Source organism: Podarcis melisellensis, assembly GCF_964234715.1.
Source record: "Podarcis melisellensis genome assembly, chromosome: 11".
NCBI lineage: Eukaryota > Metazoa > Chordata > Lepidosauria > Squamata > Lacertidae > Podarcis > Podarcis melisellensis.
In genome coordinates this window covers 59820285-59950252 of record NC_138543.1, presented here as the reverse complement: position 1 = coordinate 59950252, position 129968 = coordinate 59820285, and the positions used below count along the sequence as shown (strand labels likewise).

The window sequence follows — 129968 nt, the reverse complement described above, 5'->3', positions numbered from 1 at the left end:
TTGGAAGGGACCGCAAGGGTCATTTAGTCCAACCCCCTGCAATGCAGGAATATTTTCTCCAACGTGGGGCTCAAACCCATGACTCTGAGATTAAGAGACTCATGCTGTACCGGCTGAGCCAAAGGCTCTGCTTGGAATGGGCCTGGTGAGCTTCATTTGAGAAAGCATTCCTTGGGAAAGGTGCCACCACAAAGAAGGCCCTGCCTCTGGTAGAAATCAATTCAGTTTTAGAAGCGGTTGAAGTGGGCCTCCCTCAGAGAAGGGCCAGATGGAAGGAGGTGGCCAAACCATGGCTGTGTAAGAAACACTTTATCCATGTCTGGAAGTCCAGTGGTTCATGAGTCAGGCTGCAAGGGAATGACAATGAGACTAAATTGCACAGAGCGTCCAGGTCCTAAACCTTCTCTCAAATGTGTGTCTGGACCCGGGAGACTTCTCTGCACAGAGTGTAGTGTTCTTGTGCATGGAAGATGCAGTCCAAGATGGGATTGTGCATTTTGCAAACAAAACAGCTTTGTGCCACTGCAAAAAAACCATCCCATCGCCTCGAACCATAGGCTACTCTACCTGTTGCTGTTGGGAGTTGGGGTACAACATTGTCCACTGTTGTGCTCCTGCATATCGGTAATCTCTCACAGCCCACACAAAAAAGATCCCAGGCTCTTCCACCCCTTAGGCTCACAGACCAAGCCTTCTGCTTGCTGGCATTGATAAATCGCCTCTTGCCCAAACAGGAGATTAGAAAATGGCTGTGCTCCTGGCTTCCCCACACCCCGCTGGAACTGAGTCAAGGCTTTTTTTCCTGACAAAGCTGAACTGGAATTTCACATGCTGCATCAGTACCTTTCCCTGTTGATATTAATTATAGCAATAGTAATATTGTCATGGTTGTTCTTAAATCACCCTGGTGTGTTATCCCGGGAGTGTGGACAGCAGAAAAGGACATGAGATATTCTTCTGGGCAGAGACATTACAAGTTGCAGGAACGAGCACTGTCCCTTGTCTTGAAATAACTTGGCAGAGATAAATTTTATTTTATTTTCTCTTGGAAGAAGATTCCACCCAACTCATGGGAGGACTATTTAGAGCAGTGTTTCCCAAACTTTATTGCACCCCCTTAGTTCCACAAATGTGCCCCCAGTTCTCACTACCCTATAGGTAAAAAAAAGAGTAAAGGATCCCTGGATGGTTAAGTCCAGTCAAATTCGACTATAGGGTGTGGCGTTCATCTTGCTTTTCAGGCCAAGGGAGCTGGCATTTGTCCACAGATAGCTTTCCAGGTCATGTGGCCAGCAGGACTAAACCACCTCTGGCACACAGAGGACTGTGATGAGTGCCAGAGTGCACGGAAACGCCGTTTACCTTCCTGTCACAGCAGAACCTGTTTATCTACTTGCACTGGTGTGCTTTCAAACTGCTAGGTTGGCAGAAGCTGGGACAGAGCAATGGAAGCTTATCCTGTTGCACAGAACTTCTAACCGTGCGATCGGCAAGCCCAAGAGGCTCAGTGGTTTAGACCACAGCACGATGCCCCTACCCTACAAAAAGCATTCTTCAGAATAGTGCTTTGCATGACCCACTAAGGGAGAGCATCGCACAATGAAATTCAAAACAACTGCAATCAATTTCACAGTTACCCAAAATCCAATTAAAACGATGTAGCTGAATTCATTTCCTCAGTAGAGATGTATGGAAGTGAGAGCTGGACGATAAAGAAGGCTGACTGCCGAAGAATTGATGCTTTTGAATTCTGGTCCTGGAGGAGACTCTTGAGAGTCCCATGGACTGCAAGAAGATCAAACCTCACCATTCTTAAGGAAATCAGCCCTGAGTGCTCACTGGAAGGACAGATCCTGAAGCTGAGGCTCCAAGACTTCGGTCACCTCATGAGAAGAGAAGACTCCCTGGGAAAGATGGAGGGCACAAGGAGAAGGGGACGACAGAGGATGAGATGGTGGGACAGTGTTCTCGAAGCTACCAGCATGAGTTTGACTGTGGGAGGCAGTGGAAGACAGGAGGGCCTGGCGTGCTCTGGTCCAGGGGGTCACAAAGAGTTGGACACGACTAAACAACAACAAGCTCAATTATTTGACATACTTTATGAACTTGACCCAGTGATCCTAACTCTTCATAGTCTGGTAGTCATTGACACCTTCAGCGTCCCCCCGTCATCCTTTTTCCTATTAGCACCCCACCCACAGGTAACCCCACCCCCCACCCCGGGGGGGGGGGCAGGAGTGATTTATAGGTTTCCTTGTTTTCTCTTGGCTGATGTGCCTCTCCCAGTGGTGGGAAAGTTTCTACCTTGATTCCTTGCATGCGTGGGAGAGGCAGGGCAAAGGACTGTCAAGGACGGAGCACTTTCAGATTATTAAACCTTTCAGCGTCTTTCTGGGTTTCTCGTTTCCCTGTCAGGCTCTCTGCAAGACAGGACGGGCTTGTTTCAAGTTGGCTCAGAAAGGCTGTATTTCATATCCCTTTTGACGCAGTCACTGGGGACATAGATTCATACATATACGGACACACATATATCCATAGAAACTTTTGTGCCTTTGAGAAGACGGCTGGGAGGGATAGTGGTTGGGAGGGAGGGAGGCTTCCTTCATCTTGCAGATCTCAGCAGAGCAAGCAACGCACCTGGAAAACGCAGGTGTGGCTACCTGCCCTCAAGGCTCTTTGCAATTTAAATCTCAGACTCTCCATTTCAATGGGGTGTGTGAATAGCTAGATAGTTGGACTGCCAGGCAGACTACAGCGCAACCAGGCATAAGCATCCTGTTCTCTGTTGCAAAGGGAGACAGGTCTTTCACAGTGGGTGAGAGATAGTTGTGGGTGCCAGTGTGCCTATCAGTTCCAACAGTGGGTGCAGATAATAGCCACTGTGGCTAGTAGCCATTGGTAGTCTCTCTTCCTTGAATTTAATCCTCTTTTAAAGCTGCCCAAGTTGGTGGCCATCCATTCCTCCAGCAACGAGTTCCATAGTTTGACTAGGCTGTCTCATGTCTGGTTTATTGAGTCAAATTGATGGTCTATCAAGCTCAGAGCTCAGCCACATTTCCACCTGGGAAGCACGGGTCAGAGTGGTAACCCCATGAAGGGACATTTTATCATATGTGGTGGGATTGTAATGTAATTTTTAAAAATTGGGAAATGATATACAATGAATTGAAGAAAATGTTCCATTTAACATTTGTTAAAAAACCTGAAGCATTTTTGTTAGGGATTGTAAGGAAAGATCTGCCAAAAAAGCTGAAAAACGTCTTCATGTATGCGACAATGGCCACGAGAGTTCTAATAGTACAAGGATAGAAGACTGAAGAAGCCCCAACTAAAGAATCATGGCAAGAAAAACTGATGGACTATGCAGAACTGGCAAAACTGACATATAAGCTATGGGACAAGGATAACTGTGCTTTAAAGATAAATGGGAACCCTTTACAAAGTATTTGAAGATGCAACAAAGCGAACTGGACTCCTTGGCTGGCTTTGAATAAACATTCACAAACTTTTTTTATTGATGATAATCAGCTAAATAGTTTGAGGATCTACACAACTGTGTAACATGCAGAAAACAGCATTCTTAGAGAAATCAAAGACTGGAACTGAGGGAAGCTGGGGGGTGGGTGGGTTTTGTGTGGGAGGGTGGGGGGAGGGAGGAAAAATGGGGAAATAAGGATGATATGTTTCTGGATAATATGCTTTGTTTTAATTTTGAATTTTAAAAAAAGTTTTTGTAAAAAAAAAAAAGAGTGGTTCCCCCCCTTGCCACTCTCTTTCCCAGGAAAAACTTGCTCTTTAGTTCTGCAATGGAGCAAACATCAATCCAGAGAAAACCCAAACTGCTGTTTGCTCTGAGTGAGCACTAGAGAACAATTTCCCCCGGAGGGAAGCAGTGGGACAACAGGAAGTGTGGATAAGCACCAAGTATTGCCTACACCTCCCTTTGCCAGCCAGACGCTCTCTCTAGACTACAACTCCAAGCAACCCACCCCCAGCAAAGCCATATGATACAAATTCCAATGGGAGCATGGTCATGTTGGCTTGGGCTGACTGGGAGTTGTAGCCCAAAACATTAGCAGGGCACCAAATTGGGAGTGGCTGGCCTACACCGACTGGGTGTAGGGAAGAGGTTTTTTGCAGCCCTGACTGGAGATGCTGGGGATTTACAAGGCCTTTATATACTCCTGAGAAGCCCAAAATGAACATTGCAAGGCAAAACAGAAGCTTGCCAGTCTACACTTTTTTTGTGAGCTATGACTCCTCACCATTCATAGGCACAATTGGTCAAGCAACAGGGCAAGGCCAATTTGTACTTCCTTTCCTTCAATCTGTCTCTTGGGCTTTAAGCTTGCCAGCTATTGTACGCAGACATGTTGGCACGAGGCCCCTTCCAAGCTGCCCTAACCATCCGCCTTAATCTAAGACAATGATGGAGGTAAAGGTAAAAGTAAAGTGACCCCTGGCCATTAGGTCCAGTCGTGACCGACTCTGGGGTTGCGGCTCCCAGTGTGGTGTAGTGGTTAAGAGCGGTAGTCTTGTAATCTGGGGAACCGGGTTTGCGTCTCCGCTCCTCCACATGCAGCTGCTGGGTGACCTTGGGCTAGTCACACTTCTTTGAAGTCTCTCAGCCCCACTCACCTCACAGGGTGTTTGTTGTGGGGGAGGAAGGGAAAGGAGAATGTTAGCCGTTTTGAGACTCCTGAAGGGGAGTGAAAGGCGGGATATCAAATCCAAACTCCTCCTCTTCTTCTTCTTCTTCTTCTTCTTCTTCTTCTTCTTCTTCTTCTTCTTCTTCTTCTTCTTCTTCTTCATCTCGCTTTATTGGCCGAGGGAGCTTCTGGGTCATGTGGCCAACATGACTAAGCCGCTTCTGGCGAACCAGAGCAGCACACGGAAACGCCGTTTACCTTCCTGCCAGAGCGGTACCTATTTATCTACTTGCACTTTGACGTGCTTTCAAACTGCTAGGTGGGCAGGAGCAGGGACCGAGCAACGGGAGCTCACCCCGTTGCGGGTTATTCAAGCCGCCGACCTTCTGATCGGCAAGTCCTAGGCTCTGTGGTTTAACCCACAGCACCCCCGCGCCCCTAATGGTGGAGGTGGGGGCGCCTATATTTGACCTGCACCAGAACCAGAGGCGACCCCCAAACCAGCTAGGGAGACAGCTTGCTGTAGCTTTTAGCACCTCCCGGAGCGGCCAACTTGGTTGTGGTCAAATCAGCATCTGTTCAGGGCTGCTCCAGTCAGCCGGCGACTTGCCGTAACAACTTCATGGTGAGTTCCGGCACCTATTTTTCTTGGGGGGGGGAAGCACTGGGAATAATACTCGCAAGTAGCTGTGGGGAGGATACTGTACCTCGCAAAAAAAGTAACTGGTAGCTGAAGGGCTAAGCCCTCCTATCCCTCCCACACCAGTTTCTCTTTTGCAAATCGCTTCCTCCCGAGGGAGCTTTGCAATAGACAAGAGACGACCTGGCTAATGTTACACACCCGTGCTTGCTTTTGTCCCTTTGATGACCCCTGGGAATGCAGGAGTCATTGACTATTGCTGAACACAGTATTTCCCATGGTGTGCTAAGCTTTCATGCTGAGCAGCACATCCACACTCAGATTTGGGCATTTCATCATCTGTCGAGGAGTACTTGGGTAATTGCCTGGGAAATGCCTCTGCTGTCCAAAAATACTCTCTGGACAAAGAAGACCAATTACTATTACTATTATTATTATTAAAGCTTTCTCTTGGACTAACTAGCTCATTTTCCGGGTGGGGAGAACATTGTGTGCGGAGGAAAATTCAGCCCTGGCTGGCAAAATGCAAAAGAGCTCAGGGCTCCTGAACCTTTAATTGCTGTGTAGAAAAGAGACAGCCAATCCAACTATCAGTTGTAGAACAGATGTGTTCTACAAGCACTGCCTGAAGCAGCAATGGTACTGAATGCCAGTTGCTGGAAGCCACACGAGGGAAGAGGGCTTTTGCACATAGTTCTTCCAGGCTTTCCATAGGCATCTGGCTGAGAAGGCCTCTCCTCCTCCCAGAGGGGAGAGGTTGTGAGCAGGAGCAGCTTCCCACAGGGGCAGGGAGGCGTGCTCGGATCCCTGCCCCTGATTGCTTCTTCTGCTGCGGCCAAGCCTTCCGGCCAACCAATAGGGCCGGCTGGTGGGCGGGGCTAGCCGCATTTAAACAGCCGCGGCAGCGCTCAGCTCCCAGTCTGTTCCTGCTTTCTTCAGATCTCCCGCCAGCCCTCCCTCTTAGCTCAGCTTCTTTTTGTGTTTTGACCTTGCTATGGACTTCGGTTGGTTGCCTTGGTTGCCCAAGGGGCCTCATAGGACTTTTTAATCCATTTGGCAAATTGGCACCAGCCTCTTGGTTTTTTCGCCTACCTCGTAGCAACTCGTCACGACTTTCTGGTATTGGCGGTTGGGCATTGGATTATGTGTGCTGTGTTGGAGGATTGGGTATGGGCCATCATCTACCCCTCCTCTTTTGGGTATTCCATTAAAGGAATCCGGCAGTCATGGATCCTGTCCGATGCCCTGCTGGTGGCTAGGGCCATGGCACGACCCCCGGTGACATCATGGGGGAGCTTCTAGTTGTATTTGCATCAACAAGTTCCTCCCACTGGTTGTTAACCCTGATATGAGTTCCGTGGAGTCTGGTATTGCTGTTTCATCCAATGCCTAAGCCAATACCACTCACATGCTGTAACCAATAAAAGTTGTGGCCTAATTTTGCCCATTAACCTAAAATAACGTGTCTTTGTGTCTTATAATACTCCTGTGTGGGTGGCAGGTCCTCGACTCACAATGAGATACTGGACTAGGTGATCATTGGCTTGATCCAGCAGCTGGAAACTTCTTCTTATGCTATCCTAGATTTGTAGACTTGAAAGGCGCCTTCATTTAGTCCAGCTCCCTGCAATCACAGCTGAAGCATCCCTGACAGATGGCCATCCAACCTTGGTTTAAAAACCCCCAATGAATGAGAGTCTGCCACTTTCCAAAGTCAGCCATTCCACTGTCAAACAGCTCTTGACACCAGAATGTTGAGTTGGAATCTCCTTCCTTGTCATTTGAATCCACTGTTTTGGGTCCTACCCTCTGAAGCAGGAGAAAACAAGTTTCTTCTTTCTTCCATACGACAGCCTATGGGATATTTGAAGATGCCAATCATATCATTCTTAATAACATTATTATTTTATTAAATATCACCTCTCCATTTTCTCCATTTTCTCACATAGAGGAGGGAGAAAGGTTGTTTTCTGCTGCTCCAGAGAAGCGGACACGGAGCAATGGTTCCAAACTACAAGAAAGAAGATTCCACCTAAACATTAGGAAGAACTTCCTGACAGTAAGAGCTGTTCGACAGTGGAATTTGCTGCCAAGGAGTGTGGTGGAGTCTCCTTCTTTGGAGGTCTTTAAGCAGAGGCTTGACAACCATATGTCAGGAGTGCTCTGATGGTGTTTCCTGCTTGGCAGGGGGTTGGACTCGATGGCCCTTGTGGTCTCTTCCAACTCTATGATTCTAGGATTCTATGATTCCTCTCTAGGCTGAAATTACCCAATTCTCTCAACTGTTCTTCATAAGGCTTGGTTATGCAGCCCAAAGTGGTGCAGTTTTACCACCTAAAGCAGAACTTGCCCCATGTCTGTGCTCTTGTCTTCCTGACTCCTCACTCTGTGCTTTGATGATTAAGCGCCTCTGTGGAAGCTAATAAAGCAAAAATTACAGACGCCTGGTTGCAAGGGGCCTCCCTGTTGGGAAGCTCATCAAAATCCTATAGCAAAAGCAAGGAACTGGCAGTGCAGTTGGCCCTATTAAGGCATTTCAAAGCCAAGAGAGAGCAAGCTAGAAGATAGCAAGGCATCTTCAATATATATTTCTGTGTTTTTACATTGTAAACTACCCCATGATCCTCAGATGAAGGGCGGTATTGTTGGCATCCGTCTGTCTCAAGACACAATGGAGTTCGCTTTTCAGCTGTAAACGCTGGCAGCATTAAGATAAATTCAAACAGTATAAGCAAGTTTTGATGGAAGCAATAATGGAATACTGAATGGTATAGTTTTTGTAAAAATAAATGAACCATGGAAAGAGAAGAAGGGAAGTCACTGATATGTTAAGGATGTAAAATTAGAATTTTAAATTGTAAAACAGAAAACGTAATAAAAACAATATACAAAAAAAGACGCAATGGAGTTCACCTCTGGGGGTGAGGTCGAATCACTGGAGAATCGCAGCGCCTGTTGTGGCGGCAGAAACCGGTAACTTGTAACTGCTGCCTCCCATATTGTTTTTGCTGCGTTAGTAGCACCGAGATGCCTCTCTGGGTCACAAGCCTGGACACTGAATATGGAAGTCCTGGGATGCCCAGACCACAAGACCCCAGGACCTCTTGGCCACGCTGATGTGGTCCAAAGGAAAGCCAAGCAATACATTCTGCACCAGCTGGGCTGCAGGAGTTGCTGGAAGGAGGTGTACAAGGAGCCATCCAACTATCTTAGGGACTCCATTCCGGATTTCCTTTTTTTTTTTTAAATAAATTTTTATTGATTTTAACAACGTAAAGAATAACAACATAACCAAGAAAAGAAAAAGAAAAAACATACAAACAAACATACACGACTTCCCCAAACCTTCCCTTCACTGCACCCTTATTTTTAAAATAGCTTTTAGCAATCCTTCTTTCAATTTTAATAAGACAACTTTCTTTAAATTTTCTTAAATTTAAACTTTAACAGCTATAATTCTCTAATTTCATAACCCTTGACATCTTAACATTCCGAAATTTTACAAAAGTTCTTAAGATAAACTTTAAATTTTTTCCAGTCCTCTTCCACCGTCTCTCTCCTCTGGTCACGGATTCTGCCGGTCATCTCTGCTAGTCCCATAAATTCAATCACCTTAGTCTGCCATTCTTCCAGAGTAGGTAATTCTTGAGTCTTCCAATACTTTGCTAGAAGAATTCTTGCTGCCGTGGTTGCATACATAAAAAAGGTTCTGTCTTTCTTTGGAATCATTTGGTCGACCATGCCCAGAAGGCCTCCGGCTTCTTTACAAATGTCCACTTAAGGACTTTCTTAATTTCATTATAGATCATTTCCCAGTAGGCCTTAATTCTTGGGCAGGTCCACCAAAGATGATAGAAAGTTCCTTCACATTCATTACATTTCCAGCACTTGTTATTGGGCAAATGATATATCTTTGCAAGCCTGGTTGGGGTCATGTACCACCTATAGATCATTTTCATTATATTCTCTTTTAAGGCACTACATGCCGTAAATTTAATACCTGTGGTCCATAACCATTCCCAGTCCGCAAACATAATATCATGACCGATATCTTGTGCCCACTTAATCATTGCTGACTTTACTGTTTCATCTTGGGTGTTCCATTTCAGCAGCAAATTATACATTCTAGACAGGTTCCATTCTGGATTTCCATAGGATTTTCTCCTTAGCCTTCTGGGTTTCCCAGAAGAGGCCTTTGGCTGGCCACTGTGAGACCAGGATGCTGAGCGAGATGGGCCATTGGCCTGATCCAGCAGGCCCCTCTTCCATTCTTATGCACTTAGTTCCCATTAAACTGGAACAATGGAAGTTAAGTCATATAGTCTATCTTAACCTCCCTTGATTTCAGAGGGAACTGCGTGCACCTAGCTCTGTCCCAAGGCAACCCATAACCGGTGTGTCCTATGACTCAAGCCATCTCTGTTTCTTTAATCCCTCACTCACAATGCTGAAGCCGCAACTGATGCAATTTTAGATTTCCTCATGCAGAGTCCTCCTTGCTGTCCTTTCTTGAGTCCTTTACAACCCTTTTCCTTTTGTTGACACACTTTTTTTCTGGGAAGATCCGTGACTCACACAACAACTCCATTTCCGGGGATCAGGAGCTGCAAGGCTCTTTCACATTCTCATCCTCAGTATCTTTCACGACCGGAATTGAGAACGACTGCAGGTCAATGACCTTGATCTTTTGCTGGAGAGCAAAAAAGCTGAGCCAAATTGTTTTGGTCAAAGAGGATGTTCAGCAGAAGCGCTAAGGTCTCAGCATCTCTTTGCTGGTGAGTCCTCAGTACAGTGGTACCTCGGGATGCGGACAGGATCCGTTCCGGAGCCCCGTTCGCATCCTGAACAGGACGTAAGAAGTGACTGTGCATCTGTGCATGCGTGGGTCACGGGCCGGCGCTTCCGCGCATGCGCGTGAAGTCATTTTGACTGTCTGCACATGGGTGAGCAGCGAAACTCGGATGTAATGTAGAGCTTCAGTATGCTGATGACAACATAGTGTGCGCACGCTCAGAGGATGACCTCCAAACCATCCTAAATATTTTTGCAGAAGCTTACAAAAAGCTTGGCCTATCACTTAACATCCAAAAAACCCAAAGTGCTGCACCAACAAGTACAAAATAACCCCTCTGCAAAGCTACAAATCCAACTCAATGGTGTAACGTTGGAAAATGTTGATCACTTCTCCTACCTAGGCAGTTATCTTTCCACAATGGCCAACAATGATGCCGAAATCCAGCATCGCCTGAGCTCTGCGAGTGCGACTTTCTCCTGATTGAAGCACCAAGTGTTTAAGGACCAGGACATTCACAGGAAAACCAAAATGCTTGTTTACAAAGCTATTGTACTACCAACCTTACTATATGCTTGTGAAACATGGACCACTTATAAACACCATCTCCAACTCCTCAGAAGATTCCATCAACAGTATCTCCAAAAAATTTTACATCACTTGGAAAGACAGGCGAACTAATATCAGTCTACTGGAAGAAGTAAAGATCACTAGTGTTGAAGCAATGATTCTTCAACATCAACTTCGTTGAACTGGTCATGTTGTGAGGATGCCTGATGATCATCTTCCAAAGCAACTACTCTATTCCGAACTTAAAAATGGAAAGTGTAATGGTCAACAAAAGAGGTTTAAAGACTGTCTCAAGGCAAATCTTAAAAAATGTAGTATAAACACTGACAACTTGGAAACACTGGCCTGCGAGCGCTCCAGTTGGAGAACAGCCTTTACCAAAGGTGTCATGGACTTTGAGGACACTCAAACTCAGGATGCAAGGGAGAAACGTGCTAAGAGGAAGTCATGCTTGGCAGATCCACACTGTGATCAAATCCTGCCCGGAAACCTATGTCCCCACTGGGGAAGGACGTGTGGATCCAGAATTGGCCTCCACAGTCACCTACAGACTCATTGTTAAAACCGTGTTTATGGAAGACAATCTTACTCAGCTACAAGTGATCACCAAAGAAGAAGAAATATTTTTTTTTGAATGAATAAATAAATTTAAAAGAACAAGTCTTGGGGGGCGGAAACTGAGGAGGTAGATGAGACTACATAACCTTTCAACCAGTTCAAGAGCTGAATTACATTCACATATCAACGCAGGGATGTTTCTCTTCATTTCTTTCTCCCACCCCAACCCCTGATAATCTAAGGTTTAGTTCTCTACATTTCCATATCAGTTTCAATTATATTTTTATTTATTTCAAAAAAACCATCAGCGTTTTAGGGGGAAGTTCTCCTAATATTTCCATTTCGGCAAAGCAATTCCCCATAACATGATGCCTCTTTGTAAGTGGTTTTCACTAATGTGGTTTTCACTTTTGACTCATTACAGTGGTACCTCGGGTTACATACGCTTCAGGTTACATACGCTTCAGGTTACAGACTCCGCTAACCCAGAAATAGCGCTTCAGGTTAAGAACTTTGCTTCAGGATAAGAACATAAATTGTGCTCCGGCAGCGTGGCGGCAGCAGGAGGCCCCATTAGCTAAAGTGGTCTTCAGGTTACGAACAGTTTCAGGTTAAGAATGGACCTCCGGAACGAATTAAGTACTTAACCTGAGGTACCACTGTACTTGGCTGGAGAAGGCAAATAATAATAATAATAATAATAATAATAATAATAATAATAATAATTTATTATTTCTACCCCACCCATCTAGCTGGGTTTCCACAGCCACTCTGGGCAGCTCCCAACAGAATATTAAAACACGGTAGACCATCAAACATTAAAAACCTCCCCAAACAGGGCTGCCTTCAGATGTCTTCTAAAAGTCAGATAGTTGTTTATTTCCTTGACAAGGTTTAGCAAGGCTAACAAAGAGAAGAGGTTCTGGGAAGGCAGAGAGAGTGAGAATGGATGGGCGGTGTTGGCAGAAGAGAAACAGTTTTAGGAAACCACCATAAGATGCAATTTATTGGGCATTTCCCACTCTTTCTCAAGGATTTGGGGCAGACTGCAATCCCATCTCTCTCTTATCTTCTAAGGTTCCACGTTACAAGACTTCATTGCATAATATCTCGGTTTTGAGAATCCTCCCTTCCTGTCACTCAGACGGATTTCCATCTCAGCCTAAACCCAACTTTCCCTCCTTTCAGGGATTAAAGAACTATTGCATTCATGGGATCAAAGGCCTGGGGGTGAGGGCCGCTGGAACTCGCCTCGTTGACCAATTCCCGGTTCCAAAATCGCTGTGACACGCTCACTTCCAGGAACTCCTTTGAAGAAGTTCAAAGAGTCATGCTTTCTGCTCATACCTTTCTGCCACGATGGGTAATGCGTGTGATGCACAAATGGTTTCCTCCACACACTCATCAAGTGACTAAATGATGCAATCTCCGCCCCCCTTTTTATCTGGCCGGATCAGAGTGATCTGACCTTTACCGTGTTTCACCAGAGCTTGTTTTCGCTCACCAGGAAACCTCTGAGTCTTGGAAGAGGGCTAGAGAGCCTTCATTTGATGCTGGATTTTACAGAAACATCAGAGGTGCCGCTAATGTCCTGTCCACCCAGCTGCCCAACAGCCTCCTGAACTGAGCTGGCTGAGGAAGGCGCTCATAGAGTCACAGAACTGTAGCTTAGAAGCAGTGGCGTAGCGTGGGGGGGTGCAGGGGGGGGCCGGGCGCAACATCTGGGGGTTAGGGGGCGCAAATCCACGGGTTAGGGGGCGTGCCCCGGGTGCTGACAACCCACGCTACGCCACTGCTTAGAAGGGCCCCCCAAGGCTCATGTAGTCTAGGGTTGCCATATTTCATTTTTTTAAAAAAATAATATTTATTACTTTTCCAACAATTTAAACACTACAAAAAAAAGAAGAAAAATGAACAATACAACAATACAATACAATACAAAAACACTACATAACACTAACACATTAAACTAACAAAACAAAACAAAAACAGTTTAAAACGCATCAAAAAATTTCAATATCTTATCTTTCATTCGCTTATTTCAACGACCTCCTCACACCTCCCTTTTTGTATTCCACTTCTATTAATTGTTTCAGCAATTCCTTTCCATCTTCCTCTGTTTTCTATCCTATAATTATCTTAACATATTCTAACCTTATTTTTCCCTTTAATACTGTAATAATCTATTTATACTTAATTCCTTATAACCTTTCTACTAAAGCCATATAACTTCATTCCAACATTTTCTAACATTCATTAATTTTACAGTATTTCTGTAAATAGTCTTTAAACTTTTTCCAGTCTTCTTCCACTGACTCTTCTCCCTGGTCTCGGATTCTGCCAGTCATTTCCGCCAGTTCCATATATTCCATCAACTTCATCTGCCATTCTTCCAGGGTGGGTAGATCTTGTGTCTTCCAATACTTCGCGATGAGTATTCTTGCTGCTGTTGTTGCATACATAAAATAAGTTCTATCCTTCTTTGGCACCAATTGGCTGACCATGCCCAGGAGAAAGGCCTCTGGTTTCTTCAGAAAGGTATATTTGAATTCCTTTTTCATTTCATTATAAATCATCTCCCAGAATGTCTTAATCCTTGGGCATGTCCACCAAAGGTGAAAGAATATACCTTCAGTCTCATTACATTTCCAACATTTATTATCGGGCAAATTGTAAATTTTTGCAAGCTTGACTGGTGTCATGTACCACCTATAAATCATTTTCATTAAATTTTCTCTTAGGGCATTACATGCCGTGAATTTCATACCTGTCCATAACTGTTCCCATTCTGCCATCATTATGTTATGTCCAACGTCTTGTGCCCATTTAATCATAGCTGATTTCACCATTTCATCCTGAGTGTTCCATTTCAACAGCAAGTTATACATTCTTGACAAATTCTTGATTTTTGAATCTAACAATTCTGTTTCCAATTTTGATTTTTCCACCTGGAAGCCAACTTTTTTGTCCAAATTGTATGCCTCCATTATTTGGTAATAATGGAGCCAATCTCACACTGTTTTTCAATTTTTCAAAGCTCTGCAGTTTTGTTCTGTCTCCATCTTGTTCCAAAATTTCCCAATATTTCGGCCATTTGGCCTCCATATTGAGTTTTTTCTGTGCCTTCGCTTCCATTGGTGACAACCATCTTGGGGTTTTCTTTTCTAACAAATCCTTATATCTTATCCAAACATTAAACAATGCTTTTCTAACAATATGATTTTTAAACGCTTTATGTGCTTTTACCTTATTGTACCACAAATATGCATGCCAGCCAAATGCATTATTGAAGCCTTCTAAATCCAACACATCAGGCTTGCCATATTTCAAAAAGTGAAAATCCGAACACAAAAGTTGTTGAGCTTCTTTCCCCTAAAGTATACTGTCGACACAGGTGGCCGTACGTCTGTTGCCATTTTTAGTGATTTCCACCCGGACACTGCTTTCAACTGAAGTATTTTGGCTGTGTCTGGGAAATTCTGGACGTATCGCTGCCCTAAAAATGCCCTGCAGTGCAGGAACCACAGGTAAAGAATCCCTGACAGGTGGCCTCCCAGCTCCTGTTTAGAAGCCCTGGGTAACAGTCCACCACCTTCTGAAAGAAGAAGAAGAAGAGGAGGAGGAGGAGGAGGAGTTTGGATTTGATATCCCGCTTTATCACTACCCGAAGGAGTCTCAAAGCGACTAACATTCTCCTTTTCCTTCCTCCCCCACAACAAACACTCTGTGAGGTGAGTGGGGCTGAGAGACTTCAGAGAAGTGTGACTGGCCCAAAGTCACTGAGCAGCTGCATGTGGAGGAGCGGAGATGCGAACCCGGTTCCCCAGATTACGAGACTACCACTCTTAACCACTACACCACACTGGAGTCCATTCCACTGTCAAACAGCTCTTACCCACTGGCGGACAAAAGTGGGGGCAGGGGGAGTGCCCCCCCCCAGGTGCCATCCCAGGGGGATGACATTGAGGCTGCCCCCTCTGGACGTGCGCGGCTCGCCGTGCACCCCGGGATGCGCGCCACGTGCCACACATGTCCCGCGCTGCGTACCACGCCCCCGCGGGTTGTGCAACACGCCCCCTGGGGTGCATGCCACGCCCCCGCACGTTCGCCACTCCAGGTGCTGGAGCATGGAGCTCCGCCACTGCTCTTACCACCAGAAAGTTCATCCTAATGCCCCCCCAACCCCCCCACCTTTTATTGTGCATATGGTAACCATATGGTAAAATATTGATAAGGGCAGAGGAGAGGGAAGAAAGGGTAGAAAAGGAATATACCAATGTGGAAGTGGGGGGGGGGGAGAGAGAGAATAAAGCCATACCATTAGCAAATACGAGCTCATACGAGGCTTCCAAGATAAAAAAGTGTTTTGTTTTGTTTTTTCACACTGAAATAACTGTAGAAAGTTTGTGAAATCTGGAGAATATATATTTTTTAAGTAAAAACAAACAAAAAGCCACAAGCAAGGACTTTGGAGGACAGGGGGTGAACTGGTATTTTGGGGTGGGGTGGAAAGCTTGAATAGGTTTTTACTGTCAAATAGCATCTACTGGAGAGCGTGATGAACAGAAGGACAAAGAAAGGGTGATTTAATCACAGGTTCTGGAAACTTGGGTGGGTGGGAAATGCGAAGAAGCTCAAAGCAAAAGAACACTTGTTTGGTCACGTTAAAAAAATTGCCTTTAGTAATGAGGCACCATGGCTCTTCTATTTAAAGTTTTATGAACTAGGGCCTACCTGCCTGGACCTTTTTTCTTTTTTAAAAAAAATGTTAACATATCCAGATTCTTTCTAAGTTTATGACTTGGCGGTGGTTGGTGTTAGCAGACAGAGTTCCCTTCAAGCAATGAGGATGCCATCTTATTCTCTAAGGAGAGAATAGTTAATGGGTTCCTAGTAGGAAAAGCCACCAAATCATCAAAGAAAACAGAACCTTTTTATTATCCCCCCCCCAAAAAAAGAACTATATTTGCCCAGTTTGGAGACTAGCCAAAGAGAGAAGTTTTTTTGGCCAAGACTAGGAGACATCATCTTCTCAAAGGTTGCTTTGCTTCCTGGCAAATGGGTCTTCAAAAAACATAAACACAAAATACCTCCATGTTTTCGAGACACACCCCCCCCCAGCAGTCTCTGAAGTGATGCTGAAAGCATTTTAGCAGTCATTCTTCCAATGTTTAATTGTTCTGTAGTTTTCTAGAGCTGCTGAGACAATGATGTTCTCCGTCGGATGGCAAGCTGTAGAGATCACAATATCTGTATGCCCTGGCAGCTTCTGTACGGTTTCTTGTACAGTTTGGAGGTTCCAAATGTAGACCAGGTTGTCCTCTGAACCAGACGTGATCCACTTTCCACCAGTAACGGAGAAGATAGCAAAGATGCAGTATTTCTTGTTCTTGTGGCCTTTAGGCTAGGCACTTTCCTTTCGAGAGCCAGTGTGGTGTAGTGGTTAAGAGCGGTAGTCTCTAATCTGGGGAACCGGGTTCGCGTCTCCGCTCCTCCACATGCAGCTGCTGGGTGACCTTGGGCCAGTCACACTTCTGTGAAGTCTCTCAGCCCCACTCACCTCACAGAGTGTTTGTTGTGGGGGAGGAAGGGAAAGGAGAATGTTAGCCGTTTTGAGACTCCTGAAGGGGAGTGAAAGGCGGGATATCAAATCCAAACTCTTCTTCTTCTTCTTCTGCTGCAGTCCCAAAGCTTAAGACTGCTGTCCAACATTGCCATTAGAATACATTTGCCACTGGGAGAGAACTTCACAAAAGACACAGAGGGGTTGTCATCATTGATCAGTGTATTCAAACACTGTCCTGATGCTGTATCCTAGATTTGGCAGAGGCCATCATAGCTGCTGAACGCTATCAGGGAGCCATCACAGTTAAAATGCACCACTGAATGGGCTGGCAGGGTTTTTAGGAATTTCCTAGTTTTTACGCCCCATGCAATGATTCTTCAACATCAACTTCATTGTTGATCAACTTCATCAACTTCATGTTGTGCAGATGCCTGATGATCGTCTTCCAAAGCAACTACTCTATTCCAAACTTAAAAATGGAAAGCGTAGTGCTGGTGGTCAACAAAAGAGGTTTAAAGAGTGTCTCAAGGCCAATCTAAAAAAATGTAGTATAAACACTGACAACTGGGAAACACTGGCCTGCGAGTGCTCCTTTACCAAAGCTGTCCTGGGCTTTGAAGACACTCAAACTCAGGAAGCAAGGGAGAAACGTGCTAGGAGGAAGGCCCGCTTGGCAAATCCACACTGTGATCAACTCCTGCCCGGAAACCAATGTCCCCACTGTGGAAGGACATGTGGATCCAGAATTGGCCTCCACAGTCACTTACGGACTCATTGTTAAAACCGTGTTTATGGAAGACAGTCTTACTCGGCTACGAGGGATCGCCAAAGAAGAAGAAGAAGATCCTCACACTCGCACCAAATGATCCTGAGACAATGAGGTTGGACTGTGGGTTGGACTTGCAGCAGAAGATGCAGTTGCTGTCGTGTCCCTTCAGGGTTTTCAAGCATTTCCCTGAGCTCACATTCCAGATTTTGAGAGTTTTGTCATCTGAGGGAGATACAAAAAAAGGTTTGAATCAGATGACCAAACAACATCAGAGATTCCCAGCTTGTGGCCAGATATGGTCTTCTCAAATTTGCCGTCATAGGTGCCCCAGATTTTTATAAGCTTATCAGCCGGGAACTGGCCAGCCAACTCCACTGGGACTGAATTTCACTGATGAGATAGCTTTTGTGTGTCCTGCCAGTGTGAACTTCAGGGCATAGTTTGGTTTTACAGAGACAGGCTTGCTGATTGGTTGAAGAGGAGGGTGTTGATGGTGTTTTGGCTGATTCTGAATCTGGCTTCTTCTCTTCCATTGCCATGGCTGTGAAAACTAGCAAGCCAGGAAGGATCTAGGCCCTTGAAGGGATGGAAGAGCAGGGCAATTCAAAGAAGGGAGTCTCCTACTTAAGGCATGGCTAGAGGCTCTACTTTTTCCTCTTCCTCCTCCTCTGCCACCGCCGTCTTCACCTGCACACCTGCGCACCTGCAACCAGTTCTTCCTAATGTTAAGTCAGAATCTCCTTTCATGTTTTTTGAATTCATTGGTTTGGGTCTTCCCCTTTGGAGCAGCAGAAAATAAGCTTGTGCCATCTTCCATGTGACAGCCCTTGAGATATTTGAAGGTGGTCATCATGTCAACTCTCAGCCTCCTCTCCTCCAGGCTAAATATCTGCAGCTCCTTCAACTGTTCTTCCTAAGTCTTGGTTTCTAGACCCTTGAACCTCTTGGTCACCCTTCTTTGCATACATTCCAGCTTGTCAATATCATCCTTAAAATGGGATGCTCAGAACTGAACACGGGACTCCAGCTGTGGTCTGACCAAGGCAGAATAGAGCGGGACTATTACTTCCCTTAGCCTGGATGCTATACCTCTGTTGACGTATCCTAGAATTGCATTAGCTTTTTTTGTTGCTGCATCATCCTGTTGATTCATGTTAAGCTTGTGGTCTATTAAGACCCCTAAATCCTTTTCACACGGACTACTGTCAAGGTGTCCCCCATCCTCTATTTGTGTTGAAGGAATCCTGGGTGATAATCCTGGGTGACTTCAGCAGTCACACTGAGGTAAACACCCACAACTGGAAAACACTGGCCTGTGAGCGCTCCAATTGGAGAACAGCCTTTACCAAAGGTGTCATGGGTTTTGAAGACACCTGAACTCAGGACAAAAGGGAGAAATACACTAAGAGGAAGGCACGCTTGGCAAACCCTCACCATGATCAATTCCCGCTCAGAAACCTATGTCCCCACTGTGGAAGGACCTGTGGATTCAGAATTGGCCTCCACAGTCACTTATGGACTCACTTTTAAAAACCGTGTTCATAGAAGACAATCACCAAAAAAGATAGAAGCAGCAGGAGCTGCTGAACCAGATGAGGATATCACGGCCTCTATGGTGACAATGGGATTGTCTGTCATTATCATCTGACTGATGCAGAAAGCAGGACATAGCTTTGACTTGGTCTTTCCTCCTAGGCCAAACTGGTGGAGCCTGGACTCACGGCAGCAATTTTCCTCTGCAAGAGTATGGGACCAATTCAGATGGTCCACCCTTGGAATCTTATGGATCCTGATGGATTCCTGAATGCTCTTGGGGGGCTTCCAAGTGGACAGAGCTGTGGTCTACATGTTTGCAGTATATACACAGTACCCTTCGAATTGAAATGCCTTGTAAGACGCAATTGTACAGTAATAAATAATCTGAATGTTCTCCCTTGCCAACGCTTTGCTCAGCTTCAGAACGGATGCTGGTTGCCCCATCTCTCTCTCCACAGCCTGCATGGAGACATATTCTGCAAGAAGAGCGTGCCACAAAACTCCGAGACACTCTGCTTTCAAGGGATGTGACTCTGTCAAAGGATGCCCCCGGAACTTCCTCCTGTTTGCAGCAGGAGCAGCGAGTGCAGATGTTAAAACATCCCAGGTTTGGCACACAACCAGCCTGCCTTTGCCAACTCCGGGTTGTGCTTTTTCTGGTTCAGTCCTGTTTCTTCTGGTTCAATCCGCCTTGAGACAATTGCTTCATTGTGCCTCCTTTAACAGGCTGAGCTGGCAAAAAGATTGTGCCACACACATACACGCACAGGAGTCAGGGTGTGTGTTGGCAGACTGAGGTAACCAGTTCCACTAGGCAGGATGTATGCTTTCACGACTCGGGGAGGACCAACTCCCCCCTCCCAAAACCGAAGGCAGATGAGCTGAAAGCAGAGGAGTCTGAAGGGAAAGGGTGAGGGGACGGAAGGAGGAAGCCAGTTTCATCCAGTTGAATACACGGAGAAACTCATAAATAACTCATAGAGGTGCTTGAGTCATTGCGGTTCTGCCCTCCAGACGTGCTAGTTGGGTCCTGCACAGATGCTTGGAGGAGAAAAAAATATCTCTAATTTTGAGAAAGGTGTGTGTGTGTGTGTGTGTGTTAGGAATAGGGAGAAAATCTATGCAGTTCAAAGGCAAACCTACCTATTTCACACTTTCTGAAAGAAGAGAAGAAGAAGAGTTTGGATTTGATATCCCGCTTTATCACTCCCCTTCAGGAGTCCCAAAGCGGCTAACATCTCCTTTCCCTTCCTCCCCCACAACAAACACTCTGTGAGGTGAGTGGGGCTGAGAGACTTCAGAGAAGTGTGACTGGCCCAAGGTCACCCAGCAGCTGCATGTGGAGGAGCGGGGAAGCGAACCTGGTTCACCAGATTACGAGTCCACCACTCGTAACCACTACACCACACTGGAGTCCATTCCACTGTCAACAGCTCTTACCCACTGGTGGACGAAGGTGGGGGCAGGGGGAGAGGGGCACCCAGGTGCCATCCTGGGGGGGATGACATTACAGTTGCCCCCTCAGGACAGATTACAAATCTACCACTCTTAACCACTACACCACACATTTGCAAACCAAATCAGTCATCCTTCGAAACATTATCCCAGCCAAGAGATGTGTGCTGAAATGCACATACTAGAGGGAAGTCTGCGCGTATCAGTGAAAATCTCACACAAAAAATCATCATATTGGAGGAAACGGCTTGCAAAGAGGCACACATTACTTTAAACTGCATAAAAATGTGCCTGTTGGGAGAAATTCACACTAAAATGCTGGTCAGTGTTTACGGGAATTCACGAAATCGTTGCAGAAATGTGGAGAACTGGATGGAAGATTGGAAGAATGAGGAGACCCGCTCCTGCTAGGTGCTCATGGAAGGTGATGCACCCACACTGGGAAGGGATGGGAGAAGACTGGTGGGTGACTGACTGGGGGACCAAAGCCCTGTATCGGTGGGTGGTGCCGAACTGGTCGGGTTGGAGAAGTCCTTCTGCAGGTGGCAATTCATTGCGTCAGCCTTTGGTGGGGCACGGCAAGTGCCTTTGCACATTCTGTGCATGGGTCCTGAGCAGGGCCGGATTGAGGTTGGATGAGGCCCCTAAGCTACTGAAGGTAATGGGGTCCTTTACATGCCCAGCTGCCCTTTGTCAACAACCAATTGCCACTGGTTTTTGTGTTGAATATATGCTACATGGTAATTTATGGACCTCATAGGTATTTAAAGCCATTTGCACATAACAAAATATGTATTTTATCAAATAATTGTTGAACTGAAATACAATTAAGAAGTATATTAATAGTGAAATAATTATTAAGCTCTAACTTCAAATGATGGGGGGCCCATAACTTATATCATAGGAGCCTAAACAACACAAAATACTGCTGCTGATTAACATTTGTGTGTGTGTGTGGGGGGGAGGTTATTGGCTTGTTTTAATTTCTGTATTATTGCATATTTTATATTCACATTTTTTTGCACTTTTCTGCCGTGAACTGCTCAGGGATCTTCGGATGAAGGGCAGTATACAAATATAATAATAATAATTTGGCTATGCAAATGTGCAGCTTTAGATACAGGGTGCTTATTTTGTAAGATGGCATTGCGAATAAAGAATACAAAGTTGTATCCAATACTGTACTTAATCTATGACATGTTTTTGCCCTTTGGAATTTGTATTGCGTTTCCTTTGCACTGAAATGCACGGCCTTCACACTTAATGGTGTGGAATAATGTAATGAACTAGGTAAAATTCCACCCCAGTGAACAGTGAGACAAATAATGTAGTTTTGGATGGAAGCCGAACTGCAGCAGAAAAGAAACAGTGCTGCAAGTGAAGAACACAGGGCAGGACATTGAGCTAAGATCAAGTTAAGACTTCGATGATGATGTTTTGATGATACCAGGAGCAGCAACTTGAAATGAAAACACTGATGCAGCTGCTGGAGGCCATTATTTCGTTTCCAGAGACCCAGGCATATGATCCAGGAATTGCGTTCCCGACTGGTATCATCCACAGCAGAGCAAGGGATTCCAGGGTTCAACACTTGGATCACGCGGTCCAGCCACCCAGGTCAACATGGCAATCTGAGACAGCTCTTAGCTGTGTTTCCCAACACTGTCAAGATGACCTGAGCGTGTGGTGATCTGCAGCTACGTATACGGAAGAGATCATGAAACAATGGCACTCATGCAGGCACTGACATGCTTTCTTTGCAGCCTGGATGGGACTGAGAGCCAGACACCTGTCAGTGGCCTTTGGGAGAACTTGCACACCCTGGAATGTCACTTGCTTGACAACCATGATCCAAGCTGAGGATCCATAGAGTAGAATGGTAGAGTTGGAAGGAATACAAAGGGTTTTTGTTGCTACTTAAATTTGTTAGTCGCTTAATCTTGCCCAAAGCGACTTACATCCAACCAACCAACCAACCAACCAAACAGACAATAAATTTCACATAGGTACAAGAGGAATGAGAAATACATTAAAAAACATTCCACATCTAAAAGGTCACAGATAGTTAAAGACCAAAGGCCTGGTTATAGAGGATTTTCAACTACAGGAATATAAAGATTCAGGTAGGTAGCTGTGTTGGTCTGACATGGTCAAATTAAATTAAAAAATTGAAAAATTGTCCAATAGCACCTTAAGAGACCAACTAAGTTTGTTCCGGGTATAAGCTTTCGTGTGCATGCACACTTCTTCAGATACTCTGAAACAGAAGTCACCAGACCCTTATATATAGTGGGAGGGTGGGGCATTTCTCAGAAGGATAGTCGGAGATGAGTGATTGACTCAATGGGTATAGTAAACCTGTTGACAACTGTTAATGACTGCAATCAGTCCTACAGGAAAAAGCAAGGGATAGTATGCAGATGACCAAAAATAGCTTTAGCATGTGTAATGAGACAAGAATCCAATATTTCAGAGTACAGTAGTACCTTGAGTTACATATGCTTCAAGTTACAGACTCCGCTAACCCAGAAATATTACTGCAGAAATCATGCAGTGGCGGAGAAGCAGCAGGACACCCCATTAGCTAAAGTGGTGCTTCAGGTTAAGAACAGTTTCAGGTTAAGAACGGACCTCCGGAACAAATTAAGTTCTTAACCCAAGGTACAACTGTATCTGAAGAAGTGTGCATGCACACAAAAGCTTATACCCAGAACAAACCTAGTTGGTCTCTAAGGTGCTACTGGACAATTTTATTTTTTTATTTATTTATTAGGAATACAAAGATTACTGTCAAATTTCTTTTTATCAAAACTAAAAGGCTAATCTACACAAGAACACAAAGCAGGCACAGAGAGAGAGAGATAAAGATAAAGGACAAAGGAAAAAAATAGGAAGAAAGAAGGCAAAGAACAGAAAAAGAGAGCTTCTGATTCTTTATCTGTCAGCTACTGTATATATAGAAATTAGTCAACACATCCACTCCAAAATAACACCCCGTGAAACCGCTTTCTATAAACCAACATTATCTCCAATCCTCAAACCCAAACATCATGAGTTCATTTTCTTTTTCACGCAAAAAGTCCATAAGAAGTTTCCAGTCTCTAGTAAATGTTGACAATGGCTTTTCTCTGATTAAAGTTGTCAGCTTCACCCTCTCAGCTAAATCCAGTCACTTTAACAGCCCTTCCTCCATTGCTGCTAATGATGCGTCTTTCCATTTTTGTGCATAGAAAAGTCTTCAACTTTCGATGTTGTCAGGAGGCAACGGAATGGCAGATGTTAGGGCAAGGTGTTTCCCATGGTGTACGGATGCCTTTGCTCGTCAGCCAATTTGGCACCTTTCCCCCATAGCTTGCAGCGCAATAGAAAACCCATTATTAATTATCTCTCAAATAAAAAAATTCTTTCCATGGACCTTTTTAGTCAGCTCCCATTGGAATACTCCCCACATTTCCTACCTTGGGGTTTTCTTGATGAGCTTCCAAATGTGCCTCCTATTCTGCTGCAAGCAAGGTTGCATATGATGATCACTATTTAGTGCAAGTATTTATTTATTGCACGGACACGTGTTTAGGACACGGGTGGCGCTGTGGGTTAAACCACAGAGCCTAGGACTTGCCGATCAGAAGGTCGGCGGTTCAAATCCCCGCAACGGGGTGAGCTCCCGTTGTTTGGTCCCTGCTCCTGCCAACCTAGCAGTTCAAAAGCCCGTCAAAGTGCAAGTAGATAAATAGGTACCACTCCGGTGGGAAGGTAAACGGCATTTCCATGCACTGCTCTGGTTCGCCAGAAGCGGCTTAAGTCATGCTGGCCACATGACCCGGAAGCTGTACACCGTCTCCCTCGGCCATTAAAGCGAGATGAGCGCCGCAACCCCAGAGTCGGCCATGACTGAACCTAATGGTCAGGGGTCCCTTTACCTTTACCTATTTATTTATTTATTGCATCAATATCACACCTTACCTTCCTGAAAAGGTTATGGCTTCATCTTTCTTCCTCTCTCCCTGGTACCCTACTGGGGCACTTCGCTAATCAGATCAAAGCTCCTAACATCACCCATGCTGGGCTCCTCTCTTTTGGGGTGAAAATGTTTTAGTTTCTGAGCCAGCTTAGCTGCACTGACAACAAGCCTGCCCACCAGCCAGGATCCAGCAAGGGAAAGGAGGGGAAATGTTTCCTTAGGACCAGGTCTAAATTCCTCCAGCCATTTGCGTTCCAGGAGGACTTTACTTCTGAGCATGATTTGAGAGATGCTGTCTTCCGGAGAGCTCCTTCTTGAAGTTCAAAAGATATCAGAAGGCCGCTCAACAGTAACTTGGAGAAGAGCTTTTAGCATGGCTGCCCTTGTACCATGGAACTGCATTCATGGTGGGCAACAACAGGGAGACACTATCTGCACATTCCTAGACAACCAAAGACATTTCATAGAATCTAGAATTATAAAGTTGGGAGAGACCCTAGCTCTCCCCTCAGAAGAAGAAAGAGGACCTTCCTCCCTTTTGTGATCTATCTTTAGTGAGTAGGCCATCTATTGACAAGGTTGGTCAGTCCATGGGTACATAGGAATAAATGGCAACTGTTTACCTATAGAAGCAAAAATTGAGGTGTACCTACACCTGCTGCTTCTCGCTGGAGACCACAGTTATTAAGATATATTTTCCCATAGTAGTGTGGCGGTTGTGAGGAAACACTGTTTTCCCATTGCTGAAACCACAATGGGAATTATCCAGCCAAGATGAAAGTCTGAGTTCAAAAAGGGACTTAAGTCAGCTGTTCAGATCCCTCTCAGGATGCTAATTCATGGGTGCTGCTTGTATTTTCCATCTCAAGTACCCAAAAGTCTTGGGCTGGCTCCCCACTCCACCTCGCTAATAGACGACTGCATAAAACCCTGTAAATATTGGCATATTTCCAATGACTTCTGCTTCAGCTCATATTCCCACCGGATACATTTCAGTTCCCTGTAACCTTTTGTTGCTGGTGGTTTAGCAATTTCGCTGGAACTGAGGAGCAAGGGTGGGTCGAACACAGCGCCAGTCATGTCATATGCTTCACAGATTAAATTAAATTAAATTTCCCAGGCATCAATGAACGTCTTTAATTAGTGGCTCAGAAATTCAAAACAATAATTTATCCCAATCTGTTGATCTTCCTGTGTGTGTGTCTTACTTGGGCGTGACGTTGGAAAGTGCTTTTCTTCAGAAATGACGCATTGCCGTAACTTGTTGAAAGTTCCATCTGGCTGGCCTGCTTGATGCTGGGCTGATAGGAAGCCATTCACCCCACCTCCAGCTTCATAGTTGCTAATCCCATGACCCAATGCAGGGTGCAAGGAAGTGACAGCCTACTAAATTGCTCTTGGTGGATCGTGTCACAGATAATCAAAGGCAGGAAGGGATTCCCTGTTCCTTAGAATTCTCCTTGTGACGTTGTTTGCAGGCATGCGCTTTGGATATGAAAAATTGCTTCTCATCATGTATGGGACATGTTTATTCATTGGAAAGAACCCTGTGGCCCTCTTGCCACCAGCTACAACCAACATCTCCCTCTGGTGCAATCTATTAAGGCAAAGAGTAAAGGCAAAGGCAAAGGTAAAGGGACCCCTGATCATTAGGTCCAGTCGTGACTGACTCTGGGGTTGCGGCGCTCATCTCGCTTTATTGGCCGAGGGAGCCGGCGTACAGCTTCCGGGTCATGTGGCCAGCAGGACTAAGCCGCTTCTGGTGAACCAGAGCAGTGCACGGAAACGCCGTTTACCTTCCCGCTATAAAGCGGTACCTATTTATCTACTTGCACTTAGGGGTGCTTTCGAACTGCTAGGTGGGCAGGAGCTGGGACCGAAAGATGGGAGCTCACCCTGTAGCGGGGATTCGAACCGCCGACCATGCGATCGGTAAGTCCTAGGCACTGAGGTTTTACCCACAGCGCCACCCGCGTCCCTTGAAAGTGAGAAACAGTCCTAAAACAGGCCGCAAAACAACACTCAGCCATTCCTAAAAGACATCCCTGTTGTTGTTCTTCTCTGTTTTGCCCAGAGCGCTCTTTCAACAATGCCATCCATGTGCCAGGTTTGAATGCCAAAGGCTCCCAGGGAGAGGTATTCTTGGCAGTTGTTTCCCCGCAAGGAAACTCCGTTTATATAAAAGTTGGTCACAGCTAGATGCTTGCAAGGCATGTTGATCCAGACTGATGAGGGTTGGTTGGCACCGGACTGGGAAGCTCTCACAGAAGTTTGTTTCACTCGGGCAACACTCCTACACCAAGGTGCTTCTATTGCATTCCTTTCTTCTGCTACCTTCCCTCTGCTCTTGTCACTCTGCCAGCAAGTAGGAACATAAAGAGAGAGCCTGGCTGCATCACACCAAGCCCTTGCCTAGCCTGGAATCCTGTTTCCCATAGTGGTGGCACACAGAGAAGGGCATCAGAGAATCATCCTAGAGTCTGGGTTGGTTTATATGGGGAGAGGCGGCAGTGGCATAGCGTGCGTTGCCAGTGCCCAGGGCCACACAGAGGAGGCGTGGGAAGGAGGGAAATGGATGGGATACACACGCACGTTCAATTGCCTAACGGCGTCCACGTCACCCAGGAGATCGCAGCCAAAGAGATAAGAAGAGTCGTTCTGTTGTCTGGAGATGTCACTTCCTGGTTCACATGGAGAACCCATTTTCAACAGAGCCCAGCAATGGAAGCGTGCAGCTGTATTGAGGCAACATCGGGGTTGGAGTTGTACACCTCTAACAAATTTCCACCCGGGACAACTGCCCCTGTGCCCCACATGCTATGCCACTGAGAGGAGGTCCTTGAGGTATGGTGGTCCTGATTGGTTTCTGAAGGCTTCTGAATGACAGTTGCCAAAAATCACAGGAGCGGGGCGTTGCTCTCGGGCTCGCACCCTGCTTGCAGCCTTCCCATGGGCACCTGGTTGTTCACTGTGAAAATAAGATGGTGGACTTGACAGGTCACTGTCCTGATCCAGAAAACTCTTCTTCTGTTCTTATTTTGGGAAATCTGAAGGCAATTACAGTGTTGAGATTTCAAACGATGGCCACAACATACCGTATTTTTCACTCCTAAAAAGTAAGGGGAAATGTCTTTGCATATTATGGAGCGAATGTGTGGTCCCTGGAGCTGAATTGCCCAGGGGCAAAAAGCAGATCGTGCTTTTTTTTTTTTTTATAAAGAGGGAAGGGGGTGTTGAAACAAAGCTTCAAGCAGCTGATCAGCAAGCAATCGGGAGGGGAGGTAAGGGACTCTAGCGATAAAGGAGGCTGCCTGGGAGGGGGGAGGTAAAGACAGCAAACTTGCAAGGAGAGAAGGCAGGAAGATTAAAGCAATGAGAGAAATTAGAAAGAGCAGCAAAAAACTGCTCCAGCTAAGGAAAAGACACTAAGGCAAACAAGAGGGAAGGGGGTGTTGAAATAAAGCCGCTGAGCAGCTGATCGGCAAGGGATCGGGAGGGACGTAAGGGACTCTAGAGATAAAGGAGGCTGCCTGAGAGGGGGGGAAGTAAAAGCCCATGGATCCTCAGGATTTTTGCATTGGGTCACCCCAAATTCACCATAGCATGTCTGTGGCCACAGCATGAACCACATAAATAATACATCCATTGTTCCATTCAGAATATTTTTTTTTCTTGTTTTCCTCCTCTAAGAACTAGGTGCGTCTTATGGAGCGAAAAATAATTTGGGTGGAAAGCACCTGCAAATCATTGTTTGTGTATCTGTGTCTAGGAAGTGGTGGAAAATATTGCTCATTGTGTGCTATATTGCTGTCTGTATAATCCTGCTCTTTGTTGATGGACTGAGATAAATACACCATATAGCAAGCTTCCATGTTCACCTTAGTCAATGGATCAGACAGAATTTCAGTGTACAACATGGAGGGGGTGGGTCCTGTTTCTGGGGACCTCCTGTGGCAAAATGCACTTCTGTGCTGTTTGTATTTTCCCGATGGCTGATGGTTTCTAAATTTGACTGATTGGCTGACTGATCTGCTTTGCATGCCAAAAACCAGAGCTCCAGTCTGCAGGCAGGGCTGGGAAATTCTGGAGAGCTGCTACCAGTCAGGGTTGACAAAACTGAGCTACCTGGTCTAACTCTGTGTAAGTCAGTATTCTATGCTCCTCCAGAGATGACTGGCTTTGCCAACAACACAAATCCTTGTGGAGCCATGGGTCTCCAGGATCTGAAATAGATCCCTGGCTGTGGATGGAAGGCTTAGCAGAATTTAGGGTGGACATTTTGAACCTGTTGAATCATTTCCAGACGGGATCAGCCTTAGACAACTTGTGAGGCTTGATTCTTAGCCTCATTTCTTCCGATCTGTAAAATGGGAGCCTCAAAAAAATTGTGGGAAGCAGGGTGAGATAAGGGTGGTGAAATATCCTATATTCTGAACCTTCTATGTGTACAGTAGCTCGCATAACCCACCTCTGATGCCTTCATTTTGGGAGGAATATTTGGCTGACTATGGAGGAGAGCCAGTTCACAGTCCTTTGGAGTGGAATATGAGCCTTTAATTATTCTGATTCTACAAAGATGATTTATGTGCAAATGCTTTCCAGGCACACCTATAACTTGGTTATTATTATTCCTGGCTGCTCTTTTGGATTTTCTTTTTAAGGCAAGGGTTTAATTGCATGTAATAGGGTGGATTGTGAACAGCCCGATAGACATCTGTCATGAGCAATTTGGGCGTGGTAGATCTTGCCTCTGGCAGGGAGGATAAATTAGGTGCTGTTTTGCACTACCAGGCTCTATGGCTACCTCTTTCATGTTTATTAATATTTATTTCTATTTATTAAAATATTTCTCTACCCCACTTCATTGCCAGCAACAAGGCTGGTGTACAGGAAAACAGAGGTACAATAAAATTACAACTCAGCTGCTAGGTCAATGGAAAGCTCAGTTAAAAAAAATAAAATGGCGCTACAAGTTGCAGCACAAGCAGCAAGTGATGACTGCCACAATTCAGAGAGGAGGTGATTCCACGCACAATTTGTGGCGCATCAGACTAAATACAGCTCACCAGCTACAACTGGCATGCTTTTGAACATCTGCATGGAACTGCTGAGGGAGGTTATCTGGAGATTTGGGGGGCAGTGTCATCAGTATACTGATGATATACAACTCAATCCTTTTTCTTCAAATTCAAGGGAGGCTACAGAAGTTCTGAAAACGCCCTGAGGTCTGTGATGGGCTGGAATTGCTGTTGGTCAGGGGCTGAGCCAATGAGAGGTTAGACGCTCATCTTGAGATGGATTACTATCATCTTCTCACCTTGTGATGTGATTTGTGCCATTATCATCCTCTCTTGATCATCCTTAAATACTTGTTTCGGGTCTAACTTAGATTTAATGTATAATACCACTCCTCTTTTCTTTGATTTATCTGAGGTTATAAATTCCATTCCAAATCTTTTATTTATCAACACTTTTCTATGTCTTTTAGCCACATGAGTTTCTTGCAGGCAAACTATATCCAAATTTTGTTTTAAGATTGCATTTTATTCCTTTTTGTTTTACTATTTAAAACCTTTACATTACAAATTAATATCTTGAGATCAGCCATTCTGATATCTTGAGATCAGCCATTCTGATATTTATCTTTTAATTAGAATTTTGTTTCTCTCTTCTTGAATGCCTGTAATATCTTTGGACGTTTCTTCTTCCTCGCCTCCTGTTGCTCCCTGTTCCCCTACCATTGGTTTAGCTTTTCCTCTTTTTTATATCTCCTCCAAAACTTCTGTGCCTCATCCACGTCTCTGCATCTCTGTTTCTTATTCCTTCTTGGACTTCTCATCTATAAGGTATTTTATTGTTTCTCAAAGGCATCTGTTAGAAAGTTATAGTTTGTGCATTTTTTTAAAAAGAAGACAGGCTGGAATTTCCTCCAGAATGATAATATTCTTTCCTCCAATTTGTAACCTGTTTTGGTAGTTGGTTTGTATTATTCTGTCTTTAATTGATCTTGAATTAAAAATCATCCTAATCTTTGCAAAATTTGATTTAACATGATAGATCCTGTCAATTGAACCATCCAGCTCCTCCTCCTATGTTCCTAACCATTCAGACAATGCGTTAATTAAATACTCTTTTACGTTCTCCTCCTCTTCCTCTGGGACTCCTCCAAAAAGTAAAATCATCTCCCACTGCTTCATTTCCTAAGCCAATATTGCATCCCAGCTTGTTTCCTGAGTGGCACAGACAGGTATGAGGTTAAGATTAAAACTGGCCAGGAAAACACAAGGGTGTTTCAAAGAGAACTGTTTCAATCAATCAATCGGTCTCAAAGTCCTGAATATTCTGAACCTTAATTTGGAGCAGACTGACAATGCATAGTCAAATTGACAGATACTACTGAAGCATGTAGCTGTCTCAAGACCCCTTCCCGGCCCCAAATGTTTTCTTTTCCTTTTTTTCTTGGAGGAAGGTCCCCCTGCCCATTAGGCTATACTCTGTGTATGCAGGCATGTGGAAGGGATGCTACCCTTCTGAGTGTGATCAATTCTCCATTGGATGGAGGGGACAGGGGAGAGAAAATCATCATATAAAAACAATGGCATTTGGAAAGGGAAAAGTTGAAGTGTAGAGATTGATTCCTAGAGAGAAAAGCAGACCACACAGAAAGCAATGTCTAGAATCTTCATTAAGTTCTCCACAAGTGTTCTCAATTCAAATGGAAGCCCAGCTGCCCTGCAGCTGCTCTTTGTGGCACTCGGAAAGCAAGAAGCACTGCTCCTGCTTGCCTGCCTTTTCTGAAGACCTCCTTCTGGGCATGCCAGTTCTCACTCTCACTGCCTTGCCTTGTTGTTTTTTAGCATGGACAGGAGATGTTGGCTGGGTACAATCTTTGGATTGATCCGACCGCCGCAGCGTCTAAATAGCTCCTCGCTGGCAGCCACCGCAGCGTTTGAGACAGCCACGTCCAAGTCACCCTGAAGGTCCAGGAGAGCTGCAATGGAAGAAGGAACATGAGAACCACAGCAGAGTCCTCCTGGATCAGGCCAATGTCCTGAGTCCTGTTCTCACAATGGACAACCAGATGCGCCCACAGGAAACCCATAAGTGGGACCCCAGCACAAGAGCCTGGTTCCCTCCTGTGGTTTCCCGCAACTGGTGCTCAGAAGCATTTCTGCCTCTCAAAGCCATCCAAGTTGGTGGCCATCGCTCCTTCCTCTTGTAAGCTGCCCTAAGAAGACAATTATGAATCACATATAGATATTTAAAGAGATAAATTCAAAGGAGGGGCAGGGATAGGTCTTGTCAGGAGCGAATGCCCCTCATGATAAGGACAGAAGGAGCTGCCTGGAACAGAGTTAGGCCCATTAGGTTGCTGAGCTCAGTATTGTTTACGTGGAAGAGGTTTCCAGGACTGGCTCTTTTTTGATGTGGAGATGAGGAGAATTGACACAGAAGGACACCCCGCCCCCCTTACCATTGGCTCTGCTGACTTTGGCTGATGGGAGTTGTAGTCCAACAAGATCTGGAGGGGGCTGATGGACAGGACAGGAGAATTGCAAAGCAATGGGGTTGCAATGGCAAAGAAAAGCAGCCTGGGAAGTGAGCTGGGTTCCCTGGGTAGCGCATGCCATTTTAGAGGGTGAAATGTGTTTAAAATATGTTTTTGGGTGTGAGGAATTAAAATCTGCTGTTATTTTTGTGACTGAACAACATTTAGCATGGTAAGTCTATGTCTGATGAAGAAGCAGAAAAAACTGCTTTTGGAAAAACCCAAGAGATTTAACTTCTGAAGATGTAAGCTAATTACATTAATACTGAAATAAAAATAACTAAGTTCCTAGCAATCGTTTGTAATGATTTCTATGCAATTTTACACTCATTTCACTGACCAAGCAAAAGCAAATCCTATTCATTTCACCCAAACAACATCTGAATTCCCAGGTCATGTTACAACTTTTTAGCACCCCTCGCTTTCTGAATTTGAAAGCTGAAAAATTCAGCACGCCCTACTGTGACAATTCATTTCGTCTTGGCATTGCTAGGTAAATTAATGCCAGAGAAAGAAACACAGTTTCTGTTCAAGTCCAAGTGTACAGAAACAAAACTTTTGTGGTTAGGTCTAATCCAACTATATTATACTTTGCCAATGCAATTTCTTGCCCAGCACAAACTCGTCAGATTTCCTGTCATGTTAGTGGCTAGAAGTTATATAATCAATCAATGCCAAACGAAGTCAGATTTGGTGGGAACCTGCAGGCTGTGTGTTTATTTCTTAATTATGTCAAAAACATCCACCACAATGTTAGCATAGTCCAGGCTTCCTCAACCTTGGCCCTCCAGATGTTGTGAGACTGCAATTCCCAGCATCCCTAACCACTGGTTCTGCTACCTAGGGATCATGGGAGTTGTAGGCCAAAAACATCTAGAGGGCCGAGGTTGAGGAAGCCTGGCATAGCCCATTGGCTTGGCAGTGCCTCATGAAATGGGCACCAAATTCTTTTTCTGCCCAAGGTGGCAATGCCTGGTTCTCTCTCCTCCCCATTTTATCCTCATGACGTAGTTTAGACCGAGAGACTGTGGCTGACCCCATGAGTTTCCTGGCTGAGTGGGGATCTGAACCCTAGGTCTCCCAGCGCCTGGTCAGACTCTCTAGCCACTGCACCACACTGCCTCTCCTCCATACAGCAAAGGCCAGACATGCAGGGAAGCAGCTCTCCTCACCGCAGTAGCCCATCAGATGCACAGCTAGGGCTACTCCACAATTCTCCTGCAGGATCCCTTGGCCTGGCAGGTTGCAGCTTGCAATGCATACGGGTCTCTAGCCGGGGCTCACAGTGCCTGAGTAGTTTGGGGTTGGGATCTATCTATCTATCTATCTATCTATCTATCTATCTATCTATCTATCTATCATCTATCTATCTATCTATCTATCTATCTATCATCTATCTATCTATCTATCATCTATCTATCTATCTATCTATCTATCTATCATCTATCTAACGTTTTGTGTAATGTGACCTTTTAAAATAAGTAGAATTTGGCATGCAGTTTAGACCAACGGGCACTTGTCTTCGAAGGATTTATTCTAACACAATGCATTTCCATATGTTATTAACACTAATATATTCATTTTCTGGACACTTTTAGCTTGCACAATCCTTTTTGTACACACTGTTTGGGCGGGAAATGGCACTGAAAAATTCAAGGATGTATGAATTTCAAAGGCAGCTTATGTTTCCGTTCTCATATTGTTTCAAGAAGCCTGGATTTGATAGCTTTGGCTTTAAATGTGAACTGCTCTGAATCTCTCCCTCTTCCCCTAGAAGGCGTGGGCTTCCTGAGGAGGTTGGGGGGCCCCATTTGCCCGAATGGACAGACCTCCGCTAACTGAGAGCTGGCTGCGGTCTTAGCAAGAAACAGTCCAAAAAGCCACACCTACCAAAATCATTGTAAAATTGTGGACTGATAAGATGTCAAGGGGCAGGAAACAAAGAATTACAGCTGTAAATCTTAAACTTTAAGTAAACTTAAAAGGGACTTGATTAAAAATGGACTGATGAGTTGCTCGAAAAAATGGTAAAATAAGGATGTAGCGAAGGGAAGGTATGGGGAAGTCAAATTATTGTTGTATGTCTTTCTTGTTTGTGGTTTGTTTTGTATTGTATTGTCTTTGATATGTGTAAAAACCAATAAAAATATTTAAAAAACAACAACAAAAAGCCACACCTACCTTGGCCACTTTGGAGACGTCGGTGTAGAAGATGGCGGGTCCAGGGATGAAGAAGTCTTCTCGGAACCATTTGACCACGTTGCCTTTCCTGTTCTTATGCCTCATCTCCACCTTCTTAGCTAAACGGGGTCAGGGTTGGGGATATGCATGTGAAAGAACTGGGAAAGGTTCACAAAGGGGCAACCAAAAGGACTGGGGTGGTTGTGGAGCTCTATGGTTGCAGCATTTGGGGGGGGGGGGTTCCGTTTAGAAAACTGGCGAGGAAAAGGAGACACAATGTATGGCAAGAGGAAAGTGGAGAGAGAGAGAAAGCTTTCTCTCTTTCCCTCTTAACACGAGAACTCCGGGACCTCCAATGAAACTGAAGGTTCAGGGTGGTCCTCCTTCATGCAGTGCACAGCTAAACTTCGGGACTCCCTGCCACAGGAGGCACTGATGACCACGGACCAAGATGGCTTTCAAAGAGGATGAGGCAAATTCATGGAAGAGAAGGCTACCCATGGCTATTAGCCAGGATGGCTATGCTCGGCCTCCAAGGTCAGAGGCAGCAAAGCACAGGAGAAGAAAGAGCTCTTGAGTTCGAATTCTGCTTGCTGGTTTCCCACAGGCATCTGGTCTGCCCCTGTGGGAACAAGATGCTGGACTGGGGTGGGCCAGTGGTCAGCAGTGAATCCCTCCCCTCAGACTGACCACTTGTTTCTGGCCAACGGGGTGTTTGTGTTAGGCCAGTCCTGGCATGAATTCTGGCCCTCCTGAGCTCCCATCACCCCCAGCAGCAGCCAGCATGGGCAACACTCAGGGATGATGGGAGTTGGAGCAGCCTCTGGAGGGCTGCAGATCTCCCACGCCCTTTCCCAGACCCCCCTCACTCATTTTGGCTATCATGATGTAATGGAGATGATACAAGGCCTCCGCTGACTGCAGGCCAATCTCCTTCACGTTGTCCGCGAGGTGAAGGGACAAGAGCGCCACCAGCTGTCCAAGAAGGGGGAAATCCTGGGATATCTAGGAGGTGGAGAGAGAGAGAGAGAGAGAGAGAGAGAGAGAGAGAGAGAGAGAGAGATGCACAGTCAGCCCTCGTCCCACAGAGCCCAGCAAGAGAAACCGTCTGGCATGCTTTCAGTCGGCAAAGGTGGCAGAGGGGCGCAGGGCAAGAGACCCGTGCTTAGGTGGCCCCCCCCCCAAGGCTTGCCCCAGGGCTTTTTTTGCAGCCAGAACTCACTGGAACTCAGTTCTAGCACCTTTCAGGTGGGTGCTATTGTCATGATAAGAGAATGAGGGAGGTGAGTTCATGGTGAGTCCTGGCACCACTTTTTCTAGAAAAATAGCACTGGCTGGCACCTTCCCCTGAGATGGCCATGCCACACCGCTTTGGGGAGCAGGGAAGAAAATCCATCTAGTTCACACCTGAACTTTCCAAAGCAATACGCCAACCAAGACACAGGTTTTCCTTCAAAATCCTCGCTTCCACAAATTTGGCAATGCAGTTCTCCAAACCACCACAACAAAACACAGACATTACGGGAAAAGGTATACAGAAATGCACAATTCATAAAAGCAACATGCTTGAATCCTGGGTGGACCAAGTCTCTTTTTACCTGTCTAGATACATCTTGGCAACTAGAGGCCCTAATATCATCTAGGGCTAGGCGTGCCTTTTACCAGCTTGGACTGGTTTGCAAACTATGGCTCTTCCTAGACAGGGATAGCCTGACCACTGCAGTCCATATTTTGGGAACCTCAAGGCTAGATTACTGCAATATATTCTGTGTGGGGCTGCCCTTGGATCTGCTTCACAGGCTCCAGCTCATGCAGAATGCTGTGGCCAGATTGCTGGTGGGGGCCTTGGGCTGAGAACATGGGACACCATTGTTAAAACAGCTGCATTGGTGGCCTATCTATTTCTGAGGCAGCTTCAATGTCTTTCTATTCATTTACAAAGCCCTGACCATCTGAGGTCCAGGCTGCCTCAAGATGTCAGGAATTCATATATCCCAGCTTGATTGCTGAGAACATCTATGGGAGTATTGTTAAACCAGAGGAAAAGGGGGAGAGATGTTAACTTGGTATGTTATGATAGCTATATATATATACAGTGGTGCCCCGCAAGACGAACGCCTCGCAAGACGAAAAACCCGCTAGACGAAAGGGTTTTCCGTTTTGGAGGCGCTTCGCAAGACGAATTTCCCTATAGGCTTGCTTCGCAAGATGAAAGCCCATAGGGAAATCTCTGGGGACCTCTTTTAAATGCTAGCGGTGGGGAGCAAAGCCTTCCCCCCCCTCCGGCCTTCAGAAGAGGTCCAGGAAGGCCGGCGGGGGCCAAAAGGCTTTGCTCCCCACCGCCAGCATTTTAAAAGCAGTCCGGGATAGCAGGGAAGCGCTTCCCGCTATCCCGGATGGCTTTTGAAGGCAGGCGGGGGGAGCAAAGACTTTTGCCCCCCGCCCGCCTTCAGAAGAGGTCCAGGACCTCTTCTGAAGGCGGGCGGGGGGCAAAAGTCTTTGTCCCCCCTGCCTGCCTTCCTGGGGGCTTTTAAATCGCCCCGGGGCTGTCCCGGGGCGATTTAAAAGCCCCCGGACGGCTTTTGAAGGCAGGCGGGGGGGGAGCAAAGACTTTTGCCCCCCGCCCGCCTTCAGAAGAGGTCCAGGACCTCTTCTGAAGGCGGGCGGGCGGCAAAAGTCTTTGTCCCCCCTGCCTGCCTTCCCGGGGGCTTTTGAAGACAGGCGGGGAGAGCAAAGACTTTTCCCGCCCGCCTTCAGAAGAGGTCCAGGACCTCTTCTGAAGGCCGGCGGGGGGCAAAAGTCTTTGCTCCCCCCTGCCTGCCTTCCCGGGAGAGCAGGTAAATGCTTCGCTGCCGCCCGCCAGCATTTTAAGATCGCCCCGGGACAGCGGAAAAGTCTCCGCTGTCCCGGGGGCTTTTAAAATGCTGGGGAAAGCAAAGACATTCGCCCCCCGCCAGCCTTCAGAAGAGGTCGGGGGACAGACTGTCCCCGGACCTGGTCTGAAGGCGGTTTCCATAGGAACGCATTAATTGATTTTTAATGCATTCCTATGGGAAACCGTGCTTCGCAAGACGAAAAACTCGCAAGACGAAAAGACTTGCGGAACGAATTAATTTCGTCTTGCGAGGCACGACTGTAAAAATAACCTCTCGTGCATCGATGCAGAATCAATTTAACACGCTGGCTGAAATTTCCCAAGAGGCATCCCTCTGTCTGAAGTTGGAAATAGCAAGATGAACCAAATGGGTTTCTTGGCAAACCCAGCAAAGCGATTCTTCTGTTCTTATGATCTACATAGGTCAGGAATAGAATTTCCACCCACAACCCTCATATTTGCTCGAGGGTTAGACCGATTAGCCTGATTCTGCCCTGGATACGCTTCCAGAAGGGTTTTTCCTGTGGGATCGGTGTTTTGGCAGACCAACACGGCTACCTATCTGTAACTGGAACTTTGTTGGCAAGGTGACGTCTCTGCAAACTCTTTAGTTAATTTAATTCACCTGTACGAACAGCCAAACGGGATGGACAGCACCATGTGGGCGTTTTTTTGACTCCTCTCGCGATCCATAGCTCAGAAGCCACACCGCAAAGACTTTCGGGAATCGCAGTCCTCCGTTTCATTCAGTTCCTTTCGATGGCCGTTCTATAGGGAGGAAGGAATGGAGAGCAGGCACTACGACTCCCAGAAGGCAACGGGAGAGCCGGCTCCTCCTCCTCCTCCTCCTCCTCCCTTTCTCCCCCCGCCCGTTCCGAGTCCTCTCCATTGGCCGGCTCCTCCGACTCCGTATCTGGGCAAACCCCGGTCCCCGTCAGCCAATGGGAGCCGAGAGTGGGGCGCGCGGGGCGTGGTTGGGCGGAGGACGTTGGAGTTGGCGGTTGTTTCAAATGGCGACGTGGCTGCTCGTTGGAGTAAGGGCCGTCTCTTTACCTCAGGAGGGGCTCGCGGCGGTGTCAGCTGGGAAGCGTCGGGAGGAGAAGGAAAAGCGGGGGGGGGGGCTAATTTGACGGTAATAAACCGATAATGAACGGTGGCCAAGGCTGCCGTGGTTCCTGAGCATGTGCAGAGAGCCGCCTCCGTCGCCTCAGGAAAGACGCCCCGCCACTTCATGGATAATGTTAACACCTTAACCCAACTGACAGCAACTCTAACTTGTATCAAAAAGAGGGAAAGAAATTGTTGAATTAATAATTTGATTTGGAATACAAAAAAAGGGTGGTATGAGGAGGTCCGAGAAACAAGTAAATGAAAATTAAGGAGATGGAAAGAAGGATTGTTTTTAATAATTTTTGTTGGATATTTTTTATTTTTTTATTTTTTGTAATGTAAAATCTTTAATAAAAATTATAAAAAAAGCAACTCTAACTTGTGCTCTCTGCTCCCATGAATTTTTTTTGGTCAGACCCAGGAATGATTCTCTTTTGTGTGACCACGTGTTCTCTGTATCGGCCCTTAGAAGTAGAAGTTAGTGCCATGTCAAGAAATACATTTCTTGAAGGTAGATGAATTTTCTATGACTAATTTCCTTCATGTTTCATCTACAAGCAGTTCTTTTTTTTCCCCAGGCAGATGGTTCAATAGAATTGTTGCCCCCCACTCACTCCTTGGGTGCTGGCTGGGTCCTTTAAATCTAGAGAGCAGCTGGGGCTATGCCAAAGCAGCCACCCCACATTGATAGGTAGTGAATTACATACTATAGGATGCCCCGAATGACAGAAGGGAACTTGCTCTAGTTGCCTTGTGAAGAGTTTAGGAACAAGTACAGAAATATTGCAAAATTAATGAATGTTAGAATGATGTCGGATAGAAATTAAGTGGTTTCCAGCTGTAATGCTTTAAGAGAATATGGAGAGAAAAAAGGTTTAGAAATAGGTTAAAATTTATTGATAAGGATTTGCTGAGCTAACAATTTGAATTGGAATACAAAAAAGGGGGTATGAGGAGGTCTGGGAAATAAGTTAATGAAAAATAAGTAATGGAAACTTTATGTGTTTTTAATTATTTGTATTTTTGTTATTCTTTTTTCTTTTTATTGTATTATTATTGAAAACTTTAATAAATATTCTTGGGGGGGGAAAAGGAACAAGGCAGCAAAAATTACGCTCCTCTCTGGTCCTCTCCCTGATCTTTGGTTCTATGTTGTGGTTGTTCCCTGTTCTAGCCATTGAAATATGGCATGGAACTTGTCAACTTCATGAATGTCAAAGAAATGGTAGGGAGAAGGATAAGCCAGTTGCTCGTGGAATTATAAAACTTTATCAAGTACCTCCAAAGCCTTTAAAAATCTGTTTGGTATAGAAAATAATTGAACTTATTCTTATAAAACTGTTGAGAATAGTCAAGAAGCTGATGTGATACCTGGGGTCTATAAAAAGACTATAATCTTTGGTCTACGGCAGCAGTCAGCAACCTTTTTCAGTTGTGGGCCAATCCACTGTCCCTCAGACCTTGTGGGGGGCCAGACTATATTTTGAAAAATAATAATGGGTTCCTATGCCCCACAAATAACCCAGATATGCATTTTAAATAAAAGGACACATTCTACTCATGTAAAAACACGCTGATTCCCGGACTCTCCGTGGGCCAGATTGAGAAGGCGATTGGGCCATATCCGGTTCACGGGCTTTAGGTTGCCTACCCCTGGTCTATGGTGTAACCATGCAGGACTCTTCAAACCAAGCATTCGGTCCCTGTCTCCTGACGGGAAGAGGAAGTCCAAGGTGCAGTGTTCTTGGTGTTGGGCAAGGTTATTCTTGGGCCTTCCCAAGTCTGGGTTGGTTTATTTTTGTTCATTAAGAATTTTTTCCTGGGCTCCTTAAGCACCTTTTTTTCTTTTTCAATGCTGCTTTCATTTCCTCTTTTTTTGTGGGAAGCTTCAGTGTGGGAGGTGCTTTGTAAGAACTCAAAGTTTTCCTGATCTTGTCTGTTCAATCTCTAGGTATTTCCACAGAGAGGAATTTTAGAGCAAGACACCTGCTGAAAGGTCAGAAAGTGGAAGTGAAGGCAAAGGTGCCTGCAGCTGCTGCTCCTGCTCCAATGGATGCCTGGAAAAGTGCAGGCCAAGCGCCTGGGCAGCAGGTCAGTATGAAGGGCAAATGAAACCAGAACTCTTGAGGCTGCAATCTGTGACAGATTTAACCTGCAAGTCCATTCAACTCAGCAGGACTGTTAGTTCACCCCCTCATGTTAGCTCACCCTCTATATAATGCTAAAGATAAACCAATTAGTCCTCTACTTCTTTTCCCTGAAGCCGATTTGTCTTACAGAGCAAATTGGAAAGTGTGAAAGCCCTTGTTTCCAAAGAGGAACTGTTTCCTAATTGCTGCGTCATAAATCAAGATGTGATTTGATTGGGTGGTGCAAATGAAAAGTACAGCATTATTTCAGAAAAGAACTGATATCTCAATTTGTTTTTATTGTTTTGTTTCCCACCCTATCCCACCCTATTGAGGGTGAGCAGCAGGTATTACAAATGAAACATGTCTCTCTAAAGCGCTCATGCTCGAAACAGAAGAGATAAAACAACCAAGAAGCAAGTCTAAGGCATCTAGGCATCTTTCTGTCTTTTTTTTATTGTGTTTCCATGCTGACTTTGGATGGGGGGGCAAAACAAATATTGCAGGCTAGTAACTTTTTGACTTATTTGTAAGGCTAGCTGAAGAAGTACCCTTCTCCCCTTTGCGTACAAATTGGATGCAGCAGGATGGAGAACTACTGCTGCATCCTTGTTGAGCTCTTGTCCTGGTAAGAGTACAGGGGCTGTAGGATCGCGCTATACTAGTTATTAGAGGGTTGAGTTGCTGTCACGTCACCAGAGAAATGGATGGCTGTTTTTAACTCTTGCACAAAGCAGAGACACAAATGCCTAGACAAGGGCAGGGATCTAAGGAATACCCATGCTTATACAGTGGTACCTCGGGTTACATACGCTTCAGGTTACATACGCTTCAGGTTACAGACTCTGCTAACCCAAAAAGGACAAGGAGAAGGGGGCGACAGAGGACGAGATGGTTGGACAGTGTTCTCGAAGCTACAAACATGAGTCTGACCAAACTGCGGGAGACAGCGGAAGACAGAAGTGCCTGGCGTGCTCTGGTCCATGGGGTCACGAAGAGGTGGACACGACTAAACGACTAAACAACAACAAACCCAAAAATAGTGCTTCAGGTTAAGAACTTTGCTTCAGGATGAGAACTGAAATCGTGCTCCGGCGGCACCAGGAGGCCCCATTAGCTTAAGTGGTGCTTCAGGTTAAGAACAGTTTCAGGTTAAGAACGGACCTCCGGAACGAATTAAGTACTTAACCCGAGGTACCACTGTATGCATGTCTGTATTGTGTACCGTATGTATGTGTTTGTGTTGAAACAGTTTTTAAAATTTAAGCTCCAACATGTTAGCAGTAGCGGCTTGTGCGAGGTGTGGCAGGTTGTACATTGGGACCTTCTCTGCAAAGATCCTTCCCGAACCTCTAAACCACTGTTTTGTTCAAGCATTAGTCATTAATTACTTTTGGATTTCATCTCTTCATAATCCATTAATTTATAGTTCATTCTCAGTATTTTTGTTCTGATGCTGCTGTTATTCACTGTGGAGAAAGGTGCTATTACACGACTGAAATTGAGAATATAATGGAAGACTCCCAACTCAGCTCTCTTAAGGTGCACATTGTATTAGCTGTGAAAATTCAAGACTTAGCTGTTACATGCATGCAGAGAGCTGAAGGGAACTGAGCATTTATGTAGCATGAAATGCCCTCTGGCGGACAAGGAGTGCAAAGTTAGCCAGTTCTTACAGTAAGGGAGGATGACCAAAGCCCTGGCAGTGACATTTTCATTGCTGCAGTAACCTGAGGTTTTCAGTTTCCTTTGGTTCCTGCACAGTAGCAAAGTGGGGTTGATATGGCAAGCACATTAGTTCTATTGACTGTGAGGGTTTTGGAGCTCCTTTTAAGTCTTTGAGCAGCATCAGCTTTGACCGAGCCGTCAAATGCATGCTGAATTGTGAACTGCACTGGATTAAACATGAACTAAATGCCGAATTCTGAAATAACCACAGAGGAAAAAAATTCAAGCATTTTAAATCTTGAATAGTATTTATTGAAATGATAAACTGTTTTCATTGTAAGCATTTCCCCCCTACTACTGCCTTTAGCAAGGTAGCCTTTAACATTCACACATATTGTATTGATAGTTATATGATATATTCATGGGTTGACTTTTGTACACTTTTGTCAATAGCACCTTGGGCAGAGCAATCTTTTGCTCCTAGAAAAACTGCATTGTCAACCAATTAATAAATAACATCATTAATAAGGGTTAAAAAGGGCAAATTGGTTGGTTTTTTATTGTTTAAAAACTTGTGTTCTCTTTAGTTCTTAATTCATCTGGGGCCGAATATACAGCCTGTGGCTTTATTGTAGATTCAGAAACACTTCTTCCATGTTAATGATTGCTTTTAAAAATGCTGGTTTTAATTTTCAGGTCCCTGACAAAGTAGGAATGAAGAGTGCTTCTCTGAAGAATTTATGTACTGAAGACAAGAGGCACTTGGCGAACTTAATTAAGGAGCTTGCAAGGTGAGGATAAACTGTCTGATAATGCATCAGGTTTAGGATGAGACTCTCTTTCCTTTTTTTAATAAATATTTTATTAATTTCCAAATATAACAAAAATAAAACATCAATACAAATTCAATAGCAAACAAAAAAGTTGACTTCTCCCTAGTCCCTTCCTTGCTTCCGTTGTTTATCAACATACCACATGTCCAGTGTAAAATAAAAACTATTAAAATTATTGTTCATTCATAATGTAATTACAAGTAGCCCTAGAACCCTGCCAATGTATTAACCTGTGTGCATTTCTTCTGTATATATGCAATAAAGTCCTTCCATTCTTCCTTAAATTCGTTGCCATCTCTTTCTCTTAGTTTCATTGTCATTTTCGCCATTTCAGCATATTCCATTAATTTAACTTGCCAATCTTCATTGGTTGGGACACCTTCTTTCCAATGTAGTGCAAGCAATACGCATGTGGCTGCAGTCTCATACATATGTTCTTTTGTAATCTAGGTATATCTACTCCTGTAATTCCTAGTAGGAATGCTTCTGGTTTTTTGACAAATGTTATTTTAAACATTTTTTTCATTTCATTATCAATCATTTCCCAATAGTTTTTTTTACTATTTTACATTCCCCCCACATATGAAGAAACGTCCCTTCCGTTGTTTTACATTTCTAACACTTATTTTCTTTAGATTTGTACACTTCTGCTAATTTGACTAGTTAGATACCATCTATACATCATTTTCATATAATTTTCTTTAATCGCTACACATGCTGTAGATTTAATCCCACTCTTCCATAGTTTTTCCCATTCCTCCATCTGAATATTGTGTCCCACATCTTGTGCTCATTTAATCATGACTAAGATGAGACTCTCTTTCCAATTACTTATGAAATTTAAGCATTCATGTTTATTAAAAGCATATGACCACTCCTTGCTGGCACAGGTATGATCAAGTAGGGCATGGAGCGGTTGTCTGCCTCTCTCTGTTTCAAGAGACTGCTGCTGTTTAAGGAAGGCCTTCAAAGGGTTTCCTACAAAAATTGTCCCCATTGTCTCATTGATGGCCTGAAACGTTGTGTCCTATCTCACTTTGCTGTTTCCCCCCCAAGCACCTACAAGTTCTTGCTTTGGACTGTGACATGCTAACATGGGGCCTGATAGACATGTGTGTTTGGAGGCTTTGTGTGAAACCAGCACCCATGTGGTCCTGAGAGCACACTCCCTCCCAAAGGATCTTTAGTGGGAGTCACACAGAGTGCTGTCCTTAATGTGTGTATCTGAACCCTCCCAAACGACAAAGGTGAGTCCACATGAAAATAATATAAAAAATAAGAAATTTATTATAAAGGTAGTTTTATCAAGGAGAAGGGGACGACAGAGGACGAGATGGTTGGACAGTGTTCTCGAAGCTACCAACATGAGTTTGACCAAGCTGTGGGAGACAGTGGAAGACAGAAGTGCCTGGCGTGCTCTGGTCCAGGGGGTCACGAAGAGGCGGACACCACTAAACGACAAAGTTTTATCAACAAAGTGCGGCAGCATACACACAATTCTAGGCACATATAAAAGTAATATTTTAACTTTCTAAAATAAGCGTTCTAAATAAGGGTCCAAATTAAATTAGAAAGATAGTCACAAGTTAGTTCTCTTAGCACCTGCTGGAGTGCTCCTGAAATTGTGAGTGTGCACACCTGTTGAGTGTGCAGGTGATCTGACCTGAGGTTGCCTGACTCATCCTGGAAGTGCCATTATTCTGTCTAGTTTGTATTTTCAGTTCTATGGCATTCCCAGTCGGTTGAAGGAACCTGACACCAGAATCTTAAAGCGGAGGCGTCAGGACCTTTTGTTGGAATTCTGCCTAAGTCAGAGGAATGTGCCTCAGCGAAGGCACCGGCAGATATTCCTTGGCGACCTCCCCGCTGCTACTCCCGGCAGATAAGCAGCTAGGTCTCGGCGATTCTTCCCAGAAGTGTGAGAAGAACACACCGTTCTTCCTCTCTCCCCTTTGGTGTCCCCCAGGGAGGGGAAAGAAGCAGACATAAATCTATTTACATATTTTATTCCTGTCTTTCATATCAGTACAGAGAAAACATGTCTGCACTCCTCAGCAGTTAGAATAAACTCCACCCATGTACTTCCAGTATGGGTCACATGACACACACACTGAGCTAACATCTGGTGCTCAGTACAGAATGGACTGCCCCTTTGTTCCCATGGCAACAGTCACAAACATCCTGTCTGGCTTTCCAGCCACAAGCAGCTGCCTGAGCTGCTAGAGCCTTTGCTTGCTGCAGCATTGGTGCTTTATAATAACACTTTTGCTTACTAATTATCCCATAGCCATTGTTGCAACCTAGCTTACTGAGGAGGAGTGAATTGTTATGTATCTTCCTGACCTAGCTGGCAAGAAGGTCAGGGATAGCCAGAGGAACTGTGTCTTTCCCCATTTAAACTGTCCCAGACTCTCCTGAAGGGAGAATTGCCCTGTGCTTGGATCCCGCTTGCGAGTTTCCCACAGGCATCAGGCCAGCCCCTGTGAGAGCAGGATACTGCACTAGATGGGCTGTTGGCTGGATCCAGCAGAACTCTTCTGATGTCCTTATGTCCAGAGGGATTCCAAATGAGCAAACCAATCAGTGGGCCATTTCTTTTGCACGATGACCTCCTTCCTCAAGAAGTTCCAGAGCATGAAGAAGGGCGGAGCCCAGGTAAGGTAGACCAGAAGCAGAGTCTGAAAGGGCCTCAGTGCGTCCTTGGAGCAATCTGTGGCGCTGCAGTCTCTGGCCTGGGCGCTCCTCTTCTGGACCAGGCCAGGACACCTGTCAAGGAGCTGTGGGGGGCGAGCACAGGCCATTCATGGGGCAGGAAAGAACAAGAGGCATAAAATGGAATTAGCTTTTATGCGCAGCAAGCAACAACACAGCCCAGTTCCTCTGGCTTGATTTGCTCCAGCTGGAGACTAAAACAGACCTCAGAAACTCACTCCAGATGCCTCCCAAGCAGACGGAGACTGAGGCGAGGGGGTGGGCTCGTCCTCTGAGCCTGCCTGGCCTGCCGCTCAGCAACTGCAGGTCTGTCCTCAAAAGGGATGTCAGGGGGGAGGAGAGCAAACAGGACTGGGACTGCCCAGCCACTGAGCAGCAGGTGCAGTCTCCAATACATAAAATTCCAATAGATAATAAATTTTCCTCTTTCCATGGTGTTTCTTTATTCTAGCATATTGCTGCACCCCAACTTCACTCTTTTGTATCATAGCAAAAATACCATCATCTCTAATTATTTCCATTGCTCATAGTTCAAATCCTGCCCGCGAATTTGTGATATTATATTATTTCTTCAAATAGTCCCAAAAAGACTTCCATTAAACATAAAACAGTCATGGTTAAGTTCTCTTATTTTAGCTGCCAGCTTTGTTGATCTATTCTTTGCTTATCCATTCTTTTCTGCTGGGAACTTCTTCATTGTTCCATTTCTGTGCATAGAGAATCCTAGCTGCTGTAGTTACATACACAAATAACCACCTTTTTTTAAACTTCTAGCCCTATAACCCCAAAAGCTTCAGTTTTGCTTTGTTGGTTTTTTTTCATTTGAGGGGTATAATCACTTTGAACAGATAAAAGTCATATATCGTTCCCCAAAATTCCTCGTTTTCATTCAGGTCCACCACACTTTCTCATCCTGGTCTTCTTTTATCTTCTTCCAGCTGCCCATGATTGTCAAGGAGATTTACAGACATCTCCACAGGATCCCAAATGGAAAAATCCCAAATGGCAGTGGCCACCTCATATCAAGACTGCAGTGTGCAACCTCATCTCAAAACGGAAGAACTCAGTGGTAGACATCCTTCTGGAATGCTCTCTGGAATGTGAAGAGTCTTTCAGTGCTTACGCAATCAGATTTATCGTCCAGCCCTCATGATCACTGATTGCAATAAAGAAAATGACATGATTGACACACATCATTTTCCTTAGGCTTCATATCGCCACATATCTCAAATATTGATGGCACTGAAGGAATTCGGCCACGCAGTCATAGCTAGGAAGAATGAGATGCTTGAGGTAAGGGTGCCAAAAGGAAAAGGAGCATTGCAAGAGTGTAGGTCAGCCACCCCCAACCTGGTGCCCCTTCCCCATCTGTGTGTTTTGAACTGGAACTCCCATTAGCCCCAGACAGCATGGCCAATGGTTAGACACGATGGGAGTTGTAGCACAACAATATCGGAAGGGCACCAGGTTGAGAAGATCCTGGCAGATTGGGTCCTTCACTGCTGTTTACGTTCACACCAAAGCATATGAAACAGCCTCTGGGTTCCTATTATCTAGAAAAACAGAGCCCCAGGGTTCTGTCTTGGGCCTGTTGTTGATCACCTGTTTTTAAATAAATGCCTTGGACGAAGGAAATTGAGGGGATGCTCAACAAATTTGCAGATGACACCAAACTGGGAAGGGTAGTCAATGCCACAAAAGACAGAATCGGGATTCAAGATGACCTCAACAGATTGGAGAACAAGGCCCAAACTTACAAAACAAAATACAGTAGGGATAAATGTCAGGTTCTACATTTAGGCAGGAAGAATCAGATGCACAAATATAGGATGGGAGACATGTGACTTGCCAGTAGTATGAGTTTCCTGGAGGGAAAAAATGAATCTTGTAAGTCTGCACAACAACTCCACCACTTACTGACTACTAACATTTTCCCAACTGCTAAAAGGTCCCAACTGAATGGTGACTTCTTCCTACTGCACCTAAGGTTTCCAAACACACTTTTCTCAATCTTTCCGTCCAGAATATGGTTGAGAGGAATGCCTGTATCATCCTTTCCTATGGGAAAATGGCATTTGGGGCACGGCAAGATGACCTGTGGCCATTGTGACAGAGGTCCTTTTCCTGTTCCGTAGCGTCAGGAAGGTATGGCTCTCATTTCTCCATGGACTCCTGTTGTTTGTTCTCTCGATTATACCGTATTGGCCCAGATATATGCTGCATCCTCAGATAAGCCGCACCTTTAAAATTGGGGGGGGGGGGAGGGAAAAAGACATATATAAGCCGCTCCCTTAAAATTGGGGAGAAAAAGAAAAAAGCCAATTAGATTCAGGGAATAAAATACCGGTAGTGTTTTTCTTTTTTATCATATACCAAGCAACCGCTGGTGCTGGACCCCCGAGCACGCTTGGTGTGGTGGTGGCAGAGATGGTGTCTCCAGTTCTCTGACGTGCTGTGTGCTTCCCCCACAACAGGAAGTTATAAAAGAGAAGCCGCTGGGGTCTTTCTCTATTTCTGTCCTCCGCCAAGCCATGGACACAATCAGCCACATGACGTAAGTACGGGGAGGTACTTATAGTCTCCTTACAGCTTGTCACTGCCCCACCTATTTCTGGCACCTCCCGTGCTGCTGGGTGCATGTTGCACCAGGACTTACCCATAATTATGCTCCACAGCTGCTGAATTAGCACTTTTCCTGTGAGTTTTGGATCATTTCCTCTCCCCTTCTTTCTCTTTCCTCTTCAGTGCCTTGCGACCACCCATAGACTCACAGCTCAGGTCAGAGCTGGTGAGGAAAAGCATAAAGAAGATGTTCTCACTGCCATCCCTGAAGCTGACGCTCAAAGCTGGGACCACCATGCGAGCACCAGAGAGCCAGGTAACTGGACCTGAATGGAGGAAAATGGGAGTGCCAGATTAAAGGGTTTGAGGGCAAAGAGTCTGAGGCATGAAATAATGCTTCCAGAGACACTTGACCAGGTTTCCTCAAACTCGGCCCTCCAGATGTTTTTTGGCCTACAACTCCCATGATCCCTAGCTAGCTGGACCAGTGGTCAGGGATGATGGGAATTGTAGTCTTAAAACATCTGGAGGGCCAAGTTTGAGGAAGCCTGCAACTTCACCCATCACAACAGGAAGTTATTGAAGAGGAGCCACTGGGGTCTTTCTCCAGCAAAATCCTTCACCAAGCCTTGGAGACCATCATATGCACGACCTAAGTACAGGGAGGTACATCTCAGTCCCCCTACAGCTTGTCACTGCCCCATCTATTCCTGGGTGCTGCTTCCCTTGCTCATTCCTCAAAAAGAAGGTGGCTGCTATGACTGCACAACCTCACTGTCTATCTCCACACACGGCAGTTGACTGCAAGGGATTCCTGCAAGGAAGCACTGATTGGATGCTGCTTGTATGTGTGTTTTTGTTTGTGGTTGTTTTTTTTTTTTTTTTGTTACTTGTGTTGAAATTTTAATAAAAATTTAATACAAATATATTTAAATTTAGAACCTTTTTTGACACAAACACATATATACACAATACAGACATGAATATAAACATGGGTATTCCTTAGATCCCAGCCCCTGTCTAGGTATTGTATTTGTGTCTCTGCTTTGGCAGCAAGTTACATCCAAGAAGTTGTTCTCTGCATATCATCTCTTCTAGATGCTGAAAGGAAGTTTTTACTCTGCCCCAGTGGGCCAGAGGGGAGCAACCAAATGGAGGCTAAAATCCATTTGGAAAGATTTAGTGTAAATACATCAGCCGAAGACCTCTGTATGCAAGTTAGTTTATAAAAGATGTGAGCATAATAATACCAAACAGAAATCAACAAACAGATTATATATAAATGAATTCTGGGGAAGAGAACAGTATATCCGAATAATGAGAGAAAGGAACAATATATGCAGATAATGATTACATGGAAAACAAAATAGCACGTTTATGCAATTACTTGCATATACTGTTCCTTATAAAGTACACTGCTCCCTTCCTCATGATTCATTTACATACAATATGCTGTTGATCTCTCTTTGATATCTTTAAGCTCACATCGTTCATGAACTAAAATCCATTCACTTACCTACTGCCAATATGTTTAAAATTATATTTTTGAAATAGATTTTAGCTTCTTGGGCCCACTTACTCTCATCCACCTCAACAGATTAGAGTCTCATTTTCTCATCAGTTACATGCACTCAGAATGTGACTCTTTTAAGCTGGAGGTGAAAGATGTGTGCCCTTCCCCCAGACCCTTAAAGATGTTAGAATCATAGAACTGCAGAGTTGGAAGAAATCCTAAGGGTCATCTAGCTCAGCCCCCTGAAATGCAGGAAAATGAAGGTGGCCCTTATGAGGATCAAACCTGCAACCTTGGCATTATCAGCACCACGCTCTAACCAACCGAGCTACCTAGTGCAGGATAGCCTTCTTTGGCAGAACTGTGATGCAAAGTCTTTAAGAACCAGTAGCTTTGTCTCTGGGAGCCTGGAGGTCTGAGCCTCCATTTCTAGCTCTATATGTATGACAATTTGGTGGCCGGGACCCTCAGTCGTTTCTGCTGCCAGTGGGACACCTAATTCTGCTGCCAAGGATCAAAAGGACACTAGGAGGGAGTGACAAATAGGCTATGGGTCTGTTTTGCAGGGTCACGAGACATGGGGTCACTTGGTGAAGGGGAGAGGCTATGGAGGCAGACGATATCATAAATAGGACACTTCCCCCAAGACATACAGGACACCTCAAGGGCCATGCAATATATGTCTCCCCACCACCAGCCCCGTCTTCCCCATGGCGGCAGCCAGCAAAGTTTCCAAAACTTCCACCAAAGGGAACCACAAAAAGCTGAAATCAGCTGCAGCAGCTCAGAGTTGCGAGTTCAAGTCTCCGCTCAGTGCGACTATTTGGGTTGCTACGCTGTGCACTGAATGGAGACTTTGAAGGAGCTATGGGGAATTTAACATACTGGCAGCAACATTTGTACTAGAACACGAAGCAGCCCTGTTTAGCACTCTCTTTCCCTCAAGCGACGCTCCCCGGCCCCTCACAATGAGGCAAGGAAGAAGGGCTAACCCTATGTTATCCATATAATCAGTTATCAGTAATCAATATATTCATATATGATCACACATAATCAGGGCTTACAGTATTTTATAATCCATTTTTGAATCAAAGGGAAGCTGTGCCTTAGCTAACTGCACACTGCTTGAAACAGCAAAATTAGGAGCCGACCTTTCCCCTACAAACATCCCTGTACCCTGGACATGGGGAAGACGTGAATCAGAGATTCTGATACAAAATCCCCTCCGATACAGGCTAAATTAATCCACAGAACAGGAAGAGCAAAACCACAAAATCTCCAAACTCCCTGTCCTGTCATAACTAGGGGAGAGGTTAGACAGAGCAAGCAATGGAAGGCAGAACTAGAACTCCGTGCTTGACCAGGAGCTGGTAGCATGACAAGAAGCTGGCTAATTGGCTAATTTTCGCTGGCAATATCGTGACTGCCTCATGGTTGTCTCACGATCTATGATTTGCTATGATCTGCTCAGGTATAAAGACCTCTGGATTTCTGTCAATCGGGGTCCCAGTTCCTTTTGGAAGAGATCCTTATTGCCTGGCAATAAACTTCACCTTCTTATTCTCCACTGCTGAGTCTGCCTGATCCTTATTTAACACCAAGCGAGTACCTGCTTACGTTCACGTGCTTCAACAACAACCCCGCAGAGTAGGGCGAGGGGCGAGAGACAGGGAGGCTGGCAGGCCAAGGTCCCCCCGCCCTGGGAGTGGGGAATCCCCCCGTAACCCCCGGGCCTGGCTCCGCACTCGGCGGGGCTTCTTTCCTGAGGCAACGGAGGCGGCTCTCTGCACATGCTCAGGAAACACGGCAGCCTCATCATCGGCCCGCCGTCAAATTAGCCCCCACCCCCCGCTTTTCCTTCTCCTCCCGCCACGCCCCCCCCCCGCGAAAATCGTCTAGCGAAGCGTCGCAAAAACCGAAAAACCCTTTCGTCTTGCGGGTTTTTCGTCTTGCGAGGCATTCGTCTTGCGGGGCACCACTGTATATGTCTCCCCACCACCAGCCCCGCCTTCCCCATGACGGCAGCCACCAAAGTTACCAAAACTTCCACCACAAACAAAAGCTGAAATCAGCTGCGGCAGCTCAGAGCTGACGGGGGAAGCCGGGAAGCCCCGAGTTCAAGTCTCCGTTCAGCGCGACTATTAAGGTTACTACGCTGTGCACGGAATGGAGACTTCAAAGGGGAATTTAATATATTAGCACTTGTAGTAGAATATGAAGCAGCCCTGTTTAGCGCTCTCTCTTTCCCTCAAGCGACGCTCCCCGCCCCCTCACAACAACCCCGCAGAGTGGGGCGAGGGGAGAGAGAGAGAGGGAGGCTGGCAGGCCGAGGTCCCCCCGCCCTGGGAGTGGGGGCTTCCCCCGCAACCCCCGGGCCTGGCTCCGCACTCGGCGGGGCTTCTTTCCTGAGGCAACGGAGGCGGCTCTCTGCACATGCTCAGGAAACACGGCAGCCTCATCATCGGCCCGCCGTCAAATTAGCCCTCCCCCCCCGCTTTTCCTTCTCCTCCCGCCACGCCCCCCACCCACCCGCGAGCCCCTCCTGAGGTAAAGAGACGGTCCTTACTCCACACCCGCCACCTCGAAGCAACCGCCAACTCCAACGGCTCTCCGCCCAGCCACGCCCCCGCGCCCGACTCACGGCTCCCATTGGCTGACAGGGACCGGGGTTCGCCCAGATACGGAGTCGGAGGAGGCAGCCAATGGGGAGGGCTCGGAACGGGGTGGGGGGAAAGGGGGGAGGAGGAGGCGGTGATGCAGGCTCTCCCGTTGCCTTCTGGGAATCGTAGTGCCTGCTCTCCATTCCTCCCCCCCCCCCTACAGAACGGCCATCGAAAGGAACTGAATGAAACGGAGGACTGCGATTCCCGAAAGCCACCGCGGCGGGGCTTCTGAGCTACGGGTCGCGAGAAGGGGCAAAACGCGCTCACCTGGTCCTGCCGCCCCCCTTTGGCTGTTCGTACAGGGGTGCAGGGGCTGATGCGGGAGGGAGGAGGAAGAGGATGGAGGAGAAGGCCCTGCGCAACGTGAGCAGCTCCAGCAGCACCAAGCCCTACCTGGAGAAGCTCACCCTGGGGGTGACCCGCATCCTAGGTAAGGTGGAGGCGGAGGTGGCATCCCTGGTTGCCATGGAAACGGCCATGGAGCCGCAAAGAGCCTTTCTTCCCTCTCTTGCTCATTGCATGGCGCTTTCCCCTCAAATCAGTCCTGTGAGGGAGGCCAGGCTGACTGACTGCCTCGCCAAAGGTCTCATCCTGTGAAATTCTTGGCGAAGTGGGTTCTTATTTGTTTATCGGGGAAATAAGAGCGGCTAAAGGGAGTGGGGAATGGGACAAACCATCCTCCAGGAATGGCCCTACTCCAGCTAGCGAACCAGGCAAAGGTACTGCCAGCTCAGTGACACTTTCCATTAGCTCTCCCTAACATTGGATGAATGTTTAGTTTAGTGTGATGCAAATCAGCCACAGTTTATCTCAGGCACACACATTTATCCCCCAACCTCCTTTCCCCTCAAGACTGGGAGCCCAGTCTAACTAAAGGACCTAACAGGATTTCCCCCTTTGATGCTTCAAAGGGCTCCCTAAGGGGGGGGTCCCCTTTCTGTCCTCTTCTATTTTCCACGCAGAAGCTTAAGATCTGCCTGCTTGATAGCTTCCTAACACCGTGTGCTGTGCAACGACTTGCTTCCTCTAATTCCGTCTTCCCCAAAACCAGTGACCTCTGGGAGATTTGGAGCTGATGGAAGCTGTAATGCAGTGGTGTCATGGACTGGCTGGATGCTGAGAAGCTTGGGAACCCCCAGGGGAAGAAGGCTCTTGGAATCATAGAATCAACTAAAAGCCCTCAACGACTAGGACCCAACTTATCTCAGGGCAGCCTGATTCCTGATTCCTCAATCACTGAGAATCTCTGGTGGTTCCCAGCACCCCTGAGTTTCATCTAGTATTCATTAGGGATGTACCCTTCAGTGTTACAAGCCCTGTGGAACTCCCTGCTACTAGAAATTTGTCAGGGACCAGCCCTCCTTTTTTGAAATCTTTGTTTGTTTGTTTAAACAGGCAACATGATTTTAACCAATGAGTATTGATTGATAGACATTTTTATGGATCTTTTGTTGATTCTCCCGTCCTTATTTTCCCACTTTCTATATTTCTGCAAAAGGACAGATTAAAAAATTTGTAAGCAAATAAACCAATCAACATGTGGTCTTCCAGCTATTGCTGGACAACAACTCTTATCTCCCCTCCCTGTTGGCCATGCTTGTTGGGAACTGGGAGTCCAGCAGCAACATCTGGAGGACTCCATGCTGACTCCCCCACACTATGCTATTCCTCCTCCCTCCCAATCCCTTTTCCTTTCATGTTGTGGCTCTTTAAGGTTGCAAGCCTAGAGGCTGAGAGACTGTCTGGTTTATATACATCTGCAAACTGCTTTGGGGAAATCTTTCTGGTTGAAGAGCAGGGCAACTATTGTTTACACTGATTACTCTTTTTGCAGAAGCTTCTCCAGGAGTTACTGAGGTGACGTTTGTGGAGAAGGTGCCAGCCGAGCGCCATGCCATTGTTTCATGGGAACAGGTAAGCCTGGCTATTATTTATGCATATTGCCTTTCCTCCCCCACGGTGCTCGAGTCGGCTTTTACAGTATTATTAGTTTGGATTTTCCATAGAGGTGATCAGAACAGAGCACCTGGAGGTGAGGTCATTTTTTAAAATGGGACTGCATGCAGAGCTGCCCTCTGGTAACAGAGCAGGTAAAGCTCGCTTCATGTGAAACTATTGATAGTAAAGGAGTTTGCAGTATGCCCCTTTGGCACTAGGTGGCACCGTCCTTCCTGGCTTTCCCGTCTCAGCCTCGCCAACCTGGTGCCCTCCAGCTCTTGTGGGAAAAGTGGGCACAGCAATGAATGCAATCTTTACCTTTGTGAAGTAGTCTACTTTCTACACACTTTCACACACCCTTCTCTGTCCTTCATCCTGGCAAGCGAGAAGTCTAATAAGCTCCAGGACATAGCGAAGCCAGGCAAAAACACTTGAGAAAGGTGTGAAGCTAGATGGCTGAGCAAATATGGGTTTGGGAGAGTCCCAGGTGGCAAGACCAACTTGGCTACTCTTCTGGCACTGATTTCAAGTTGTTTGTTCTAGGCAATGCTTCTCAAACTTTTTTCCCTGGGCCACATTTTCAGAATAAAGACAACACTGAATTCTTTTAGTGATAAGAAATACGTTGTAAAACAAAAAGAAACAACTCCTAGCAGTGCTTGATTTATAACACAGAAACCAACTACTTTATAGTATGATCATTCATGGGGCGCCCAAAAAGCTTAAAACAATGCAACTACATAATAGCAGAAATCATTCCCAAAGTGTAATTATAAGCAATCCTCTTACGTATCTTAAGTACGTTTACAAACTCTGTGAGAGGTGTGACCTTGCTTTTGTCATGTAATGTTACTGATATTAGGTGTAATTTGAGACAAACATATGCCTATCAACACAAAGAAAGCTTTCTCTTTTCTGATGTTACATATTTGTTAGAGTTCAAAATCCCTCTTCGCAACAACAAATCATGGAGAACTGTAGACTAATAGCCAATGCTCCTGAAAAGAAGCATGCATGCAGTTTCTGGCAATATTCCCAAAAATTATTTTTATACCATACTGAAATGTTTAAATGTTTTTTTTCCCTGCCACCCCCTTTGAGAAACACTGCTCTCAGGGGTGTTGGACATGTCCCTACCAATTATTCTCCCTCTGTTAAATTGGACCTGTAATGAGGAACTGAAGAATCAGGGGAATCTCACCTGCTGTTGGGTCCTGCTTTGAAGAGCTCCCTCCATGTGTGCGACGCACCCTTCCTCTCGATGCTGCCGCTCTGATAGCTGTTAGTTTAGGAGGCATGAGTTTTCAGGGCATGTAATCCAGGGCAGCAGAGAACCGGACATAGCGATGACATCAGGCAGCTGGCAGGCAGCTCAAGAAGAGGAGCAACGCAAACCTGGACAGAGCTGGCTCTGCGGATGCAAAGTTATAGATGCAGCAGGGCAAGGGGTCAGTCTTGACATAGGCCGACAAGAATGCTGAGGGGGAGAGATGATAGGGCTCTCAGACAACAGCTGGATACTGCAGGCCTGTTTCTGTCCATCTGGGCCAAGCAAAGTATAGGAGAAAGACAAATGTTGGAAGCAGTATAATGGACAAGAGGGCCAGCTGCACATCAAGGCTTGTTTGTTTATTAAATTTGTACACTGCCCTACACCCACAGGTCTCAGAGTGGATCACAATATAAAACCACAGTATGAAAAGCACAAAATACAAGTTAAAAATAAAAACAAGAACAAGAACAAACCAATAACAACCTCTCTTGTTTGCAGGCTAGCACACTCCACAAAGCAAGGATGCCCTCCAGATGTTGGGAAAGGATTGTAGTTTAATGGTAGAACATCTGCATTACACGCAGAAAGTCCCAGGTTCCATCTCCATCATTTGCAGGTAGAGAGCTTCCCTGCCTGAAACCCTGGAGAGCATCTGGACCCTGGAGACAATGGTGAACTGGGTGGCCCAACAGTCTGGTTGAGCATAAGGCAGCTTCCTATGTCCCAGTGTTGCAGTACTCCAACTCCCATCCCCCCGATCCTTGCCCATGCTGCCTGGCGCATATCTAGACGGGGCCACACTGGCAATTCCTGCCACAGAGACAGTGGCTGCTGCTTGATTCTCTTTTTCTCCTGCCCTCGCCTCTCCTTGCAGAAGAATGCCTGCGTCTTGCCCGAGGATTTAAAGAATTTCTACCTGATGACGGATGGCTTCCACATGACTTGGAGTGTAAAGTTTGACGGTAAGAATAAGCCTTTCACAGCTTGGGACGAGTTTACTTACAAGGTCGCCTTCTTCACTCATCCACTTCGATCTGCAGAACTGACAGCATTACAAACACCCCATAATACTCACTCCGCATATGTAATAAATTAATATTTTAGTGCAGCGGCACCCACACTTTAGAACTCCCTGCTTATTGACAACAGGCAGGTGGCTTCTCTGTCTTCTTTTTGGCAGTTGCTAAAAATATTACTGTTCAGGCAAGCCTATCCAGTCACAAAGACGTATGGCATGTGTTTTAATCCAGTTTTGAGCTAATCATTGATTTTAATTAATGGAGAGGGCATTACTGTTTTGTTTTGTTTTTGTTCCTGTTTTTATGGGGTGTGTTATGTTTGTACCTTGTGTTTTTATGCTGTGAACCACAGTAGGATCTTCAAATGATGTGAAGTATACAAATAAATAAATAACTTTTGAATGCTTTTAAATAGCCGTTTGTAACTTTTTGTTGATAATTTTGTCGATAAGCGCTCTTAGAATTTAACTCACAGTCAAACAGTATATAAATGCTATGAAACGCACACGAAATAAACACATTCTTATCTGATCAACAATTGCATTCAAACACCCATTTCCTCTACTTAAGTTGTATTCTGTCTTTATTTTTGGGAAGTGGGACAATGAAACGGGAGCTGTTCAGCAGCAGAAAGATTCCTATTTCAGCAGCAGCACTCTGCGTGGTGCCATCCCATCTTTGAGACCGTGATGGTTCGGCACTTGCTTTTTGCAAAAAGAAAGCAAGCTGAGATTCTTCTTCAGAAGGCACCATGTTCTGTGAGCCTTCTGTGCACCTACAGAATTGTGGCATCCATGCCAGCAACTTAGTAATGGCTGCCTTTCTTCCAGACAACCCAATGCCGCTTGGCTCGATGACCATCAACAGCATCTCCAAGCTAAACCGAGTCAGAGCGTCGCCCGTCTACGCCTTGCCCAATGCCCCCACGCTGGCTGACTTGGAGGACACTGATAATGAAGAAGGTACTGCCCCACCTCACCCCTTTGTCCATGGGAGACCTCGGTCCATCTCTCCGCACCTCCCGCTACCCCACCAAAGGTTTCCGTGACCTTATACACAAGCCCCACTGACGCCCAGCTTCTCAAGCTTTGCCTGGTTTGAGTATTCCTTGCCCTGCACCCGATGAGAATGTCTGCCTGCCTCGCTCAGCCTTTTCTTTCTCCCCAAAGGTAACAGTGGTCAGCCAGAGAAACCTCACTTGGACTCACGGAGCCTGGTATTTGAGCTGGACCCGTGTGGAGGGAATGGGAAGGTCTGCCTTGTGTACAAGAACACCAAGCCAGGTATGTTGTGTGATACCAGCAGCCCAAGAGCTGCCTGCACAAATCAGCCCCATCTGCAAACCCCAGTTAGCTTTTGCCTTATCTCCCACATCTCCGTTTTGGACTACTGTTCCTAGCACCATACAGTTGTGCTGGCTGAGACTGATGGGCTTTGTAGTCCAGAATATCTGGAGGGTACCAGGTTGACAAAGGCTGTTGCCTGGCTTTCATAATTTGCCATTATTATTATTATTATTATTATTATTATTATATAATATTAAAATTTGTATACTGCCTCAGAGGATGAATTTCCCTTGGAAATGCCTTTATCCTTTCTAGAAAGCACTGAGGCCCAGATTGTCATTCTTAGGCCTCAGAGTTCCTTATTAAAACCCCCTGAGAGGTGGAGTGGTCTGTTCTTCTCATATAATAGTCTCTCTTCCCACTTCCAGTTGTCACCCCGGATTCCGAGATCTGGTTTCTGGACCGAGCTCTCTACTGGCATTTCCTCACCAAAACCTTCACTGCTTACTACCGGCTCCTGATCACCCACTTGGGACTGCCCCATTGGCAATATGCCTTCACCAGCTACGGCATCAGCCCCCAGGCTAAGGTGAGAGAATGACAAATAGCCCGTCCCTTTTCCTAGGGTCTGCCGCTCCTCCCCATTCTGCCTTCACAAAAGCCCTGCAAAGAAGGTCAGGCTTAGAGTGAGTGATTGGCCCAATGTCACCCAGTGAGCTTCATGGCCAAACTGGAATTTGAACCCCAGCTTCCCAGGCCCAAGACCGACCTTCTAATCCAGTGTGTCTCAAACTTGGGTCCCCAGCTGTTGTCTGGACTGAAGTTTGATAAACACTGCTCTTACCACTATGCCACACCACCTCTACACTGATTGGCTGCTGCTCTCCAGGGCTTCAGGTGACATAGCGGGGGGGTCTCTCCCAGCCCTCCTTGGAGATACCAGTGGGGATTTGCATGCAACATAAATGCTCTCGCCTCTGAATGTATCCTTTTGACCCATGGCTGAAGTTCTTCTGTTCCCTTGCTCTGTTCTGTATCACTCCCACTTTCCCAGAGTGGCATTTAGACACTGACTCTCCAGACCCTACAACATTGGCCTTTGAGTCCCACTTCAACCCAAAGATGAGGTTGATTTGATTCCCCCACTTCTTCCCAATGGAAATCTTCATTCCCGCCTTGTTTCCTGGTGGGGAGACACCGACTTGTGGTCCGCCTCAGGTGCCAAAATGTCTTGGGCTGCCTCTGCTTGTGGATTAAGATAAGCCCTTTGTCCTGGATGGACATTTCATTCCCTGGTGAGAGTTGGACAGGAAGTGGCTGTTCCTCTCTGTAGAGACTTCTCTCTATTGAGATGGTCCAGGCCCCAGAGACTTGTAGAATCAGAAGGGATTTTCTGGCTGGTATGTCTGTTGTTCTTGAGACCCTGGTCTTGTTGTGCAATGGTCAAGTGAGCCAGGGCATCAATAGGACTGTTCCCAGGTGGCTTCCCTGACCCTGCGGAGCCCTGGTAGAAATCTTACAGCAAGCCTGGCTGGGCACAGGTACAGGTGTATATGCCTCTGAACACTGACTCTCTCAGCCCCTCTTGAAGACCCCAGGGATTGAACTCTGCATCCAACACACACACACACTCTGACACCAAAGCACGACTCTTCCCTCAAATACACCATGCAACATGGTTTTAGGATTACCATGCTGTGGTGTGATCTCTCTCCTGCAGCTCTGTGCCAAGAAAGCCTTGCAACGGGTAATAATATTTTAGCAGATCATCCAGGGATTAAATTGGGGATCTGCTCCATCCCAAGCAGAGCCCCTTCTGTCCCTGAGCCCATCTAGCTGCATTCCTGTCTAAGGCCTCCGGTCCCACGGCCGGCAGATAACAAGCCAGGAGCCAGGCACTCACCTTCTTTCTCTGCCATGTGCAGCATTATTTTTATCACCACTTTTGATAGTTATTAGATGGGCAATTTGCCTTGACAGGCAGGACTCGGAGACTAGAGTCCTCCTCTGCGTTAGGACGGCCTTTGGACCAGAGAGCCACACCTCTTTGGGATCCTGAGTTCCCTGGCTTACCTGTCTTTTACCTGGTTTACCTTTCTTTTTTTGCTTTATGTGTCTCTTGTAGGCAAATTATATTTAGATTTTGTTTGAGAATTATATGTTCCTCCCTGTTTCTCTTTGTTTTATTGTTCAATCCATTCACATTCCAATTCAGGTTTGCCTTTATCAACTTCTCTCAAGATAAGTCCACCTCCTGCTGCACCTTTTTCTTCTTCTTGTGCAAGCCGTTCCATTGCCTGCCTTTGCTTTTCCAGAGGGGTATTCCCATATCTGTTTCTTGTCTTTCTAAGTCCCTGCCTTGTTTTTCAAAAAAATTGTGTGCCTGCATTTCTGTTGTAAGTCTATACCTTCTGCCTTTGTATATAAATGAGAGTCCCTCTGGAAACTCCCATTTGCATTATATGTCTGCTTTTTTTAGGGCGGTTGTTAGGAACTTATATTTCTGTCTAATTCTCAATTTAAAAGGAATTTCTTTAAATATCTCAACCCTATTATCACCCATCCTTAGACCAGTTTCAGATCCCTTCTGGAGAACTGTTTCCTTTATTCTTCTAGTTATGAAAGTAACCAAGCAGTCTCCAGGCTGCTGTGTTCCTCTTTTTCTCCTATTTCTGACCCGGTAACAGGTCTGTCTAGCCTCCTCCACCCACTCCTCTCTTTCTCTTAACCATTCATCTAAGATTTTTGCTAAATGCTTCTCTAGTCTCTGGTTTTCCTCTTGCTCTGGTAAATTGCATATTCTCACTGTATTCTCTTTTTGTCTCATTTGTGTCATAAGAACAGCATCTTCTAATAGATCCAGTCTACCCACAACCCCACCCACAGCCTCTTTACACACTACTTCTTGTTTCACTTGCTCAATTTTTTCAGAGGTTTTCTCAAATTCAGCCAATTTCTCCTTGAGTTCTTTAACCTTTACATCCATCCATTCTTTCTATCTGCTGTGACAGCTGAGCTGCTCTATCCTCTATCTTAGTTAGTACTCATTTTCTAAAATAGTTCCTACATCTGTAATCCAAAATCCTTCCTCTGTTGAGCAAATTGCTCCATTACAAAGTCTGCCAAATCTGGTTTAGGGTCTGTTTTTCTCTTCCTGTGTTGATCCTCTTCTATCTGCTTCCCACCCACCACCAAGGTTGCTTAGCTTTTTCAGGCATTCTCAAAACAAAGTTTTTACTCCCAAGGTCACAGTTCAATATTTCTCTCAATATATCCTCCTCTGCTGTGTGCAGCATTATTTTTATTGCCAATTTTGATAGCAGCGTTATCAGACGGGCAATTTGCCTTGACAGGCAGGGCTCGGAGGTTAGAGTCATCCTCTGCGTCAGGATGGCCCTTGAACCCAAGAGCCACGCCTCTTTGGGATCCTGAGTTCCCTGGTTTATCTTTCTTTTACCTGTCCTTCATCTCCTAACAAGAGACTCCCTTCACTTCCTCTGTGCCATGCCAAACTTCGTGAACTTCTATTGTGCTGCCTCTTACTTGCCTTTTCTCCTGACTAAAAAGTCCTAACCTTGGCCACCTTCCTTCATAGGGAATTCGCTCCACCCCCTTGATAATTTTGGAGTTTGGATTTGATATCCCACTTTATCACTACCCGAAAGAGTCTCAAAGTGGCTAACATTCTCCTTTCCCTTCCTCCTCCACAACAAACACTCTGTGAGGTGAGTGGGGCTGAGAGAAGTGTGACCAGCCCAGGGTCACCCAGCAGCTGCATGTGGAGGAGCGGGAAAGCGAACCCGGTTCACCAGATTACGAGTCCACCGCTCCGAACCACTACACCACACTGGCTCTCTTTTGGTTGCCCTTTAACTTTTCCCAGCATCCTTCTCGAGACGAGGCAGCCGGAACCACACTCCTACCCTGCAGTGATTGCCGTTTGCTGCTCCTCACTTTCCCTTCTCTTCCAGCAATGGTTCAACATGTACAAGCCCATCACCGTCAACACGGAGCAGCTCTCTGAGGAGGCCGATTCCTTTGTGAACAAGCTGGACCCAAACAAGGTCTTCCGCAGCAAAAGCAAAACTCCGGTGTTGAAGAAGAAGCTGCCGTCCCAGACGCCCTCCTCCCAGAAGGGCCAGGCAGGAACAGCCCCCAAGAATCCGCAGCAGGCCGGAAGCTCCTCAAGGAGACGGGAACCCCAGCCCTGACTGACCTTTGCCCTTTGCCCCTGCACCACCCCACCGTCGTTTCGGTCCACTGCCCCACCCCCGAGAAAAGGCCTCCTAGTTTGTGGCTGGTGGAGCATCAAATGGGACCAAGATGTATTTATCTAAAAGTATTTATTTAAAAGGCTTTAGGCTCCGGTTGAATTTCCTTTGTGCCAAACGCAACCAGTGGGCTCAGGTTCAACATGGTCCTTCTTTGGAGTGAACGTTGCTAATAATAATGTTAATAATTATTATTATTTATACTCTGCCCGTCCGGCTGGGTTTCCCCAGCCACTCTGAAAGGCTTACAGCACATATAAAAATATAATGAAACATCAAACATTAAAAGCTTCCCGATACAGGTCTGCCTTCACATGTCTTCTAAAAGTTGTGTACTTCTTTATCTCCTTGACATCTGCTGGGAGGCCATTCCACAGGGCGGGTGCCACTACCGAGAAGGCCCTCTGCCTGGTTCCCTGTAACCTCACTTCTTGCAGTGAGGGAACCGCCAGAGACCTTCAAGAGGAGGACCTCAGTGTCCGGGCTGAGTGATGGGGGTGGAGACGCTTCTTCAGGTATACTAAGCCTGTCTAGGGATCATAATGCAATGGCTGGCTATGGGGGATTCCTCCTGGGAATCCCCTTTCCTGTCTAGATTGAGGAGCTAAAGTGCACAAAGGGTGGGGGGAAAGCAACCCTCCCCTGGGAAGCATCCTTTGAGCAACCTTTCTATGGCACTGATGGGAGTTGTAGTCCAAAACAGCTAGAAGTGCACCAGGCTGAGAGCCGATCACTTTTCAAGTCATAAACCAAACCAATCATCCTTGACACGGCGTCAGATGAAAGAAACGCAATCTGCAGTTTGAGCAATTGCGGATAAGAGAGTTTGGTGGTTTGATGTTTGCCGCTGGAACCATCAAGGTAGCCCTAGTTTGTTTGCGAACATCTCTAGTTAAAGGGGAAAGGGTCTGGGAAGGATCTCTGCTGGGGATCTAGTGGCCGTGGCACCAGTCAGGATTGTGGGCTACATCTCCCGTAATCCCCCAGCCTTTGGCCATGCAGACTTGTGAAGACGGCATCCAGTAACACCTGGGAGGTGCTGTGTTACCAAACTCTGCCTTGGGATGAGATTTCCGTACAATCAGAATTGTAGAGTTGGAAGGGACCCTAAGGGTCATCTAGTCCAACCCCCTACAATGCAGGAATCTCAACTAAAGCATCCATGAGTAAGGGCCCTCCCAGGTTTTGAAGAATTTGAATTTGTTTGAAGCGTTAAATGGTAGTCACAGGAAGAGGGTGTTTCTGTGTCTTACAGCAGTGCTTCTCCTTAAACCAGAGAGCAGGCAAATGCAGCCAGGAGTCTTACGCCTGATTGTACGTCATAGCCAAGCCTAGAAATTCTCCTGCATCTTTCCACAATTGTTGCACATAGTTCACAAATTGCACCTGTCTAATTGAGTGCACCAGCGGAGTGTGGTTCGGGCTCCTTCTGTCTACAAGAAAAAAGTTGGGTCAACCAGTCTATAATAACTGAAAGTACTGAAATGATGGTGTATTTTTCAAGGGCAGCGTCTCACAGCACACCCCTTGAGCATCCCCGCCTAAAGGGACTTTTGCAAGGCTCTTACATGAGCCTTGACATGCCGCTCACTGGCAGCAGCTGAGTGAGAAGAGCACAGGGCAGGCAGGAACTTACACCTTCCAGCCTTCCCTTATTTATCTCCTTAAAAAGTGCCCTCTGTTTGTTAGCTAAGAACATAGATTGATATCTGCTTGCACGCTCTTGGGCACTGTGGCCACAGCAGACAGCTTTCTGCTATGGATCTGTCCCAAGTCCCAAATTCAGCTTCCGGTTGACGGGAGTCCAGATTTCACAGTCGCTGCTCGACGCTCTCGTCGCCCTCGCAGTCTGGCTTCCTGCTCCCATCCAGCCGAGGGCGGTTGTGAAAGTCAATGAAGATGTTGTAGATGAAAATTCCAAGGAGGCTTCCCAACATCGGTGCGACCACTGGGACCCACCACCAATTATTTGATGCGCTGGGGGGAAGAGAGAGAAAAGCTGGTTTTATTCGGTTCTAGAAGAAGCTATGCTGGAGGAGACTCTTGAGAGTCCCATGGACTGCAAGAAGATCAAACCTATCCATTCTGAAGGAAATTAGCCCTGAGTGCTCACTGGAAGGGCAGATCGTGAAGCTGAGGCTCCAAGACTTTGCCTCCTCATGAGAAGAGAAGACTCCCTGGAAAAGACCCTGACATTGGGAAAGATGGAGGGCACAAGGAGAAGGGGACGACATGGTTGGACAGTGTTCTAGAGGCTACCAGCATGAGTTTGACCAAGCTGTGGGAGGCAGTGGAAGACAGGAGTGCCTGGCGTGCTCTGGTCCATGGGGTCACAAAGAGCCGGACACGACTAAACGACTAAACAACAACAAGAAGAAGCCAAGAACAGAAATTGAGCTCAGCTGCTGCTTCTTTGACGGCACCACCGGGGCCCACGTGGTTCTTTGCAGACCTGGTGGCAGTATTCAAAAGGATCTGGTACAGGGATGGGCAAGCTGTGTCCCTCTTGTTGCTGGATGGCGACTACAGGTGACAACCATTTTGAGCAGATGTTCCCTTCCTGACCCCCTTGGGTGTCAGTGGAGCACTCATAAGCCCGTCCTGCCCCAATTTGGGGCCACTTCCAAGTCGGGATCAGTGTGTGTGTGTGCGTGCGTGATCATGCATCTATCAGACCCACACAAAATGGTTTCTGCCCATATCTTCCCCATCCTTGAACTGGACCATCACTTGCCTGTACTGCCCCTCAGTTACATCCATCACAAATCAGTCTTCTTTTAATGCAAGGGCTGCCCCTCCAGAGGTTGTTGGAGTGCAATTCCCATCATACGTGGCTGAGCTGTCTTCAAGGGCAGCCCCAACTAAAGCGTGTTGCAGCAATCCAGTCTGGAAGTTACCAGAGCATGGAGCGCAATGGCCAAGGCATAGCTGTTCCAAAGGGGTTCCAGCTGAGCTGGGGGACAGGAGAGTGCTCCTTGCCATCAAGACCACCTGAGCCTCCGCTGACAGTGTTGAATCCAGCTGTACCTCCAAGCTGCTCCTTCAGAGGGGAGTGCAATCTCATCCAGATCTGGCAGTCTCCCACTCTGCACCCCCAATTACACAAAACAGGATTCAGGTTCAATTTATTGGCCCATCGTGCTTCCAAGCATTGCATCAAGTTCAGGAGACCTGTTTCCACCCGCAGCTTTTTTATACTCTCATTTTGTACTTTTAAAAGGGGGAAATCCTAGGTACACCACCTTGAATTCCATGGAGAGGAGGTAGGGTGCACATCAAAAGCACCTTTTGTACCCTTACTCCAGTCCTTAACAAATGTGATAGCTCAATGCACGACCTAACTTCTCAAATTTCACCTAACGTTGGGCGAGGAGGTTCAGACCTACCTTCGCATCCACAAGAGCTATCAACCAATTTGTTTCAATTGATCTGTATTTAAGTAAGTGGTTGTTGCCCACCCTGCACCTAACGGACAGAGCAAACCAGGAGTAATAAGAAAAAAAGGTTCAGTAATCAAATTTAATCAATCCATTCAAATAAGGGAGGCAGAAAAGGTGGGGATCTGCAATATTCACCTAGGAGACACCTGCCTTGCGAGTAGCACATGTGAACAAGATCTAGGGGTCTTAGTAGACCACACGCTTAACATGAGTCAATGGTGATGCAGCAGCAATGAAGGCTAATGCTATTCTAGGTTGCATCAACAGAAGTATAGTGTCCCGATCACAGGAATAGTACCACTCTATTCTGCCTTGATCAGACCACACCTGGAGTCCAGTTCTGGGCACCACAATTTAAGGAGGATATTGACAAGCTGGAATGTGTGCAGAAGATCATCAAGGGTCTGGGAACCAAGCCTTGTGAGGAATGGTTGAAGGAACTGGGTCTAACCTGGGAAAAGAGACTGGGAGGAGATATGATAGCCATCTTCAAATATCCAAAGGGCTGTCACAGGGAAGATGGACCTATCTTGGTTTCTCCTGATCTGGAGCGTAGGACATGAACCAGTGGCTCCAAGTTACAAGAAAGGAGATTCCAATGAAAACTTAGGAAGAACTTTCTGACAGTAAGAGGTGTTCAGCAGTAGAACAAACTCCCTCAGAAGGTGGTGGACTCTCCTTCCTTGGAGGTTTCCAAGCAGAGGTTGGCTGGCCACCTGTCCTGGATGCTTTAGTTGAGATTCCTACATTGCAGGGGGTGGGTTAGATGATGCTCAGGGTCGCTTCCCACTCCTATGATTCTATGGTAGAGAAAAGGAACTCACCTGAAGACCTCCAGCCCCCACCCAGCAACGGCTGTGAAGATCCTTGGTGGCAAGTCTCTGGAAGGGTTAATGGCGTAGCCTGTGTTCATCCCCAGGGACATGCCGATGACCGCAACCAGCAGCCCAACACTCAAGGCATGGGTGCCTGGAAGAGCACCCGCATTCTTCAGGTCGTTGATGGCGAGAATTCCAATCAATAGCACAGCTGTAGTGATGAACTGCAGGGATGAGGCAAGGAAGGAAGGAAGGAAGGAAGGAAGGGTGGATGGATATAATAAAAGATGGCAGCCCAGAGGCAGAAGAGGCCACTCCAAAACAAGGTGGGGGAAAGTCCAGCGTGGGGACCAATGGGGAACAGTCATTACAACCCGTTTCCCTTGCTTGCTTACCCCTTAACCCACCTGAGGCAGACACCAAAATGGCGTCCCCCTTCCCTGCTAGGGAAGAAGTGGTGAAGGAAGAAAGATTGACATCAGGATCCACTGCCCCAGTGGATCCTGCCACCTGAGGCGGTCACCTCATCTTGCCTCATGGCTGGGCCGACCCTGTCTTAACCCCCTGCATTCTTAAGACTGATTGGGTACATTTGTCTCTTAAGGAAGAGTCCCGTATGAGGACAATTATTATCTTAGCGTTTCAGGGTGGTCAAAGCTGTCCGTGTCTATTATCTAGAAGCCATAGAATGACTCCCTATGAAATAGTTGTGTTTTAACTGCTTTCCCTGATAATCCTACTGTTTAACTCTTTTAGCAAACCACTTTGGGATTGTTTTTTTAAAGTATATAACAAGAAGTATATAACTTTAATGAACTAAATAAATAAAGTCAATCCTGGTGCACTAACCTCATTTATAAATCCGCCCAAAGTCGACATGTACGGAGAAGGATAGGTGGCAAAGATGTTTGCCGTGCCAGCGGGCCCTCCAACCGTCAAGGTCCCCCCGCTATAATCGATCAGGGCCTCTGAAAGGGAAGCAACCAGATTAACAGCAAAAGCACAAGTTGGAGAGACTACAGGTGGACTTTTTGATCAAACCACTCTGCCCTTGCATGGATCCACAGTGTGTGTGTGTTTATGAGAGATAAGGGTGTTCGTGTGTCACTGAAACAACTAAAAAATTGAGGTAGTTCTTCTTTCTCCCCAGCTATTTTAGTGGCTTTGTGAGGGGTTGGGGGTCAAGGGAAGTAGCATACCATAATATAGTGAAAATGTCGTAGCAGAAGCCAAGAAGGATCCCACGAACTGGCCAATCACATACGCCGGAAGCTTGTACCATGGCAGATTCCCCACGACACAGTTTGCGAATGTAATTGCTGCGTTCATGTGAGCACCTTTCAGGGGCAAAAGAAATGGCAGGAACGTGAGAGGAAATGATGATAATAGTAGTAGCAATAATAGCATTTGCAAGCCACCCCTCCATCTTGCTAATTCTTGGAAGGGCTATCTTTGCAAAAACTAAAACACAACAAAGACCAATTCTGAGAGCGTTTGCTAAAAACACTACATAGGGAAATGCTAAGTGAAGGGAAATCAAAAGGAGAGCTTTCTCTTTTTTGGCTGTTTTCCTTTTCATTTAGATTAGTTTGTTTTTTATGGTATCGTATGCTGAAAATTTTCAATAAAAATAAAATGAAAAAAAGCAACACAAGCCAGTTCCACACTTCCATTCCGCACCCTCAGCTGCTGGAGGCAAGGAAAGTCAGCAAGGTGGTAACCAGATTATGGAAGTTGTTCTACGCATCATGGAGTGGGTGTTGGGATCTGCTTCTTAATCCTGAGAACCGTGGTTCTGTGAGTGTACCGATGGCCTCCATGTTGCGTCAAGGCTGAATCTGTACATTTCTAGAACTCCGGTATGTGGAAGTTCTCCGGATCCTTTACAGAAATCAGTATAAAACAGGGATGTAACACAAAGGTGAAAACAGCTTTCCACAAGATTGTGCCCAGATTATGGGTGCCCAATGGCAACCGCATGACGTAATGTGACATCATGACCTTGTATACATCTGGTTTCTACTGGAAGGCACTTCCAAGACTTCGTAGGGCCTTGGAGGTTGTGTCGGAGCCTCACAGTGTGGGTGCTGAGCACCCACACACAAAAACTGTGAGTGCCCTGACACCCAAGGCCCCCTAGAGTTGGCACCAGTGCTCATGCCCTCCAGTGCTTTGGGTCTACAGCTGTATAAACGACTAAGAATGTAAGAAAAACCCTCCTGGATCACTGGATCCCTTGCCCGTCTAGTCCAGCACCCTCTTTCACAGTGACCAATCAGGTGCTCCTGTGCGAAGCCCAAAATCAGGAGGACCTGAGCGCAAGGGCACATACTCCTTGCGGTTTCCAGAAACTGCTGTTCAGAAGCATTGCTTCCTGCAGCTCTGGAGGCAGCACATAACCATCATGACTAGTAGCTGTTAACGGAGAAATCTGAGGGCTCCTTTGGACCAAAAACAAGGACACCAGCCAGGAATACCAGAGCAAAACAACAGCCAGTAGGCTTGGTCTTTACTGAAGACTGTTGCGACAGGACTCCCACCTGCCACAAGGTAGAACAAGATGGAAGCCCCAAACTTTTATTAGCTGCTAATCCCCATGTTACACCCCCCAAACTACATCACTGTTACATCATGAAAGGGAAGGTCTGGTGGCACTAATCTGAGCATCCTGGACCCTGCCCCATGGTTCCCCTTGCCCCCCACCAAACACCCATCAAATGTAACAAAAAAAGATATTTACGGTACATTTCCCTGTTTCCCAGCCAAGTTAATCACACCCTTTTGTCTTCATCTGGGTTTGTTATTTCTGGAATGGCTACCTGTCTGGCCCTCAGGTATCAGGACGCCAGGGATTATCACTCAGGCAGAGGGGCTGCTGAGTAGCTGAGCTCACATGTCTATATGAATTTCTGAAGTTTTCCCAGTGAGCCAGTACATAGATACATCGATCAGTGAATTCTTAAATTTGGTATTCTGCAGCAGAGGTCCTTTGAATAGATAGGAAGAAACCGTGATGAAGTGTTTTGTGGGGACAAATCACAAAAGTGATTGTGCTGGTTTTGGTAGTGGGCTGCATGTGCATGATATCTGCTGGAGGGGCAACCCCCCCCCAACCTATACATAAATTCCTGCAATATAGCCATTGATTGCCCTCTTGTCCTCCATGGACTTGTCTAATGCTCTCTTGGAGCCATCTATGTTGGTGGCCATCACTGTCTCCTGTGGGAGAGAGTTCCACACTTTCCTTATCTTTTCTGAACCAGCTTCCTTGAATGTCCATGAGTTCTAGTGCCACGAAAGAGGGATAAAAACTTTTTTCTATCTGCTTTCTCTTGGGCTAGGTTTTGTAGTCTGAAACCTCTGGAGGGCACTGGTTGGGGAAGCCTACAGGAAAACCATCCCGGCAGAAAATGTTATGAAACACAGAACCTCTCTGTAACAGCAAAAGGAAAGAAAGAGAAGCACTAAAATAATATAGAAATCAATCTTTTAGAAATCAGCAAGGGGGGGTGGGTTAAAGCAATTTATGTCCAGATCTAAATGGATTGAAACTGCATTGTTCATACTAAAAGGGAGATCTTCCAGGCATCTACCAGACTCACCTGAGATTCCACCAGCTACGTGAATTCCTAACATGACACCGAATCCAAATCCCAGATTGATGCTCAGAAAGTCCCCAAAGCTATTCTTTCCTATTACCACCTGGGCAACAGAGCCCTGTCCAAAAACCTGTGGGGGGAGGGGGAAGAAGAGAGACCCATATGTGTCAAGGTATCCATCATCATGGTAGCAGGACAACATCACCTGTGCAAAGATCGTTCTTGTCGAAGCGATGATTCTTCAGCATCAACTTTGTTGGACTGGTCAAGTTGTACTGATGCCTGATTACCGTCTTCCAAAGCAACTACTCTATTCACAATTTAAGAATGGAAAGTGAAATAATGGTGGCCAATAAAAGAGGTTTAAAGACACTCTCAAAGCAAATCTTTAAAAATGTAGTATAAGCACTGATAACTGGGAAACACTGGCCTGCGCTCCAGTTGGAGAACAGCCTTTACCAAAGGTGTCATGGGGCTTTGAAGATGCTCAAACTCAGGATGAAAGGGAGAAACGTGCTAAGAGGAAGACATGCTAGGCAAACTGTCACTGTGATCAACTCCTGCCCAGAAACTAATGTCTCCACTATGGAAGGACGTGTGGATCCAGAATTGGCCTCCACAGTCACTTACGGATTCACAGTTAAAACCGTGTTCATGGAAGACAATTATATATATATGTGTGTGTGTGTGTGTGTGTGTGTAAAATTTTTAATTAGTTTTTTAACGCATCATTTTTAACAATAATTAAACATACTTTTACATCTTATTCAATTTTTTTGACTTCCATCAGTCCTGTCTGAAAATTCTCCAGTCTAATCACTTAGTATGCATTTCTTATTTTCCCTATTACATTTCAAACTCATAACCAATTTCTCTATCTTTTTCTACTTTGTAACACTTCGTATATTTCTCCTTACGAAACTTGTTTTTTTTGTAATTTGTAATTTAGCGTAATTTGTTGATTGCAGTTGCTCTTCAAATAATTCATATACTTCTTCCAATCTTCTGTAAATCTCTGGTCCCGCAGGTTTCGAATCCTTCCTGTCATTTTGTCCAGTTCTGCACAGTCCCATTAAAATGGAAGACAATCTTACTTGGCTATGAGGGATTGCCAAAGAAGAGCTCTAACCCACTGAGCTGTCCAGGCTGACATTAATGTATGACATTTACAGACCACCCTTTCTTCCAAGGAGCTCAAGGGCGTGTACATGGTTCTCCTCATCACCACAACACTCCCATAAGGCTGAGAGACTGGCCCGACGTCACCCAATGAGGTTCGTGGCTGAGTGCGGATGTGAATCCTGGTCTCCCAGGTCAAAAGCATATTATTTTCCTTCCAGATTCTAATGCCACTATCCCTGCCTAATCCCAAAGTGTCTAATACTGAATTGAATAGCGATGATAATGGATTAAACAGCCCTTGGAACAATAATATGATATTTTTATCCGGTTAGATGCTTAAAAAAATAAAAATAGCATTGCATGAGCTGTTCTTGAAGAAATGTTCCTCATTAAGTTGGGCATAATGGTGCTTTTATCAGATGCTTCCTCCAAATCATGAAACAATGGGTTCCAATCCATAACCAATTAATACAAGCAGATACCTAATGCAAATTGAAGTTCAGTACAAAATGTCCTCCCCCGTTTTCTCCCACAATATCATCTTTGAGTCGGCTTGTCGTTTACTATTCCAAATACACTGCTGAGAATATGAAAGGTTTGCTGATCTTCAGGTGGATCACTAAGCATGGTTAATGCGCAGTGCTCAGGTCGGCGGGTCACAGCCTGTGTGTGGGAGACATTGATCCTTCGTGTCCAGAACAAGGGGTGGAGATGACCGTTGCTGACTCTGTATGCCTTTAAAGCACCTTTTAAGTCTATCCTTTCCCTCAAAGAATTCTGGGCCCTGTAGTTTGCCCCTCTCAAAGTGACCAGCAACCTTTAACAAACTACAGTACAGCGGTACCTCAGGTTACAGATGCTTCAGGTTACAGACTCTGCTAACTCAGAAATAGTACCTCAGGTTAAGAACTTTGCTTCAGGATGAGAACAGAAATTGCGCGGTGGCGCCGCAGCAGTTGCAGCGGAAGGCCCCATGAGCTAAAGTGGTACCTCAGGTTAAGAACAGTTTCAGGTTAAGAACGGACCTCCAGAATGAATTAAGTTCTTAACCCGAGGTACCACTGTATCCAGAATTCTTTGAGCGGAGGGGAATGTTCTTTGAATGTGCTTTAAATATATAGTTGGCACACACAACACTGCAGAAGAGTTCAGAAGAGCCCCGAGGCAGGATCAGACCTAACAGATGCATTTTTGCACACACACTGGAGAGACTGGAGAATCGTATCTCAGAATTTAGATATGTGCACATTTTCAGGGATGCCTGTTTTGGTTCCGCTAATGTTTTGCAAACTTGATGAAGTCTGCTTCTGATGCAGACTGGATCCCCTTCCTGTCTCCTTCCTCATCCACACACATCACATTTTCAGGAACAAGAAGGGGGAGTGCATGTCCCAGCCTTTGCCACCCCCTCCTCGAATGACCCCTGCACCCTCGACCCCTGTCCTGCTCACCATCAGGATGAAGGTGGACAGAGCCTCTGCCAGTCCCTGTCGGATGGTTTCATTTCGGATCGTCAGCCAGCCGATGACTTTCTTCAGCATCTTGGTCTCCGACGGGCAGGAGATTCAGTCCCTGTTGGGAAGGCAGATGTCATAACTCCTGGTGGCACACTCTGAAGCGAGTCACTGTCCTCTCCTCCCCAGCCCTGACTGATGCCGGGTTAAAGGGTAACAAGGCAATTAAGCAGCAGCCTGATCTGCAATCTGCTCTCTCCGCCCTTCCTTCCTTCCTTCCTTCCTTCCTTCCTTCCTCCCTTCTTGCATAAAACTGTAGCATTGGAAGGGACTACAGTATGAGGAATAGTTCTGCACTATCCAGTGCAGAAAAGTTTTGCTGGATGTGGGGCTCAAACCCACAGGCCTGAGATTAAGAGTCTCGGGCTCTGCTGCAAGAAAGGGTTTAGTTATACAAGACCTAGGTTTCAAACGGAAGTGATTGAAGGGAAAGTGAAACTACTGAAGGCTGCATACAGCCTACTATTAGAATGGGAGACGAAAGATGAAGAGGTAAAATCAGTTATGATTAAATGGGCACAAGATGTAGGTCACAACATTATGATGGAAGATTGGGAAAAATTATGGAAAACTGACTTAAAATTTACAGATTGTTCCCTATTGAAGGAGAATTACATGAAGATGATGTACAGATGGTACACAACACCAGTACAGTTAGGGAAAATGTACAAAACTAGTTCAAATATATGTTGGAAGTGTAAGGAAAAGGAGGGGACATTTTATCATATGTGGTGGGATTCTAAGGCAATTAAAATTTTTTGGGAAATGATATACAACGAATTGAAGAAAATGTTCCATTTAACATTTGTTAAAAAACTTGAAGCATTTTTATTAGGGATTGTAGGGAAAGATCTGCCAAAAAAGCTGAAAAACATCTTCATGTATGCGACAACGGCTGCGAGAGTTTTAATAGCACAAGGATGGAAGACTGAAGAAACCCCAACTAAAGAATCGTGGCAAGAAAAATTGATGGACTATGCAGAACTGGCAAAACTGACATACAAGCTACGGGACAAGGATAACTGTGACTTTAAGCATGAATGGGAACCCTTTACAAAGTATTTGAAGACACAACAAAGCGAACTGTACTCCTTGGCTGGTTTTGAATAAACATTCACAAACTTTTTACTGATAATAATCAGCTAAATAGTTTGAGGATTTATACAACTGTGGGGGGAGGGAGGGGAGGGAGGAAAAATGGGGGGGAAATAAGGATGATATGTTTCTGGATAATATGTTTTGTTTTAATTTTGAATAAAAAGTTTTTTTTAAAAAAAAAGAGTCTCAGACACTGCCGACTGAGCTATGTATCATTGTTCCCCTGTGAACCACAGAAGCAATTTATCATCTCTGCCTGACGACATCAGCTGCGCTTGGAAGAAAAACAGACCCGCCTTAAGGGAAGCCCGCATGCATTGGATCCAAGATGAGACCCAGGACACCCAAAGAAAAGAAAAAAAAAGGAACTACACTAAGCAGTTGAAGAGCACCGTGACCCCCCACCTGTGAGATTCATGGCCCAAAGGGAATTTGAACCCCAGCCGCCCAGGCCCTAGACCAACATTCTAATCCAGTGTGTCTCAAACTTGGGTCCCCAGCTGCTGTCTGGACGCAAGTTTGAGAAACACTGCTCTTACCACTATGCTGCACCACCTCTACACTGACTGGCTGCTGTTCTCCAGTGCTTCAGGTGGCATGGTGGGGGCCTCTCCCAGCCCTCCTTGGGAGATACCAGTGGGGATTTGCATGCAACATAAATGCTCTCGTCTCTGAACGAACCCTTCAATAGGACTTTTCCCAGGTGGCTTCCCTGTCCTTGTGGAGCCCAGTCACCTGCATGGTGGAAATCTCATAGCAAGCTTGGCTGGGCACATGTACAGGTGAATATGCCTCTGAATACCAGTTGTTGGAAAGTGCAGGTGGACAGAGTGCTGTTATGCTCATGTCTTGCCTGCAGGCTTCCCAGAAAGGCATCTGGTGGGCCACTGAGAAAAGAAGATGTTGGACTTGATGGGCCATTGGCCTGAGCCAGCAGGTATGTCTTATAGATTCATAGAATTGTAGTGTTGGACGTGACCTCAAAGGGTCATCTATACATCCCCCGGTGATTCAGGAATTGCAGCTGTAGATTCCCTGACAAATAGCCATCCAGTCTCTGTTTAAAAACCTCCAACCAAGGAGAGTCCACCGCCTTCGGAGTGGGTTCGTTCTACGGTGAAACATCTTTTACTGTTAGAAAATCCTTCCTAATGTTTAGCTGGAATCTCTATTTGTATACTTAGAATCCATCAGTTTCTGATACGTCATGTTTTCTCGTGAAAATTCATCAGCATTGTAGTGTGATTTTCTCCTAATACACACTGTTTTGCAAAGCATCTTTCCCTACGACAACAAACTTGTGTATGATAGTTTCACTAATATATGCATTTCTGTGCACACTTCACCCTGGCCAGTGCATTTTTGTAGGAATTAATTGGCTGGAAATATGAAATTCTAAGAAGTGTGAATTTTGAAGGACGGCCATGCTCTGCTTTGCATTTTGTTTCCAAGACTGTGGATGGGGCAGGTTCTCCTTTAAATGTGAATTCCTCCCCATTTCTGTGTCTAGTGAATGTGTATATTTGCAGGAACTTGTCTGTGCTTTATGAGGGATAAAGTTCTATCACTTCTGCAGCCAGCAATTCCAGGTTAAAAACATAGCATGAAAATTTACGGAAGTCCACTAGGGGGCAGTGCCATAGCAAACAGCAAGCACTTTTTCTGAAGCGCTGAATTACCTGGTGAAGACCACCTTGTCTATCATGGGCATTCAGTTGCAGAAAATTTGTTCCTTCTTTGCATAGTATTTGCATTGCTACTTCTGGAGTTCTGGATTGTTCTTGCTCCTTATTAAATAGTATCTTAATTCCCTCCGCACCCTGCTCAAAGTTTTATCACTGATATATGATGGACATAAACACTTCAAAAGCTGCATGCTGCTTTCTGGCTGAAAAAAATGTTTACTATGCACAGAGCAAAGTAACAATGCTAGCCAATGGCAGTAGGGAGCAAAAGTCCAGACCCAGAAATACACACACACACACACACACACACACACACACAATAAGGGCATCCCTGGGTTTCCCTTTATCTAATCTCACAGCTTTTGGAAAACAAAAAAAAATCCTTCCAGTAGCACCTTAAAGACCAACTAAGTTAGTTCTTGGTATGAGCTTTCGTGTGCATGCACACTTCTTCAGATACACTGAAACAGAAGTTTCCAGACCCTTCTATATAGTGAGAAGGTGGGGAGGGGTATTACTCAGAAGGGTGGTGGGAATGGGTGATTGGCAGATAGCTGTGGTGAGCCTGTTGACGACTCGCGTCCCCCTGTAGTATGTAATTCACTACATATCAATGTGGGGTGGCTGCTTTGGCATAGCCAAGCTTTCCTCTGGCTTTGAAGGGCCCAGCCAGCACCCAAGAAGTGGGTGGGTGGCAGCAATCAGCACGATACAAAGAGACTGCAAGCTGATCAACCAGGGCTGATCTACTGAATCATCTGCCTGCAGAAGAGAACTTCTCGGATATGAAACATGGAGAAAATTAAGGCACAGAAAATTCATCTACCTTCAAGAGCCATATGTTTCTTGACATGGCACTAACTTCAACTTCCAAGGGTCAATACAGAGAACACATTTTCACACAAACAGGAACCGTCTCTGGGGCTGACAAAAAATATGTATCATCGGAGCAGATAGCACGCTGGAGTTGCTGTCAGCTGGGTTAAGCTGTTGAAATTATCTAGGGATTTTCCCCCTTTTTTTCAGTAAAAACAGTCAGAATATAAAAGCAGGTCAAAGTAGGCCAACATCCTCTGCCTCACCTTCTCTGATACCTCTGAGTAAGGAAGGGCCAATTGGGAGTTGGCTAGGCAGGCAAATGAAACTCAGAGCCCAGCTCTAATTCATCAGGAAGTCAGTGCATACAATGAAATTATTCAGAGTTTGATCTATATACTCTCAGGGTAGGGCCAGAAGGAACATGATGCCACGACCTATCGGAAGCTGAGCAGGTCTGGGTCTGGTTAGTGCTGGTTAGAGACTGCCTGAGAACCACAGGTGCATGCATGCTACTTTGGGCTCCATGATGAAAGAGAAGGTTAAGTGCAAGTAAATAAACATATAAATATGAGCAGCTAGAGATCAAATGTTGCTAAATGACAGCTTTAAGCCATTTCTCCAGCTCTATGAGGAGCACCTAAAGGCTGGCTGCCAACCTGTGAAAATGAGATGGTGGTGCCTAAAAGCACGCCATGATTTTTCCAGGCCCCCTAAAGGACCTGAAAAGGTTGTATCCCTAAGTTATCATTTGAACTCTTTCACTTCTAGCCCTCTCCCCAAAGCTACAAACAGACCCCCAATCTCATTTTAACCCATTGCTCCAAAGTCGTTCCAAGAAGTTGTTCTCCACACACCATCTCTTCTAGATGCTGAAAGGAAAGATCTTACTCTCCTCCCATGGCCAGAGGGGGACAACCAAACAGAGACTAAAATCTAGTTGGAAAGATTTAGTTTAAATACATCAGCCGAAGACCTATGTATGCAAATTAGTTCCAAAAAGATGTGAGCATATTAGTACCAAACAGAAATCAACAGCAGATTATATATACATAAATCTTGGGAAAGAATAAAGTATGTGTGGATGACAGTAAGGAACAGCATATGCAGATAATGATTACATGGAAAACAAAACAGCACCTGTTTATGCAATTACTTGCATATACTGTTCCTTATACAGTACACTGCTCCCTTCCTCATGATTCATTTACTGTATTTGTTGCTCTATAAGACTCACTTTTTGCCTCCTAAAAAGTAAGGGGAAATGTGTGTGTGTCTTATGGAGCGAATGCAGGCTGCGCAGCTATCCCAGAAGCCAGAACAGCAAGAGGGATTGCTGCTTTCACTGCGCAGGGATCCCTCTTGCTGTTCTGGCTTCTGAGATTCAAAATATTTTTTTTTCTTGTTTCCCTCCTCCAAAAACTAGGTGCGTCTTGTGGTCAGGTGCGTCTTATAGAGCGAAAAATACGGTATATACAATATGCTGTTGTTCTTTCTTTGATATCTTTATGCTCACATCATTCATGAACTAAAATCCATTCATACATCTCAGGCGACTCTCCCCGACCCCTCACAACAACCCTGCAGAGTAGGGCGAGGGGCGAGAGAGAGGGAGGCTGGCAGGCCGAGGTCCCCCCGCCCTGGGAGTGAGGGCTTCCCCCGTAACCCCCGGGTCTGGCTCCCCACTCGGCGGGGCGTCTTTCCTGCGGCAACGGAGGCGGCTCTCTGCACATGCTCAGGAACCACGGCAGCCTTTGCCGTCGTTTATCACCGGCCCGCTGTCAAATTACGATACGATACGATACAATCATCTTTATTGTCATTCTCCCATCCAGAACAACGAAACTGAAAAAATCTATATAAGACATTAAAAAACCAACAAGCCTGTTATCCCAGCTATCCCAACCTGGTTAGCCCCATTTTTAAATACAATATACTGCCATAAAGACTCCTTGCACTGCATTTAAAAACAAAATCACATTTGAATAGAAACCGTTTCTCAGGCGGCTAGTCCTAGTCTTTATAACCCTGGACCTTCTTCCAAAAGGCAGAAGCTGAAAGAGATCGATAGTTTCTTGGGTCCTCTGGTGGTCCTTTTTTATATATAGGAATTATGATGGACTCCTTCCATGATCTAGGTATTTGGCCTGTGGCATTAATTGCATCAAAGATTTTTGCAAGAATTTTGGCCCACTATGCTGGGTGTTGTTTAATAGCTTCCGCCGGGATCAGATCGGGCCCTGGGGCTTTATCAGTTTTCAGTTTAGCAATTAAGTCTACTATTTCCTCCGGGTCAGTATCTGGCCATATGGGCAAGTGACTTGAAAGAGTATCAGATTGAATGTTAGAGATATCTGTCTGGGAGAAATATTTTCTTAGAAAGAGACCATTTCCGCCCCCTGCTTTTCCTTCTCCTCTCGCCACCCCCTGACCTCAAGTCCATCCTGAGGTAAAGATACAGCCCTCACTCCAACAAGCAGCCACACCCGCCATCTTGAAACAACCGCCACTCCCAGCGTCCATCTGACCTGCCACGCCCCACATGCCTCACTCTGACCTCCGATTGGCTGATGGGGCCCGGGCTTTGCCCAGATACGGCGCAAGCAATGTGTTGTCAGAGGAGCCGGCCAATGGGGAGGACTCGGAATGGGCGGGTGGAGAAAGGGGGGAGGAGGAGGAGGAGCCGGCTCTCCCATTGCCTTCTGGGAGTCGTAGTACCTGCTCTCCATTCATTCCCCGCTACAGAAGGGCCAAATGGAGGCAGTGAGAGATTTTACTTTCTTGGGCTCCATGCTCACTGCAGATGGTGACAGCAGTCACAAAATTAAAAGACGCCTGCTTCTTGGGAGAAAAGCAATGACAAACCTAGACAGCATCTTAAAAAGCAGAGACATCACCTTGCCAACAAAGGTCCATATAGTTCAAGCTCTGGTTTTCCCAGTAGTGATGTATGGAAGTGAGAGCTGGACCATCAAGAAGGCTGATCACCGAAGAATGGATGCTTTTGAATTCTGGTGCTGGAGGAGACTCTTGAGAGTCCCATGGACTGCAAGAAGATCAAACCTCTCCATTCTGAAGGAGATCAGCCCTGACTGCTCACTGGAAGGACAGATCCTGAAGCTGAGGCTCCAATACTTTGGCCACCTCATGAGAAGAGAAGACTCCCTGGAAAAGACCCTGATGTTGGGAAAGATGGAGGGCACAAGGAGAAGGGGACGACAGAGGACGAGATGGTGGGACAATGTTCTCGAAGAGACCAACATGAGTTTGACCAAACCGCGGGAGGCAGTGGAAGACAGGAGTGCCTGGCGTGCTCTGGTCCATGGGGTCGCAAAGAGGCAGACACGACTAAACGACTAAACAACAACAACAACACACAGAAGTAATTCAACCAGTGTTTAATTGCTTTTTAGTTGTTGATTTTCCCGCCTGGCCCCAATATTTTTAGCTTGTCTTATTTTCATCCGTGAGCTGCCTTGAGTCCCCGTCAGGAAAATAAATATGTGATCATTCTAATAATAAATTCAAGCCCGGCATTTTTCACCCCTATATACAATGCTGGCAAGAGAGGAAGGCCACCTATAACTTAGAGTGCAGAGGTGAAACAATCATATGATCCTTGGATGAAGGGTGTCATAGAAATTTGATGAATTTACTTTTCTTTAATAAATACAACAATGATATTGCCTTGACCTGCTTGGCCAAAAAATCTCACACGGCTTTTGGATTCAGCAAAACCCAGGGGGACCTCAGTGAAACTGCAAGGCCACACCTGCACACCCCTGGCCCATTGTCCCAGGCCAGGTGAGCAAGAGGTCTCCTTTCCACTGACATCATTGCACTCCTGATGTTGCCATAAATAATGCTGTGACCTCACGTCTCCAGGGGCTTGGGGGCCCCTAGCAACGCTGGTGAGGAGGAGCCACATTATCAGAGAGTTTTTATTTCCTTTTGCCCCCTGAAGATTACGGATCACAAAGAGGCGAAGGAGAATATCAGGTAAAATAACTCCTGCGCATTCAAACTGGCTGCCTCTGGTTGCTAACCTTCATTCTGACAGATTGTTAGTTAACTGCCCTGGATACTTTCCTTTTTTTGAGTATTTTATTCCCTAAAGGAATAAAATAAATTGTCGGGTTGGCCAAATAACAGCCCATCATGATAGTGAGATTCTATGAAGTTTGGATCCCATTTGCTCCAGGAGTTGCCGTCGCTTAGCCCCAGAACGTGTTTCCAGCCCTAAAGAATCTCAGTCTTGGGACAGGAGAACTAATGAAGGGAAGGAGGCCTCTGAACATATGCAAAGTGCCTTTCCTTTCACCACTTGAGTTGCAGCAAGCAGTTCCTACCCCTTGTTGCACACCAACCCAGTCACCTTCTTCTTGCTGCTCTAGCCTGACACTCTGCGACTATGGGAGACATAAGACCCTCTTGGGGTGTCGATGCTGTGAACCCCTCCATCGTAGCCTCAGGCATAGATGTGTAAATAAACCACAAATCCTCAAGACATCACAGTCTCCGCTGCCCCTCAATCCCAAAAGGAAACACAAGCCTGGGTAAATGCCAGGAACCCGTGGAATCTCGCACCACGGAGATTGGTTGGCGTGAAGCAATAGGGAGGGATTGCTTGCTGCCCCTCAAGTGGTGAAAGGAAGGGGGGGTCCAAAGGGGTTCCAAAGAGCAAAACAACCAGGGGGCCATTTCCTCTCTTGCAGGATGACCTCCTTCCTGAAGAAGCTCCGGGGCCTGAAAAAGAAGGACCAGGAAAGTAATGAAAACATCCAGGAAAGCAACCAGGGGCAGCGGGATAAGCTGGAGGCCCCGTCATCTAGTCTGCAACAGAGTGCCACCCACGACCCGGCTGGCCGGAGAACCTCCCAGCTCTTGCCCATGCTGGTGAAACCTTCCCAGTCACCTGCGGAGGCCAGGAGGAAATCTCAGGCCCCTCCGGTAGTCTTCCCAGAGCTGGTCCAGCGTCAGATCAGCACTGTTCAGCCAGTCAGCAGCAGGCAGGACTCCAGGCAGCAGCGGCAGTTGTCCCTGGGGAAAAAGAAGAGCCCTGAGGATTCTGGGCCAGTGTTCCCAGGTGAGTAGGCAGAACCAGATCCCTTTCGGGTTCCCCTTGGCAAGGCCTGCGTCATCCAAGGCCGGGGTCTCTCTTGATCTCTGGGCGCAAGTCCCACCCACCCCACCCCTCCTTTTTAAGAGGCGTGTAACATGGAGCAGGGACTTCCAGGTGGCTGCCCCTGTTGTGTTCTGCATTGCTGCGGGTTGGACTAGGTGACCCCGCAGGTCCCTTCAAACGCTAATGTTCTATGACCCCTTCTCAGTTATGGCATGCATCCGCTATCTGCACTTTCCAGAAACCATTTTTCCCAGTTTGGTGAAAGGGGACAAATTCAACACAGCGCTAAGCAGATTGCTACATTAGCTCAGACATTTCTGCTTTCCTGGCGGGACAACCTACCCGCTCCTTCCCCTCTGCATGCTTTGTTCTGGGGGTTCACCTGCCTATCCCTGAGCCAATTAGGGGGTGCTTGGGGGCATATGGGGAGAAGAGAGGGTGGGGGAAGCCCAGTTGTCCTAGCAGAAGTCCAGGGTGCATGGAACGTACACACAGGCTCTGTGCCACAACATGTGGGAAGTGTCTTGTAATTCTGGATATACAGGAGTTTACAGTGAAGAGCAACGACTAAGTAGTACTAGGAGCCGTGGGGAGCTCTTTCATTAGGAGGTCCCTGATGAGGGCTGGAAATTACCCTCAGCACCCCAGAAAGACCCCTCCCCTGAAAGTTGACACCAGTATGATAGACACCAGGTGGTGCCATTTGAAGCATGCAGAGATGACATGGTGCGGCTGCCCTTTGGGGCTGCCATTGCTGGTCCGAGGAACTGAGCCGATGCAGCCGTTCTGTGGCCCCTTCCCCATGACCTGCTTCCTGAACCTTCGTCCGAATCCGTTTGCCAAAGTTTGTGAGGATGTTGAATGAGGTCCGCGACTGAGCGCTCGTTCCGATTCGTTCGCAGGGAGATGAGACAATGTCACGTCAAGCAAATGCTAGCTCCCACTTTGCATTCTAGTTTCGCTGTCACTTTTCCCAGCACGAAAAATGTCCAATTTGGAGTCGGTTGTGGAGCGGGAAGTAGGTTCGTTGTGCAAATCGCTTTAACTGAGCGACCTGACTCTGCTGACGTGCCATTGAATCCCATCTGGAAGGAGCAACTGGACAAAGAACTGACCATTCCCTCTCCTCTGCCTCTTTTACTCAACTCTCTCTCTCTTTCTCAAGAACTCTCAGATGAGAAATTTGGATACTTGTGGGCGGGTAAAAAGCTGCTGAGAGGAAGGTCGCTCAGAGAGACTTTGGAGATGATGGATGAGCGGGAGATTTTGGACACCATCCTCAAACACCTCCAGCCAGCTCCCCAGGTGTGTGTGATGCAGGGTAGATTTAAATAAAATCAATTCAAATCATGATTCAAATCACTAGCCAGTAAGATTTTGGGAATAATAAATGTTCAGAGTTGGTTTTTGCAGTTATATCAAAAACTACTGATTTGGTTATACTGTTAGAAATGCATAGACAGATAATTAAGATATTTCTAGTCTAGTCTATTTCTAGGCATGCATATTTTTTTAAGAGAAGACAAGTGGCAAATAAATGGCAACTGTTCTCTAGCCAAAAAAAATGACACTTTTCTTAATTTCATTCCCTTTTCTTTCCGACTTTAAAAGCAGACCTCCAGTATCCACAGAAAATCGACTATCTTGTCCCAGGATTCAGCTGCCTCAAACCTGAGAGCAGCAGTCCCTGGCCAGCAGAAGACCTCTAAGTCAGGACATGAGAAGGTAAGTTCTGAGTATCATAGATGACACCGGGTAGGGTGGGCAGCATACAATCTGAGGAAAGAAGAACAGAGAAGTCTTACTTTCTTTCTTAGCACAGGCCTTGTACATAGCAGCGAGACACTGAACAAAACATTCAGAGGCAAAGCTCCCTCAGAACTACCAAGCCAATCAGAGTGCAGGCTTCCTCAGTAAGCGTCAGCAAGCAAAACCTCCACCTTTCCCTCTTTTGGTTATTTGGCTTGAACATGAACACAAATCACCTGGAATGACCTCCTGTTGGAAGGGTAAACTTCCAGCAAAACATTTTCTTCACGGAGCGTGGGAGGTCATCCCCCCCCACTCCTGCTTAGCACACTCAGAACCTGAGGGACAAGCTAGAGAGGGCCATAAAAATCTGGTCTCCAGCTGTTTTTGAACTACAATTCCCATCGTCCCTGACCACTGGTCCTCCTAGCTAGGAGTGATGGGAGTTGTAGTCCAAAAACAGCTGGAAACCCAAGTTTGGGAAACCCTGATCTAATGTTGATATTTTAAGAAGCTTTGAACAAGGGTTCTGTGGGGGAAGCAAGACCATTCATGGGGCGTGAGGGTGCTTTTAATGTCTGGTGCAGATGGAACTCTGGTTTCTTCTGAGCTCGAGGGTACACAGCAATTGGCTCCCCCTTTCCCCCTTTGGGAAAAGAGAGGGACAGAGCGTTTTGAGGAGATTTCACCCCTCCCATATCCAAGAATCTCCTGATGAGTCTGCTGATTCTCCAGAGAGAAAGAGGCGTGTTCTGCTCTCTACTTATTCTACTCCAGCACCAAGTCAGTCACTCAGTCAGTGTGTCGGAGAGAGAGAGACTGAGTGTTAGAGATTGTGTGTATAGATAAGGTTGCTGCTAAGAGCAGCTGCAGACACTCAGTGTAGTGCAGCATTCATTTATGCTTAGACCTCATTAAGCTCTGTATATAGTTGTATAGTAGTTGTAGATAGAATAAAAGAAGTTATTCTACAGAGCTGCTCTCCGAGTTGTTTATATACTCTGCTAGACTCTGCTGTGTGACGACTGTCTACTTGTGGAAGTGAATCCGGTGCTCACAACTCTAAGCTGTGAGTCCACAGCACTTTGACCTGTTCCTGTGCAGAAGGTGGTCTCTGGAAGTGCTACCCAGCTCGCCTAGCCCAGTCGGGGCTGAAGTGCATGAGTCCAGTTACTGGCACTGGCTCAAGGGCGATGCTGACACATTTGGCAATCTCCCTCCTTGAGCAGGCTGACCAACTCTGCCTCTTCTGGCTGTCCCCGCAGGGAATGCAAGGAGGTCGTCTGAATGCAACCTGCCGCTCAGGTTTCCCTCCTCTCTCTTGGCAACCAACAACTGTGCCGTAGGTGGGGTGCCAGAAAAGAGAACACCCTCTCCCAATTTCAGTCATGCAGGGTGGATGGGGAGACCCATAAGAGGCTGCGGGTGCAGGTATTAGTTTTCTTAAAAAGTGGGAAGAACCTAGGCTTAGTGCATCTAGAACAAAAGTGTGTTGTAAGAATGAAAGAGGAGCCTGCTGGGTAAGACCAGCAGCCTGCACAGTCCAGCATCCATATCTCACAGTGGCCAACCAGATGTCCATGGGAGACTTGAAAGCAGAATTTGAACACAGAGGCCGTAACCTTTCCTGCAGTTTCCAGCAAATGGGATTCAGAAGTATTCCTGCCTCCAGCAGTGGAGGCAGAGCAATTAGGACATGTTGAACTTTTCAACTTTCAAATTCCTCAAATGAGGGGTACTAAAGACTTGTAGCATGACTTGGGAATTCAGAAGATATTGTGGGTAAATTATATAACTTAGTTTTGTGTGGTAAGTAAACTATGCCTCAAATTGTATACAAATCTTCATTGCAAAGTATTGGAAGACACAAGATCTACCCACCTTGGAAGAATGGCAGATGAAGGTGATAGACTATATGGGACTGGCAGAAATGACTGGCAGAATCCGAGACCAGGGGAGAGAGACAGCGGAAGAAGATTGGAAGAAATTTAAGGACTATCTCAAGAAATATTGCAAAGTTAATGAATGTTAGAATGACGTTGGTTTAGAAACTGTGTGGTTTCCAGCCGGATTGGATAAGTAGTAAGAAAAGGAGGGTTAAAAACTAAATGAAATTAAGGGAAAGGATTTGCTGAATTAATAAAATAGAAATTGGAATACAGAGAGGGGAGGTATGGGGAAGTCGGGAAAGTAAGGTATAAGAAAATAAGGTAATGAAATTATACTTGGTTTTTTTTTGTTTGTGTTTGATTGTATTGTTGTTATGTTTTGTTTTTAATATAATTTTTAAAACCTTAATAAATATCTATCAAAAAACAAACAAATTGTATACAAATAGTTAAAACAATTGTCTAGTACTTGCAATCTATTATTATTATTATTATTATTATTATTATTATTATTATTATTATTATTATTATTATATTTAGCATTACCTGACATTTTCAGAAGGTAAAATTGAAATTCTTTGGTTTTCGAAAAGCAGTTTATGTACCTGGTGGGGTCTCCTCACTGTGACTCACCGAAACCTTCCTCAACCCTTAGAATGCCCTCTATAGATACTACGGACTCAAACTGCGGGATTCCAGGAACAAAGAAACAGTCCACCTATACTTGCACTTACTTCTAAAGTTGCCACTTGAAGAGGAAACAGTCAGAGAGGTGAGTGAATTCCTGTGTTCCCATAAAGTCCTAGGCAGTGCTACACGGTTTTGACAAATGTACACGTTTGTGCCAGCAGATCCCACTAATAGAACACATTTCTGTACATTTTTTTTAATGCAACACTTTCCCCCAAAATACGCATTTATTCAAACATTGGTTGGATGACTGCATCACAAAATTACCAGTGCAAATTTTGAAAGATAGCAATCCTTTTCTCAAATATTGTTTCTGAAAGTGGAGATTGACGTGTGTTATGAGAATGATACGGTCTAAGATATAAAATAAATGTACCAAGCAAGCACATACATAAATACATAAACCGCATGTCTGAAACAGTACAGGAAAAAGTCCTGTAACCATTTTGTCTCTCCCAAACTGACCTCAAATGTTTCTCTGCAAGGAGGGAGGAAATGAGAAAAACCTCCCCATTGTCTCTTTGCTCACAAATCCTGCCATAAGGGCACATTTAAGATATGAATAGAGCGAGCCTGTGACCTGGACTCAGGAATTAAGTACCGTAGTTTTCATCACGAAAGAATAGCCAGGCTGTCCAGGTAAACCCATTAGCAGCCAGGTAACCCCACCAACAGGTTTTGTGTCAGACAGGATTCTGTTGTGGATCTCCCCTTCTCTGATGTATGTATGATATATGGGGGGCGGGTCTTGGGCTCCAGGGTGGGCAAATTCAAAATATCTTGCGTGTCATTGTATGGGGTCCCTCCTGCCTCCTGCGTGTGGTTGTGAGCACCCTGTTGCAACAGATCAATAAAGATCAGGCTTACTAGCTGCTTTGCTTCTCAAGATTCTCTGGTTGGCCTGTTATCTTCTCCTACCGATAGAGAACCTACAAAAGGACTCTATGGGCTCTTGGGTACCCCATAAGGGAAAAGGAGCAGTTTTTTCCTTTATAACACGTGCATCATTCTCCCTAGGGAATTTCTGAGGCTGTCGGTGTGGCTTCATACTGCCATTTATCTCAGATGCTGATGGCGCTGCGTGATTTCGGCCATGGAGTCATTACAAGGAAGATTGAGATGTCTGAGGTAAGGGTGTCAAACGAGGAAGGAGCATTGCAAGAGTGTAGGTCAGCCACCCCCAACCTGGTCCCCTTCCCCATCTGTGTGTTTTGAACTGGAACTCCCATCAGCCCCAGACAGCATGGCCAATGGTTAGACACAATGGGAGTTGTAGCACAACAATATCGGAAGGGCACCAGGTTGAGAAGATCCTGGCAGATTGGGTCTTTAGTGGCTATCTACACCCACACCAAAGCATACGAAACAGCCTCTGGGTTCCTATTATCTAGAACTGGCATCCTCAAACTCGGCTGTTGTTTGTCAGATGGTTGGCTGGCATTTCTTCAATAGTGGAAGCTAATTTTGGTGGTGGGGGGGTTGTCTCTTGGTTACCATAGATGATAGAATCACAGAGTTTTAGAGTCGGAAGGGACCCCAAGGGTCATCTAGTCCAGCCCCCTGCAATGCAGGGATCTCAGCTCAAGCATCCCTGACAAATGGTCCTCCAACCTCCGACGAAGGAGAGTTCACAAACTCTCGAGGGAGAGTGTTCCACTGTCCGAAAGTTTTGAATGAAGAACCTCTTAGAGTTTGGAAGAGGGGACACCTCTCCAACTGAGGGGAGGGAGCAAAACCCAAGAGAGAAGGCAGTCGGCAGGTTGGGAGAGGCAGAGAGAAAGAGGGGAGAGGTTTCAGCTGCAACCAGCTTTTTGAAAATGGGGTGCATCCCGGGGCAGCGGAGCTGCCAGAGTTGCTCTTGGACAAGGGTCCATCTGCCTTATGGGAGTGCCTGCTGGCCCCATTCAACTATGCTTTAGAGTAGACCCATGGGACTTGCGGAGATGACTGGCAGAATCTGTGACCAAGAAAAAGAGACGGTGGAAGAAGATTGGAAGAAATTTAAAGTATATCTTAAGAACTGTTGTAAAATTAATGAGTGCTAAAATGTCAAGGGAAAGGAAAATATAGAATTACAGCTGTAATTGATTAAGTATGAGAAGAAGCTAAAAAAGAAAATAAGTAATCAGTTAATTGGTGTGAGGGGTTGTTGAAGAAATTTTAAAACAGGGATGCAGAAAAGGGGAGGTAAGGGGAAGTCTGGGAAGTAAGGTTAATGAAAAAGAGGTCTTGAAATTATACATGTTTATATGTTTTGTTTGTTTATGTGTGTGTGATGTTCTGTTTGTAATCTGTGTTGGAAAATTAATAAAAAATTAATTAAAAAAAATAGAGTAGACCCATTGAATATAATGAGCATGACTAAGTTGGGCCCATTCACCTCCATATATTTGTAAATAAGGTGGATTATTACAAAGGCATAGTAACTGCGTGTGGATCTAACAGTTCCATAACCTGAGGGGGCCATGGGGTCGTGTGCCCCCATCTCTCCACTTCTCCTCCAACCCAGCTGGAAGGAGATCAGAACCTTTTCTTTCCATCAAGTGTTACTTCAAACGCCCCAAACGATGGTTAATATTCACTGTGATTTGTTCAAAGGAGCCAAGAGAAATGAAACCCAGGCGCGTGTTGCCCCAAACTCACTTTCCCCACCCTTTCCCTCCAGAATACAGGGGAGAGGAACGCCAGTATCACCATCATGCTTTGCTACGGGCAGATGGCTCTTGGGGCGCGGCCTGAGGACCTCCTGCGCTTCATCGAGCTCATCGTGGCAGAGCTCCTCTTCCAATTCCAGAACACCAGGAAGGTATGGCTCTCATTTTCCCACAGACTCCTGTTGTTTGTTCTCTTGGCACTGAGCAGACCTCCTGAACTCCGCCAAGATCCTTGCACCACATGCCTCCAGACTGTGCCCTAGGGCAGAGTCTCTGGCTTCATCCACCGAAGGGTTGTAGACTGGGGTGTATACTGACTCCACACCTAGGACCAAATGGGGTATCACAGTGGTACCTTGGTTCTCAAACTTAATCTGTTATGGAAGTCCGTTCTAAAACTAAAACGTTCCAAAACCAAGGAGCGCTTTCCCATAGAAAGTAATGCAAAATGGATTAATCCGCTCCAGACTTTTAAAAACAACCCCTAAGACAGCAATTTAACCTGAATTTTACTCTCTAACGAGACCATTTATGGGTTAGGCTTAGGGTTAATATTAGGATTGGGTTCGTGTTAGGGTAAGGATTCGAATTAGGGTTAGGGTCAGTGTGGCTTTATGTTTCCTTGTGATTTTGATTCAATCTCAATTTTATAAAATTCCTTCTCCTTTTAGGACGAGGCTCTGAAAAAGGGCCTTATGAAGGCAGCCATTCTAACAACCAAGGCGCTTGTGCAAACGAATGTGGGACATGTCATCTTTCCACACAAAGCGGAGCTCACCATCTGCATCATTGTGAGTAAAGAAAAAAGAAAAAAAGAGGGGAATCTCCTGGGGTTTTTTTCCAGAGCGGTTTTTTTATATATTGCTGTGTAGGTCTAGCTCTGGTAAAATATGAGGGTTGCAAGTTCTGACCATCTGGCCCCAAACCATTTCTGGGTGGTCACGTTCTGCTCCAGCTCAAGTTTCCAAACCCTCTTGCAAGGCAGTCCTACATTGTGGCAACCTCAGCAGGATGTCACCAGTGCCTAAGGAAAAGAGGCTAGGTTCTCTCAGGAGGAGAGGGCTGTCCATGGCTTCTGGCCATGATTGCTATGTTCTACCTCCACAGAGGAAGGAAGGCAGGCTTCTGAACATCCGTTGCTGGAAGCCACAGGCGGGGAGAGGGCTCTTGGGCTCATGGTCTGCTCCCTGGTTTCTCACTGCTGTGAGAACCGGATCCTGGACTAGAAGGGCCCTTGGCCTGGTCCAGAAGGCTGATCTTATGTTCTTAGGAGGTAGAGCTCTGTCCAGGTGAAAGATGCATTGGATTCCCAGATCCAGGAAGCCCACTCTTCTCCCCTGGGAGGACCCACTTGCCAACTGCAAAGGTGTTGTCCAGTGGGCTGGGCTGGAGAGAGAGAGCACAAGTCAGGGCTTGGAGTGGGGGTGGCAGTGATGGTGCCTCCAGGTCTCTGACGTGCTGTATGCTTCCCCACAACAGGAAGTCATTGAAGAGGAGCCGCTGGGATCTTTCTCCATTTCTGTCCTGCACCATGCCATCATCACCATCAGTTGCATGACGTAAGTCCGGGGAGGTGCTTCTCAGTCTCCCTACAGCTTGTCCCTGCCCCACCTATTCCTGGCCCTTCCCTTGCCATACTCTGACATTGGCCAGACACAGTGCATATTTCCTCACCAGGAACTGCTGGGTGCTGATCATTTCCTCTCCTTTCTCTTTCCTCTTCAGTGCCGTGAGACCACCTATGGACTCCATGCTTCGGTCTGAGCTAGTTAAGAAAAGCATCAAGAAGGTGTTTTCATTGCCGTCCTTGAAGCTTACAAAACTCAAAGCCGGGAGTCCCACGCAATCATCACAGAGCCAGGTGACTGGACCTTCTGCTTCTAGGGATATGAATGGAGGAAAATGGGGTTGCCAGGTTAAAGGATTTGAGGGCAGAGAGTCTGGGCCGTGTAAGCTACAAACACAGACACTTGACCCATCACAATGATGTAACAACCAGAGACTTTGGGTGTGTTTTTTATTTTATTTTAATCATGTTTCAATATTAACTGCCTTTAACCTTTGGCTAGAATGCAGCCACAAATGATTCCTGCTTGCCTGCATTTTGTGACTCTCATGCCTTCCTCCTACGCTGCATTTAATTTTGTTTGTTTGCTTGTTTATATGCTGCCCATCTGAGTGGGTTACTCCAGCCACTCTGGGCGGCTTCCAAAAAATTAAAACGCAGCAAGACGTCAAATATTTAAGGCTTCCCTATGCAGGGCTGCCTTCAGATGTCTTCAGAAGGAAGTATAATTATGTGTCTCTCTGACATCTGATAGGAGGGTGTTCCACAGGGTGGGCCCCACCACCGAGAAGGCCCTCTGCCTGCTTCCCTGTAACCTCCCTCCTTGCAGTGAGGCAGCTGCCACAAGGCCTTCTCCATAAACAACAACAGCCCCCACTGAAGATTTGATTGCTATGGCAATGGAGGTTAAAGTACAATAAAGGTAAAGGTACCCTTGCCCGAAAGGGACGCAGGTGGCGCTGTGGGTTAAAGCCTCAGCGCCTAGGACTTGCCGATCGAAAGGTCGGCGGTTCGAATCCCTGCGGCGGGGTGCGCTCCCGCTGCTCGGTCCCAGCGCCTGCCAACCTAGCAGTTCGAAAGCACCTCCGGGTGCAAGTAGATAAATAGGGACCGCTTACCAGCGGGAAGGTAAACGGCGTTTCCGTGTGCAGCTCTGGCTCGCCAGAGCAGCGATGTCACGCTGCCCACGTGACCCGGAAGTGTCTCCGGACAGCGCTGGCCCCTGGCCTCTTGAGTGAGATGGGCGCACAACCCCAGAGTCTGTCAAGACTGGCCCGTACGGGCAGGGGTGCCTTTACCTTTACCCTTGCCCGTACAGGCCAGTTGTGTCCGACTCTAGGGTTGTGTGCTCATCTCGCTCTAGAGGCCGTGAGCCTGCGCTGTCTGAAGACACTCCCGGGTGACGTGGCCAGCGTGACGAAGCTGCTCTGGCGAGCCAGCACCAGCGCAGCACACGGAAATGCCGTTTACCTTCCCGCTATAAAGCGGTACCTATTTATCTACTTGCACTTAGGGGTGCTTTTGAACTGCTAGGTGGGCAGGAGCTGGGACCGAACGACGGGAGCTCATCCCGCCGCGGGGATTCGAACCGCCAACCATGCGATCAACAAGTCCTAGGCACTGAGGTTTTACCCACAGCGCCACCCGCGTCCCCTAACTATTGTAAAGTACAATAGTTAGGGCCAAATGGTTTGGGACACCCCAAGGAAGTTGAGCCCAGTGTGGAGTCCTGTATGACCTGTAACCTTTCTTGATGTATGTCAAAGAACGTTTGATCTTTATGACTCTTTGTGCACTGTGTTTGAACCCCTGCATAAGCTTTGTTACGAATTTGCTGAGCAGCTGGTGGGCAAGGCTGCCCTATTGCAGTAGCCCTAATATACTGAAGCTTGCTGTGAGTCTCTTGATTCTGTGTGCCATTCGAAAGGTGTTCCCTCACCTGGGCAATGGACAGGTGGTATAGAAATAAAGTCTTACCACAACAGCCCTCCTGTGGCTCTTTCCCTCTTTTCTCATTCTGGCTACGCGCTGCAAAAAGACTTCTTTCTTTATAAAGAAATAGAGTTGAAGAATGTGTGCTTCTCCAGATGTTCTGCCATTGGCCCCAGTCAGCATAGAACCATAGAATCGTGACAGGTGGCCATCCAACCTCTGCTTAAAAACCTCCAAGGCAGGAGGGGGCTGTTGAGCTCATGTCTTGCTTGCGGGTTTCCCACTGGGTCATCTGCTTGGCCCCTGTGGAAAGGGGATGCTGGACTAGAAGGCTCCAGAGCCCATGGGATTTCCAGGGGGGGTCTTCAGCTTTTAACTGCTTTTGCTTCTCTCCTTCCAGGACTTTTATCAGCAGACGGTCAACGCCTGCCTCAACATGCTCACCAGCTTGCTGTCGGAGGCCCCCTCTCTGGAGGCGCTGCAGGATATATTAGTGGTAAGGGAGCCCCCAAGATGTCAGAGCAGGGGGAGGCAGAAGATCCTGTTGAAATGATTGCAGGGGGGGGGGGCGTCTGTGGCCCACTCATGGTTGTGGATGCTGAGGGTGAACTGGGCCTCTGTTCTGCTAGGAAGGCTTGTGCAAGGCACACATCCGTTTCCTTTCAAAGAGATGTCCTCTGCTGCTGATGGCATTAGGGGAAGGGTCGTGGCTCAGGGGTAGAGCTTCTGTTTTGCATGCTCAAGGTCCCAGGTTCAGTTCTCAGCATCTCCAGGTGGGGCTGGGAAAAGACTCTCTGTCCAAAACCCCGAAGGGCCAACTGCCCATCATCATTACCTGTGGCCAGCACCAAGGTTGGTGGATCAATGGCTGGGCTTGGTCCAAGGATGCTTCCTGCATTCCAGGACTATGGCTGTGGTGAGATGTATGTTGTATTATTGTAAATATCACACACACACAAATGACAGATCGCAGGGCGGTTCACAACATGAAAATACAAAATGAGAACACAAAATACACAATAAAACAAAAACAAACCAAGAGCCAATTAATTTCTAATTCTATTAATGTTCAATGTGTTTCATTTAATGGCTTCTTTTTTCTATATCTCAAGTTGTTCTTATTTTGTTTGTAAGCTGCCTGGAGTCCCTGTCAGAGAAAAAGGTGGGGTATAAAACAACACCACCACCACCAACAACAACAAAGTAGAACAAATTGCTGCAAACTTTCTCCTTTACAAAACAACCCCTTTTTGAAATTTGTCCCCTCTATGGTCCCGGCATGATTGATCCAGCCAGTAGCCGAAGCTTTGTGAATTTGCAAACCCAGATTAATGGTTGTCCTTCCATGTGATGATGATGATTTCTCTCTTGCAGCACACAAATGGCTGGATTGACTCCACAAAAATCTATGAGCGCGAAAGAGCTGTCAAGAGCACCAGCTTTTTAATGAAATATGTTTCCGAGCATTTGGACTTTGATGTGAGTGACCAAGGCTTAACGTTGCAATTTCATATTTGATTTTTTTAAAATGTATTAAATTTCCATACTGCTCTTCATCTGAAGATCACAGGGTGGTTTACAATATAAAAACACAGGAATACAATAGCAGATCATTCCGATTAGATATAGCAAATGGGTCTTTGGCAATAGGCTTTTCGTTTTTGTTTTTAACATGTTTTTAAATTGTTGGATTTTCTCCGGAAAGGGTAAGTCTAGATTCAATGGAGGTAGGTTACAGGGTGGGATACAGGCTAGCATTTATACTGGCCCATTTAGCATTTATGCTGTGTAAGACACTGTGGTGTAGTAGTTAGAGTGTTGGTCTGAGACCTGGGAGAGACCCGGGTTCAAATTCCCCCACACAGCAGTGACTCTCATTGAGTGTGATCTTGGGGGCCTGTGACTGCCTCTTGGCCTAGCCTACCTCCCAGGATGGTTGTGGGGATTAAAGGAGGAGGAGGAGGGCCACCTTGAGCTCCCTGCAGAAAAACCTGAGAGGTAAATGCAATAAAATAAATAATAAAATTAAAACTTGCATATGTTGCGTGCCTCGAGGGAAGTGGTTCATAAGTGAATACAATAATAACTGGTACTAATCAGCACCGATCCCACAGGAAAAACCCTTCTGGAAGCGTATCCAGGGCAGAATCAGGCTAATCGGTCTAACCCTCGAGCAAATATGAGGGTTGTGTGTGGAAATTCCCTTCCTGACCTACGTAGATCATAAGAACAGAAGAATCACTTTGCTGGGTTTGCCAAGAAACCCATTTGGTTCATCTTGCTATTTCCAACTTCAGACAGAGGGATGCCTCTTGGGAAATTTCAGCCAGGGTGTTAAATTGATTCTGCATCTGTGCAGGAGATATATAATAACATAGCATCTCTCCCTCTTTCCCTCTGGTTTAACAATACTCCCATAGATGTTCTCAGTGATCAAGCTGCGATATACGAATTCCTGACATCCTGAGGCAGCCTGGACCTCAGATGGTCAGGTCTTTGTTAATGAAAAGAAGAACCTTGAAGCTGCCTCAGAAATAGATAGGCCACCAATGCAGCTGTTTTAACAATGGTGTCCCATGTTCTCAGCCCAAGGCCCCCACCAGCAATCTGGCCACAGCATTCTGCATGAGCTGGAGCCTGTGAAGCAGATCCAAGGGCAGACCCCCCCCAATACATTTCAGTAATCCAGCCTTGAGGTTCCCAAAATATGGACTGCAGTGGTCAGGCTACCCCTGTCTAGGAAGAGCCATAGTTTGCAAACCAGTCCAAGCTGGTAAAAGGCACGCCTAGCCCTAGAGGATATTAGGGCCTCTAGTTGCCAAGATGTATCTAGACAGGTAAAAAGAGACTTGGTCCACCCAGGATTCAAGCATGTTGCTTTTATGAATTGTGCATTTCTGTATACCTTTTCCCGTAATGTCTGTGTTTTGTTGTGGTGGTTTGGAGAACTGCATTGCCAAATTTGTGGAAGCGAGGATTTTGAAGGAAAACCTGTTCAGTTTCTGTTAATTGATTCTCATGGAAACTTACAGATTCTGGCTTCACACAATTAACTCAAGGCCGTGTCAATTTGCTCTTGGCAGAAAGCCAAGGTCTGCTTGACCTAGAAACTACTTACTCTGATTGGTTAACGACCAGCACTCAACTCTGTTATCTAGGAATGCTAGCACAGTTTGTGTTGGGTGGGTGTGTTAGGAGTAGTAGTGCTGTGTATGGTTAAGAGAGAGAGAGAGAAAGAAAGGATTTATTTTGCTTTGCTTTGTATGCAGAAACTCTGCTGGTTTTATTTTTCCTTTTAATAAATCCTGTAAATAGTTATTCTGAGTCTAGCTGACAAGTCATTTCCACCTCAACTAGCTTCCTCGCTGTGCAGGAAAACTCTGCTACGTTTGGGCTAGAGCCATTAGAGCTATGCCTGACACTTCAAAGTTCCAAGAGGTTATGGGTATTGTGCTGCCAGCCTGAGTTGTGGTGGTGTCAGCATCAACGGTGTTGGTTCCAGTAGTTCCAGAAGTTGTTGTTCCTGTTGGTGCAGCAGATGGACACTGGCTGGTTCCTGAGTGCTGTGAGCTGGTGACGCAGTGGACACAAGGACAACAGCTGCAGCGTGCTAGTGCTGGGTTGCTGTGGTTCCTGTTTTCTCTCTCGGTGGTCGTGAGCAGCTGGTTCCGGGTTCCAGGGACATCGATCTCAAGATGGCCTCACAACCAGTTCAGATGGCTTTTGAGCGTCTGAATGACTCCAATTACTTGCTGTGGTCGGATCGCATGCAGGCAGTGCTGCAGAGGGATCGTCTCTGGCAAGTGGTGAGTAAGTTTCCTGCGAAGCCTGATGATGAGGACCTCGATAAAGACCAAAGAGCAAGGGCCACAATTGTCTTGGGGCTGGAAGATTCCCAGTTGCCGTATGTGAGGGGAATCAAGACAGCTAGAGGAGTGTGGCAAGCACTTAAAGAACTCCATGTGCGTGAGACAGCGGTTTCCAAGCTGTTCATTCGCAAGGCATTGTACAAGGCAATGTTACAGCCTGGGGTTACAATGCAGGAACACCTACACAGTTTACAGTTAAAGTTTACTGCGCTGCAGGAAAGAGACTGTGCGTTAGACCAGCAGGAGAAGGTGGCTATTATTTTGAGTTCTCTCCCGGAAAGCTGGGATAATTTAGTTTTGTCTCTAGAAGGCATACAGGAGCGTGATTTATCAGTCAGTCACGTTACTGGGCGTTTGATTGAAGAATGGCAGAAGAGGCAAGAAAGGTCGTTTGCTGCAGAGGCTTCTACAGGCGGGCGGTTTGGAGGGAGTTCTCATGCCGTGCCAGAGGTGAAGCAAGAGCAGCGTACTGATGAGGAGTCAGCTTTTGCTGTTAGGCGTTGTTTCCGATGTGGGTCTTCAGCGCATCTAAAACGACAATGTCCGGAGTTGGTCAAGTCTCAGTGGCCGGTGCAGGAGCAGAGACGAGATCAGCAGCAGCAGCAGCGGAAAAAGAAATTCTTCAAACGAAAACAGTCGGCTCAGCTGGTGACCCCCGAGGTCAAGATTGCTGATGAGAAACAAGCTGTCTGGGTGGTCGATTCGGGAGCATCTCGGCACATCGTAAACTCAGATGAATTGTTTGTTTCCAAGAACTCAGCACAGCGCAGCCAGGTGGCTCTAGCAGACGGAAGTACTTCCGAAGTGATTTCGGGGGGTGCAGTTTTTGTTCCTTGTCTTCGTGAATGCCTGCAAAATGTACTTTATGTGCCTTCATTAAGGAGCAATCTGATGTCTGTAGATTGTTTGCTAAAAGCTGGGTTTAAAGTGTATTTTGAAGGAGACAGTTGCATTATTAAGAAGGCTGGTGAGATTTTAGGCACTGCTAAGTCAGAGGGAGGCTTGTTTTGGCTTAAAGCAGGATCTCAAGTTGCAGCAGTAGTCAGTAAATCTCAGCCTGCAGTGAATAACAAAGCTATACATGACAACTGTGTGCACTTATTGCATAGGAAATTGGGGCATGCTGGCTGGAAAAGTGTACTAAAAATGTCTGAATTGGCTGATGGGGGTGCTTTAAAGAGTTGTAACAAGTACCTTGATTGTAATGTTTGTAAAAAGGTTAAAACCCACAGAGTCTCTTACCCCAGAAGTGACAGAGTTAGTGAGTCACCGCTACAGCTGGTTCACATGGACGTAATTGGTCCATTTCCTGTAAGCAGGGGTGGATCGCGTTTTTCATTAACAATTGTGGATGACGTCACGCGTTACTCTTGGGGTTTTCCCATGAAGAATAAGGGTGACGTGTTCACTAAGTTTAAAGGCTGGGTGGCATCTGTGGAAAGATTTCTGTCCACTAAACTCAGAAGGATTCAGACGGACAGAGGTGGTGAATTTATGTCAAATGCTTTTAGAGATTGGTTACAAAAGCGTGCGTGGCATTGGGCATAGAAAAACGAACGCTTTTTCCCCAGAGGAGAATGGCGTTGCAGAGCGAAAAAACAGATCTTTACAAAATATGATGTTTGCCATGCTTGATGATGCTGATTTGCCCATGTCTTATTGGGGGGAGAGCATGCTCACCGCGTGTTATCTCCAAAATAGGCTCTTTCATCAAACAATAGGTACAACTCCGTACTTTAAATTGTTTCAGAAAAAACCCAAAATTGACCATTTGCATGTGTTTGGATCAAAAGCCTGGGTATTAATTCCAAAACAAATGAGAAGGAAGGGAGATCCTAAGACCAAACAGTTAGTGTTTGTGGGTTACCAGGAGCTGGGAAAAGGTTTCCGCTTTGCTGAAGGGAAAAATGGCATTGTGATCTCCAGGAATGCCAGTTTTTGTGAACATAGTGGCTGGGAGAGACTACATGCCAATACTGAGGTTTGGTTTGAACCTTCCCAGGAGATTCATGACTCTGAAGGTAAACATAGAGAATCAGAGTCTGAGGGGGAGGAAAGTTCAGCTAAGAGCTCTCAAGAAAGTGGAATTAGCCAGAGATCAGTTGCTAAGCAACAAAAGAGAGGTCGTAGTTCTGAGGAGGAAAGTGGGTCAGAAGAAAAATTTTCTCCCAGAAGATCTAAAAGACAAAACAAAGGAGTGCCTCCGGTGCGTTTTTCTCCAGATACTGCAAATGTGTTTAGTGTAATTGCAGAGCCCAAGAGTTTTCAGGAGGTGTTAAAGTTACCAAAAGAGGAGGCAGAGCTCTGGAAACAGGCAATGGAGGAAGAGATGTCCTCTCTGAATGAGCACAAGGTTTTTACACCAGTAGCAGCGCCTGAGGGGGCAAAGATTGTAGGCTGCAGGTGGGTGTACAAACTTAAACCTCTGGTGACAGGAAAGTACAAATGCAAAGCTCGTTTAGTGGCTCAAGGATACTCTCAGAGGCCTGGAAAAGATTATGACGAGACTTAGGCCCGGTTAGGACATATCTAGGGTTGGAAGTGTGCTGGGCCCAAGATGGCAGCTGCCTAATTAGTCAGCAGAACAAAGTTAAACAACTACTGACTACATACAGGATGCAGGATTGCAAAGGGGCAGTGGTGCCTATGGATCCAGGTTTCATAAAAACACTTCATCTAGATGAGAGTCCTGAATTTGAACATCCTGATGTATATCATTCTGTAACTGGAAGTTTATTGTATCTAGCACAGTGGTCCAGACCTGATATTAGCTATGCAGTGGGCATATTAAGTAGATTGGTCTCAAAACCCACACTAAATGCCTGGAAAGGGGTAAAACAAGTTCTGAGATACCTCAAACAGACAATTGGCTATATGTTACAATTAAATTCTTCAGAGGATGAAACGTTGAGTTGCTACTGTGATAGTGATTGGGGAAATTTGCCGGATAGAAAATCCGTCACAGGACTAGTCATAATGGTTGGTGGAGCTTTAATCAGCTGGCGGTCACGCAAGCAAGACGTTGTAAGTGTGTCATCAACGGAATCCGAGTACGCCGTATTGAGTGAATTGTGCAACAAGGTGATTTATTTCAAGCATTTGTTAGCAGATTTAAATGTAAATTGTGGAGAACCAGTACAAGTTTACATTGATAATCAGGCTTGTATAACCTTAAGTAAAACAGAGGGTTTCAAATCACGTTCCAAACATATCTCTGTAAAATACCAAAATGTACGTTGCTGTGTACAAGATAATATAATCACATGTACTTATGTATCAAGTGAAGAAAATGTAGCAGATGCATTAACTAAACCATTGGCAAAGATAAAGAACAAGCAAATGTGCAAGGGTTTAGGTTTGCTGGAAAAATAATCTCCTACATAGGTGTTATTTGATGTTAATTGTCCAGCAGAATCTGTGAGGGGGTGTTCAGTTTCTGTTAATTGATTCTCATGGAAACTTACAGATTCTGGCTTCACACAATTAACTCAAGGCCGTGTCAATTTGCTCTTGGCAGAAAGCCAAGGTCTGCTTGACCTAGAAACTACTTACTCTGATTGGTTAACGACCAGCACTCAACTCTGTTATCTAGGAATGCTAGCACAGTTTGTGTTGGGTGGGTGTGTTAGGAGTAGTAGTGCTGTGTATGGTTAAGAGAGAGAGAGAGAGAAAGAAAGGATTTATTTTGCTTTGCTTTGTATGCAGAAACTCTGCTGGTTTTATTTTTCCTTTTAATAAATCCTGTAAATAGTTGTTCTGAGTCTAGCTGACAAGTCATTTCCACCTCAACTAGCTTCCTCGCTGTGCAGGAAAACTTTGCTACGTTTGGGCTAGAGCCATTAGAGCTATGCCTGACACTTCAAAGTTCCAAGAAAACCTGTGTCTTGGTTGGCGTATTGCTTTGGAAAGTTCAGGTGTGAACTAGATGATTTTTTCCCCTGCTCCCCAAAGCGGTGTGGCATGGCCATCTCAGGGGAAGGTGCCAGCCAGTGCTATTTTTCTAGAAAAAGAGGTGCCAGGACTCACCATGAACTCACCTCCCTCATTCTCTTACAATGGCAATAGCGCCCACCTGAGAGGTGCCAGAACTGAGTTCCAGTGAGTTCTGGCTGGGGAAAAAGCCCTGGGGCAAGCCTTGGGGGGGCCACCTAAGCACGGGTCTCTTGCCCTGCGCCCCTCTGCCACCTTTGCCGACTGAAAGCATGCCAGACGGTTTTCTCTTGCTGGGCTCTGTGGGACGAGGGCTGACTGTGCATCTCTCTCTCTCCACCTCCTAGATATCCCAGGATTTCCCCCTTCTTGGACAGCTGGTGGCGCTCTTGTCCCTTCACCTCGCGGACAACGTGAAGGAGATTGGCCTGCAGTCAGCGGAGGCCTTGTATCATCTCCATTACATCATGATAGCCAAAATGGGTGAGGGGGGTGCGGGGAAAGGGCTTGTTTCTTGTAAGCCGCAGCGTGGGAGATCTGCAGCCCTCCAGAATCTGCTCCAACTCCCATCATCCCTGCGTGTTGCCCATGCTGGCTGCTGCTGGGGGTGATGGGAGCTCAGGACAGCCAGAATTCGTGCCAGCACTGGCCTGACGCAAACACCCCATTGGCCAGAGACGAGAGGTCAGTCTGAGGGGAGGGATTCACTGCTGAAGAACACAAGAAAAGCCTTCTGGATCAGACCAGTGGCTCACCCCAGTCCAGCATCTTGTTCCCACAGGGGTTGACCAGATGCCTGTGGGAAACCAGCAAGCAGAATTCGAACTCAAGAGCTCTTTCTTCTCCTGTGCTTTGCTGCCTCTGACCGTGGAGGTCGAGCATAGCCATCCTGGCTAATAGCCATGGGTAGCCTTCTCTTCCATGAATTTGAAGGCCATCTTGGTCCGTGGCCATCAGTGCCTCCTGTGGCAGGGAGTTCCAAAGTTTAGCTGTGCACTGCATGAAGAAGGACCATCCTGAAACTTCAGTTTCATTGGAGGTCCCGGAGTTCTCGTGTTAGGAGGTAGAGAAAGAAAGCTTTCTCTCTCTCTCTCTCCACTTTCCCCTTGCCATACATTGTGTCTCCTTATCCTCGCCATTTTTCTAAACAGAAAACCCCCCAAATGCTGTGACCATAGAGCTCCACAACCACCCCAGTCTTTTTGGTTGCCCCCTTCTGAACCTTTCCCAGTTCTGAATTATAATTTTTGAGGTGAAATTGAGAATCTTTTTGTGGGTTTGGTGCAGGGAGCACTAATGCTGTGTTCTTTTGCCTGCATATCCCCAACCCTGACCCCGTTTAGCTAAGAAGGTGGAGATGAGGCATAAGAACAGGAAAGGCAACGTGGTCAAATGGTTCCGAGAAGACTTCTTCATCCCTGGGCCCGCCATCTTCTACACCGACGTCTCCAAAGTGGCCAAGGTAGGTGTGGCTTTTTGGACTGTTTCTTGCTAAGGCCGCAGCCATCTCTCAGTTAGCAGAGGTCCGTCCATTCGGGCAAATGGGGCCCCACCAACCTCCTCATGGCCTTCTAGGGGATGAGGGAGAGATTCAGAGATTCAGAGCAGTTCACATTTAAAGCCAAAGCTATCAAATCCAGGCTTCTTGAAACAATATGAGAACGGAAACATAAGCTGCCTTTGAAATTCATACATCCTTGAATTTTTCAGTGCCATTTCCTGGCCAAACAGTGTGTACAAAAAGGATTGTGCAAGCTGAAAGTGTCCAGAAAATGAATATATAAGTGTAAATAACATACAGAAATGCATTGTAGTAGAATAAATCTTTTGAAGCCAAGTGCCCGTTGGTCTAAATTGCATGCCAAATTCTACTTACAGTGGGCACTCGGGTTGCGAACGTGATCCGTGCGGGATGCACGTTCGCAACCCGCATCTGCGCATGCGCGGGATGCGATTCAGCACTTCTGCGCATGCACAAAGTGGTACTTCCGGGTTTCGGTGGTCTGCAACCTGAAAAAATGCAACCTGAAGCAGTTGTAACCTGAGGTATGACTGTATTTTAAAAGGTCACATTACACAAAACGTTAGATAGATGATAGATAGATAGATAGATAGATAGATAGATAGATAGATAGATAGATCCCAACCCCAAACTACTCAGGCACTGCCACAAGTGTGAGCCCCGGCTAGAGACCCGTATGCATTGCAAGCTGCAACCTGCCAAGCCAAGGGATCCTGCAGGAGAATTGTGGAGTAGCCCTAGCTGTGCATCTGATGGGCCACTGCGGTGAGGAGAGCTGCTTCCCTGCATGTCTGACCTTTGCTGGATCGAGGAGAGGCAGTGTGGTGCAGTGGCTAGAGAGTCTGACCAGGCACTGGGAGACCTAGGGTTCAGATCCCCACTCAGCCAGGAAACTCATGGGGTCAGTCATGGTCTCTCGGTCTAAACTACATCTTGAGGATAAAATGGGGAGGAGAGAGAACCAGGCATTGCCACCTTGGGCAGAAAAAGAGTATGAAAAGTTGGCTCATTTGGTGCCCATTTCATGAGGCACTGCCAAGCCAATGGGCTATGCCAGGCTTCCTCAACCTCGGCCCTCAATATGTTTTTGGCCTACAACTCCCATGATCCCTAGCTAGCAGGACCAGTGGTCAGGGATGCTGGGAATTGCAGTCTCACAACATCTGGAGGGCCAAGGTTGAGGAAGCCTGGACTATGCTAACATTGTGGTGGATGTTTTTGACGTATATTAAGAAATAAACACACAGCCTGCAGGTTCCCACCAAATCTGACTTCGATTGGCATTGATTGATTATATAACTGATATCCACCATTACTCGCCCTCTCTGTTTCTGCAAGAACAGGTATCTTATTTTCTAGTCTGACTTTAGATTGTACCTCTTCATGTTCCAATGTCATAACCAGTTTTACATGTGGATGGAAAATAGGAAGGCGTCACCTGACTCTTAGTTTTGTTTGTTGGGAAATCTTTCAATTACTTAAAGAAACATTTAAATAGAAGCAGAATTGGAGAGTTGGAAGGGACCCTGAGGGTCATCTAGTTCAACCTTCCACAAGGCAGAGTGGATGTGTCTTTCACTTGGTTTGTCCCTTGGAATACTGAAAAGTGGTCAGATGCGTAGCAGAAGAAAACTCCCTCGTCTTTCTTCTTTGTGCCAGGCTTTTGGGGAGCACCTCACGCCCAGCCAGATCAACGAAGTCGTGTTGAAGGCGATTGACAACCTGATAGTGGAAGACAGAGCCGTCTCTCAGGCTGCAGGGAAGCTGCTGAGTTCCTTCCTTGAGGAATGCGGGATGGACATGGAAGATGTAAGGCTCAAAAGGGAGGCAGGGGGGGAGCAGGTTTCCTCTAAATTAAACATTTTCTTCAGGTGTAGAATTAGCTTGTTTCTAGGGATGTTCACCACACTTTCTCATCCTGGTCTTCTTTTATCTTCTTCCAGCTGCCCATTGTTGTGAAGGAGATTTACAATCATCTCCACAGAATTCCAGACATCCGCACGAAGGATGAGACACTCACAGCTGTAGTTAACCTTGCTGCGAAGCGCCTGAACCCGGTCGTAGATAGCCTGTTGGACTGCTCACTGGAGTGTGATGAGTAAGGGCCTCTTAGAGATGAGTGTGATACGGGGGGGATATATCCATTTTGCCTGCAAATCTCAGGGCGTCTCAGATGCCCTGCATAACCTGCGATCCACCAAGCCAGGCCACAGCCCATCAGCCACGGATGGAGATTTCCCAACTCTGTGGCATCTGCCAGGTTTTTCAAGTAGAGCTGCCAACTTTTTGCCCTCGGGAAGCTGCTTCCTCTGTGGGAATGAGGCTTTCTTCCACGCTGTGAAAAGCAGTACCCACTGTGGATCAAACCTTTGTTCAAGATTCAGGTGGAAGCCCTGCCAGGTTTCCCACACACACACCTTCTGGACAGTTGACAGGGACAGGGAACAAATTCAGTTTGGGTCACTTTTAAGCGAGAGCTTACATCATTTGCAGTTTCCATAACGAGAACTGTCATATTTCAAAATTCACACTATTCTGAATTTTTCAATGCAGTTCTCCAGTCAAGTAGTACACACACACACAAAAGTAGGCACAGAAATGCATGAACTGGTGGAAATAACATATAGAAAGACATAAAATTAGAGGAGATCGATTTGCAAAAGGTGTTTAAGAGGCAAAACTGGATATGAAAATCTGCAAAGTTTTCATGATGTGGAAATGGGGAGAGCTGAATTTAAGCGGGGTTTCTTCATTTATTTTTCAGTTTCATACTGAGTTACATATCAAAAAGGGGAATAGTAGTTTCTTTCTTTGCTAATGCACGTGCGATATAAAGGAAATACAAAAGGCCTGACTTTTTTTAAGAAAAGGAAAAAGGGAAAATTCTGTTTTCATAAATTGCAGAAGTGCGGCAGCGATCTGGAAGGCCCTGGTCTCCGATCCGTACGCCAGCATCAAGCTGCTGAGACCCCTCCTGAAAAGGCTACAGGATGAAGACCCCAACGCAGAAGTCACGTACAGGCGACGCAGCACTTCTCAGATGCCAATGGCGGTACGAAACCACTCCGTTTCTCTCTCCTGGGTGGTTCTTGAATGGGAGCTGGATGGCGCTGGGGGCTTCTGGCAGGGGGGGTTGCATCTTAATAACTGGCCTCTGGGGTTCTTAGTAGTCCATTGCTGTGGGGGGTCTCCTGGAGGCCAGCCCTGGCTCAGGGGCCGAACACCTGCTTTGTATGCAGAAGGGCCCAGCATCTCCATGTCGGGGTGTCCCTCACCTGAAACCCTGGACAGCCACTGTTAGTCAGTGTATACAGTACTGAGTGAGATGGACCAGGGGTCTGAGTCACATCCTGCATAGCCGCCCTGAGCCTGGCTTCGGCTGGGGAGGGCGGGATATAAATTATTATTATTATTATTATTATTATTATTATTATTATTATTATTAAGAGTTGGAAGATCTTGATCTGACAATGTCCTCTGCTGAATGCTGTTCTCCTGTCCTTGTCCCTCCAGGCTACCAACGCTTTGTGCCTGATCCTGTCGCTACCGGAGGCTTCGGATGTGCTGCAGAACAAGTTCCCCCAGCTGCTGCTTGCCCTTATCACTCAGATCTATTTTCTTTTTGGGACGAGCAGAAGAGTTTCGAGGGCGACAAGTCTCATGCCGGAGCCCCCTTCGCATCTCCAGCCGCTGGCGTAAGGGACCTGCTCATGTATTTGGGGTGGCCCTCCCTTCTCTCTCTGGGCGCTTGCAAGCCTGACCGGAGCAGTGATGGCTCAGCCCTCACCCAAGAGATAGGCTTCACTTGCACATGGAGGTTCTGCTTAGCTTGGGTAGCTAAGAGACCCAGGCTTCCCCAACCCCTGTGCTCTTCAGTGGCTTTGGACCACAACTCCCACCAGCCCCAGCCAGCACAACTGTGGCGAAGATGGGAGTTGTAGTCCCAAACATCGGAAGGACACTAGAGTGGGAAAGGATGTTGGAGACTCTCCCGCCCGATGGGCTGATTTTGGTGTGGCACGACTCACGTGTCATTAAACCTTAAGTCTCTGTCACAGCCGGAAGGTTGCAGCTCGTGCTGGAAACATGTGAGAGGCTGCAGGGCCTGGTGGTTGTGGCTGGAGCCGTTAGGCCAAGCAGCTCGAGACTGCAAGGTGTCAAGGACCTAAAACTCCCCAGATGAACCTACCCAGACCTTGTGATCATCATCGGAGGCCCTTCTTCCTGTGCCTCCTCCATGAGAAGTCCGGAGGGTGGCAACACAAGAAGGGGCCTTTTCCGTGGTGGCTCCCTGTTTGTGAAAGGCCCTCCCCAGGGAGGCTTGCCTGGTGCCTTCATTATATACCTTTAGATGCCAGGCCAAAATGATGTTCTTCTGTCAGGCCATTGGCAGATTAACACCCTACGCCCTTTCAGCTGTGTTTGTGAGGAAGAAGGAGTTATTGGTTTGGTTTATTCATCTTTTTATTATTTATTTTGTGCTTTTTATCTTGTATTTTTGTGTTGTGAACTGCTCTGAGATCTACGGGTGAAGGGCAGTATACAATTTTTTAAAATGGATAAATAAATATAATATTCTTAATTCTTTCCCTCGATTCAGGACCACTGTGCAAGCTCTGAAAAACCTTATTGGATGTGGCGGCTACGTCAAAGAATACAACATTTTGGGGGTGCAAAGGTGCTGGGATATGTTGTCAAACCCAGAAAGCTTTTTCGATGGCATTCGTCTTCTGACAAGGTAAGATGGTGAAAAGGACTGGCAGGTGAGGCATGAAGAGCAGCTCACCAAGGCCTGCTTTCTGGGAAATGGGGATAAACCTATTATTTATTTCAGAAAATGTATATGCTGTTTTATTGTAATAAACAAACTTCAAAGCGGTTAAAAAGAAAAGATAGGAAAATATTGATTAGAAAAACTGACAACAATAATTTGAGACTTTTGAAAAGTTAAAATAACAATCGACTAAAACCAGATTAACATTTGCCGCAGCTTTCTAAACATCTGGGTAGGCTGGTCTAAACAAAAACGTTCTTAGCAGGGGCCCAAAAGAGTACAGTGAAGGCACCTGTTTGAAATCCATAGGCAGGGAGTCCCAAAGTTTAGGTGCTGAGACACTAAATGCAGAGCAGGCATTCTGTGGTGCCTGAAAGAGTGCCAAGTCCACCAATCAAAGAGGTCGAGTGGGTATATATGGGGTAATGGAGTAATGAACCTTCCCCACTGAAAACTCTGCTGGCTTTGGAGATTTATTTGCAAGAAACTGCCCTGCACTCTCAAGCATCCTTCCTTGCCAGAGAGAGCTAGATAGGACTTGGGTGAAACTGGAGAGGAGCAGAGGGTAGTGACTGGGGCAACGCAGTCAGGTGGGTGGGGTGCAAGTAATGAATTATTATTATTATTATTATTATTATTATTATTATTATTATTATTATTATTCAGTTAGTGGTTCTTCCTGCCAGCTTGTGCATCCTTTGTGTCTGATTTTGTGTTTCAGAACCTTGTTCACCTTCTCCAAAGTACACCTCAGAACGACTTTCAAACAGGCCAATGCCTACTTGCGCCGCCCTGACGCCAAGGAGAGGACGGTTGGGATGGCCTTCTTCACGGAGGTGAGAGTCGGAAACGGGGAATGCCTGCAGGCGCTCCTGCTTTGCCACAACTGCACCCAGGCAGGCGAGGAAAGCAGAGGGTGTGAGAAGGTCTCCTGAGCCACCATTGATGGCTGGCAGGCCTGCCCTCTGCCTGGGGCAGCAGTTTCTACAGGCCTTAGTTAATGCGCACTGCCCTCAGCTCTTATCTAACTCCTTGCGCTTTGCTCCCCCTTTCTTCCCGCCCGGGGTGCCCTGCCCTCTGCCTGCCCCTCAGAGCCAGCATGGCACACAGGGCTGGGCTTTAGTGGTCACAGCCTCTTCTCGTCCTCACCTGCTTTCCAGCAGCCTCTACAACAGCCTTTCTCAACCTGTGGGTCCCCAGGTGTCGGTGGACTACAACTCCCATCATCCCTAGTTAGCAAGGCCAGAGCTCAGGGATGATGGGAGTTGTAGTCCAACAACATCTGGGGACCTACAGATTGAGAACCGCTGCTCTACCAGCTGCGCAAGGGAGGAGGCCAGCAGCAGTGGCCACGGAGATGCCATGGAGGGGCAACGACAGGCCCGCTCACACCTGCCGCTGGCATTGGGGACAAGCTTTGGCTTATCCGCCTCCCCTGGCAGCTCTGGCAGGGAAAACAGGGACATTCCGGGATTAAATCAGAAGCCGCTTGGCTTTCGTAATTCCGGGGCTGTCCCTGGAAAATCAGGACACTTGGAGGGTATGGCGTACCGGACTTCGGTTTCCGTGGCACAGATTTCCCCCTGTCCTCCCTTCTTTCTTTGGCCTTGCACACATCATGTGTTTTCATCCGCAGCTCCTTTTCCACTCAGAGATAGGCTTGTTCTTCGTGAAGCAAGACATTATGGACGTCCTGAAGGAGTGGATGGGGCAAGCCAGCCCCCTCATGCAGCTCTTCAGCATCCGAGGACTGGGCTACATGCTGCAGCACCAGTTGGAGGTAAGAGATTGGTGGCGGGGGGGGGGGGCACATTAGGAAGCGGTGTACAAATTAACCCCACAACGCTTTGAGGTAGCCATATCAGCCTTTCAATGAGGCTGATAAAATGAGATTCCTTTGTTCTGCTGCAGCCTTATTCTCAGGTGCAGATCAGCACAGGAAGGAAGCTGCCTTAAAGAGAGTCAAGCCAATGGTCTGGCTACCTCAGGGTTGCCCACACGGACCGGCAGCAGCTCCCCAAGGTTTCAAGAGTCTCTCCCAACAATGCATGGAGATGCCAGGACTTGAACCCAGGACCTTCTGCACGCAAAGCAGACGCTCCAGCTTTGGCCCCTTCCCCTATTGGAGGCCCCCACCCTGCACAAGGACTCAGGAGAGAGCACCCGCTTGGGTTGTTTACTTTTGTGTAATGCTTACGCCGTGGCTTTCTGGGTGCAAACTGCGTCTGCGTGCGCTGACTTCTCTGCAGTGACCGTGTTCCCTCACCTGCTTCCTTCCTTCCTTCAGGAAGAGTCCTTGAATCCCTTCATCTCGCCCCTGATCAACTGCGCTTACAATCCGGACAAGAGTATTGCCAAAGAGTCCATTAAGTGCCTGCAACTCATGTTCCACCACTTGGAGGGCGAGGAATACAGCTTGGCCGGCTGCAGCCTCTACCCTCAACTCTTGAAACACTTCAATGATGTAAGTCAAGAAGCCTACTCAAAATGGGCTTCATCCATGCCCTGGTGCTTCCCAAACATTTTTTTTTTTGGGGGGGGCGCCCCTTTGGTTCCATAGCCTCATCCCCAGTGCCCCCGACACTATGAAAAGAATCACAGTGGTACCTTGGTTCTCAATTAATCCGTTCCGTAGTCCGTTCCAAAACTAAAGCGTTTCAAAACCAAGGTGCACTCAGGCATAGAAAGTAATGCAAAACGGATTAATCCATTCCAGACTTTTAAAAACAACCCCTAAAACAGCAAGTTAACACGAATTTTACTCTCTAACGAGACCACTGAGCCATAAAATGAAAGCAATAATCAATGTACCGTACTAAAAAATAAATAAGACAGTATTGTAGATGATAAAAATTTAAATAATTTTTTTTTCTTACCTGCACTGATGATAGTCATTGTTTGGATGGGGGACTTTTATCCATTTCCACAGTCACACAATCAATCTATCAGTAGCTGAACTGGGTTCCACACAGTCACAAAAACTAACCGAAAAAGCCTCAAAAACAAAAATGCAAAATAAATAGTAAAAACGAAAGCGCCAAATACAGTGGTACCTTGGTTCTCGAACTTTAATCCGTTCTGGAAGTCCATTTGACTTCTGAAATGTTCGAAAACCATGGCACGGCTTCTGATTGGTGCAAGCGCCCTGAAAAAAACAGCCAACAGCCGCATCGGACGTTCGGCTTCCGAAAAACGTTCAAAAACTGGACACTTATACTTCCAAGTTTTTGGCATTTGGGAACCAAGGCATTTGAGCACCAAGCTGTTTGAGAACCAAGTTACCACTGTATTCAGAATAGAGGTTTGCACGACCCACTAAGGAATATGATAACACAAAATCGAAATTCCTTTTTATCTCCCTTCCTTCCTTTCATCTTCTTTCTTCTGTCTTTTCCTTTTGTTTTCCTTGGTGTCCTCTGCTCAGGGCCATTGATTCTTGTGCTCTTTGGGCATGGTCAACGGGGGAGGGGGGCAACTTCCCCTTCAATCAAGTAAATAAATAAAAATACTTAATTAACTGACCAATCGCATCACAGATACCTTGGTTCTTCAGCCACCCCCTGCCCAACATAAATACTGCCCCACCAGCATAAATCCTGGCTACGCCCATGTTGGGCTCCAAGGAAGGAGATGGCTTGTTGGTGAAGGACCCTGAGTGAGAGACAGGGAAGGGAAGAGGCTGGGAGGGTTTGTTGGGATACTGCCAGGGAGATATGGCCCATCATGGCCCCCACGTTGCCTCCGGACGATCCATCGATCTCCCGTAGATATAGTATCAGCAATTAGCGACACGAGCTCCAGAAAATAGCTTGCCACATTCCAGAGCTGATGCATGCTCTATCAGCAGAATTCGCACAGCGAAAGATGCACGCAGGAGAGCATTATTTAGAAGTTTATTCAGCGTTGGTCAGAACAAAGGAAAAATCATGACTGCCTGCTTGCGTGTTCAGGCACAGAGAGAGAGAGAAAAAACGATAGCAATAGAAAACACAAACTTCCTGTGAACAGGAAATACGCAGACTCTGTGACTCACAAAGCCTGCTCCCTTTTAAGGTGGAACGGAAATATCCTAACAGGGTTGACCTCTTTCCTGGTGAGACAAGGGTTAAGAGCTACCCTTGAGAGAAGACTCTGCATTTCTGTTTCTCTTTCTGTTTTTATTTAGATCAGTTTCCTTTTTTTAATTGTATTATGAAAAAGCCTTAATAAAGACTTATGGGAAAAAATAAAGAAGATAATAACACAGTGAAATTCAGAACACCAGCTGCGCCATCTTGCCCCTGCAATTGAGGGGGCAGGTGCTGTGTGACATGCACATGCCATGCACACATGCCATGCTATGTGCCGCACGCATGCCGCATTTATACCTCAAGCCCCCCTCTGACACCCCCCCACACAAGTGATCCCACTGGCCTAATCTGCGAGACTTCTTGCTTCACCTGCACTTCAGGTGACTCTGTCTGCCAGCAGGTGATGCTGGCAGAACTTTAGACGCACCAAGATGAACTCAGTCCGTTAAGCTCCTTGACGGTGGTGGGCAAAGGCCCCCAGGGTTGGTCCCCTGTGTGTGGGCCCAGCTAACACCCTCAAACAACCAGACCCATAGTGAACGAGAAGCGTTTGCTCAGCTAAACTCCCTGAAACCTGTGAGACGGGTTTGCCCTGCACAGCACTTGGGACTGACTGGCGTTCTCCTCTCTCTCCTCAGGAGGACAATGAGCTCAGGCTTTGCTCCATCATTCTTTTCGGGATGCTGTTGAGGGGCGTGAAGGAAGAGCACAGAAACAGGGTGGAGGACATTGTCATCAGGAGCCTTGTCCCCCTGATAATCCAGCTGACTGACCCTGTGAGCGGAGAGGTGAGTTGAGGCTGGAAGGGCCAGTCTGGGCATCGCCTGGCCCCTTTGGCAAACTCCTTCTCCCTGGCAACTGTCGCACGCAGCTGGAACGCAGAGCAATGTTTCTCTGCCTGTGGGAACCCCTTACGATGCCAATGCTAGGTGGTCCTCGAAGCATCTGTTGCAGCTGAGGAACTCTCCCCTTTCCTGGAAATTTCCACACGTGCAGCAGGGCTTGGAGAATCATCACATGTTGCCCCACAAATCAAGTAATGCGTGGACTGGTCTTGAATGGGTGGGCCTCGATTGTGCTTGGGGTCTGAGTCATCACCACACCTGAGGTTAAAAAGGAAGAATGGCAGATGCAAGTAATGGACAATATGGAAATGGCGGAAATGACTGGCAGAATCCGAGACCAGGGAGAAGAGTTGGTGGAAGAAGATTGGAGGAAATTTAAAATTTATTTACAGAAACATTGTAAAATTTCTGAATGCTGATGACATTGAAATGAACTGAAGGGGTTCTAGCAATAAGGGGAAAATAAGATTGGATTGATAATAGAAAAATTAATTGGATATGAATTTGCTGAATTAATTTTTAAAAGGGATACAAAAAAGGGAGACGTGAGGAAGTCAGGAAAGTAAGTGAATCAAAGATGAGAAGTTAAAAAGAGGGATTTTTGTTCTTTTTTGTGTGTGTGTTTTATGTTTTTGTTTTTTCTTTTTTTTCTTATGATGAATGTTTGTATTTTTTTGTATTTTTTAATTTTTGTATTTTTGTGTCTTTATATCTTCCTTGTCTTTTTTCTTTTTTCTGTTTGTTGTTATTCTTAAAATTTAATAAATATTATTAAAAAAATAAAATAAAATAAAAAGGGATTTTTCTGTCCAGGTCAGAAATGTTAGAGATCCTGGGTCTTTTTTCACCCCTTTCCCCTTGCTCAAGTCACTTGCTCTGCAGATACCATGCTGTGGTTGGGATTGCTCTGCAGAAGGTTGGAACCGTCAGAGTCATCGAACCACAGAATCAGAGCTGGAAGGGATCCCAAGGTCCTCTAGTCCACCCCCTGCAATGCAGGAATCTCAACTCAGGCATCCTTGACAGATGGTCCTCCAACTTCTGCTTAAAAACCTCCAGTGAAGGAGAGGCCACCACCTTCCAAGGAAGTTGGTTCTGGAAGTCTTCTGATCCAGGCTGGTTAGCTTTAAGGAGTGGAAGCCCTGCAGGGTTGGTTTCAAAACCTGGTCATTAGACACTATTTGAAACACCCAGGTTTGAGTTTTTGGGTTTGAAAGCTAAGCCTTGACACCTCTGCTGCCACTGTGATCAGCTGACTAGGCCGGCCTGGTGGAGGTTTATTTAGCAGCCAGTAACCAGAGGGAGGGTCTTTTTCAGGGTAGCTCCTCTCTATGGAATCACTTCCCTTCTGAGTGCAGGTGAGCCACATTAGATGCATTTTGATGCTTGTTAAAAACCTAGGTGAGCTCTCAGGATTTACAGGTGCTTAATTCCCAGTGGGCTAGTTGTGTTTTTAACCCTACCTGGGTTACTGTCTGCATTTTATTTGCATTGCGGCCTTAATACAGATATGTATATTTTCAAAGCTGTTGCAAGCCTAAGGCTTGATGTGAAGTAAAATGTCACCCCTCCTTTCGATTCTAGGAGTGTCGAATTGCCCTTAACATAATTGTCACCTTCCTGAAACTGGGGGAGCTGCCCTTTGACATCTTTGAGTCTGTGCAGCAAGACAGACTCTACTACAGATTCTCAGTTATCTGCAAGTACATTGTGAGTAAAATTAACATGGTCAACTGTTCCACCTTTCACCAGATTTCTTCAGAGGAGAAGAAATTTTCCATCCATTTCCATTTCCATTTCCATCCAGTTTGGGACTCACTTACTTTCCTCCCAAACTGTGTGTGTTTGGTGTGAGCAGTGGGAGTTTCAGGCTTATTTTATTCTACTGCCTGGCTACTATTTTGTATCCACCGCAATGCCCCAGATCATGGCTTGGGTGAGGAACTGGAAGAATATCTAGATGAAATTCTTCAAAACAGACTCTTGAGAAATGGGCGGGGGGAATGTGTTGATTTTTCTTAGAAAGGTGCTGCTCCTCCCTCTCCCTCTGCTAAATTAACCCCCCCCCCCATTTTATGCCATTGTGGTGTATTGATGTGAATCCCCCTGGGTTAGCTGTGGCTGCAGACCCTCCAAGTGTCCCTATTTTCCAGGGACATCCTTATTTTAGAGAAACCATCCTGGTTTCTGATTTTATCCCGGAATGTCCCACTTTTCCTTAGGATGTCCCTATTTTCATTGGAGAAATGTTGGAGGGTATGGAGTTATCCGACCTCTGAGCCATCTGAAGGCAATCCTGTATAGGGAAGTTTTTTAACATTTTGTTAATGTTTTATTATGGTTTTATGTGTGTTGGAAGCTGCCCAAAGTGGCTGGGGCAACCCATTAAGTTGGGTGGGGTATAAATTGTAAAATTATCATTATGGAATGGGGCGTCCCTATTTTCATCAGAGAAATGTTGGAGGGTATGTTGCTGCAGCATCTGCCTTCTCATCTCCCTGTGTCTGTATCTGTGGCATCAGGATCAGCCGGCCGCAGCCACCAGCTTGCCCTTGCCCTCTCCATCACAGATGTCTTCTAAGACATTTTGTCACTATTATCTATGTGCAGCACAGCCGCAAACAGAGGCCCAGCAACACTGCCACATCCACAGTTATGCTATGGAACTCACTGCCACAAGACGCACAGCTGGCCACTAGCTTGGATGGCTTTAAAATAAGACTGGACAAATTCAAGGAGGGTGGCTCTCCTCTGACGGCTCTGCTCTGCCTCCATAGTTCTGCCAACTAAACCAACTAACATTTTCTGTGCTCTTAATACTTGGGCATGAAGTATGATTCTGCATTATATAAAGGCAGTAGTATTACTGTGGGTGGCCAATTTGGAAATAATTAGGTTATACTTTTCAAATATTGTTTGGCCACCACGAGGGATAGAAACGCGTTAAGAAGCTGGAGTTTTACAAAAGACTAATCTGGCACCTCGGTTGCCTTCTGTCCACTCCCACCCCTGTCCCAGTTGTGGAGATACAGGCAGAGGTTGCCAGACATGCTCACGCAGATGATGGAATACCTAAAGAGCAGGAACCCTGCGCATCGCGAGGCGGCGACCATATTGATAGGTAATTGAAAACAAGGCTCTTGAGAGGAAAGGGGCTTTCAGGGCATGAGCCAGAAGTGGGATTTCAGCTGGGAAACCTGGAGGTTGAGAGGCAGGGATGCAACTCCATGTGTCATGCGCTGCCTAACTCTGTCCCAAGGAGAGCGCTAAAGGGAGGCTGCACCCAAAAAGTCAGGCGCTTCTCCATTGTTGTTGTTGTTATTTGCCCGACCCATGCCCCAAGGTGGGTTACCATTTTTAAATACAGGCAGTGACTGGTTTCTTGTGATTGGTGCACCGTGCGCACTGGAAGTGGCCTGAAAACATCACTGAAACATCATTAAGATGTCACTAAAAGGGCAGAGCAAGGGTCGAATGGGGGTGGGGTACGGCAGGGCAATCAAAGGTGGGGTGGAATGCTTTACGCGGCCCCCACCAAGGCGTGTGGGGGTCTGGAACATAACTCCCACCCAAAATGAGGTTTGCCTGTATTAAAACAGAGACGCACCCCTCAACCTTTTTGTGCCTGGGGCAATCCCCCCAGTAGCCCCCACTACGCCACACCATTTCCCCTGTATGGAATCCTGGAGAACCCCTGTTACTCAGTGTAGACCGTCCTGAGCTGGACATACCAATGCTTTGACCCAGCATCCGTCAGCTTCCTAGGTTCCTACGATTAAACCAGCAAATTGTGAAAGTGATCCAGAAGTTGTTAGCCCCTTCTCTAGAGTATCAACAGCCTATGTGCCTCAGGACTGATGAATGTTTTTAAGCTGGACAAAGTATGCAGGAACTGATCGTTTTCTATTGATCGATCTAGCGTGCAATGCACAGTATATGAAACCCGACTTGGTGAGCACCAAACAAATTGACGACATTTATCTGGGTGAGTAAGGATCAAACCGGCTCTTTTCCTTGCAGGGATCTTTTCATCACAGGACTACTTTTTCCAATCTCATTAATCCCAGATTATCTCACTTTAGTTACTATCAGCCCCTGCAGTCTCCTTTCCCTTCTGGATTGAGATTCCCATGTTCTTCTAGCCACTAACATGATGGAAAATCTGACGAGTTTGTGCTGGGCAAGAAATTGCATTGGCAAAGTATAATATAGTTGGATTAGACCTAACAACAAAAGTTTTGTTTCTGTACACTTGGACTTGAACAGAAACAGTGTTTCTTTCTCTCTCTAACACCTGGCATTAATTTACCCAGCAATGCCAAGGCGAAATGAATTGTCACAGTAGGGCGTGCTGAATTTTTCAGCTTTCAAATTCAGAAAGCGAGGGGTGCTAAAAAGTTGTAACATGACTTGGGAATTCAGATGTTGTTTGGGTGAAATGAATATGTTTTGCTTTTGCTTAGTCAGTGAAATGAGTGTAAAATCGCATAGAAATCATTACAAATGATTGCTAGGAACTTAGTAATTTTTATTTCAGTATTAATGTAATTACCTCACATTTTCAGAAGTTAAAATTCTTTGGTTTTTCCGAAAGCAGTTTTTTCTGCTTCTTCATCAGACATAGACTTACCACAAAAATAATAGCAGCTTTTAATTCCTCACACCCAAAAACATATTTTAAACATATTTCACCCCCTAAAATGGCATGCGCTACCCAGGGAGCCCAGCTCACTTCCCAGGCTGCTTTTCTTTGCCATTGCAACCCCATTGCTTTGCAATTCTCCTGTCCTGTCCATCAGCCCCCTCCAGATCTTGTTGGACTACAACTCCCATCAGCCAAAGCCAGCCAAGCCAATGGTAAGGGGGGCGGGGTGTCCTTCTGTGTCAATTCTCATCTCCTCATCAAAAAAATGGCCAGTCCTGGAAACCTCTTCCACGTAAACAATACTGAGCTCAGCAACTCAATGGGCCTAACTCTGTTCCAGGCAGCTCCTTCTGTCCTTATCATGAGGGGCATTTGCTCCTGACAAGACCTATCCCTGCCCCTCCTTTGAATTTATCTCTTTAAATATCTATATGTGATTCATAATTGTCTTCTTAGGGCAGCTTACAAGAGGAAGGAGCGATGGCCACCAACTTGGATGGCTTTGAGAGGCAGAAATGCTTCTGAGCACCAGTTGCGGGAAACCACAGGAGGGAACCAGGCTCTTGTGCTGGGGTCCCACTTATGGGTTTCCTGTGGGCGCATCTGGTTGTCCATTGTGAGAACAGGACTCAGGACATTGGCCTGATCCAGGAGGACTCTGCTGTGGTTCTCATGTTCCTTCTTCCATTGCAGCTCTCCTGGACCTTCAGGGTGACTTGGACGTGGCTGTCTCAAACGCTGCGGTGGCTGCCAGCGAGGAGCTATTTAGACGCTGCGGCGGTCGGATCAATCCAAAGATTGTACCCAGCCAACATCTCCTGTCCATGCTAAAAAACAACAAGGCAAGGCAGTGAGAGTGAGAACTGGCATGCCCAGAAGGAGGTCTTCAGAAAAGGCAGGCAAGCAGGAGCAGTGCTTCTTGCTTTCCGAGTGCCACAAAGAGCAGCTGCAGGGCAGCTGGGCTTCCATTTGAATTGAGAACACTTGTAGAGAACTTAATGAAGATTCTAGACATTGCTTTCTGTGTGGTCTGCTTTTCTCTCTAGGAATCAATCTCTACACTTCAACTTTTCCCTTTCCAAATGCCATTGTTTTTATATGATGATTTTCTCTCCCCTGTCCCCTCCATCCAATGGAGAATTGATCACACTCAGAAGGGTAGCATCCCTTCCACATGCCTGCATACACGAGTATAGCCTAATGGGCAGGGAGACCTTCCTCCAAGAAAAAAAGGAAAAGAAAACATTTGGGGCCGGGAAGGGGTCTTGAGACAGCTACGTGCTTCAGTAGTATCTGTCAATTTGACTATGCATTGTCAGTCTGCTCCAAATTAAGGTTCAGAATATTCAGGACCTCTTGATTGAATGATTGATTGATTGAAACAGTTCCTCTTTGAAACACCCTTGTGTTTTCCTGGCCATTTTTAACCTTAACCTCATATTTGTCTGTGCCACTCAGGAAACAAGCTGGGATGCAATATTGGCTTAGGAAATGAAATAGCGGGAGATTATTTTACTTTTTAGAGGAGTCCCAGAGGAAAAGGAGGAGAATGTAATACAGTATTTAATTAACACATTGTCTGAATGAATAGGAACATAGGAGGAGGAGCTGGATGGTTCAATTGACAGGATCTATCATGTTAAATCCAATTTTGCAAAGATTAGGAAATTGCCAGGAGACTGTTTGCTTTTTTTAATTCAAGATCAATTAAAGACAGAATAATACAAACCAACTACCAAAACAGATTAAGAATGTTAATATATTTAAAGATAATTATGGGGAAACTTGGAAAGAGATAAAAAGGAATTTAGAAATTTGGGGTGGTGGGCAGCAGGCAGTCCCTGCCTCTCAGCCTGGCCTCCCTCAGAGGACTGTTGTGAGGGCGGAGGAAGCGCCATGCAATGAGCAAGAGAGGGAAAAAGGCTCTTTGCGGCTCCATGGCCGTTTCCATGGCAACCAGGGATGCCACCTCCACCTTACCTAGGATGCGGGTCACCCCCAGGGTGAGCTTCTCCAGGTAGGGCTTGGTGCTGCTGGAGCCGTTGACGCTGCGCAGGGCCTTCTCCTCCATCCTTTGCCTCCTCCCTCCAGCATCAGCCCCTGACAACACCTGTACGCGCAGGGACAGCACCAGGTGGGCGTTTTTTGACTCCTCTCACGACCCGTAGCTCAGAAGCCCCGCCGCGGTGGCTTTCGGGAATCGCAGTCCTCCGTTTCATTCAGTTCCTTTCCATCGCCGTTCTGTAGGGGGGGGAGGAATGGAGAGCAGGCACTACGACTCCCAGAAGGCAATGGGAGAGCCGGCTCCTCCTCCCTTTCTCCCCCCCAGCCTGTTCCGAGCCCCTCCCATTGGCCGGCTCCTCCGATCTGTATCTGGGCGAATCCCGGTCGCTGTCAACCAATGGGAGCCGTGAGTCGGGCGCGGGGGCGTGGCTGGGCGGAGAGCCGTTGGAGTTGGCGGTTGCTTCGAGGTGGCGGGTGTGGAGTAAGGACCGTCTCTTTACCTCAGGAGGGGCTCGCGGGGGGGGGGGGCGGGAGGAGAAGGAAAAGCGGGGGGGGGGGGAAGGGCTAATTTGACGGCGGGCGATAATAAACGGTGGCAAAGGCTGCCGTGGTTCCTGAGCATGTGCAGAGAGCCGCCTCCGTTGCCTCAGGAAAGACGCCCCGCCGAGTGCGGAGCCAGGCCCGGGGGTTACGGGGGAAGCCCCCACTCCCAGGGCGGGGGGACCTTGGCCTGCCAGCCTCCCTCCCTCTCTCGCCCCTCGCCCCACTCTGCGGGGTTGTTGTGAGGGGGCGGGCAGCGTCGCTTGAGGGAGAGAGAGAGTGCTGAACAGGGCTGCTTCATATTCTACTACAAGTGCTAGTATGCTAAATTCCCCATAGCTCCCTCGAAGTCTCCATTCAGTGCACAGCGTAGCAACCCAAATAGTCGTGCTGAGCGGAGACTTGAACCCGCAACTCTGAGCTGCTGCAGCTGATTTCAGCTCTTGTTTGTGGTTCCCTCTGGTGGAAGTTTTGGTAACTTTGGTGCCTTCCGTCATGGGGAAGACGGGGCTGGTGGTGGGGAGAAGTATATTGCATGGCCCTTGAGGTTTCTGTATGTCTTGGGGGACGTGTCCTGTTTATGATATCGTCTGCCCCCATAGCCTCTCCCCTTCACCAAGTGACCCCATAGCTGGTGACCTGCAAAACAGACCCATAGCCTATTCGTCACTCCCTCCTAGCGTCCTTTCCATCCTTGGCACCAGAATTAGGCATCCCACTTGCAGCAGGATATTGTCATACTTCTGTATCAAGCTAGAAATGGAGGCTCAGACCTCCAGGCTCCCAGAGGCAAAGTGAATTGGTTCTTGGAGACTTTGCATCACAGTTCTGCAAAAGGCTATCCTGCACTAGTTCCCTTGGTTGGTTAGAGCGTGGTGCTGATAATGCCAAGGTTACAGGTTTGATCCTTATAAGGGCCACCTTCATTTTCCTGCATTTTAGGGGGCTGAACCCTTAGGATTCCTTCCAGCTCTGCAGTTCTGTGATTCTAACGTCTTTAAGGTTCCAAAAGTGAGATCTCTAATCTGAACCTGGAAGATGAGGGTAAGTGGGCCCAAGAAGCTAAAATGTATTTCAAAAGTTTAATTTTAAACGTATTGGCAGAAGATAAGTGAATGGATTTTAGTTCATGAAGAATGTGAGCAAAAAGCAAGCAAGCAAGCAAGCTGAGATTCACCAAAGGGCATCATGTTCTGTGAGCCTTCTGTGCACCTACAGAATTGTGGCATCCATGCCAGCAACTTAGTAATGGCTGCCTTTCTTCCAGACAACCTGATGCCCCTTGGCTGCATGACCATCAACAGCATCTCCTAGCTAAACCAAGTCAGAGCGTCGCCCGTCTACGCCTTGCCCAATGCCCCCACGCTGGCTGACTTGGAGGACACTGATAATGAAGAAGGTACTGCCCCACCTCACCCCTTTGTCCATGGGAGACCTCGGTCCATCTCTCCTCACCTCCCGCTACCCCACCAAAAGTTTCCATGACCTTATACACAAGCCCCACTGACGCCCAGCTTCTCAAGCTTTGCCTGGTTTGAGTATTCCTTGCCCTGCACCCGATGAGAATGCCTACCTGCTTCGCTCAGCCTTTTCTTTCCCCAAAGGTAAGGGGGGTCAGCTGGAGAAACCTCACTTGGACTTGCGGAGCCTGGTGTTTGAGCTGGACCCGTGCGGAGGGAATGGGAACGTCTGCCTTGTGTACAAGAACACCAAGCCGGGTATGTTGTGTGATACCAGCAGCCCAAGAGCTGTCTTCACTAATCAGCCCCATCTGCAAACCCCTGTTAGCTTTTGTCTTTGTGGGAGATGTTTTGGACTACTGTTCCTAGCACCATACCGTTGTGCTGGCTGAGAGTGATGGGCTTTGTAGTCCAGAACATCTGGAGGGCACCAGGTTGGCAAAGGCTGTTGTCTATGATGGCCTGTGATGGAAGTTTTTCTGAAGAGCAAGCTATGCTTTGTTGCTGCTGCTGCTAATATTATTATTAAAATTTGTATACTGCCCTTCATCCACAGATCTCAGGGCGGTTCACTACATAAAATTACTATATCTATATATGCATAATAAAAAGAAGAAAAGCAAACATCCCCCTCACCCAGCATTTAGAAAGGTATTGGAGATCAATCAGCCAAAGGCTTGGTTGAAGAGAAACGTTTTCACCTGGCGCCTGATCACCACCTGGGGCTGTTGCATTGGCAGTATGCCTTCACCAGCTACGGCATCAGCCCCCAGGCTAAGGGGAGAGAACGACAAATGGCCCGTCCCTTTTCCTAGAGTCTGCCGCTTTCACAAAAGCCCTGCTTTCACAAAAGCCCTGCAAAGAAGGTCAGGCTTAGAGTGAGTGATTGGCCCAAGGTCACCCAGTGAGCTTCATGGCCAAACAGGAATTTGAACCCAGGTGTCCCAGGCCCCAGACTGACATTCTAATCCAGTGTGTCTCAAACTTGGGTCCCCAGCTGTTGTCTGGACCCAAGTTTGAGAAACACTGCTCTTACCACTATGCCACACCACCTCTACACTGACTGGCTGCTGCTCTCCAGAGCTTCAGGTGGCATGGTAGGGGTCTCTCCCACCCCTCCTTGTAGATACCAGTGGGGATTTGTATGCAACATTAATGCTCTCACCTCTGAACGAATTATTTTGACCCAGGGCTGAAGTTCTTCCATTCCCTTGCTCTGTTCTGTATCACTCCCACTTTCCCAGAGAGGCATTTGGACACTGACTCTCCAGGATTTGGGGGGCAGCAGCTGGTCTCAGCCCCACTTGGAGATCCCCAGGGATTGAACTCTGCATCCAACGCACACACTCTGACACTGAAGCATGATTCTTCCCTCAGATACACCATGCAACATGAGTTTAGGATATTACCATGCTGTGGTGTGATATCTCTCCTGCAGCTCTATGCCAAGAAAGCCTTGCAAAGGGTAATAATAATTTAGCAGGTCATCCAGGGATTGAATTAGGGATCTGCTCCATCCCAAGCAGAAACCCCTTCTGTCCCTGAGCCCATCTAGCGGGATTCCTGTCTGAGGCCTCCAGTCCCACGGCCGGCAGATAGCAAGCCAGGAGACAGGCCTGGAGACACCCCCACCCTTCCATTGCTCACCTTCTCTGCTGTGTGCAGCATTTTTTTATCGCCAGTTTTGATAGTTACCAGACGGACAATTTGACAGACAGGGCTAGGAGCCTAAAGTCCTCTGCGTCAGGGTGGCCTTTGCGTTCCAGAGCCATGCTTGTTTGGGATCTTTTGAGTTCCTTGGTTTACCTTTCTTTTACTTGTCCTTCATCTCCTAACAAGAGACTCCCTTCACTTCCTCTGTGCCATGCCAAACTTCATAAACTTCTATCGTGCTGCCTCTTACTTGCCTTCTCTCCTGACCAAAAGGTCCTAACCTTGGCCACCTTCCTTCCTAGGGGATTCACTCCACCCCCTTGATAATGTTGGTTGTCGTTTTCTGAACTTTTTCCAACATCTTTTTCAAGACAAGGGCCCTCAGGCTCCTGGCAGGCAGTTCTGGGTGGCAGGAAGTGCTGTTTGCTGCTCCTCGCTTTACCTTCTCCTTCTCCACAAGGTTCAACATGCACAAGCTCATCCCCTGTCAACACGGAGCAGCTCTCTGAGGAGGCTGATTCCTTCGTGAACAAGCTGGACCCAAACAAGGTCTTCCTGACATTGCAAAGCAGCACCTTAAAGTCATGTGGGTCTCCCTTGCTGATTCCAGTATCCTTCTGGTGAAGATCAGACCCAGAGGCAGGGATAGTCTTCAAACAATGACTAAAGCTGCCTCCTCAGTAATGACATGGTGTGGACAGCGTAACACTTCCTGCTGCCCATGTTAACTGAGATCGGATGTCCCAGGACACCCCACCCCCCGTGGAACATGCCCCATTCTGTTGGCTGGGGCCCACTCCCAGTCAGCCCTGACCCTCTCCCCTTAAGATCAAAACTATACCTATCCACAACCCAACACCCACCCACCCCCAACAGAGAAAGAAACACACAAACAAAAGAACATACCAAAAAAGCACAATTTAAAAGGCCGCAGATAAAATATAATTTAAAAACTATTAAAAAGAGGAGCCCTCTCTGCCGAGTAGCAGCCGCAGTCCTTGTGAAGCCTGTCAGCGCCCCCCGCCCCAAGCCAGGTGAAGAGAGGCAGGGCAGAGCAGCGCCCTCAGCCTCCTGGCAGGCAGTCCTGGGTGGCAGCAGCAGCAGTCCTTTCTAGGGCCTGTGAAGTCCCCCCAAGCCAGGTGGAGATAGGCAGGGCAGGGCCCTCAGGCTCCTGGCACGCAGTCCTGGGTGACAGTGGCAGCAGCAGCAGTCCTTTCTAGGGCGTCAGGCGTCCCCAAGCCTGATGGAGAGAGGCAGAGTAAAACTACTTTCTGGGTGCAGCCTCCCTTTAGCGCTCTCCTTTGGACAGAGTCAGGCAGCGCATGACACATGGAGTTGCATCCCTGCCTCTCAGCCTCCAGGTTTTCCAGCTGAAATCCCACTTCTGGCTCATGCCCTAAAACCCCCTTTCATCTTAAGAGCTTTGTTTTCAATTACCTATCAATACGGCTGCTGTCTCCCAATGTTCGGGCCTGGTGCTCCTCAGCAGCTCTGTGAGCTCCCTTAAGGTTGCTGGCAGTTTCTGGTTGTATCTTGACACCTGGGGACGGGAGTAGACAGAAAGGCAACCAATTAGTCTTTCTGCTGCTGACCAGTATAGGCAACCCTGAGATAGCCAGACCATTGGCCTGACTCTCTTTAAGGCAGCTTCCTGCCTATGCTGGTCTGCACCTGAGAATAAGGCTGCAGCAGAACAAGGGAATCTCCTTTCAACTGGCTCAATGAAAGGCAAAGCGTTGTTAGATTAATTTGTACACCGCTTCATAATGTGCCCCCTGCCACCAATTTCTTACTGCCAGCGGGTGTTGTAGAATGTGGCTTAGTCCTCGCAGGCCGCCCATCTGCATCAGGGGGTTGGGTGCCACCAGCCACTCTTGGAGAGTGTCCACAATGTTCTCTCTGCTGCAATCTCCCGGTGAAAAAGGAGCTGAGAAAGAAAACACTTGATGGGGTGCAAGGCCAAAGAAAGTGCCATGAAAATCAAAGTTCACTACCCCATACCCTCCAGGTTTGTCCTGATTTTCCAGGGACAGCCCCGGAATTATGAAAGCCAACTGGCTTCTCATTTAATCCCGGAATGTCCCTGTTTTCCCTGCCAGAGCTGCCGCCACCAAGCTCGGGGAGGAGTATGAGCCAGAGCTGGTCCCCAATGACAGTGGCGGCTGTGAGGGGGCCTGTCGTTGCCCCTCCATGGTATCTCTGTGGCCACTGCTGCTGGCCTCCTCCCTTGGGCAGCTTGTAGAGCAGCGGTTCTCAACCTGTGGGTCCCCAGATGTTGTTGGACTACAACTCCCATCATCCCTGAGCTCTGGCCTTGCTAGCTAGGGATGATGGGAGTTGTAGTCCAACAACATCTGAGGACCCACAGTTTGGGAAAGGCTGTTGTAGATGATGCTGGAAAGCAGGTGAGGAGAGGCGAGGCTGCAACCGCCAAAGCCCAGCCCTGTGTGCCATGCTGGCTCTGAGGGGCAGGCAGAGGGCAGGCCCCCCCCCGGGTGGGAAGAAAGGGGGAGCAAAGCGCAAGGAGTTAGTTAATGCTCACTGCCCTCAGCTCTTATCTAAGGCCTGTAGAAATTGCTGCCTCAGGCAGAGGGCAGGCCTGCCAGCCATCAATGGTGGCGCAGGAGACCTTCTTACACCCTCTGCTTTCCTTGCCTGCCTGGGTGCAGTTGTTTCAAAGCAGGAGCGCCTGCAGGCGTCCTCCGTTTCCGACTCTCCCCTCAGTGAAGAAGGCCATCCCAATTGCTCTTTCCTTGGCGTCAGTGCGGCGTATGTAGGCACGTGCCTGTTTGAAAATTGGTCGGAGGTGCGGTTTAGCTCAGCACGGGGACTGACCAAGCGGGCAGCAACGGCTTCCTATTCACTGCAGAATAGGAAGCCATTGCCGCCCGCTTGCTCAGTCCCCACGTGGAGCTAAACCGGTACGCTGCACCAGTTCCTCCGCATGGGGACTGACTTCCGGATCGCAGCCACGGCTTCCTATTGGCTGCAGGAAGCTCCTGCAGTCAATAGGAAACTGCAGAAGCCTCCCCCCCCGCGACTCCAAAAGCCAGCGGGGAAAGAGTGGCGGGCGTGTGCGCATGTGTGCACGCGCTCACGTGGGCGATCTGGCCCATCGACGGAAAATTTGCCGACCCCGGGATTAGTTGGTAGATTATTCTACAGTCCTGTTATAAGAATAATAAACCATTATAAAGTGAGTTATAATTTCCCTCCAAAAGTTCCCTCAAGGTTTGTCTGCTGACATTACATTTGTTGCATCGTTGTATCTATGCACTTATTATTACTGAAATCTCACGTATCTGTATTATTTTATCTGTATTTTGTATCTGTTACCTTCTGTATCTTTACATTTCAATGCTGACAAAAAATTGTGTATTTATTTGTACCAATGAATCTGCAAAAACCTTTATACTAATAAGAAATGTCATTGTTGTCCGTGGCTACACAGTGCCATCTACAAAGTCTACAGTACACACACACACCAATTCACAAGTTGAATGACTTTATTCAAAACAAGGCTACACAATCACACTTATATATGCAAAATACCGGGAAACACCCAAAATCCTGTCTTCATTTCCTCTCTTATCGATCTGCTCTAGGCATCACTCAAAGTCGTCCTGCAAAATCAGAAAAACAAACAATACATAGCCATCAGTAAACATGGGAAAACAGGAATCTGCCTAAATCCTTTTGTATACACTGTCTACACCATAGAAATCAAGTATCCACAAATGCTACCATTAACAACTATTTGCCCTTCTGATTTACCTGTAAATCCCTCATGCAGCACCTAGTCTTGACGTCCTCTGTTTTTTCCCACTTGCTTATTCTTCTGTATGGAAAATGAAATGTATAAATGTCTGAGTTTTCTTTTGTTTGGGTTGCTCCTCCACTGAGCAGGGACCCTGATGCAACAAATCTTTTATTTGCAATAAACGATCAGGCTTAATTGCCGCCTTGCTTTAATATTGTTTTTGTCTCTATTTGTTACTGCTGACTGGTAAGAGCCTCAAAACGCACTCTACATGGTGTTCCTTTCCTCTACAAGAATCGGGACTATATTAAAGGGAATTTCCTCTTTTAACAGTCCCAAAAGGTTGACTTGACAATGCAACTCAATATAATATTTATAAACAAGAGCAAAATTAAAGATAAAAAAGGACATTTTTTTAAAAAAAGCATTTAACATTTGCAAATCTAACAAATGCCATTTTAAAAAATCAATCCAAAAAATATTCAACCAGTTGTTAAATTGGAACCCTCCTGTGGTTTCCTGCAAGTCGTATTCAGAAGCATTGCTGCCTCCAACTACGGATCTAGATTCAGGTAGGTAGCCGTGTTGGTCTGACGTAGTAGAAATAGAAAAAATATTTGGCAATCTTCGCGGAGCTCTGGCCCAATGGTTGCCATCGGTTTGATTTGACTTAATTTTATAATAAATGATTTTAGAGTGTTGTACTGTTTTATTGTTGTTAGCCACCCTGAGCCCGGCTTCGGCTAGGGAGGGCGGGATATAAATAAAATCTATTATTATTATTAAAAAATTGTCCAGTAGCACCTTAGAGACCAACTAGGTTTGTTCTTGGTATGAGCTTTCATGTGCATGTGTATCTGAAGAAGTGTGCATGTACACGAAAACTCATACCAAGAAAAAACTAGCTGGTCTCTAAGGTGCTATTGGACAAAGCTTTTTGTTTTTTATATCTATTCCAGCTATGGAGGCAGAGCAGAGCCATTAGAGCAGAGCAACCCTCCATGAATTTGTCCAATCTTATATTAAAGCCATCCAAGCTAGTGGCCACCTGTGCGTCTTGTGGCAGTGAGTTCCATAGCATAACTGTGGATGTGGCAGTGTTGCTGGGCCTCTGTTTGCAGCTGTGCTGTACATAGATAATAGTGACAAAATGCCTTAGAAGACATTGTGATGGAGAAGGCAAGGGCAAGCTGGTGGCTGCGGCCGGCTGATGCCGATGCCACAGATACAGACACAGGGAGATGAGAAGGCAGATGCTGCAGCCACATACCCTCCAACATTTCTCTGATGAAAACAGGGATGCCCCATTCCATAATGAGAATCTCCGCAGCCAGTTATTTCCTCTCAGCCTAACTGGCCTCGCAGGGTCGTTGTGATGACAAAATGTGGGAGAAGATAATGATGTGCACCATCTTGGGCTCCTCAGAGCAAAGGTGGGATATCAATGTAATGAACAAAAATGTCCCAGGGCTACTTATTTTATTGCAAGTTTTCCTCCAGGGAGCCCAGTGTGGCATAGATGGTTCTCTCCCTCCTCATTTAATCACCACAACAACACTGAGGTAGGTTAGACTGACAGGCACTGACAGAAACATACCCCTTGCCTGTTCACCTAGTGAACTTCATGGCCAAGTGGGGATTCGAACTCTGGTCTCCCAAGTCTCAGTCAACACTAGCCACTGCACCACACTGCCTCTCCTTTGAACCTGCTATGGCATGAAATGCTGCCTGGACCGTCTCATGTTTTGGACCTGACCTTCGGGGCACTTGCCCCCCCCCCAACTAAGCTACCTTTGCTTGGAGGAAAAAACCTGCTACTTTCCCCGCTGGGTGACTGGCCCTTTCCATAAAGGAGATCTGTATTTTTGTATTAAGGCTGGAACGAAATGATTTTAGGCATGAACCCTAGGAGAGAGCACCGGAGACTGTTTTGCAGGGAGCCAAGGGGGATGAACTAAATGACCTAACAGGATTTCCCCCATCTTTTACCTTTGATGCTTCAAAGGGCTCCCTAAGGGTGGGGCCCCCTATCTGTCCTCTTTTAATGTTAACATCATGGGGTTGTGGTTAGAAATTGTTTTTGATTGTATTACCACTATTCTCCACAGTATTTCTTTCAAAATCCATAGCGTATCTATGCTACTGGCAGATTGGTTCGGTTCTGAAAAGTGGGTGAAATCCTTTTTATAGAATGCTTAAATCTCCAAGCATCTTTTAAATAAAAGTTTTCACTACTGGGAAAACCATAGCTTTAACTATACGAACCTTTGTTGGCAAGGTGATGTCTCTGCTTTTTCAGATGCTGTCTAGGTTTGTCATTGCTTTTCTCCCAAGAAGCAGGTGTCTTTTAATTTTGTGACTGCTGTCACCATCTGCAGTGATCATGGAACCCAAGAAAGTAAAATCTCTCACTGCCTCCATTTCCTGCCCTTCTGTTTGCCAGGAGGTGATGGGACCAGTGGCCATGATCTTAGTTTTTTTGATGTTGAGCTTCAGATCATATTTTGCGCTCTCCTCTTTCACCTTCATTAAAAGGTTCTTTTAATTCCTCCTCACTTTCTGCCATCAAGGTAGTTTCATCTGCATATCTGAGGTTGTTGATATTTCTTCCGGCAATCTCAATTTCGTCTTGGGATTCATCCAGTCCAGCCTTTCGCATGATGAATTCTGCATATAAGTTAAATAAGCAGGGAGACAATATACAGTCTCAATTTTGAACCAATCAGTACTTCCATATCCAGTTCTAACTGTAGCTTCTTGTCCCACATAGAGATTTCTCAGAAGACAGATGAGGTGATCAGGCACTCACATTTCTTTAAGAACTTGCCATAGTTTGCTGTGGTCGATACAGTCAAAGGCTTTTGGGTGGTCAATGAAACAGAACTAGATGTTTTTCTGGAACTCTTTAGCTTTCTTCATAATGCAACACGTATTTGGAATTTGGTCTCTGGTTCCTCTGCCCCTTTGAAATCCAGCTTGCACTTCTGGGAGTTCTCGGTCCGCCTGCCTTGTAGATTTTTAAGCATAACCTTGTGTGTGAAATGAGCGCAATTGTGCGGTAGTTGGAGCAGTCTTTGGCACTGCCCTTCTTTCGGATTGGGGTGTAGACTGATCTCCAATCCTCTGGCCACTGCTGAGTTTTCCAAATTTGCTGGCATATTGAGTGTAGAACGATAACAGCATCATATCTTAAAATTTTAAATAGTTCAGCTCACATTTTGCTTGCCTTCTCCCCCCCCCCCCTATTTGTAAGGCCTCGTTGGACAGTCACATTTTTATAGGTACTGTATATGCATTTTAGCAACCCCATAATTTAAATATATTTCCTCATAACAAACAGGGGAAAGCTCATGAGTTCAATCAACCAACCTGCATCACACACACCTGGGGAAGTGGATGGGGGTGTTGGAGGATGGTGTCTAAAATTTCCCTCTCATCCATCATCTCCAAAGTTTCTCTGAATGTTCTTCCTCCCAGCATCTTCCTACCTATCAACAATTGCCCGAGGTTTTCATCTGAGAGTTCCTGAGAGAGAGAGAGAGAAAGAAAGAGAGAGGAGTAAATAAGGCGGATGAGAGGGAAAGGTGTTGTATTTTTCCGTGTATAACATGTCCCTGTGTATAAGACGCCCCCTATTTTTGGGTACTCAATATTTAGAAAATAGGGGAAATTGCTAAGACTTGTTAAGCTTTTTTTGAGGGGGGGGATTGCCCAGGGTTGTTGTTGAGCTTTTTTTTTTTAGGGGGGTAGCCATTAATCAAATTGCACTGCCTGATTGCCACAGAAGCAGCCAATCAACAACAGCCCTTTCCACAGCAAATAAATCACCGTTGGAAACCTCCTCCTGGAGGCTACAACCAACTGCCTGTCCCCCCCTCAGCACTACCAATGTATAAGAGGAACCCCAATCTCACACATGATTTTTGGGGTAGAAAACTGTGAATAACTGCGTGTCCAGTACACTCCCTCTGCGCAAAACTTCTGCTGTGTTTCTCAGCGCTGGCTTTAGTCAGGATCTACCTTAAGCAGTATGCAGAGTCGCAGCATTGCCTCCGTGTGAGAAAGAGTAAGGAAGAGTCCACAAGCTGTTCTTCTCTAACAGCGTTTATTTACAAGCAATAAATCCATCAGAACTTGGAGACGTTCTCTGTGCCGGAGCACAAAACGCTGTGTCTCAGCGTCACTCAGCGTAAAAACTGAAAGTAACTCACAGACAAAGAACTGACGCAGCTTCCCGAATGAAGCTCCACCCCCAGATACAGGACATCACTAGGGGTTAACCCTTTAACCACCATACTCCACACCCCCTCATGCCCTGCATCTGGAGGGAAACAAGCAACACAGCTTACCCCAAACACAGACCTTCACAGAACTCATCATGACGCTGGAAGTTCAATGGTTTTGTAAAACCATTAGCGAGGTTCTTGGCTGAGGGACAGTATTTCAGCGCATCTAATCCCTCTTGAAAACTCTGACACACATTCTGGAAATGAATGTCTAGATGCTTGGTCCTGGCCTTAAATTGCCCAGATTCTGCCAATTTGAGGCAAGGCTAATTGTCTTCGTAAACGACAGGCAAACAGTTCTGCCCGCAGATCTCTTGAACCAAACACACATAGAACTCCAGCTCTCTGCAAACCTCAGAAAGCGCACTGAACTCAAATTCTTCCTCATCTGAGTCAAACTGCTCTGAAAGAACATCTGGGTTCCCATGCAGGTGTTTCCCACTTTGCTCACAGAACTCAGCACTACTGCTAATAAGCAGCTGAGACTGATTGCCACTTGGATATGCAAAACGCCAAGCCTTGGACCCAGGTTCATACCCTACAAAGATCATCTTCTCTTGGTTCACCCTTTCTGCGATTGTCCTTTGGAATGAGGACCCATGCCTCACAGCGAAAAACACGCAAGAAATCCACCTTGGGCTTCTTACCGTGCAGCAGAAAATAGGGTGTATCCCCTACACTTGCATTGAACACTCTGTTCTGTACAAAGGCCGCACATTTATAACTCTCGGCCCAAAAGCGCTGTGGCAGGCCTGCGTCAAACAGCATGGCAGCCGCAGCCTCTTGCAGTGTTCTGTTCTTATGCTCAGCAACACCATTCTGTTGAGGACTCTG

General features: G+C 46.4%; 3 protein-coding genes, 7 long non-coding RNA genes and 1 pseudogene across 18 annotated transcripts; 4 read left to right on the top strand and 7 right to left on the bottom strand.

Annotated features, from left to right (window-relative positions):
- Window positions 1-15632: 15632 nt before the first annotated feature.
- On the bottom strand, window positions 15633-18083 carry LOC309380814 (WD repeat-containing protein 5-like; annotated as a pseudogene). Its single transcript has 4 exons — window positions 17903-18083; window positions 17592-17766; window positions 16868-17123; window positions 15633-16613 (listed from the first exon to the last, which is right to left on the bottom strand). The product of its transcript is annotated as a WD repeat-containing protein 5-like (transcript).
- A 15750-nt stretch (window positions 18084-33833) lies between these two features.
- On the bottom strand, window positions 33834-35231 carry LOC309379941. Its single transcript, XR_014172693.1, has 3 exons — window positions 35096-35231; window positions 34223-34345; window positions 33834-33931 (listed from the first exon to the last, which is right to left on the bottom strand). It is a non-coding gene; the product is annotated as an uncharacterized lncRNA (long non-coding RNA).
- An 11501-nt stretch (window positions 35232-46732) lies between these two features.
- LOC309380220 lies at window positions 46733-48387 on the bottom strand. Its single transcript, XR_014172725.1, has 2 exons — window positions 48210-48387; window positions 46733-47793 (listed from the first exon to the last, which is right to left on the bottom strand). It is a non-coding gene; the product is annotated as an uncharacterized lncRNA (long non-coding RNA).
- Window positions 46832-48507, top strand: LOC309380225. Its single transcript, XR_014172735.1, has 3 exons — window positions 46832-46846; window positions 48028-48107; window positions 48387-48507. It is a non-coding gene; the product is annotated as an uncharacterized lncRNA (long non-coding RNA).
- Window positions 48508-52593: 4086 nt separating this feature from the next.
- Window positions 52594-62391, top strand: TPGS2 (tubulin polyglutamylase complex subunit 2). Of its 2 annotated transcripts, XM_081929981.1 has the most exons (7): window positions 52594-52721; window positions 54126-54205; window positions 56377-56464; window positions 57352-57483; window positions 57691-57804; window positions 58236-58396; window positions 61779-62391. In XM_081929981.1, exons 1-7 carry the CDS (start codon window positions 52631-52633, stop codon window positions 62016-62018), a joined length of 906 nt encoding a protein of 301 aa, XP_081786107.1. In that variant the 5' UTR covers window positions 52594-52630; the 3' UTR covers window positions 62019-62391. The 2 variants fall into 2 exon arrangements, with proteins under 2 accessions (XP_081786107.1, XP_081786108.1); XM_081929982.1 differs by lacking the exon at window positions 57352-57483.
- A 1158-nt stretch (window positions 62392-63549) lies between these two features.
- Window positions 63550-78867, bottom strand: LOC309380144 (aquaporin-7-like). Of its 3 annotated transcripts, none has more exons than XM_081929996.1 (7): window positions 78728-78867; window positions 72509-72629; window positions 69939-70065; window positions 67536-67673; window positions 67186-67304; window positions 66343-66560; window positions 63550-64055 (listed from the first exon to the last, which is right to left on the bottom strand). In XM_081929996.1, exons 2-7 carry the CDS (start codon window positions 72596-72598, stop codon window positions 63890-63892), a joined length of 858 nt encoding a protein of 285 aa, XP_081786122.1. In that variant the 5' UTR covers window positions 72599-72629; window positions 78728-78867; the 3' UTR covers window positions 63550-63889. The 3 variants fall into 3 exon arrangements, with proteins under 3 accessions (XP_081786122.1, XP_081786123.1, XP_081786124.1); XM_081929997.1 differs by lacking the exon at window positions 78728-78867 and adding an exon at window positions 78639-78657; XM_081929998.1 differs by lacking the exons at window positions 67536-67673; window positions 78728-78867 and having other exon boundaries at window positions 72509-72788.
- Window positions 78868-79013: 146 nt separating this feature from the next.
- Window positions 79014-116448, top strand: LOC309379988 (maestro heat-like repeat family member 5). Of its 5 annotated transcripts, none has more exons than XM_081929595.1 (27): window positions 79015-79552; window positions 80886-81256; window positions 82461-82600; window positions 82910-83020; window positions 85589-85705; window positions 86641-86751; window positions 88289-88429; window positions 88949-89068; window positions 89757-89836; window positions 90003-90138; window positions 92177-92272; window positions 93151-93255; window positions 99923-100058; window positions 100919-101037; window positions 102757-102906; window positions 103041-103195; window positions 104002-104149; window positions 104611-104792; window positions 105698-105835; window positions 106593-106707; window positions 107508-107651; window positions 108159-108335; window positions 110580-110729; window positions 112371-112496; window positions 113805-113907; window positions 114706-114771; window positions 116125-116448. In XM_081929595.1, the coding sequence occupies exons 1-27, from the start codon at window positions 79401-79403 to the stop codon at window positions 116283-116285; spliced, it is 3750 nt and encodes a 1249-aa protein (XP_081785721.1). In that variant the 5' UTR covers window positions 79015-79400; the 3' UTR covers window positions 116286-116448. The 5 variants fall into 5 exon arrangements, with proteins under 5 accessions (XP_081785722.1, XP_081785721.1, XP_081785720.1 ...); XM_081929594.1 differs by having other exon boundaries at window positions 82907-83020; XM_081929597.1 differs by having other exon boundaries at window positions 79472-80169; window positions 82907-83020.
- On the bottom strand, window positions 92694-93213 carry LOC309380241. The gene is made up of 2 exons (XR_014172757.1): window positions 93100-93213; window positions 92694-92923 (listed from the first exon to the last, which is right to left on the bottom strand). It is a non-coding gene; the product is annotated as an uncharacterized lncRNA (long non-coding RNA).
- Window positions 93304-99928, bottom strand: LOC309380234. The gene is made up of 2 exons (XR_014172750.1): window positions 99523-99928; window positions 93304-94767 (listed from the first exon to the last, which is right to left on the bottom strand). It is a non-coding gene; the product is annotated as an uncharacterized lncRNA (long non-coding RNA).
- A 2841-nt stretch (window positions 116449-119289) lies between the features above and the next one.
- On the top strand, window positions 119290-121989 carry LOC309380219. The gene is made up of 3 exons (XR_014172724.1): window positions 119290-119374; window positions 119580-119697; window positions 121549-121989. It is a non-coding gene; the product is annotated as an uncharacterized lncRNA (long non-coding RNA).
- Window positions 121990-121991: 2 nt separating this feature from the next.
- On the bottom strand, window positions 121992-127997 carry LOC309380212. The gene is made up of 2 exons (XR_014172712.1): window positions 123688-127997; window positions 121992-123549 (listed from the first exon to the last, which is right to left on the bottom strand). It is a non-coding gene; the product is annotated as an uncharacterized lncRNA (long non-coding RNA).
- Between the last annotated feature and the right edge of the window lie 1971 nt (window positions 127998-129968).

What these genes read in the sequence shown, in the direction of transcription:
- TPGS2 (XM_081929981.1), top strand. Translation starts at nt 52,631, where the DNA reads ATGGAGGAGAAGGCCCTGCGCAACGTGAGCAGCTCCAGCAGCACCAAG. An exon ending in GGACACTGATAATGAAGAAG is followed by an intron (nt 57,484 to 57,690) that starts GTACTGCCCCAC and finishes TTCTCCCCAAAG; the next exon opens with GTAACAGTGGTCAGCCAGAG. An exon ending in GTACAAGAACACCAAGCCAG is followed by an intron (nt 57,805 to 58,235) that starts GTATGTTGTGTG and finishes TCCCACTTCCAG; the next exon opens with TTGTCACCCCGGATTCCGAG.
- LOC309380144 (XM_081929996.1), bottom strand. Translation starts at nt 72,598, where the DNA reads ATGCTGAAGAAAGTCATCGGCTGGCTGACGATCCGAAATGAAACCATC. An exon ending in CGTAGCTGGTGGAATCTCAG is followed by an intron (nt 67,674 to 69,938) that starts GTGAGTCTGGTA and finishes TGCCCCTGAAAG; the next exon opens with GTGCTCACATGAACGCAGCA. An exon ending in TGGGGGCTGGAGGTCTTCAG is followed by an intron (nt 64,056 to 66,342) that starts GTGAGTTCCTTT and finishes TCTTCCCCCCAG; the next exon opens with CGCATCAAATAATTGGTGGT.
- LOC309379988 (XM_081929594.1), top strand. Translation starts at nt 79,401, where the DNA reads ATGGTGGGACAATGTTCTCGAAGAGACCAACATGAGTTTGACCAAACC. An exon ending in ACCTCCAGCCAGCTCCCCAG is followed by an intron (nt 82,601 to 82,906) that starts GTGTGTGTGATG and finishes CGACTTTAAAAG; the next exon opens with CAGACCTCCAGTATCCACAG. An exon ending in TGCTGCAGCACCAGTTGGAG is followed by an intron (nt 107,652 to 108,158) that starts GTAAGAGATTGG and finishes TCCTTCCTTCAG; the next exon opens with GAAGAGTCCTTGAATCCCTT.